This window comes from Pleurodeles waltl, chromosome 4_2, assembly GCF_031143425.1.
Source record: "Pleurodeles waltl isolate 20211129_DDA chromosome 4_2, aPleWal1.hap1.20221129, whole genome shotgun sequence".
In the NCBI taxonomy this organism is placed as follows: domain Eukaryota; kingdom Metazoa; phylum Chordata; class Amphibia; order Caudata; family Salamandridae; genus Pleurodeles; species Pleurodeles waltl.
The window spans coordinates 141,644,253-141,788,431 of NC_090443.1; the positions used below are offsets into that span (position 1 = coordinate 141,644,253).

Sequence of the window (144,179 nt, forward strand, 5' to 3'; positions counted from 1 at the left end):
ATAATTCCACATAGTTGTACTGCTGCTGTGATACTGCTGCGTTGCTGCTTAACTGCGTGACTATTTACGTTACTATTTACTGTTGTTTATTGTTGCTTTATTTTGTTTATTGTTATTTGTTGCTGGCCACTAATCATCACTCACAGAAAAGCGTTTCAATGTCTCATGGGGGTAGTAAGCACTATATAAATACAATTACAATTCTGTGGCATTAATGAGTGGGAGTGGCCGCGTGCGAAGTTTAAAGCAAAGAACTGCGAGCGACCATTGAAGCCAGCCAATGGTAAGCAATGGGCAGGCAGTCACCTGTATGTAAACAAATGGCTTGCATGGGACAGCACTGACTCGGGCGATCACTAAAGCTTAGCTTGTTCTATTGGAAAATAAACTAATGTAGAACGGTGTTATTTTTGCAGTCACTGCATAGCATAACATTCAAGTAAGTTTTGGGCCGGACTTGCTTTCTAGTTCTTCAGTACAAATTCATGCTGGTGCTTACCCAACTTTGAATTCTGACTCATACTAAAGCATGTTGCTCGTAAACAGTTTTAATGCTCTGCCGAGTCTTTGGCAGTTGACCCCTTGGGTGCCTTGGACGTAACAGTTACATCCTTGGCAGCACCGCTTGGGTGCCGAGGACATAACCATTACATCCTGCAAACGGCCCTCGGGGGATGCGCTAGAGCTCCCCACAAGGGCCTCCCACACCCTTCTCTAGGCAGAGATGAAAGGGGAATCACTTCATCTTCCACCCTGACCCCCCCCCAACTGACGTCTGATGACGTCAGAGCGTGATCATGTGCTGACCTCATCAGAGGCCGCCCCCACTGCGCTGGAATCTCAGCTGCCAGCGTGATCTGAAGAGAAATGCTTGCATTTCTCTTTCGATCGGGGGTGGGGCGGGCAGAGAGACATGAAAGGAAAGGCCTTTCCTTTCCTTTCATGTCTTTCTGAGCATTCGAGCAGCCCTATCGCAATAGTGATCGGGCTGCAGGAATGCCCACTAGACACCAGGGATATTGTTTACATAAAGTAAACACATGAGAGGAGCGGTCCCTTTGGCAAGGGCCGCTCCCCAAGGGGGGCATTTTTTAATTAGCCCGATCTGATCCCGGGGGGGGGGGGCAGAAGCCACTAGACACCAGGGATCATTTAAAAAAAATGTAGTTGTGGGGAGTGACCCCTTAGGCAAGGGCCGCTCCCTGGGGGGGGGGGATTGTTTTTAGGCCATTTATACCCCATTGGGGGCAGGTCGGCCTATTTTTACTAAGCCAATCTGCCCCCAAGTGGGGCAGAAACCACTAGACACCAGGGATTTTTTTTGTCACATCAATTTCACGCAAGGGGAGCGACCCCTTAGGCAAGTAATTAGATTAGTGGGGCAGCGGCTACTAACCAGCATGAGCATGGTTATGCTCCCACCCACACGAAAGGGGGTAACAGTTTTTCAGCTCTTCCCCCACACACTTAAAGATCTTATCCCAACAGCAAGCAAGAGGACAGTTGATTATTTTGGGTTTTGGTTTTACATTTGGGCCATAGGAGCTTGTCTAATTCTCAAAATCGTCCCACTTGGAATGGTGAGGACTCCACTTTTTGGAGTTTGGGACGCTGCAGTGTAGAAAAATCTACGAGACCTAGACAGATCTGAAAACTAAACATCTGGCTGAATCCAGGGTGGTGTGCTTCACATGCACCCCGCACCATGTTCTTACCCACTATGCCCTGCAAACCTCCAACTTTGCACGAAATCACTTATTTTTCCCACATTTTTGTGATGGAACTTTCCGGAATCTGCAGGAATGCACAAAATTCCTACCACTTAGCATTGTCGCATCTAGACCTATAAAAATTCTGCCCCACTTGTCAGCCTAAAAACTTTTTTTTCCAAACAGCCCTTTTGGACCCACCTTGGTTCCTCCTCAATTTCTACATGTTTTTGGCTCTTCCCTGTCACAGGCACTTGGCCCACCTAAAGTGAGGTATAATTTTTTCAGGAGACTGAGGGGAATGTTCAGTGGTAGGAAATTTGTGCAGGTGCAGTGATCCCACACAGAAATGTGGGGAAAATGTGATTTTTTCGATAAATTTGAAGTTTGCTGAGGATTCTGGGTAAAAAAAACACTGGGGGATCCACGCAAGTCACACCTCCCTGATTGCCTTGGTCTAGTTTTCAGAAATGTCTGGGCTTGGTAGGTTTTCCTAGATGGCTGCTGAGCCCAGGACCAAAAATGGAGACGCCCCCACGCAAAACAGGCAATTTTGTATTTGATACTTTTGATGTGTCCACGTAGTATGTGAAATTGTAAAAATGTATAGGTTTGCTAGGTTTCCCTAGGTGCCTGATGAGCTAGAGGCCAAAATCCACAGCTAGGTACTTTGCAAAAAGCAGGTCAGTCTTCTTTGGGAAAATGTGATGTGTCCATGTTGTGTTTTGCGGCATTTCCTTTTGCGGGCACTAGGCCTACCCACACAAGTGAGGTACTCTTTTTAGCAGGAGACTTGGGGGAATGCTAGAAGGAAGGAAATGTGTGGCTCCTCTCAGATTCCAGAACTTTCTAACACCGAAATATGAGGAAAAAGTGTTTTTGTGGTTTTTTTTGTCCAAATGTTGAGGTTTGCAAAGGATTCTGGGTAACAGAACTTGGTGAAAGCCCCACAAGTCACCCCATCGTGGATTCCCCTAGGTGTCTAGTCTTCAGAAATGCACAGGTTTGATAGGTTTCCTTAGGTGCCAGCTGAGCTAGAGGCCAGAATCCACAGCTAGACGCGTTCCAAAAAACGTCAGATTTCAATGTAAAAATGTGATGTGTCCATGTTGCGTTTCCTGTTGCGTGCATTAGGCCTACCCACACAAGTGAGGTACCATTTTTATCAGGAGACTTGGGGGAACACAGAATAAATGAACACGTGATATTGGCCTTAGTCTTTCTCTACATTTTTTCCTATGTAAGATAGTGTGTAAAAAAGACATCTATTTGAGAAATGCCCTGTAATTCACATGCTAGTATGGGAACCCTGGACTCAGAGATGTGCAAATAACCACTGCTTCTCAACACCTTATTTTGTGCCCATTTTGGAAATACAAAGGTTTCCTCGATACCTATTTTTCACTCTTCATATTTCACCAATTGAATTGCTGGATACCCGGTACACAATAAAAACCCATTGCAAGGTGCAGCTCCATTATTGGCTCTGCAACCAGAGGAGTCCAGCAGACTTAACAGTATATTGCCAGAAATGGCTCTTTTTTCACCTAAAGTTTAATATTTTTTTATTTTAGCTTTTACTTTCATTAGGAAAACCTTGAAGGATCTAAACAAGTTACTCCTTGCTAAATTCTGAATTTTGTCTACTTTTCAGAAATGTTTAGCTGTCCGGGATCCAGCACTGGTTTCACACCTATTTCTGTCAATAACTGGAAGGAGGCTGAAAGCACAAAAATAGTGAAAATGGGGAATGTCCCAGTAAAATGCCAAAATTGTGCTGAAAAATGTGGTTTTCTGATTCAAGTCTGCCTGTTACTGAAAGCTGGGAAAATGGTGATTTTTGGCACTGCAAACCCTTTGTTGATGCCATTTTCAGGGGAAAAACCACAACCTTTCGTCTGGAGCCCTTGAAGTAAGATCCGGACTCTTCTTATATTTAAGTTGTTTATTTCCAGTTGATTGTAAGAAATAGAGATACATGTACTTGCCCAACCGACACAACTCCGACCTCTGCCCAGCCTCACATTCCAAAGTTCTCTTTCCCCCCTCACAGCCTACCCATACACTCCACATCCCCTGATGTCATAACATTCTACCTAATACATCACTACACATCCATTTCTCTTTTTTTTAACAACAAAAAAAAACACAGGAGAAAAAAAAAAAATAAAGAATATATTACCACTAGTTAAAAGATATTAAAATGTATATATTTTTTAATCACACACAAAGTTTTCTAATGCTTTAGGTTTTCTGACAACCCTGCCGAAACAACTCTTCTTCACATCACCACCAACTACATTTTTATTCTGTTCACACTCATTCTGTTCACCCCCATTTACATCACATGCACAATTTCCCATATTTGTAAGAGTCTGAGTATTTTCCTGACAGCCAACCGCATCCAAATCCTCAACAACTCTAGGATCTTTCTTACCGTCATTATCACATTCTAACCACCAATATTTGCTATTTTCACCTTCCAGTAAATCATCCTGCACAACATTTTGTTTGCAAGACTTTGCAATAGTAATGTGACTCATGTGACACACACTGCCATCATCAAATAAAACAGTATTTCTCATCACTTTCCTAATTCTTATAGGCTCACTAAACTTGCTCTCGCCTTTCACTACTTCCCTTATGGATTTCACTCTTACCCAATCTCCCACATTCAAATGCATTTCCTTAGTGCCATATTTATTATCAAAATACCACTTATTCCTTTCTTGTGAACTCTTTATACACTTTCTTATATGTTCTTTGCTCCAAAATACTTGTCCGCTCCTTTGCATCCAACCAGGATTAATCTTTGAAAATGGAATTCTACCTCGTATTATATCAAACGTACTTTGACCTATTGTCTCATGAGGTGTTACTCTATAAGCCCATAACATTTTCTTCAACTCATAATCTACATTACCTTTATTTCCATGCTTTGCAATTTGAATGATACTCTTGAAAATTCCATTTACCCTTTCCACCACAGCATTACCCCTGTAAATCTTTGTTCTATACCAGTCATTTTAGCAAAAGTTCATTTCTTCAGATTTAAATTGAACGCCATTGTCCGTCAACAAAATCCTAGGAAATACTTTCCTCAAAAATATTTCTTCCAAAAATGTAATTACTGCCTTAGTATCAATTTTTTGTAAAACTGAAAACTCAATCCACCTGGACAACAAATCCACTAAAACCACAATAAACCTTGAAGTGCCATCATGCCAATTAATAGGACCCATAATGTCTATAGCAACCTCTTCCCATGATAAATTAGGACAACTTGAAGAGGAAATCAGTGGGTTCAGTGTCATTTGAGCTTTGTCATTATTTTCACACTCCACACAGTCGTGTACAAATCTTTAAATTTCAATATCAATTTTCGGCCAACAGTAAAGCACTTTAATTCCTTTTTTTGTGCAAGATATTCCTGAATGACCTTCAAGTCCTATAGCAATAAGTTTATTTCTAATACCACAGGGTGGAATAATCTTTCCACCTCTAAACACAAACTCGCCTTCCATACTCAATTCATCTCTCACCTCCCAAAATGCCCTTAAAATATCACTGCTTTTTGTCTTTATCCCATTCAAACATCACTTTGTTTTTCACCTCTTTCAACACTTCATCCTTCTCATACTCCCAGATCCATTCTTCTTCTTGCAATGAACTTAATGTATTCTCATCAAACACACCTGCTACACACCAATCATTCCATGGATCCTGATCCAGTTCTTTTAACGGTAAAGACATTCTACTTAGAAAGTCTGTAGTACTATTGTTTACCCAGGAACATACTGCACTTCATATAAGAAATCTTGTAATCTCATTGATAGTCTAGCTATTCTCGCAGATGCTCTACATAAACCCTCCGTAGTTAACAATTTTGTAAGAGGTTTATGGTCATTCCGTATGAGGCACTTTTGCCCACAAATACATTTCTGAAAGTGTTCTAATGCCCACACACATGCCAAAATTTCTCTCTCTATCACAGAGTATTTTTTCTCTGTGGGAGATAAAGAACGGGATGCAAATGCAACAACATATTCTTTACCCATATTGCCAACCTGTGTTAATACACTTCCCAGACCCTTGCCACTTGCATCTGTGGTGATAATAGAACAAGCTTTTGGATCGTACCCATGTAAAATTGGAGCATTTACAATTGCATTCTTAATTTCTTGAAAAGTCCTCTGACAGCTTAAAGACCATTCGAATTTCACTTTGTTTTTTAGTAACCTTCTCATTTGGTAAGTTTTACCTGAAAAGTTTTCTACAAATTTCGAATAAAATTCGGCTAATCCTAAAAAGGATCTCAAATCATCCTTAGACATCGGAGATGGAGCATTCTTAATAGCTTCTACCAATTTTGTCTTAGGTCTGATGCCATCTTGATCTATCTCATGTCCTAAATACGTTTGTGTAAATCTACATTTTGCTGCTCTCTGCAGTCAAAGCTGATTTTTGTAAGATGTGCAAAACATGTCTTAATTCCTTATCATTATGTTTCTTACTGCTTCCCATAACCAAAATATCATCCTGAAACAATGTGATATTAGCCAAATGTCCAAACAACTGTGCCATCAACCTCTGAAAAACGGCAGCCGCCGACACCAACCCAAAAGGCATACGCTTGAAACGGAAACAACCCCACGGTGTGCAGAACGTAGTAAGATGTCTACTATGATAATCCAATTTAACCTGGTGGTAAGCGGACGACAAGTCCAAAGTGGAAAACCATTTGGCATCTCTAGTGGCAGACAACATCTCATCAATGCGAGGCAAAGGAAACTGATCCACAATGATATTTTCATTTAAACCTCTGTGATGCTATTAATTGTGTTTGACCACTGCGCATATTAGTTGCTCAATGTTCACCAGTAGCACAATATATGTTTTGTTCAGTTTAGCTGCCTATTAGCTTTGACATGGCATTAGCCATTATATTCTGTATTCAGTTTAGCTGCCTATTGGCTTTGACATGTCATTAAACATTACATTTGATATTTAGGTTAGCTGCCTATTGGCTTTAACGTGGGGTTAGACATTGCAGTTGAGACATTGCAGATGAGCTGTGTTTTTTCCAAGCTGTGTTTTTTCACCTCGTAGACCAAGCAGTGTTGTTCACACCAGACCTTAGCTGATAAGAGCACGTAGATTTTGTGTTTACCTCGCAATCCAGTCTGAGAGCAAGTGGGCTCGGGAGAATTGGCCACTCTCCAAGGTTCTTCGGTTCTCACACTGAGTTTGCTTTTAAGGATGACTCTGGGCTACAGCAGGGGTAGATTGAATCTGCTTGACTTCAGACAGGAACGTAGACGTCAGTTGCCTGTCTCCCGTTTGGTTAGAAAATCTCTTTCTCGCAGTTGACCGAAGTCATCAACTTGCAGACCCCAGAAAGATGAAGCTGAGCTATAGGCCCCACGGTGATGAATTTGGACTTTTATGCTTTGCTTTGAAGTTATGCTATAATATAATCACATATATTTGCTGTGTTCATTGCAACTGAGAAGTACTTTGATATATTTTGCTTTCATTGCTGTGACTATTTTTGAACGTGTGCTTCCAATCTACTAATTTCGTCTCTCAGGAACCTTGTGGTTAACAATAAATGTCTTCTTTAAACTCAGAAGTGCATTCCAGAGAGGTTCTGTAAGCTTGGTTATGAGATAAGAGCAGGAAAGCAGAACATTATGGCGTAGTCGGCAGGATTGGGAGTCAAATTGGAAATTGGATGTGCATGATTTAAAAGTGTAATTGTTTTTTGTTGTTTAGAGAATTACAGAAGCACGGCAGACCATGCTTGAAAATGCATGTGAAGTTAAACTGCCTTATGGTGCTGTGAGAAACATGTTTTCTTGTTTATCAAGACTGTGTGAGTCTTCCGGGGAGTGCTGTGATAAAGCATATTTAGAAAATGTGCCTTTGGAAAGAAATGATGTTCCTTTTGTTCTTGACAGAAGGGTTTGGATACTTTTATCTGCTTACAGAAAAATGCAGGAGAGATGTAGGCAGTTAGTACATGAAAATAAGAATTTATGTGAGCAAATTAGCCAGAACACATTATTGCAAGATAATGCTGAAATCTATAAAACTGCTGTTTTAGAAGAATCTGGCTTTTCCCATTCCAGTAATGAGGGGGTTAAGACAGCTGTGAGCCAGTTTGAGTCTCCGTGTGAGCAGAGCATAGAGCAAAACACCCTGCATTCCTTAACTGATAACATTGAGAACAGAGCTCAGAATGTTATTTACAGACCGCTTCTGCAAAGAAAAATTAATTCGGACATGGCAGAAGTACCGTCGCAAAATGTGCAGTTACTGGCACAAGTAAAACAAAAGATTTTAGAGTTTCTTACTGTTTGCACTAAGCAAAAGACACCGAGTTTCATGAGCTTGTTTGATTTTTGGAAACAGTATACCCCTCATCTGAGTGAAATCTTAACACTTGGGTATAAAGTAACTAGAAAAAAACATGGGCAGCTGCACGCTTCAAATTAAATAATTCAGACTTTAGGTTTCTGCGCAGTGCAAGAGGGAAACACTGATTTACATGTAAATCAGGAACAGGGGAAGACAAGAGTGCCCCTGGAACTTTGGAGTATGGAAACTGAAATATCAAGCATGCAGTGGGTGATGAATCCACCTAGATCTCACACTTTAGGACAGGTACAGAAAGCTAGTATCATACACTGGATCTGGTACGTGCAAGACAGGGCTAGAGTCACTGCAGCCCTACATGAACAGGTGTCACAAGCCCCTTTTTAGGACGTGGAGAGGGTGCAGGGAGTACCACAGGTAAAAGAGTCACCAGTGAAATTGAGTGCACCATTTGAATTCATGTCCCCCGAAGAAAAAAAAACATGTTTGTTTGACTAATGATTCATTGACTGAAAAGTGGTTTTCTAGCACAGGAGAAGGAACAGCGTTGTAAAATGTGTGTCAGACTTTAAAGCAAGAGCTGCTTGAGATGTGTCATTTTTACACTGATTCTTGGTTCACTGCCAATGGTTTGGTTTTCCGCATGGCCTGTACATAACTGGTTCAATTCCCTTGCAGATGTTAAAGAGAAAAATTCTGAGTCTGAAGTGTCCACCCAGAATTCTGACTTAGTGGGGATGGCTAACTGGGTGCACCAGAAATGTGGACATCTGGGAGAAAAAGCCACCTACATATGGGCAGAGATTAGAGAGATGCACATTCCCCTAGATTTTATGAAAACTGAGATTCAGTATGCACAACAGCAATCTGTCCCACAAACAGTCAAAGATCAGTTGGAGAGAGGAAAGTTACCAGGACAGATATGGCAAATTGATCAGGTTTTAGGGGGAGGGATTGCTGCAGATTACCAAGGAGAAATTAATATTATGCTGATACCTAGAAAATAATCTGATTCATTCATACAAATTGGAGACAGATTGGCCCAACTTGTCAAAAGTGCAGTGAATGGAGGTTTGTTAAAGAAGGAGTCTGCCCTTCTAACAGTGCAAGGAAAGGGAAGCTGTGGTGCAGCAGATAAAAACCACAGTTCTGAGGTGTGGGTTGAAGCCCCAGATGACCCTCCAGAATCTGCAGAAATCATAACAAAGGGACCCAAAAACGTCCTGCTGATTATAAAACAGGGAAAGGAAGAGGAAGGGCACATTACAGATGACAAATGTTATTTGCAAGAAAAGTCATACTTTTTTCTTTTGCAGATCCAACCACGTTTCGCCACTGACCATGAGTGTGCTGTGTGGTCTCCCTTCGGGGGGGTGCGTTTGGGGTCGGGGAAGGGACCGAACCCCCAACCGGAACCTGATTGATTAAAGTACAGACCCCATGGATCCATTTTGCGCAAATGGCGCCTTCAGTTCAAGTTCAATTTGTTTGATTACATTCTTCCACTGGAACTAAGCAACCTTAACCAGCAAACCTTTCAGATGGACCGTGTACCTTTACATGAGTAGAACTCATGCTACATCAAATTGCTGTTTTAGAGACAATCAGAGTATATAAGTTTCAGTCTTTTCTGTGTAGATGTATCTGATGTGAAAGGTTATGAGATCAATAAGTTATTCCACTACCACTGCTTTACAGTGATTGCTTTGATCATTCAAATCTGATTTGCTTATAATGTTTTTTTGTTGATATTAGTTGTTTTATGTTTTTGTTTGAAACAAGAGATATGAAACAAAAATTCATTGGTCATAGGGTGGAATGTGATGCTATTAATTGTGTTTGACCAATGACTTTGTGTTTCACCACTGCGCATATTAGTTGCTCAATGTTCACCAGTAGGACTTATGGGGGTCATTACAACCCTGGCGGATGGTGTTAAAGCGGCGGTAAGACAGCAAACAGGCTGGCGGAGCAAAAAAGGGAATCATGACCCTGGCGGAAACCGCCAACAAAGACAGCCACTTTAACACACTGCCCGCCACGGCGGTACAGACAAGCAGCGCGGCGGTCACCGCCAACAGACAGGCGGAAGACAATGTACCGCCCATAGTATCACAACCCGCCAATCTGCCACCTTTTCCGGGGCGGATTCACCGTGGATAAAAACACGGCGGAAACAGTTACTGCAATGGGAAAACGCTCACCTGAACACATACCACGAGGAAGCAGGACTCCATGGAGCTGGAATTACAAATCCTACCGGCCCTTGTAGTCCTACTCATCAACGAAGAGCAACACCAGCGCTGGCAAAGACAACAGTGACTACTGCACCTACGACATAGGGAAGGGGGGAAGCAAAAGTTAGGGGGACACACACGAAACACCCCCACCCCCACCCTCGCATATTACAACACACACACCAATGCATTCACAAAAATCACAGTAACAACCCACAACCCCCCGGAAGAATGCAAAGACAAAACAAAATCAGTTCAAACATTATAATGTATCAATATACATGTTACAAAAATATACAGATATAATATAAAATCATTAAAAAGTATATACATTACGAGAAGTAGGAAGTAGTGCAGATATGCACATATCAATGTCCGTGCACCACTAGTCCAAAAATGCATGGGCGAGGCCCACAAAAGATACCTGTCCACAAACGGAGAGAACACTGCCGGGGCGTCAGATAGAGTATACAACAGGCACCTCAGGGGGAAGGGAAGGGGGGGCACCTCAGCCGGATGAGTGCAAAGCCAGATCCACGACGGGGCTCCATGCCCATTGATGTATCCTGGGGAGTGCAAAGCCACAGTCTCTCAAGTCTCTACAGTGGGTGGTTTGCCCACTGTACCACCCTTGGGAGTGCAAAGCCACAGTCTCTCAAGTCTCTACAGTGGGTGGTTTGCCCACTGTACCATCCTCGGGAGTGCAAAGCCACAGTCTCTCAAGTCTCTACAGTGGGTGGGTTGCCCACTGGACCATCCTGGGGATTGCAAAGCCACAGTTTCGCAAGTAGATAACAGGCTCCACTGGTTCTGGAGGGGGACTGGTGCCCAGACTGGATTAGTCTCCCCGTGACAGTTCCTGTCCCATCACTGTCCCAGCTGCACATGGGATAACAATGCTTGATGTGGCGGCCTTTTCATTCTTCCCTGGTGCATGCCCTGTTCAGCGGTGCTTTGCCATGACGGTCTCTGGACTGTTCAGCGGTGCTTTGCCATGGCGGTGTCTGGACTGTTCAGCGGTGCTTTGCCATGGCGGTTCTGGACTGGGCATTGGTGTGTGGCATGACGTTCACTGGACTGGGCATTGGTGTGTGGCATGACGTTCCCTCATTGCCCAGCGGGGCTGTGGCAGCCAGGGCCCTCTTGGGCACTGACTCCGGCGGTGGTCTCCTGACCAGTGACGATACGTGGGCCCTCCTGGGCAATGACTCTGGCGGTGGCAGTGGTCTCCGGACCAGTGACGATACTTGGGCCCTCCTGGGCACTGACTCTGGCGGTGGTCTCCTGACCAGTGACAATACTTGGGCCCTCCTGGGCAATGACTCGGCGGTGGCAGTGGTCTCCGGACCAGTGACAATACTTGGGCCCTCCTGGGCACTGACTCTGGCGAAGGTCTCCTGACCAGTGACGATACTTGGGCCCCCCTGGGCAATGACTCTGGCGGTGGTCTCCGGACCAGTGACGACGGTGCTGGTGGTGGCGTCCCAACCGCCGGGAAGGATGCCGCCCTTCTCTGCCGTGATGCTCACACCAGGCTGTGCAGACTTCCTCTGGCCCTTCACCACCTTTGGAGGAGTCACAGCTGACTCTGCAATCCCCCGGGACCCCTGTGAGTTGTTTTGCCTCCAGGAGTCTTCACGGGGTCCCGTCGGCCATTTTCCAATTTCAGAGCCTTTACAGGGGGTGGGCTGCCAGTGCCTTGGCTCCGGGTCACACTGCCTGCCCTGGTGGCCGGTGCACTCCACACACCTTGAACACGCACCACTGGTACTGGAGGCTTTTTGGCTGAGGCACTACAACGTGACTGATGAATTGGAGGGGGGGTGGTGGGGGCAAAAAGGTCAACTTTGCAGAGGGACAGTTTCTGACGAACACTGGGATGGGTAGTTGGAGGGGGTCTGGGAGTGGAGGAAGAGGAGGTGGTTGTAGGAGGTGTCACTTTAGGTGTTTTGGGTGCAGGTGCAGGTACTGGAGGCTGTCGTGAGGTGGATGGATGTTGGGTGTGTGGGTGCCTGCGTTTGTGTACTTTGGGATGGGGCGTCACAAACACACTGGGAGAGGACACAGGGGACGTGTAAATGGGAGTGGAGGTGGTGAGTGCAGGTGAGCGGGGTGTGGTGCATGGTGTTCTGGTGCGACTCCTGGTGCCTTTAGATGTAGTGCATGCAGGTGAGAGTGTAGACGAGACTGGGAGGGAGGAGGGAGACGACGACGAGGGAGACACAGGGGAGGCAGTGGATGTTGGTGTGTCTGCATGTGGGTGATGCTTGGGTGTGTGCCTGTGGGTTGCGTGGTGCCTATGTTTGCCAGAGCTTCCCTTGTGTGTTGACGTGTGTGCATGCTGGTCTGTAGGTGTGCTTGGGATTGGCTGGGGTACAGGGGATTTTGTCTGGGTGGAGGAGGTTGGAGGGGGGAGGCTAGACACAGAGACAATGGCTGCCATCAGTGCTGAGGCCAGAGATTGCAGGGTTCGCTGAAGGACAGCCTGACCAGAATGAATGCCCTCCAGGAATGCATTACCGTGTTGCAACTCCCTTTCTACACCCTGGATGGCATTCACAATGGTAGACTGCCCAACAGTGAGTGACCCGAGGAGGTCAATGGCCTCCTCACTGAGGGCAGCAGGGGTGACAGGGGCAGGGCCTGAGGTGCCTGGGGCGAAGGTGATGCCCACCCTCCTGGGTGAGCGGGCACGGGCGAACGCTGAGGGGCTGCTGGGAGGGCGGTGCTGGTAGGGGAGGTGGCGGCTGTACCTGTAGAAGTGGGGCGCACAGATGGTGCCGCCACCACAAGGGAGCTTCCATCGGCGGACGAGTCTGTGTCGCTGGTTGATGATCCGGTGGCCGACGTGAAGCTCCCCTCGCCCTCCGTCCCACTGGTGCATTCTGAGTCCGTGGTGTGGCCCTCCATGGCCATGTGGGATGCAGCTCCCTCGTGCTCCGGTGCCACTGTACCTCCGCCTGATGATGATGATGCACAAAAGAACAGGGAGAGCACAAAAAGGGGGGGGGAAGACAGAAGAAAGACAGGTTGAGTGCATGGCATACCGCTACCATTGGCGGACAATACAGACACAGCAGCCCCCTGCACTACGCCATGCTCCTGGCCTCTGCAGATGCAATTTCTGGGATCTGGCCTACATGGCCATGGTGGACATCTGCACACATGGATGCCACAGGGGCATCTATACCTGTACTTGGCACTCTACTGCGGTGGGGTAGAGTGCCACATGGCCTGCATTACGGAGGGGCCTAGTCTATGTATTTCTGCCTGGCCTAGGTACACCCACAGGCCTCCTCCCCCACCCAGACCCCTCCACTGTGCGCAAAGTCCGCAGAATGAGAGAGTACTCACCCCCTTGTGTCTGCTGTGATGCCCTCAAGCGCCCATCCAACTCAGGGTAGGCCACCGCCAGGATCCTGAACATCAGGGGGGTCATGGTGCGACTGGCACCCCTCCCACATTGGGAGGCCATCCCCAGCTGAGCCTACGCCGTCTTCTTCCTCCAGCGGCGAATGTCCTCCCATCTTTTCCGGCAGTGGGTGCCCGGTCTCTGGTGGACCCCCAGGGTCCGGACGTCCTTGGCGATGGCACGCCAAATGTCCTTCTTCTGGTGGGCGCTGACCTACATGACATGCACAAGGGAAGAAGCAAAGTCATTACCAACTGCACCGTCGATGTGAGTGGCCCCCCTCCCTACCCTAGCCATGTGGCACATTCATTCACATGCATTCATGTTCCCTGAACTCTGCCCCCTTCCCTCTTACAACCAGCCCTCTCTACCCAGGCCTAGCCCATACAACGTGCTACCTGTGTACTAACCTGTTGGTCTGGAGGACCGTAGAGTAGCGTGTACTGGGGGAGGACCCCGTCTACCAGTTTCTCCAACTCCTGAGCAGTGAAGGCAGGGGCCCATTCCCCAGACGCAGCAGCCATCGTCGCTTCCAGACCGAGGTCACACCAGCACTTGCAGTGTAGGTCCTCTCCTGTCGAAGATCAGGTATCTAGTGATTGAACAGATAGAAAATGGCGGTGACGTCCGCGGCGGTGACGTCCGCGGCGGTGTGTATCATCACCGCTGGCGCACTTGTTCATTGGCTCCTGGGACCCATAGGGTCCAATGTTAACCAATGTAGCATTGCGCTGCAGTCTACAACCGCCTACCGCGACGGTGTGCAACGGCAACGCAGTTACCCCACAATCCCATTGTCCCAGTTTAGAGGTCAGGCAGCCGCCATTTCAGGGGCCTACATGGCTTCATTTACTCCTGCGTCACACATAGCTAGGCCTACACTCAACACACATACAGGAAGGGTTTTGTGTTTGGTGTCGTCTTCTGTGTAACTGTGGGTACATACCTGGAAAAGAATTGACTCGGTCGTCGCTGTTGTCATTCCTAAGCGCCATCAGCTGGGACATTTAAGAAGATGGCGGAATCCTCCGGTGTACCGACCGCTGGTGGACCTGTTGACAATGGAGGAGCGACATTTAATTGTCACCTACAGGTTTGACCGTGCCACAATCCAGGAACTAGGTACCCAGTTGGAGCCAGACCTGATGTCATTCTTTCGGGAAATGCGGACGCGGGTAGGTCGTTCGCAGTTAGGAGCACCGTGTGACAAGTAGTCTTACTCCTGACGAATGGTCCGTGTTATCCTATGCAGCTCGTTCCTAAAATGGGGATGGGCGACAGATAGGACTAAATGTTCCTTCAAACACTAGTGTAAGTAACTGGATACACTTGTACTGACTATTTTTTGTGTGTTTATCCATGTGATTTTTTTGAATAGGAGATACATAAAGTTAACTGGTCCTGAAGAAGCGTCACTGGACCCTTTTGGGCCATTCCCGACGCGAAACATGTTGACCCTGCCGAGGGTAGGTTGAGTAATTTCCCACCCTCTGTTCTACTTCTCTTCCATGATAGAGTGATTGAGTATTGCCTCTGTTTCACTCTCTTGATTATACCCCCTTTTTTTAATCTTGGCCTCTGATTCCCGTACTGACTAATAAATGGATTGTTCTCTTCGGATTTAGAGAGTCAATCTTAACCTTTTTTGTTTGATCTCCTTTCCCCACACTCTTATGTAGGGCTGTGGCATCTTCATCAATTAAGATCTCCGGCAAAGAGCCCCCCCCATTTGGAGTGGTGCCCGTCAGATATTGCAGCGCCAGTCTGACGAGGAGCAATGCCGATGATGAAGCATGACACCCTCACGGGTGTGTGAGGCTTCTGCTCCTAAAGATTAGGATCCCCCTTGAGTATCCTCTCCTTTTTTCATTGGAACAGTGCATTTTCTTTATTCACGCCAGACCTGATGTCACCAATCCGCCATCCCACTGGAATCCCCCCTGACGTGCAGGTACTGTCAGTGCTCCATTTCCTTGCAAGTGGGTCTTTTCAGACAACAGTGTCCATGGCATCAGGGATGTCCCAGCCTTTGTTTTCCAACGTGCTGTCCAGAGTGTTGTCTGCCCTGCTGAAACACGTAAGGAGATACATCATTTTCCCTGAGGTGGAAGATTTGGCTACAGTGAAAGGTGACTTCTATGCCCTTGGACATATCCCCAACATCATAGGTGCTATTGATGGGACCCATGTAGCTCTGGTCCCCCCCCCACAGGAGTGAACAGGTGTACAGGAACAGGAAGAGTTATCATTCAATGAATGTACATATGGTATGTTTGGCAGACCAGTACATCTCCCAGGTTAATGCTATGTTCCCTGGCTCAGTGCATGACTCCTACATCCTGCGGAATAGCAGCATCCCTGATATGATGGGTCAACTCCAGAGGCACCGGTGTGGCTATTAGGAGACTCTGGTTACCACAACCTGTCCTGGCTATTGACCCCAGTGAGGAATCCCAGGACCAGGGCAGAGGAACGCTACAATGAGGCCCATGGGCGGACTAGGAGGGTGATCGAACGCACCTTTGGCCTCCTTAAGGCCAGGTTCAGGTGCCTCTATATGACAGGTGGTTCCCTATTCTACTCACCGAAGAAGGTGTGCCAGATCATCATCGCCTGCTCGAAGCTTCACAATCTTGCTTTGCTACGCCAGGTGGCTTTTCTGCAGGAGGATTGTCCAGATGACGGTGTTGTGGCAGCTGTGGAGCCTGTGGACAGTGATGAGGAGGAAGCTGAGGAAGAAGACAACGACAACAGGGAGTCAGTCATACAGCAATATTTCCATTGACACACAGGTGAGAACATTTTCATTTTTACCATTACATTCACTGTCACACGTCTTCCTCTATTCTGTGTGTAATTTAATGGGATTATTTGGTAATTGAGTTGTTCCTTTCCATTACGGTTTCACAGATGTGGTGACCAACATGTGTCATCTGCATGCATCCTTCAAGGACTTGTGATGTATGACACAGGTATGTTGGCTTTACAACTAGAAACGCATTTTGACACTGTCATTGATAATACATTTTACCAAATCATAGACTGACTCAACATTGTTTTGTGGTTCAAGGGTGTTTATTTAAGTGCTCAAAAATGGAGGGGGGTTGTAAAATGGTGAGGGGTGATGGTGGAGGAATGTCCATGGCAGAGTCCAGTCTATTAGTCTCACAGGTGCACTGCCCATATGGGCATAGGAAGTGGAGCTGGGGCAGTTTCAGTATGGACAGGGTAACAAAGTGGGACAGTGGGAGGACAATCAGGGTGGTCTCATTTCCTGGCGGGGGCTTGCCATCTTGCTCTGTCCTGTTCCTGGATCTCAGGGACCACGTGCAGGGTGGTTGTCCGTCTGCAGGGGATGGGGTGCTGGTGTGGTGGTCCTGTGGCGGGGCGTCCTGCCAACTAGCACCGGCGAAGGTGGTGGGCAGTTCATCGTCCATGCTAGTGTCAGGGGCCCCTTGGAGTGCCACGGTGTCCCTCATGGTCTGCTGTATGTCCTTCAGCACCCCTACGATGGTGCCCAAGGCGGAGCTGATGGTCCTGAGCTCCTCCCTGAACCCCAAATACTGTTCCTCCTGCAGGCGCTGGCTCTCCTAAAACTTGACCAGGACCGTCGCCATCGTCTCCTGGGAGTGGTGGTATGCTCCCATGATGGAGGAGAGGGCCTCGTGGAGAGTGGGTTCCCTTGGCCTGTCCGCCCCCGTCGCACAGTAGCCCTCCCAGTTCCCCTGTGTTCCTGTGCCTCCGTCCCCGGACCGTGTGCCCACTGCCACTGCCCCCAGGTCCGTGTTGTTGTTGGGGTGGTGGGTTATCCTGGGTTCCCTGTAGTGGTGCACACACAGCTGACTGACCTGTCCTGTGTACGGAGGTTTGGGCCCGCTGGGTGGGTGCTGTACTGGTGTTACCAGAGGGTGGAAGGTCAGTGTTGGGCTGTGCCTGTGCAAGGGGAACCGACTGTCCCGAGGCCCACAATGGTCCGTGCTGGTCATCAGGCTCCAGTAGGGCAGAGCTGCTATCGTCACTGTGGGACTCTTCTGTGGGTGGAGTGGAGATGTCTGAACCCTCCGGTGTGGTGAAGGTCCTTCGTGATCCTGCAGGGGCATAAGAGCATGATTATTGCATGTGTGTGTGTGATGGTGTGCAATGGGTGGGTCTGCGTGTACCCCAGTGCAAGCATTCCAGTGTGGGGGCTTGTGTGATGATGGTTAGGGGGTTGTCATGGGTATGTGCAGTGGGCATGCTTTCGTGATGGGTGTCCATGCTTAGTTGTGTCATGCAGGGCTTGGTGTTGGGATGGGTGGTTTGTGTTATTAGTACATTAGTGAGGAGTTGTAGTGATAGGGGAGGGGGTGAGGGTGGGGGTGTGTGATAGCATGCAGGTAGGGTGGGGGATCTGATAGTTAAGATTTGACTTACCAGTGTCCATTCCTCCACCGACTCCTCCGAGGCCCTCAGGATGCATGATGGTCAAGACTTGCTCCTCCCATGTTGTTAGTTGTGGGGGAGAAGGTGGGGGTCCGCCACCAGTCCACTGCACCGCGATGTTGTGCCTGGAGATCGCTGAACGCACCTTCCCCCGTAGATTGTTCCACCTCTTCCTGATGTCCTCACGATTTCTTGGGTGCTGTCCCACAGCGTTGACCCTGTCGACTATTCTGCGCCATAGCTCTATCTTTCTGGCTATGGATGTGTGCTGCACCTGTGAGCCAAATAGCTGTGGTTCTACCCGTTGGATTTCCTCCACCATGACCCTGAGCACCTCCTCGGAAAAGCGGGGGTGTCTTTGGCGTGACATGGGGTGGTGTGTGGGGTGGTGTATGTGGTGATGTGTAGTGGTGTGTGGTGTTTTGTGCGTGGATGTTGTGTGGGTGATGGTGTTGTGTGCCTCTGTGTGGTAGGATTGTCTAATCTGTGCTGTCTCTCGCTGTCTCTCTGGCCTTCGTGACTAATTTTTGGTCGTAGGGGTTTGTGGGTGATGTGGGTGTGTGTTTTATATTGTGTTGGGTGTGTGGGAGCGTTGTTTGTATGTGTATCAGGTGTGTGTATTTGGAATTGTCCAATGTGGTGGTGTTTTGGAGATGTGTGTGTATTTTGAGCGAGGCGGTGTGTACCGCCAACGGAATACCACGGTTGAAAGACCGCCGTGTGGATTCGTGGGTCGTAATAGCATGGGCGTGTTTCTGTTGGCGTGGAGGTGGAGGATTTGTTTTCGCTAGTTTAAACCTGACCTTTGGTGTGGCGGAGTTGTGTGGATGTCTGAATTTTGGCGGATTCCGAAATGAGTGTCATATTAGCTGTGGCGGAATTCCGCGGCCGCGGTGGTGTATTGGCGGTCTTCTGCACAGCGGTAAGCGGCTTTTACCGCCAATGTTGTAATGACCCCCTATTGTATGTTTTGTTCAGTTTAGCTGCCTATTGGCTTTGACATGGCATTAGCCATTACATTCTGTATTCAGTTTAGCTACCTATTGGTTTTGACATGGCATTAGACATTACATTCTGTATTCAGTTTAGCTGCCTATTGGCTTTGACATGACATTAGACATTACATTTGATATTTAGGTTAGCTGCCTATTGGCTTTAACCTGGGGTTAGACATTGCAGATGAGCTGTGTTTTTTCCAAGCTGTGTTTTTCCACACGGTAGACCAAGCAGTGTTGTTCACACCAGACCTTAGCTGATAAGAGCACGTAGATTTTGTGTTTACCTCGCAATCCAGTCTGAAAGCGAGTGAGCTCGGGAGAATAGACCACTCTCCAAGGTTCTTCGGTTCTCACACTGAGTTTGCTTTTAAGGATGACTCTGGGCTACAGCAGGGGTAGATTGAATCTGCTTGACTTCAGACAGGAACATGGACTTCAGTTGCCTGTGTCCCGTTTGGGTAGAAAATCTCTTTCTCGCAGTTGACCAGATTCATCAACTTGCAGACCCCAGAAAAATGAAGCTGAGCTATAGGTCCTATTGTGATGAATGTTTACTTTTATGCTTTGCTTTGAAGTCATGCTATAATATAATCACATATATTTGCTGTGTACATTGCAACTGAGAAGTACTTTGATATATTTTGCTTTCATTGCTGCGACTACTTTTGAACGTGTGCTTCCAATCTACTAATTTCATCTCTCAGGAACTTTGTGGTTAACAATAAATGTCTTCTTTAAACTCAGAAGAGCATTCCAGAGAGGTTCTGTAAGCTCGGTTATGAGATAAGAGCAGGAAAGCAGAACAACCTCTCAAGTCTACACACAAATGCACTTTGCCATTGGCTTTACGTGCTACGACCAAAGGTGAAACCCACTCAGAAGCTTCAACTGGTTCTTTAATCTGCAAAGATTGTAATCTGTCCAACTCTTTCTTTACCTCATCTCTGACAATGAACGGAATATTCCGTACTTTATGAATTTTGGGTTTGGCACCTTCTTTGAGTCTAATACGATGTGTAAAGCCTTTCAGTTGACCTACACACCCACTGAAAACTCCAGGAAACTCTTGTACAACCCATTTTCTAGTATCCTCTTCATCACACATTACTAAGACTTGCTCAACACTATTAGGATCGAGTACAATATGTAGTTTCTTTTGATCCTTCCAGCCTAAGACCGATGGACCATCCTTAGCCACATATAATTTGCATACTGCTTGCCTTTGCTTAAATTTGAAAAACAGAGATCTAAAACCAATTATATTTATACTATCTCCAGTGTAACTTTCCGGGGAAATATCTGGAGTTTCTAAATGCCCCCAATACTCTGTACAAAATGCCCTTGCCATATGCTTTCTGAAACAATAGAATATGAGGAACCAGAATCTGCTGCCACTTGCAACATAACTCCTCCAAATGATACCCAACACAAAGGTTTGTTTACTTTTTGTCCTGAAATGTTCCAAAGAACAGTTTTATGACTTCCGAACTTATAATTCACTTCTTCCTCACTATCACCAGAACAATCCTCCTCCACCTCCTTAATACAAGCCACTTTACTGTTCACTCTTTTATTTTGCTTCTTTCTGCAAACCCTAGCAAAACGGCCTACAATACCACATTCCAAACATTTAGCATTTTTAGCCGGACACACATCACATTTTGCAGAATGATAGGCATTTCTGCAGCGGAAACATTCATTTCTGGAACGATCAGGCATGTTAAACCTTTGACCCTTTGCAACAGTGTAATTCTTCTCTTTTGTAAAGTCATTATCCCACTTATCCATGGATACTTTCTTGTGCTTTCAATCATCAACTTTGGCAACTATCTCTTCAGACTTCTTATCCTGTGCCAAAGTAATTTTCGCACATCTTTCAGAAAATTCTGCTTTCTTCACTAAAGCAATAATATCCTTCAAACTAGATTTGCCCTCAATCCCACAACCTCTCTTGAATAGACTGTTTTTAGTGTACATTACAATTTGGTCCTGCACCAGTTCATCGTGTAAACCAGCAAATCTACATGAGCTGGCTAAATGTTTTAAAGCAGAAACGTAGGTCTCTATATCTTCATGTTTATCTTGCTTCCTCTGGAAAAATGCATGACAAGTAACCGCAATGCAGACAGCAGGAGAAAAATGATTGTTCAAATCCAAAATAGCACTGTGAAAAACATATTCATCGCCTCTGTCGTGTTTTTGAAGTTGATTGTAAATACGAAGTCCTTCTGGACCTAAACTGTGCATTAAAATCCTTTTTTTTCTTCCAGCAGAAAGTAAACCGTTGCAATCTTCTAAATTTGCAATGTAATTCAAAAAATATTCCTTCCACTCCTTCCACTGTAAGAGTGGTTCACCAGGAGACGCCAAAAATTCATTGGGAGTGTTCAACTGCAAAGACAGTGACGCCCCTGTACCAGAAGAATCTCAACTTGAAGACATAGGGGGTAATTACGACCTCGGTGGTCTTTTTCGAAGACCGCTGAGGGACCGCCGTATGGAAGACCGCCAGTGCTGGCTGTATTCCGCACGGGCCATTATGACCGTTGGCAGCGCTCCGTCCTTTTACGGACGGAGAGCCCCCAACAGCCATACTGGTGGCAGGCGGGGAAGTGGAGGTAGCTCCACCTCCACCGCCACGCCAACATAACACCGCCCAGCGAATCACATCCTGTGATTCGCTGTGGCGGTGTTCTGTTGGCGTGGCGGTGTCGGCGGAGCTGTCCCCATGGGTCCCGTTCCCTCCTGGAGGATCACCGGAACAGGTAAGGTGATCGTCCGTTAGGGAAGGGGGGTGGGGGTGTTGTGTGTTGTGTGCATGCATGGGGGTGTGCGTGTGTGTATGTTGAGGGGGCGTGTGAGTGCGTGCATGAATGCGGGGTGTTGTGTGTATGTGAATGAGTGCGTGCATGAATGCGGGGGTGTTGTGTGTATGTGAATGAGTGCGTGCATGAATGCGGGGGTGTTGTGTGTATGTGAATGAGTGCGTGCGTGTATGTGTGTAGAAATGTTGGGGATGGGGGTGGGGAGGGGGGGTCCTGCCACCTTTGGGGGGTAGGGGAGGGAGTCGGGGTGGGGGTGCCCCCTATCAGTGCCAGGGAAGGGATTCCCTGGCACTGATAGAGCTTACCGCCATGGATTTCATGGCGGTCCCAAACCGCATGAAATCCATGGCGGTAAGCCGGGTCAGGCGGGTTGTGATACCGCCGGCGGTATAGTGACGACCGCAGGGCTGGAGACCCAGGTCTCCAGCCCGGCGGGCGGAACGGTGAAGCGGCGGTTGGCCATGGCGGTAACCGCCATAGTCAAAATCTCATTTTTTAGACCGCCAGTCTGTTGGCGGTCTTACCGCCGCTTCACCGCCGTCCGCCAGGGTCGAAATGACCCCCATAGTGTACTGAAAATTATAGCTGTAACTAGCTGTAACTTTAAGTTAATAATTCACTTCTCAGCAAGTCATGTATCTCTGTGAAGCAAAAGTATTCTTAGTGTGCCGGTCAAAAATAGAATACGTTTTTCTTTTAATATTCTTTTCACAAAGTAGCCAGAACTTAAAATAATGCCGGTAATAATTTCACCCAAGAGGAGTGAAACGCGCTGTCCTAGACAAAAATTAATTCAAGCCTCAATAACAGGAGAAACCTGTGGCCCAACACGTGAAAGTTCCAATTAAAAATATCCAGCACAAGAAGCAGGGCATTCACAGTGTATAAACGTTGTCCTGGCAACCAATAACGAGCGTGAGATAGCGCGTGTGTGTTCCATAAAAAAAATCAACACGGGGGCGCGTTCACATGGCGTTGTCGTTGTCCAGGCAATCTGTGACGAGCGCGAGAACAAACGCATGAAAAAAAAACGAAGCGTTCGACAACACGCACACGTTCTCAAAGACAGTACACAAAAAACATCTGAAAAAAAAATAACTTACAGAAAATTGCCTTGAAAAAGCAGGATACAAAATATCAGCAATCCGATAACAATCCAATACAAACTCGAAGCTTGTAGCCTTACGAATGTCGCCTTAAAATGTCTTCCTCTTTCAAATCGTTAGTCCGGCAGATTCCGCTTAAAGTTCCCACTCGTCGCCATATGAAGTAAGATTTGGACTCCTCTTATATTTAAGTTGTTTATTTCCAGTTGATTGTAAGAAACAGAGATACATGTACTTGCCCAACCGACACAACTCCGAACTCTGCCCAGCCTCACATTCCAAAGTTCTCTTTCTCCCTCATAGCCTACCCATATATTCCACATCCCCTGATGTCATAACATTCTACCTAATACATCACTACAGCCCTTTTCCCCATTTTTTTAAAACAAAATTTTAGCTGTATTTTGGTTAATTTCTTGGTCTCCTCCAGGGGAACCCACAAACTCTGGGTACCTCTAGAATCACTAGGATGTTGTGAAAAAAAGACAAAAATTTGGCGTGGGTAGCTTATGTGGAAAAAAAGTTATGCGGGCCTAAGCGCGATCTCCCCAAATAGCCCCAAAAAATGGCTCGGCACAGGAGAGGGAAAAGCCCTGGCAGCGAAGGAGTTAAGAAACAAAAATATACGCTTGTTGAGCCTGACGCTAAGGTGGCCGCCACAGTGACATAACGTTTCAAAGACTTTTTTTTCTACCCGTCCTGATTGGCCAGTGAGTTTCGCTGAAGCCACTTTGAAAGCCGGGTAGGTGTATGATCTGAGGATTGTGGGTATTGTCGTTCTTTAGTGCCTATAGGGTAATGCCGAGAAGGGAATAAAGAACTACGCATCCCAGAGGTCCGGCATACAGAGGGCCTGTCACCGGCAGGACACGCTTGTAGAGGGTCCCAGCCATTGTTGCTGGTGATCCGAGGGCCGGGGATAGAGGGCTCCTCGGGGGACGGAGGGAATGATTGAGGAGAAGGCCTCTGAGACCAACGACTGTGCCGGGGAGCCCAGGTAAGCCGTGGGACTACCGTTCTCGACCATGTCCTTTTAGTGTAAATAGCGAGGTTTGCAGTTCCTGTATTTTTTTGGGTGTATAGATCCCTACATACGAAAAAAGATTAAGGCAATGCCACTAAACGCAGAGAATAGTTCATGGCAGTAGGACTACACGCATGGTGTATATGTGAGCAGCAGCTATACGTTACCCACAAAGATCATTGTTATTATGACATAAACGGTATGAGTTGTGAGCAATGCTACTCGTTACTCCTGTTAAGAGAAGGCAGAAGGCTAGGCATCATGGCTCGGTAGGACCACAATACCAAAGCCGCGCCCACCTTGCTCGTTTGGGGAATAGGGGCGATACCATTCCATACATAGTGGGATTCGATTCGGCCAGTAGTTTCCTTGGATACTCGGTTCCGGCAATTGCTTGCTCACACCGGAGGAGTGAGACACTTTTCCTCCTTGTATAGAGGGTTACTAGCAGTGCACATTCTCGCATAGAAAATTCAGAGCTTTATTCACTGACAGTTCTGTGATTTACTCTGGCCTCCCTGTGGAAAAAACTGTTAATTATAAATGAAAATCTGGCCTGTCATGTCTCGCACATTGTCATCCCATTCAGCCGCTCACAATTTAATGAGAGCAGTGACGGTCCGTAATATTTTGTGCATAGAGGACAGCCGGCAATTCAACTCCTTGTGCCGTGTGCTGAGACCACTGCACGACCATTACACCTACGTTGAGAACATTAGAATGGCATTCCATGGACATGAGCAACAGGTATACAACCCTACACTGAACAGCGAGAACATGGCAGGCCCTTCTTTCAGAGGCGAAATCAGGGCTGAACACGATTATTTCATGAGCTGATACTATGGTAATGCGCTTCACTCCACATGTGTTATCAAGACTGGGCAAGGTTATTCAATGGCTTGACATCGTGGTAAGGCCCTTTCATGCACAGGTGAAATCATGGGAAGGACACCAAGTTCCAACAGTGAACAATGCAGTGACATTCCATTCTGGAGTGAAACTTTGGAAAGACCTTTTCTATTACAAATCAGAATCTTGTAAGGCAGTTTTAGACACAAGTGAGATGGGGGCAGCGCTAGTCCATGTACAATTGAAAAGAGCAGAGCCATTCTGTCCACAGATAATATTGCAAGCCCATCACTTACAAACGGAGAACAGTGCTGGATATTTCATGCACACGTCAGATTTTGTCAATGTCATTTCGCGCCAGTGTGTCTCAAGGGTGACATTTAATGTGCCCGAAGGAGATCACCCAGACGGGCGCCGAGAAAGTCTTGCTTCCCCGCACCGTAACACCCTCGACTCCGACATGGGTTTCGTGCACTCCATGAGCTTCCTTACCTCAGGAGTTGCCGCGGTTGTGGTGGCCCCTTTTTAATACGACCAGTTGACGTACTCTGGAGGATTACTATGCCCATATCACTATTTTAAGTTGATTACCACTATAACCAATAAGAGGAGCGGATTAAGTTGTTTAATTAGGTCCCTTGCTTCCTAGTATGACCGGCTGGCACACTTCCAGGATTGTTCCTCCAGGCCTTGTTTGCTCTCCCCTTGCCACAGGATCTACACTTATCACATACTGCATATATGGAAATTGCATCAATCGTCTACTTTAGTGCATCCTGCTCCTGATGGTGACCTAAAATTACTAGGGTTGAATCGCCATCGATATTAACTCCACGGATTGTATGACCAATGGCTCATGACATGATGATTTGAGATTATTTATCTTCCTTTCATGTCTAATATCTTTTTTTAATTGTTTATTTTTCCGTTTCTCTGTGTATATTGTTCTTGTTTCACATGCACCGTTCTTTTTCCCCTTTGCACGAGCACAATGTTTTCAGCCTTTGCAATTTAGCACAATATACTAAGATTGTAATGCTGTCTTTTACTTATGTAAAGATTGATAATATAATCATCTATAGTTTTGGATCCTTTCGTCTTTATTTCAATTTTTTAAATCTTTTTTAATAAGTATAGTAATATCTATTTAGATATTGCTGCATGTTGTTATTTTCTACCCAGGTCTCAACTGGATCTAGGGGTTTTCTCCTGTTGTTTTTATATTTTGGAAAGGAGATCAGACCCAGAGGCCGACCCATTTTTACTGAACAATCGCTAGGTAAAAAATAGCTGTGTGTTTCATGACAAAAAGTAGATTACAAATGTGCCTTTGTAAGTAATAGAGAGGCCAAGCGATGCTCTTCCGTGCTCAGATGTGATGGCAGTTCTAGTTCATACAGGATGAAGCTTAACATCTCATTGAGGACATTTTGCAGGGGCATGGGCTGAGAGTTTGTCAGGCACGACCTCATTAACCTCAAGTTGCCGGGTTATTACGTTCACCTAAGCAGTGTCGGGGTAGATATGTTCCTTCTAAACATCGTAGAGGATATTGGGTTGTTAGAATTTTCTTAGGAGCAGAGAATATTGTCACTGTAGAAGGGGGAGCTGACGAATGTCGTTGAACTGCCGGCAGCATGGCAGGACAGCTACAATAAATGCAAATGACAACACAGGAGGCCAGAAAAAGGAAATGCCGAACAGGCTCCTTGGGAAGCCAAATGGCAGGGTTACTGGAGGGGAAAGAAAATAAGTTACTTACCTGTAACTGCAGTTCTCCAGCATTGGTATCTTTCATAGATTCAAGCATGTGAATCTATGAAAGATCCAATACTGGAGAAACAAAGGGCCAAGAGATGGTTAGCACAGGGCAGACATGACACATGCAGCCCAGGCACGGTCACAGGGCTGCGAACACCAGACATCTGTAGCAAGGTAAGCCTCTAAGCTGCAGTGCTAAGTACTAAGTGGGGCCTAGAAAAGTGTTGTCATAAGATGAGTTATAGGGATGGACAAAAGTGATTTATGACCAACCAAGGAATGACTTATGACTGTAAGATGTTTTATGGCCTGTTATGATGCTGATGATTTACACCTGTAAGTTATGATTATCGCATAACATGTTATGATGCTAATCGTTTAATGTACAAGATGTCTGCATGCTTGGTACATATTAATGAACAATGCTTTTGTGAAAGTCTCTGTCCGAGCACATAAAAGAATGTAATAAACTACTGCCGTTCTCACACCAAGGAAGGTCTGTGGTGTTCTTTGTTTGAAAAGTGAATTGGTTATGGAACAGCTAGAGGGCCCTGATGGAAACTCGCCCCACCACTTGGATGGGTTAAAATGCAACTACAAACCTTAGAAGCTCTTCAGTCAATCAGTTCAGTGCAGGGGTCAGTGTGTTTTACTAAATTCTGTTATTTTTTAGCAAGGTTTTTAGAACTGTGAATGGGTGCTCAGGCATTGAAGCTGGATGCATGTGAGCAGTTCTCTAAAGGTGTCTTAGCCTTTTTACTGTATATGATTTATTTTCTATAGTATGTGAACATGAGTCAGGTGACCTCTACACAGTATTAGTTTCATTTAAAGTATGGCTGTTTGCTTTATACTGATGCTTTCTGTGCTGGTTGCAGTATAGAGCAAATGCTGGCTGCCAATCCCGGAAAGACGCCTATCAGTCTTCTGCAGGAATATGGAACTCGCCTAGGGAAGACCCCTGTGTATGATCTTCTCAAGGCAGAAGGGCAAGCCCATCAGCCTAATTTCACCTTCCGAGTCACCGTCGGCGACATCAACTGCACAGGTCTGTATCAATGTACTTGCTCTTTTGAAGGAAATTGAACGGCTTGGTGTAACTGTGTTGCTACTAATGATAGCTAACTGCTGAGTGTATGCGTTTGACGAGAGCAGGCTACTTTTGTGTACAAATGTGCCTGTGTTTAAAGACCGCTGAATGCATAGTGTGCCTCTGCTGAAAGATTGCTCACTGTTGAATATCTTTACCTGAAGATGGTTAGCTAACATTTTATGTTTACTGCACCTCTGCTAAAAGATATCTAGCTGCCCTGAGTAGAGTGTGCCACTGCTTGAAGCTAGCTAATTATTAAGTGTATCCTGCCTCTCGTGAAAGCCCTTCTGCAAAGGTAGCAACTTGTCAGAGTTCTGCACCTACCGTTATATGTGCAGCGAGGGAACATGTGGCATGCTGTGCATTTACTTTCCATTTTAAATAGAGGTGGGTGAGCCAACAAAGGTCTGGCTTGGCTCTTAGAGGCCATGCACGAGCCAAACCCTGAAAATGTTTATGTACATTTTACAATAATCATCACATATATTAGTGATAAAGCCTCTTCAGTGTTCAAAAAAGTGTTTTTTTTAACATGTGGAAGTTTTGACATTAATATATTACATTATAGCGTTGCACTTAAGAATGATAATTTTTTTAACATGAACCATTTAATAATCAAGAAGGCAAGGCAATTGTCCTGTATACCTACCCTGTCCATGCCCAGATTATTATAGAGCAGCTTTATTGTGTAATAAATCAAATACAATATGTTTTTGTACAGCTGGTATTCTGAACTCATATATTTGAAAGTACTTTCCTACGGGATAATGAAGAAAAAGGAGTTTTGGTAAAATAAATTATTTGCCTAACATCGCTCAATTAAAGTGAAAAGGTGTGATTTATCCACGTTTTATGGTTTCCCTTTGTACAAAACAACCACTAAATTGGGTATATATTTGTCTTTCTTATTTATGTTAACACTGTGTTTTTACCTCTTTGTGCTCGACCAAAGGTATTGAAGCACTTTACATGAGCATGAGTTACATTAGACACTGTCACATTGATTTTTTTTTATAGGCACAGGGAGAAGAAGTGATTTGCCCAAAATCATAGAATGTTGAGCCGACGCGAAGACTCAAACCTGGTTCCCCAGTTCCAAAGTCAGCAGCTCTCCCCGCAACACTACAGCCTGTGTATTGGGAGGATGGCAAGCAAAAGCCACATGAAAGTTTGACTACAGGTTCAAACAGGACCTCAAACTGAACCATAGCTAGGTTTTAGGCCAAGCTTTCAGTGGCTCACCAACCCCTAATCTTAAAGCGTCTGACACCACTTTGAACCCCTCACTGTTACAGTTTAAACTACTCACTTTTACAGTTTTCGGCTCCAGGATCACAGTGAGAGACCTAGTCACATATTTGTGATTGCAAATTGACAAGGCAAAGATCCCATTTCAATGTACAGCAAACTTTGTTTGATGACAATATCTTTTAGACTTGTGCCAGCCCCAAAGAAACTTATTGAGGCCACTGGTGTGGAAGACCTTTAGTTAAGGGCAGAGGAACGTGACTTCACAGCGTTCCTTTCAGCCCATACTTTTTTTTTTTTTTTAACGAATGCTTTGTTATTCAAGGAAGAGCAGTAGAGTTTAGACAGAAACTACAAGTTGTGTTTGGTTGAAATGGTTTATGTGTTGATATTCATTGAAACAGTGACCAAAAGGACTATTTGCGAAAAACTGATTTGGCTCCATTTTGTGACCATTTTTAAGGCACAAACTACCAGTCTAAGGAGTCCCTTGGCGCCATTGAATCATTTGCCGCATCATATGGTAACAGAAAATAATTGATTTGTATTTGTATGAAGGCAATCCCAGTTTTAAGTTTCTTCCCAGTATTTAAAATGGGTTCCAGGTAGAAATTTGAAAGGATGCTAGTAAGAACTGAGGCCCTTTGGGCCTAGAAAACTGTTCTTCGTTATTTATTTTTATATATATATTTCTTTAATTGGGTAGCATAAACAGAGCTTGGGCTTTTGATCAGTGTGATACGTTAGCAGAAACACCTTCACATTTTCTCAGACTGAAGATTTTTCTCACTAGTCAATTCTGTGTATTTTGGAGCTGACAGATGCTTCTTCAAGAAAGTTCAATACAAGTTGAATTACATAAATCAATGCAAGATTGATTAAAAGCATAATCTACAGTCACTGTGTGTAGGAATACAAGCAAAACCAAAAGACCCAATGTAGAAGACTGTAATAATAAAAACAAGATTTCATCACCCTTGAGCTTTGATGATCTCTGGCAAGAATAGCATCAGTTATTTTACCCAAAAATGTACAGGGCGTATTCTAGATAATTAACTGTTAGCTCTAATGACAAATCCCGTTGTGGTGAATCTGCATTCTAATACTTAGGTGCAGGTTAAAATTGGCAAAGGCGTCAGGCTGACCAGGAAGATTGCAACGTCTATCGGCCTCAAGCAAGGCTGCGTCCCAGCACCATTTTTATTTAACATCTATGCAGCAGATCAAGCTTATTTTTTTTGTCTGACATTCCGTGCCGTCCACCTAAGTTAGGATGGGATTCAGTTAACGGCTTGGAATATGTGGATGGCATAGTACTTTTAAGTCGGAGCCTGATTGGTCTGCAGAGCTTAATAACGAAGTTTGTCGTGTACATTGGATCTTTTGACCTGGAAATGAATTATAAGAAAAAAAAGGTAACCCGTTTTAATTCAAGCCTGTGTACCCTTATCAATAAATTTAGGTGGGAAGTATTCAGAAATCAGCTGGAACAGGTGCAATCCTAAAAATATTTGGGAGTGACTCTAGATGCAAAACTATCCTTCAAGGCCCATCTCCTCCAAAGTAGAGCGATGGCCCAGAAACTTAGTTTTGCATTTGTTCTACTCCAGAAGAAGCTTAGAAGCACCTCCCAGGATTATTTGTTTCAGGTCATCGGGCCAAATTCCTTCTGTCCCTTACTTACGGACCAGAGTTACTGAAAGAGCAAGATGCATCCTCTCTAAATCAGCTCCAATCATCTTTGTTTAAATGTATTTTTTGTCTTCCTTCTCATACTTCACAAGCCCAGGTGAGACTGGAGTTTGGCTTTTTTGACCAAGCCCCCGTCAGGTTGGGAACCATATTAAAACTCTGCATGAAGCTTAGATCGGCATTTCCAGATGCACTGGCTGCTCAGTTTTGGTCAGAGATGGAGTCCATACCCAAACAAAAAAGTTCATGACCACAGGTTATTCAAGGAGCACTAGCCACCCTAAAGTTGACTAGTGCTTGTGGCTCTCAAATTGAGTTCACTTTTTTCAAAAAAATTACCAACAAGACCTCTAAAATGCACTCCTTGGTATCAGACAAAGCATTTCTGGCCGGAAGGACGCACTGCTGAACTGTTATCCAGGCTTATACATCCTGGAGCTTGCAATCGTATCTTGTTTTCCACATAGAGGCGCCTGTTCAATATTCTCTTCTCTTACTTTTTATGGGCGCCTTCCCCTCGAAGGACCAAGTCCCGAGCTGGAAACAGACCTGGGGGGACCGTAATTGTCATCTATGTTGTCTTCTGGAGTAAAGTGTACTTCAATTCCTGTATATCTGTCCTGAAGATTTCCCACATGCAACAGCAGCTGATACGTCCCGCCTTAAGGTCGCTCCAGATCAACACGTTGGACTGCAGTTCTGGCCCTTTTAAAAGGGCATAACATTCTGCTCCGCTGCAGAGCTACAACATTTTTAGAAATAGTGAAAAGGCTGCTTTTATTATGTTAACTGAGACTGCATGGCTATCATTTGAAGTGCAGGTCTCAGAACAGACTAATTGCACCCTGCACCTGGGCGAAGGCGGGCCACTGGAGGGTATTATAGGTCCAGCGTCAGCTTACTGCGACATTTAATGCTAATTTGCACACTTTTATTTTGCGATAGAGTTCAATCACTGTGGTATTTGTTTTTTTTATTGCTTTTGTCTAAATAGGTGTTCTATGCTAACAGTTTTCTCATTTTTAGATTTTATGTTTATATCATAGGTTTATTGACTAGCCAGGAAGTGGGCCTTAATATAAATTACAAATTATATAATAGGCCTTTTCACAGCACGATTTTTGTTCTTCCGTTTTTAGCTTCACATGTATTTTATTTTATAAAGTTCTTTTTAATTTATAAGTAACCATGGCCGCATCATAATGCACTTTAGCACCTTAGTGCATTGAATTAGTGGACAATGCAATTGATTGTTTTTTCTAGTTATGCATGTCGAAGTACTTCTTTGTCCCCATTGCCTTTTAAGTTGACTTATCATATGTTTGCATTATCAATGAGCTTCTGAAGCACCCATTGTTGTCTATTTGTGTTAATTTGAATTAATCCGCAATAAAGATAAAAAAGACAAATCCCTGACATTACTCTTCACAAAATCTCAGATTTTGAAAAATCACGTTTTAAGACAATTTTACTTTCAGAGCCAAATGAATTGTGATAATATTGGTAAGTCACGATCAGTTATGACGTCTTTCCGCAGATTGAATACTAGTTTGGTATTCTTTACATACATATATATCAATTCCTGGTAGACCTTGTGTAATATGGCTAGAAGCTTTAGTTAGACGTTCAGAAGTAGCAGGAATAGCTAAGATCCTTGTAGAAACCCCAATCAAAAGGCATGAGTTCTGAGACAAAAGAAATAGTCTGCACAAGCGGAGTTCTGTCCTGAAGAAAGGATGTCAACTAGCACACCCGCTTCATCTGTCACAAAGTTAGAGATGTTGGATCAGTAGTTGGTGGTCAATAAAAGCAGCTAAGAAAAGAGACCTTAAACACTGGCATCCAGTGTTATACAAAGATAATCAGTTACAGAGGTAACAGATGATTCAGTGCTGATACCTGGTCTGAACACAGCTTTTGCATCTTCGATCAAATTTTGTATCTTGATAAAGTTCTGCAATTGATACTGCACCACCTTCTCTAAACGTTTTGCCTGGCATGACAGCAAAGAGATGGATCAGAAGTTTGAAAGCTCTGGTGGAATGAGAAAAAGTTTCTTTAATAGACAAAATATGATAGCTGTTTCAAAGCTGTATGAAACGGTGTCCAAGGTCAGTCAATCTTTAGCAATACCAATGATTTAGGGAACTACTGCATGTTTAATACCTTTCATGTGTTGAACTGGAGATCCCGAAGTTTACTGGATGGCTTAAGCCTTTCACATTCTTCCAATGGTAGAGGGTTAAACTTTGACAACCTACTATTCACAGATACCCAAAGGAATCTGTAGGGGCTCTTTTCCTTCTTTCTCCGCAAGCTTTCCTCTTATCTACTGTACTTGTTTTAGTGAAGAAATACGCTAAATTGTATGTCAGTTTTTGGGACAGATCAATTTTACTGGCCATGGCTGATCAATTATTCAAAAATTCTGTAATTTTAAAGATCTCCCTTGGGATTATTTTCAGTCTCCTTTTCTGAGACTAGTATTTTTTTAAATAATTCTGATCACCTAGTTATACTGTTGTAGCTGTTATAATTTAATTTGATGTGATTTTTCTCTTTGAAACAAAGGCTTCAAAGGCGCTGGGAGTGGGTTGGGACTAGCATACCGACCTATTTTGTCCATATGAATTTGTTATTTAAATTCCACTGTCGCCAAAGTGATGTACTTCGCACATTTTTATGTACTACTCCCACATCAAAATTGGCCCTTGTTTTATTGACCTCGGAAGGAATAAAAGCTGAGTTCTACTTATTGGGATTATAACTTGCAATCTACAGTGAGCGCTTAACCATTGAGGTAACTTATTGGTACAAAATATTTTTGGAAACCAATGATTAAGCAATAATTATAAAGTATGTCTTGGCACAAATATTAACATGGCTTCTGTGCTACATACATATACTTTAACACCACCCTTTATTAACGGTTACTTTCTTAAAAAAAGATCTGTGTGTTCTACGGGCATACCCTTTCCGCAATATACGCCAAGCCAAAAATTGGTTTTGTCAGTGCTTTTTATTGCACCAATCTTTATTCTGCTTCAGACTGGAAAGTGGCTATCAGCAGGATGCAGAGAAAATAAGGGTCACAGGAATCACTTTTTTTTTTAACTGTGTAAAAAATTGAATCAGAAGGAATGGAATGTTACTGGACAAAAGAGGGACTGAAAATGTATGTATTACGTTTTTTAAATTTTAAAACATTTAAAGTTATACAGAAATGAGGCAGAAACAGGTTCAAGATGTGTGAAATGGAAGCAGGTACGGCATAATTGGTTGGAATACACATATATTCCTGTTTAAACCTCACAACATGGCTAAATAACTGTAAGCGTAGAGCTGATGAGAGGTGGGTATAATAGCATGACATATGTTTACAGCCCAAATCTTCTGGATTGTGCATTGTACATACCTTGAGTCAAGCACTATTTTGTCATAGCTGTGATATTACCAGAACTGTGGACACGGATATAAATGGGAAAGATGTAGCTAGGTTACGTATCTGTATTTAAGACAAATCTGATGCAGGGATCATATGACAGTGTAAAGTGTGACAATGTTGTGCAAGTATTTTATAGGAGAAAAAGCTGGAGCTAGGAAGTGGGCGAGAAAGAGGAGAGAAGGAACAGGTGTCGAGATAAAATAAGGGACCTATTAGTCCAATTAATTTTCTTTCACTACTAAGCATTCATGTTGCATGTGAAAGCATCAAGAAGGTTCCACATGTTATGGAAGTACTCAGGAATCTCTAGATAGTTCCTGAAGGCAGTGTGGGACTAACGTATGAAGTTCACCCATGCCAACCATGTGGGAGGATAAATTGTTAGCAGATTTCCATTCACTCAGGATGAGTTTGGTCACAGTAGCAAGTCAAATGTCCTTCATCTGTGTTAAGAAACATAGGTGATGATGCTGCAAATGGACCTAAAATAATGATTGTGAAATCCAATACTGCCTGGGGTTTGTAGATGCTATTAAGGCAGGTGTAATCTGTCCCAGAAATGTTTAACAAGACTACAACTAAAGAACAAATGTTCAATACAGCCCTTAGCCGTTTTACATTTCCAGCAGTGGTTTGCTTTACCTTGAGCTCCACTCGTTTTCTAGAGATCCTGAATAATTGTTTTTTCAAGAATAGTTGTGATTCAAGAAGGAAGAGGATAAGTTTGTATTTTGAGGCCTCTGCAAATTTTAGACCAAGTGACCTCTGGGAGAGAGGGTCTGCCTATATTAAGTCTGAGTACTATTTATTCTGTAGGATGGTTGGAGATTTGTATTTGTCAAGTGTGTCATTGTTATGCAGATTAACTTCTAATCCATAGTATATTATGCTTGCCTGTTCTGTAGAAAGGTTGGTACCATAATGTCTCTGCTGTCTCTTTTGTAGAAAGAAAGGGCAACTATTTACATTATATGCTTTTTTTTCAGGTCAGGGCCCCAGCAAGAAAGCTGCAAAACACAGGGCAGCAGAGGTTGCTTTGAAACAGCTGAGAGGGGCCAGCATGCTGGAGGCGTTAAAAGAGGAAAACAGGTGAGGGATTGGGAAGAACATGAAAAGCAAAACCAAGTAGATCCTGAGTGTCCTGGGAGGGAGCCAGGGAGCCGAGGGGTAGAAGGAATTAAAATAGCACCTGGTGTTCCACAAGATACCCCATAGGTCTCTGCTAGAGGCAGCAAGACCCGAGGGCGTTGCAGTGGACAGAGGAGACTAGTGATCCCTTTGACATTTAATAGTGGCACTGAAGTTCTTGCTGAGATTGTACCGGGCAAGGCTGAGAAAATCTATTATACTGTAATTATAGTAGCCAAATGTGGGAATCTCATTCAAGTCATAATTCCATCCATTTGCAGGATCTCAGAGCACTGCCTTTTAAATAAAGCTTTTGTTTATTTAATTTTTTTTTTTTTAATAAAGGTAACTGCTTGCTAGAGTGTCCTTGAAGTCATACACAAGGTCCTCTCGCGAGCAGGAGGATAGTAATCCATTGATACTCAAGTTTCTAAGATTCCATTTACAAGCACTACATCAACTGTATGCATTTTGTGCTCTTTCAAACTTTGGTGTTTGCAAGAAATTTAAGCTGTCTCATATTAGGAATTGGTTTAGCATATTTTGTTATTGCAGCTTAAAAAGGAGATAGGGCGTGAATTCTCCAGGCTGCATATTAATTGGAATAAATCAGAGATTTTTCCGCTGGCTGACATTACCTTTCCACCTGCGACAGAGTTCCCTTTGCGCTGGTGCTCTGACTCTGCAAAATACTTCGGTATTCATATTCATAGAGATAAGGAACAGGTGATACGTTTAAATTATGGGCTTGCGGTGGAGAGACTCACCACCCAGGTGGACAGATGTGTGAAACTGCCGCTTTCTATGGCAGGCTGGAAATCACTTACAAGAATTGTGGGAGAACCACCATTTTAATATCTCCTATTGAATATTCCCTTCCTGCTTACTAATTCCTTCTTTGCAACACTCTGTGGCTTGATCATTCGACTGGTGTGGGCAGATAGACATCCCCGCATTCGATGGGAGGTCCTCATTCTCTCCTATGAGCGGGTGGTTTTGGGGTCCCCCACTTCCTACTTTACTACCTGGTGGCAAAATGTCAGTAAACGTATCACTGGTATCATCCTGATGCTCGCTTTCCATACTCCATCCCAGGATGGGACCTGTCTGCTCCTGTTCTGCTGAGCGCCCTCCTGCCCTGGGGTGTTCCACTACTTTGCAGAGATATTCAAACTCTTTCTACAACTAATTGGGCTTAGCGTAAACTTGCATGCCTACTTCACTGCGACACACTGTATTCCCCAGCACTGACATTGATTAATAATCCTTCTATACCCATTACACAGGAGGCGCTGGTTTAGCGAACATTACATACTTTTCAACTTCATACCCTTGGGGACGTTTTCCCCGGGCGATCAAATATATCCACGCACTACAGATACCAGTTTCACAGACGCCACACAATTGCAGTACTTTGTACTCTGTTGTCTACAATGCACTTTGCGTGCACGCTACCCCACAAATCCGTTGGTTCCTGCTGAATTTGCACCACTTACCCTGGTCGCTACGGTGGACTCTGGGGCTCGATTGGTATCCAAACTCAAGTGTGTATTAAGGCTCTTCCTGTTCCAGATGCTCTGCTCAGGGAGTCCTGGGAAAGAGATCTGTGGCGCCCACTCTCCCAAAAGTCTTGGAGGCATGCTCTGCCCAGAGCCAGTTCGTCTCACTTAACCATCGCCACAAGCTAGTCCACTTTAATTTCCTAAGGAGGGCCTATATCACCCGCCCACCTGCTGCAAATGCTATGCACAGACTGCAGACTTTTCACACATGACTTGGACTTGTCCCAATAATAGTCGCTTTATGATTAATTATCGGTCATTGTGGATTGGCCTCTCTGTCCCAACCCACTTTTAGACCTTTTCGGCTACACTGGCGATTTTCCAAAGTCCATTAGGCGCCTTACTGCAATTTTGCTCTTGCTGGCTAAACGGGAAATAGCGCTTCTATGGGGCTCAAAAAAATGCGCCAAGCATTACTTCCTGGCTGACTAGCCTCACATATTGTGACACCAGTAGCGATCTTTACGCCTCACTACAGCCTGTGTCTTCAAGACCTATTGATATTTGACAGCCACTGTGGGACTTTTTGAATACACTTGGCAATTCTCCACCATCCTCTCAGACCACTAACGACGCAAGCTCATGCTGAATCCACTCTTTCATTGTCATTATTTCTGCCTCGTTTCTAATTGACATTTTACTGACCGATGCCGGACCATGCTTTGATTGTCAGCAGAAACACGATTTATGATTTATAATGATGGTCCTATGTTCACATTGGTACAATTTTTCTGCTTGAACGGCATTGCTTTGTGCTTGTTCTTTGTTATGTTTCAAAAATGATAAATACAATTAAAACAACAACAAAAAAGGAGACAGGTGGGGGGGGGGGGGGTATGTGCAGATTGGCGGTTGCAGGTGTGGTTATTCTGGATAGATTATTTAAAATTACCAAGTGCTATGGTCAGTTTGTGAGACCCAGATATTTTTTCTCATATTGTAGCAGATTTTAGAAGTATGGTCACCCGACTAATGAATATGTACAATATTCGCGTTTAATTAAAAGGTTCACCTGATTTTATATAAATATTGCCCCTCATGGTTTACATTTTTAGATAACCAAAATGCTGTCTGTATTGATTTAAGATGGATGTGATGACAGCTAACTTTTTTTGTTTGGGAAAGATCAATATAGAACCTAACACAGAACTACAGTAAATGGTAAATCCATAATAGTAGAATCTCTTTCGATCGAATTGTGATTGTTCGGAGGGCTGACAACCTGTAATGCTAGATGCCTTATTATACACTCTGGAAAACCACCTTTGTAATTCAAGGGCTAGAAGTGCAATTGATTATATTCTGGTGACTCTGGGGTCCCGGAAGTAGCTGAAATATTGGTCCTTTCACACCATATTGTAATCTTGATCTACTACTTGCACTGTAGACATTTTCTTAACCAGTAGTAGAAAAAGCCCCCTCTAAGATTAATTTTTTTAATGATTGAAACCTAGTCGCCACCCCTCCCACTGCTATGCTTGAGTCCTATAATGTAACATCATTTTAATGCTAGAGGAGAAATCTTTAACATCAAATCCCCGTAAAAAGGTGTTATCCTTCAAAAGATGTCACCAGTAGATCATGGGAGGACCTTAAAGAAGAAAAGTCTTGCCAATTGCATACTTTTGTGGTCTTTGATTGCAAGGGGGCATGACAAATTATTCTGTTTTGCTCACTTCACTAAGTTTTACATCTTTTTCATCTATGTTGCATCTAGTAGTAGTATTACTGAAAAAAAGGCTAACTCCTTGGTTCAACAGAATTCTAATATGGCCTTACTGAATCAGAGGTGATTTATGTAAATCAGACCCTAAACTGTGGGTCCCATTTCTAGTTGTTATTTTAAAGAGCCTTCTGAGTAAGGGAAACACCCACTCTACTTGGCAGATGCTATAATGTTGACAGTATGTATGAAGGACAACCAACAACATCAGAGCAACTACACCCCCATATTGATGATTGACTACAGAGCAAAAATATTCTTCAAAGTGGGCTTGTCATGAGGGCAGCTGTGGCTTGGTTCTAATTCTAATATTTGTCCTGCAGAAGCTGGCTTTAGTATGTAAGTGGATAAGGCTTATGGGTTGTCTTTTTTTTGTCAAAAATATTTACTGCTGAGAAGGGGCTCCTCTTTATGAAAGGTTAATTGACTGTATAATGATTTTCAGTTGACTTACATTTTCAGTGGTCCTCGCTACTAGAAATAAGCCTAGATAATCCACTGTTAGTGGAAGGATTCATTACATGCACACTGATAACTGTGCTCAATTTGTTGTGACCCAAAGGAAGAGCTTACAAATGCTTTGCCAATTAACATCTGGCCTGTCAGGAATGTGATCATGATGCAAAACAATTCATTTTTAAACAGCTTAGCCACTAAAACGGCTAGAATTGTAGCAGATGACCCACTGGTGAATTACCTGCCCACACCAGTGTGCCTGTGATACAATCATCCTTGTTTACACTGAGAATGGCCTGCATCATCTGCAGGCGGCCTCCTGTGATTATTGCCAACAAAATGGGTTGACAATCAGTGCAAGCAAGGTCATGATCACCTATAGATCTTATGCCCCAGGAAGGGAAGTTCCCTATTGGTGACTCTCAAGATTGTATAAAACTTCAAATACCTTTACCGTTTTATATTCAGATTATTCAAAGCTTTGACTAACTTGTATTAGCCTGGGCATGATGGGTACATCAGTCCTGTAGGTATCAACGTGATCAATGTTTACGTTTTTTAATAGGTTTGGGAATGTATCCTTTCTACTAGAGGCTTATAGTGCCAAAGCAGCCTTTGTAGTAAATTAGAGGGCAGAGATGAGGGGCATGTTGGATGAAGCCACTGCAAACACTACTATACCTGAAGTCCAGCTCTCTTTTGAATGCCCTGAAGATTGAGCTGGATCATTTATAAGAAAAACAATAATAATAAAGTTTTTCTTCTTTTGGATGCAGCTTTGGACCATTCCGATCTTGAGTATTCCAGGAGCATCATTTAGTAGGCTGTAGACATTAAATAGCTTTATGTGATCTGAATCTTAGATATGTTTAGGATAATTGTAGAAGCTAGTGCTCACAGGACCATGTCTCCTTGAATGATAGTCTTTCAGTGTTGTTGATTTCTTTACAGTTGACCAGCCTTTACTGTTCAACAGTAGAGGTTTATTAATGGCACTGGGAGCCCAAGAAAACATGTACTTCTAAGCACAAAAGACACTGTATTTTATTGTTTAGACTTGAAACCTTTCCATTAAATAAGAAAAGTATTACCTGGAAGAATGACTGACGTTTCCACTGTATAGGTGTAATGACAACCCATGAGACGTGAATCCATTTCTTCCTGTTTTGTCCTTAAGTTCAAACTGTGTGGAGTTTGTCTTAAAAATTGAAGCATTTGTATTTGGAAGAACATAATGAAACCGTATTTGACGCATAATCTGTATGGATGTATGCTTGAGCGTGACTGAAGGCGAAAAGGACTGCGTTAATATTGCAGCCGAAATGTGATTTTTATTGCGGCTTTAGTAATGCATACTTTAATTTGTTGCTGTATTGAGAAATTTTACTCAAGTTTTTTTCTTTTTAATTTTAAATATAATTTGTTGTGTGATGTCATTGAATAATGTTGTTTAATCAATAGCAAGGCCTACACTAAAGACTAATGATGAGCTAACTATCAAAGGGTTTGCTGGCTCCCGTCCATGTTCAAGGTGAAATTTTAACTCTAGCAAGCTGTTGCCTAAATGGCTCTATTTCCTTTCTGTTTTTAGTTTTTAACTTTGTCTTTAAAGGACTGCAATAAAAGGATGTCACTCACCTTGTTTTTCACTTAGTTTGTTTAAGTTGGAAATGCTATTTTAAACTATAATGTAAATTAAATTCCGTCATTATAGTCTGCAGGTAGGTCTAACATAGAATGATAGTATTTTAGCTAAGACAATTTTTTAAATACTTATTTAGTATAACAATGTGCTGAGATGTTGCATATTGACAGAGCTACTCAAATGAATGGTAGACTATCAGTGAAGACCTCAGAGATGTATAAGAACAGCTCCCATATTTTATGGCATTGGAAGCGATTTCATAATGCTGGCTATGGCAGCGATTACAAATAAAAAAGACTGTGCAAATCTTGCCAGGAAGGGTATAAGATGCTCTTGTTTTTCCATGCTTTAGCTCTTCTGTCAAAGAGGAACCTTTACCCCAGGTCACTTCTGCTCCAGAACCAGCCCCCAAGCCCTCTGGCGCACCACCCACCAGGTAAGATTTCAGAGTCGTGCCAAAGTTTCTATTCTTTCCCTGTCCCTTTCCCGAGGGTGGTCTATGGAGTCTATGTTCACTTATAAATCTGGGGATTCGAGTCTCGTCTTACTGTTAGCACTTTTCATTGCTACATTAGTGGACTTTTTTTCTCTGGCTGCTGCTTTTCTCCATCCATCCCTCCGTTCTTGGAAGGTGATAATCACACTTTAATGGAAGAGTCTGACCATGCATGACCTTAAATCTCTTCCCTTCTAAATCCTGATAACGAATTTGTGCCCTGTCAGTCTACTCTCCTATTGAACCTTTCACTAGAGGAGTGCACCTCTTCACCAGTCTGTTACATTGACTGCAGTTTTCCAGAAATTCCAGTTACGATGATGCTCAGCCTGCCTTCCAGAGTACTGGTGCTCACAAAAGGAGTGTCTGTCTTTGGTACTAGTCTCAGTCAAAGATTTCCCACCCTCACTTGTCTGCATAGGGCAGAGCAGCGCCTTCTTTTGCATTTGTCCCAATGAAAGTAGTATTACCTTTCCCTACCTTTTGAAGCCTCCTAGTTGGGGAATAAGCTTCCCCTCTCTGAGTTACACACTCTTGACTGTTCAAGATAATGTAGTGCTCCCACTTTAGTCCTGCTCAGTTCCCTGTTTGCCTCTGCTCAGTTACATTGATCCCAGTTAGAGCAGTGCCCACAGCGATTGCTTTTGTAGCATCAGCACTTGTGTGTTTTTTCTTTTTGTGTCTTTCCAGAAATCCTTCTGCGGAAATGAAACCTCTACCCACTGCACAGCACTCCGAGTGTAACCCCGTTGGTGCCTTACAGGTGTGTGAGAGCAGGTGTTCAAAAGGTGGTTAGAAGTGCATGTTAGAGAAATTACCACTGAACCTTTACCCCACAGCTCGAGCTTAACCACTAAATTACTCTTTGGAAACCATATTTTAACTCTGAATTCATAACCCAAGAGAGGTCCCATTGATAACCTTGCAGCCTTGTCAAGACTAGCTTGTAAGTCTCTGCTTCCAGCAGAATTAGAGACTATTTGAGGGGGCTGCAGTTAAAGGTGGGAGTCTGAGCATAGTTAACTCAAGGAACTGCTTGCAGGTGAACACTTTCCCTATGTCTACCTCTTCTCCTCTCCAGGAACTGGTGGTGCAGAAGGGATGGCGACTTCCAGAATACACAGTTACACAGGAGTCTGGCCCTGCACACCGGAAAGAATTCACAATGACCTGCAGGGTGGAGCGCTTTGTCGAGATTGGTATGTCATTTTTGGTTTGAGGTTGAGTGGTTCTACGCAAGTACCTTTTATTCATTCACCAACAATAATTTATTCTAAGTGTGCTGCTTTTTTACTTTCAACTCTTTCTCCCCTATCAAACCTCTACAAGGATTGTCACATATCAAGGAAGCATGTTTGGACTTCTAGGTTCTCTCTTTTTGACCCTGACCGAGTGTGTAACAACCTATGGGGAAGACATCCAATATAGACTGTGAATTCCAACTGCCCTACATTTTTTTTCCCCTTAGCTTGGCTATCAAGCCACCCATGCCCATTGCTAACCCTTGTTTTCTGTCCGTGCAGGAAGTGGCACGTCCAAGAAACTAGCAAAGCGGAATGCAGCAGCCAAAATGCTAGTACGGATCCATAATGTGCCCACTGGGCAGCGGGATGGTGGAGAGCCAGAGACAGAGGAGGACCAGTTTTCTATGGTACGTAATGAAGAAACCATTACAACTGGTTACAGTCCAAACTGCAGAATTTCTTAGGCTGCATAGAATGATTAGGTCTATTGCCAAAATCACTAGGTGACCTTGTAAGTATGGAAAGTAATAAAAGGACAAATTTGATGCGCTGAAAGGGAGTTAACTATATCTGCATATACACTCTTCTCCGCATGGGTACAGAATAGTCTGGGTAGATGGTGCGAGAGTGAGGAGCGAGCGGGAAAGCAAACATCGTGCATAGTTGCTCTTCTGGTTATGGATCCCTCTTGCCTCCATAGGAAGCTCAGCTTGGGCAGCAGAAGTACAGTAGGTCCCTATACATATGAGCCTGATTTAAAGTTTGGCAGATGAGTTATTCTGTCACAAACGTTAAGGGTATCCCATCCTCTGTATTATGATTTCCAAAGGAAATAATGGAATCATAATACGTCGAACATGATATCCGTCATGCTTGTGACAGAGTAATCCCATCCACCAAGCTCTAAATCAGGCCCATATTATGGTTCTCTGTATGTGAACAATGTATATTTAAAGAATGCCGAAGTGAGAGCAGTGCTGGAACACTTGAATCACTTTGGGGCGGTATATGGGCTGCAAGGGCTACAAGGGAACACCAATAAGTCATGTCTGTCTCCACTGAAATCTCCACCAAGGCCCTTACATTTCAGATGCCTCGACAGACAGATTTACCACACAGACAAGTATAATAGGAAATATAGTAGAGATACACTCAAAATCCGAGACATTTGCATCCTTTTGGAAGAAGCTGCCCCTCCTCATGATAGTCTGAATTGCTGTAATAAAAATGGTAGTGCTGCCCTGTTTTCTTTACTTCTTCAGTACCATCCCAGTGTATTTGACCCGATGATGGTTTAATAAAATACACTACTCTGACAAATGTTGTATTAGCCCACGGAAGGCACAGATTGTGTCTTCAGCTGTGCAGAGAGAGGACTAACCATGCCTAATAATGAGCTCTACTACCTTGTCAAAACAGTTGGTGGTCAGGTCATTGGAAGACACAGGTTACCTGGAGCGATGATACATGTTAGACACCAGCAAAGCTGTGGTGCTGCCGACACTTCCGTGTGAGGCGGCAGAGATACCAAGGCTTGCACAGGATCCTTCGGGGGAAGGCCGCAGAGGTGGCAAATATACCAGACATTGTAGAAGAAGTTAGTTATTAGACATGACTGCTTGGAAAGAGGGAGGGTTGTTACTGTGGAGGATCTATATGAAGGGGACACCTCTTGCCCATTTCAAACTCTGCAAGAGCCTCCTCCTGTATTAGCGGGTCAGTTAGTAAATATTTTGCTGTAACCAGTACTGTTTAACTTATCTGGGTCTGCATTACAGAAGGACATAAGACACCTTCTGTATTACAAGCCATGCATGACCTGGATAGGGGCAGGAAAGCAGTGACCCTGATTTATTTAGCTCTAGCGACCATTAATGGAGCTTCTCCTCAAACACTGTAAGACATAGGGTCTGAAAATATGGACAAGAGTCTGACATGCAGAATGGAGGTGGGTTCAGTGTTACCTGAATGCGGTGAACAGAAGTGCCCAATCTAAGTTGATTCACTGTACCATACTTTAGGACACCTTGTAGGCTCCAGAGGATCCTTCCTTAGTCCCTTGTTAAATGCGCCAGATGTTACTCTGACAAGCAGACTTCCTGACTTTCCTCTGGAACTGTACGGCTCAGTTCTGGGCTGAGGTCACAGAGATGAACTGGACACCTAATGGACAGAATAATTAATCCAGAGAATGTGCCTGCTAGAGCTTTTTCATTAGACAAAGAATAAAACTGAATGTAGATTTGCAGACCTGGTACTGGTATTGGCCAAAAGACTCAGTCATTCAGTGGAAATCTAATATTGTCCCACGTGTAGCACAGTGGAAGAGCGAGCTTCTCGGATGCTGAGATTGTGGCACTCACAATGTGCAAGGCAAGGAAGGTAGGTCAGCTGGTCAGACCACTGTTTAGGAAACAATGCTTCAAAGGCTTACAGTTGGAAATCATGGTGCACCACCTTAAAGAGCTAGACAAATCATATCCAACTGTTAAGCTGCATGTTCAGAACCGATGGCATGCACCACTTGCATTGGTTTACCTCAGACAGTCGAGAAAAGATGTTCTTAATATGGAGACATTTTGCAGTATACAAGAGTGGGACACTTTAAAGGGAGGGCATACCACATGAAACTGTGCACCCATGTCGTCCTAATCAACTTCCTGACACTTTGTGCAGCTAGGGCTGAGTGGCACTGGCACAGCAAGTTTTGCAAGAGCAGGGCTTACTCAACTCTCAAACTTTATAGAAAATAATAACAATGTCAGACCAACAGTCTGGCTTCAGACCAGGCAGAAACACAGGGTGTGCTATCCTACTTATATGATATGATCTAAAGCTCACATTGGACAAAAAACAGAGTAGCTGCCTTGTTGCTTCTGGGTTTATCAGCTCTATTTGACACTGTCTGTCAACACATGCTACTACAATGACTCCATTATCCGAGTCAGTGAAAAGTCTCCAAAATGGATTGCTTCTTATCTCACAGACAGATATAACGTAGTTTACCTACCATCTTCCACCTCCATCCCTCATATACAACACAATAGCTGTAGCATCCACCAGGGATCCATTATATTCCCTCCACTTTTCAGCATCTACCTAACCCCTTCCAAAACTGATTAAAATCATTCAACCTCACCTATGACAACTATGCAGATGACACTCCAATCATTTAGCCCGCAAGACCTCTACAGTTTAAAACTTGATGACTGTTTGTACCATAAACACGTGGCTAATGAATAACTGTCTAAAGCTTAATACCACAAATAAATAGATTATGACCTGCAGACATTGCTTAAAATACCAGCCTACCGCTTTATGACCAAAGGAACCTGGGCTCCTCCAACAACATCAAGATAAGTTACACTTGGGAGGGTGGAGAAGGGGGGGAGAAGGGGTGTAACCATGGATTCAGACCTATTTTTGATTCCACATGTTAACAGTGTCACAAAAAGTGCCTTCTACACAAAGAAAATACTACCTCCCATCTTCCTTTACTTTGCATACCAACACAAACCTCAAGCCATCCCCACAGTCTTAATCTCCAAGCTTGAAAATGCCTACAGCATTTACCTTGGAGTATTCACATTCATCCTATGTAAAATACAACTCATCCAAAAGGCTTCCGCAAGGCTGCTTCTCAGCCTTTACCCTAAGAAAACGCAGACACTCCATTGGCTACCTTTATCCAGAATGGTAATGTTTAGTGCACTCTGCATTGTTCACAGAGCCCCCCCCAAGGACAAGGACTGCTATACCTACAAGGTAAATTCTAGCAATACAAACAAAGCAGAACATTGTTCTCTAGATATGCACCACTTAACACCGTACCTCCTTAGCATAAGAAATTTGTAGGAGGCACTACTTTCTCAGTACAATCCGAACAAGGCTCTGGAACTCGCTACCAACCAGCATTAGAAGCATCCAGGAGCATATATGTTTCAGAAGACAGTTGAAAACATTGTTATTTCCTTGATAAGTACACCACCACTCATCCCAGCGACAGAGCCCAGGCAAGCTAAGAATGGATGACCTATCATTTGATAGGGTATTATTTAGCTATGTAATTTCATACATAACATTCATGGCTCAAAAAAAGACTAAGACCGTAACACTCAGCAGTCGACAGCTAATTGTAACTTATACCTTTTCACATAGGACCACCTAGGTCAGCTACAAGGGTTATCCACCACCAGTACTGTACAGCCAAAAAACAGACATAACCAAATGAATAGGCTTGGAATAACTGAAGAGATCTGTCACTCTTTACAGGAAATTCAGGATTTTTTTGTTGTTGTAATTTTTTTAAAACTTTGTATATTGAATTTCATTGGATATAAATCAAGAACAACAATAGCTGTGACATGAATTCATATGGTGTACAGTGTGAGGAACCAGGATAGATTTGACCCCCACCCGGGGTCTCCTTCCCAGCGGTGGAGGGACTCCCTTTATGTCCTCAGGGTCAATTTAGCAGAGAGTTCACAAATCAGACGGAGTCACCAACTGGAGGAATAAAGAGAAGTTTATTACATGGATTATAGCTCGAGCTAATACAGAGTCCCAGGACAGTCAAGTGACTATCCTACGGAGGCTGCCCCTTCACTCTGGGGCACCCAACCTTATATACACACAAAACTGCTTAGTCAGAGGACAACTCCACCCCTAGCGTATTCAATGTCCTCTACGGCCTTCAGAATATTTCAGGGATACATGTGTGGTGGGAGAAGGTACAGATACAGCTGGCAGGAGGTGGCAACGAGCTGTACAAACTTGTTCTGGCAGTTACTGATTAAACACGACAATTCTCGGAACTGTAATTGGAAAAAGTAAATGGCAGCGATAAGCAGATTGCAGCCCAAGGCTGCAAGCACAAGGTCAATCATCAAAGTTCAAGAGGTTTGTCGAGCACATGGCAACATAATAAAGATAAACCGATGCCTAGCAGCTATGGTGTATGATTAACTTTATGTACATTTTCTCAATCCCTCCTTTTGCCATTGTGAGGCAAGTTTGAACGTCATTCAGTGTCTATGTTAATGGACATAAGGTCTTTTATCTCCTGCTCAAGGGTCAGCATAGCCGTGTGTTGAGGAGGGTGAACAGGCCAGGGGGCAAGGGATGCCATACAGCAACCGCACAAAGCAGGTAGACACTGTACACAAAAACAACAGGTGAGGAATACAGCAGCAAGCACAAAAAGGAATATTAGTATCTTCCATTGAGGTAGCCCAAATGGCTGATAGTTCATACCAGGCGCTGCAGGAGCCATCAAAAGAAAAAGGGAAGGAAATATATGGCAACCTTCTTTGCACGGAACTCGGTAGCAAGCCACATATCCAACAATTTGTTCTACTTACAGCCAGCTGATGTTGATGTAACATAGATTTGAAGGTATTGTTTTCATATTCCTTACGTCGTCCTTCCTCATGGGGTGGTAAGGAAACATGGCTGTGATCTGGAGGCAGTGGCGTAGTTGGTGAGACATCTGAGTCAATCATGTATTACCCACCCAATGCAAGACAGAAGTACCAAAAATAGTATTGTTATGGTGAGACAAGCGATACGTGGGCCTAATAGTCTTTTTAAATTACTTATTTTCTTCTTTTTCCTCTTGTCGTCTTGTATAACATCCATTTCTCTTTATTGCTTGTCCCACTAGCAGTTCAGTCCAACCTAGGTGCTGCCCGTGACCGGTGGTTGCTTCACTGTGGGGTGATTCCAGCAGTCCTATTGACACACTCTGGTCCGCCCCGACAGTCAAAATCACGGCCCTGCAGCTATCGTCAGACTTAATACAGGGGACAAGCAATCAGTTCATTGTTCATTTTCTTATTTTCGTGGGCGGAAATCGTATCTTGTGGACTGTGGTATGGTATGGTCAGGAAACAATTGTTCAGTGTGACCTAAATCTGAGGGAACCTCCTGCAGCACACTGTCATTCTGTTTTTTATCACTCCGTGTAGTGTTGCTGAAATGGTCCTCAGTCGTCGGGTGGTCACCACTTTTTATTTCATCAGAGGGTACGAGTAGGGGTACTTTCTTACAGTGGGATGCATGTATCCAATTCTTAGCTCCCTCGACTTTAACTGCTGTTCGAGTAGCAAGAAGGACCTGTCGCGGACCTTTCCATCGAGGTTCGAGACTTTTTTTCCGCTGGAAATTCTTTGTGAGGACACAGTCTCCAGGTAGTATCTTGTGGCCTGGATCAGTGGATACAGATGGAAGTGCGTCACACACCTGTTGGTGAATAGAACGCAAAGAATTAGTGAGTTCATTTAAATAGTCCATCAAAACAGGATGTTCTAGTTCTGAGTACTTGTGAGGTCGAGGGACCCCCCAGACATTTGCTGGCCTACCCATCACTATCTCATGGGGTGACAACCCCGATCTAGAGTGAGGCGTCATCCTGACAGACATTAAAGCCAGGGGCAATGCGTCCGGCCACTGTATACCGCGTTCTGCGCATATTTTTGACATCTTCAATTTAAGTGTGCCATTATATTTTTCAACTAGTCCTGCTGACTGGGGGTGGTTAGCTGCATGAAACTTCTGGCGGAGGCCCAACCCTTCACACACCCTTTTCATCACCTGCCCTACAAAATGACTCCCATTATCTGACCAGACACACCTTCGGACCCCAAACCGTGGGAAGAACTCCTTCAGAAGTACCTTTGCGGTGGTAAGGGCAGTATTATCTTTAGTAGGGTGAGCTTCTACCCACTTACTAAACATACAGACCACAACTAGGACATATTTCAAGTTATTACACCTTTCCATCGCAATATAATCCATTTGTAGTACTTCAAAGGGATACGTTGGTGGGGAAAAATGCCCAGCGGGGACTGAGGCACCCTTCCCTATGTTATGTTGTAAACAAATCATGCAGGATTGAACCAGTTGGTCAGCTACTCTTCTGATATTTGTATTAGACCAAACCGGATCAAGCAAATCACAGATGCTTTTCGCACTAACGTGTGCAGGACCATGGGCCATAGTCACTACTGGCAGAACGAATGCATCGGGTAACATCCATCTTTCCCTCTCTGACAGATCTGTCCAGCACAGCGTATTTTTAACTAGCTTGGCCTTCCCTTCTTCCCATTCCTTTCTCTCCTGTTCAGTTGCCTCATCCTGTATCTTCCTGACATTCTCTACCGTGTTCCCAAATATTTCATGGGGACGAACCTTCATACATGTGTCCTGTCTTTGCATGCGCTGTATCTTTTGCTGTTTGATCGGCTAGGGCGTTGCCCTGTCCAGTTTCATCTGTCACCTTTTTGTGTGCACTACACTTCATGATAGCCATTGTTTTGGCAATGCCAAGGCAGAAAGTAAGTTAGTTATAAGGGTCCCATGTTGAATATGTGTCCCATGTGAAGTGAGGAATCCTCGTTCTGCCCACAAGCGACCAAAATTGTGTGCTACGCCAAATGCATACGGACTGTCCGTGTAAACATTTACATTAAGTGCCAGATGTAGCAAGGGTTTAGCGAGTCCGCCATTTGCGAGTCGCTAAAGCCTCATTGCTATGTAGAAATACATTTTGCGAGTCGGATCCGACTCGCAAAATGCATTTCCGACTCGCAAATAGGAAGGGGTGTTCCCTTCCTATTTGCGATTCGCAATGCTTTGCATTTCGCGGTCGCAAATGAAAGCGCAGTTACCATCCACTTAAAGTGGATGGTAACCCAGGCGCAAACGGGAAACTTCCCCTTTGTGTCTGGGGAAAAAAAAAAACATTTTCAGGGCAGGCAGTGGTCCAATGGACCACTACCTGCCCTGAAAAATACCGAAACTAAAGGTTTCGGTTTTTTTTCAAAGTGCAGCTCGTTTTCCTTTAAGGAAAACGGGTTGCACTTTGAAAAAAAAAAAAACTGCTTTATTTAAAAGCAGTCATGGACATGGTGGTCTGCTGTCTCCAGCAGGCCACCATCCCCGTGAGTGCCCTGAATCGCTATGGGGTCGCAAATTGCGACCCACCTCATTAATATTAATGAGGTCGGTCTTTGCGACCCCATAGCGACTCGCAGAAGGTGTCTGAGACACCTTTCTGCCTTCCAAATGGCGAGTTGCAATTTGGAATTTTGCTACATCTGGCCCCAAGTCCTTTACTTAACTCACAGGCTCGTGTTAGAGCTATTAATTCTGCGGCCTGAGCAGAGTTATGTGGTATTTTAGCTGTTTCAACTACAGTGGTAGCTGTTGTAACTGCATAGGCTGCAGAGATAATGCCATCGGGTAGCTTGATGCATGAGCCATCTACATATAATATGCCATCAGGGTCTCTCAGTGGAGTGTCCTGTAAGTCCACTCTCCCTTTTGTTTCATCCTCCGTCCGGAGTATGCAGTCATGTATGCCATCATAAGAATCTTCTGTTTTTTCAGTAATTGGCAATAAAGTGGCAGGATTGAGCGTGTTGCACCTTTTTAATGTTATATGACTAGCTAAAAGTGTCAGTTCATAAGTAGTTAATCGTGCATTAGTAAGATGCTGTGTTTTTGTTTTGTTTAATAGTGCGTCAGCAGTGTGTGGGACCAACAGGGTGAGGGATGAATCCATGACTATCCCGGCCGACTGGCGCACTGCGACCGCTGCAGCGGCTATTGCCCGTAGACAGCTCGGGAGTGCACGGGCCACTGGATCCAGTAGGGCCGAAAAATAAGCACAGGGGTGTTGTTTGCCGCCATGCTCTTGGGTTAACACTGATAGTGAACATCCATTTCTCTCGCTCACATATAACTGAAAATCTTCACGATAATCAGGCGTACCCAGTACAGGTGCTGTGCAGAGTGTATTTTTCAATTAATCAAAACCAGACTGAAAATCATCATTCCATTCAATTTTTTCAGGACAATCTTTGTGGGTGAGATGCAAAAACGGTTTTATCAAAACAGAATAATTAGGAATCCATTGACGACAGAAGGAGGTAATACCTATAAAGGCCCTAACCTCTCTCTGTGTCCTTGGAACCGGTATGTCTCGTATAGCTTGTATTCTCTCAGCCGTTAACGTACGTCCCTCCTTAGACAGGAGGTGTCCTAGGTATATAACCTCCTGTCTACAATAGTGCAATTTGGAGAGGGAGACCTTATGGTGATGGTGTGCAAGATGTTTCACTAAGGCTACAGTATCTGTTTTCCAATTTTGTTCTGAAGTGGATGCTATTAAAAGGTCATCCACGTATTGAACCAGCGTCGAGGAGCACGGAAAAACAAGGGCATCTAATTGACCCTTGAGGGCCTGGCTAAAAATGCTAGGCGATTCAGTATAACCTTGTGGAGCGCGACAGAACCGGAAACTGCGACCACCCAGTGAAAACCCAAAGATGTGTCTACTATCTGGTTGAATGGGAATGCTAAAGAATGCATTCTTAAGATCGATAACGGAGAACCAAGTAGCAGAGGCAGGCATCATTGTTAATAATGTCGTAATGTCAGGAACAACAGGGAACTGGGGTATTACAATCTTATTGACCGCCCGTAAATCAATAACAAATCGGAGTCCTGGAGACGCGGTGCCATCAGATAATTTTTTATGAACAGGAAGGACAGGACTGTTACAATCATTACCACGCGTTTCTTCAATGACACCCAAATCAATCAACTGGGTCACAATATTTTTGAGTTGTTGTTCAATGTGTTGGGATAATTTGTATTGGGGAAGACGAGGCTATTTGGCATTGGCTTTCAAGCGTATGACATACAGTGGTATGTCCAAACATCCAACAACGTCCTTATGTGTGGCACATAAAATGTCTGGCAAATCTCGAAGTTCGGGTGGAAGTGGTTTTGACAAAAATTGTGACGGGGAAATATTTGGACCTAGAGTGACATGAACTCCATCCGGAGAGCAATAAATGGTGGCGTACAATTTCTTTAATAGGTCCAAACCCAATAAATTCTCACTACAGGCCGAAGTAAGAATGAGAGGGGAGCTAATGGTGTAAGGACCTATAGCAACATGCAGCGGCTGGGAGACGGGGTTAGCCACCGGAACACCAGAAAAACCCATAGAGACGTTAATATTGCCAGACAGAGGGACCCCTTGGACCTCTTCCTGTTTAACAGAACTTTTGGTGGCCCCAGTATCTACCAAAAAAATCATGTGGAGTACCGTCTAATTGTACCTCTACGTGAGGGCCAATCTGCCTAACAGGAATAGAAACTGGTCCCACCCCCCTCTGTCGAAGGCTGTCCTAGTCAAAGGAGGACCCCTGACCTTCATACGCATCATAGTTGTCATTAAAATATTGACGCTGGGATGAAGCATCAAAATAATTCGGGCGGGGGGTACTGTGGGACCATGGAGGGGCCTGCTGGCGGGGTCTGTCTGCAGGACCAGACCTACCGTGTGGTCTGTAGTCCTGTTGCGGTGGGGGCATGGGGCAGCCTGTGGAGTTGTCCTTATTGGGGCAGTCATTCTTCCAGTGGCCCTCCTGCTTGCAATAGGCGCACTGATTGTAGGAGAGGGAAGAACGGGGAGGGCGTTGGGACTGCCTTCTGTCTTTGGGAGGTCCTTGTGATTTTGATCTAAACTGTTGTTGATGGGGCTGAGGGTAGGCCTGCTGAAATAACACCTTTGTTTTCAACTCCTTTGTTTTTTTTCTCGTTCTTTTCTTGTTCTTCTATCTCCCTGTTCTCATAATATCGGGCCATTATCAGTATTCCAGTGGCAGTAGAGACTGGCCACGTACTTTCACACAATTTCAATTTTCCCTTTGTCTGGTAATAAATTGTCCACGAATTTGTCAACAAAGAGTCTTATCCCCCCTTCAGTAGTCATGTCTTGGCCGCTGTAATCAGAAAAGACACCCTCAAACCTTGTATAAAAGCCTGAAACACACTCGTCCTTTTTCTGTTTACAGGCGGCCAATTTATCCTGTGTGGTGCAAGTATGGTCTTCATTAAATCTAAAATACGCAGTGGGAGAGCCAATATAAGTGGGTCTGGTTTCGCTCCCCCAACCCTGTCTCTTTCTGCTGCTTGCAATTGGTCCCACGTGCCCCCTAGTTCAGCATGGTCGTGCCTCCGTACTTTTGACCATACTTCCTGCGGGACTACTGCTGCCATTAACATGTCGATATCGGACAACGTCATAGTACATGATTCAAGAATTTGTTGCAATTCTTTATAATATCCTGCAGGGTTCTTACGGGGGTCAGGTAAGGCGGCTTTCAGGGTATATGTTTCAGATCTTTTCCATGGGGTGTGTACCCACATTTGTTGAAAATGCCCTGCGGTAATAACTTGGCCAGCGTCATCCGTCACCGGTTCTCGCCAAACCGGCGGAACCTCTCTCATGGGAAACAAGGATGCCCTTATAGAAGGGCTACATGTCCACAGGCGGTCCCTATATACAAGAAGAGTAACAACATAATCATGTAGACCAGAACCAAACGGCAGCCCAGTAGAGTTGCGTTTTCGGAGGTCCACCAGTCCCGCGGGAGCCGAGGAACCATCATCCTCATATTCTTGTATTATAATGTTGCACATAAGGGTGGCTGCATGTAACTGAACTAAACTATCCCATTGTTTCATAGTGTGGACAATGTCCATGACCTCATAGTCATTCCAATTAGTCATCCACCTCCGTGTCATTTCTTCAATGACATCTTCCTCTTGTGAATTAGAGAACGAGTGTCCGCGCAGGGTGCGCTTTCGCGGGGGTCACGGGACGGGGGTATGTGCGGTGTCTAAACAGGAGTCAGGGGTGGGACAAACGGGGGCCAGTCGAGGGGTGGGTACAGTCGGGCGGGGTGTATCCTCTATAGGTCTGGTGACAGGAGGGGTGGTGGTGGTGGGTGGCGGAGCACTCGCCTGAGATCCAACCAGGGGTGGCACAATAGGGTCACCTGGTGCAGGTTGAGGATGTAGTGTAGGATATATTCGTGAAGTATATAACGGGGGTTTATCTAACATATCGTTTAAAAGGGGGTCTTCCTCTTGTGGCTTATCCACTACTGTCCTGGAAGGGTAACACTTATCAGTTTGTAAGTGAAGCCTTCGGTCATGTTCTAAAATTTTCTGTTGATGTTCAGCTACGTCAGAGTCATATACCTTTTCAGTCACCGTCCTGGACTTGTGTCTCTGTAATTCTTTCTCTGTCTTCCTACGTCTTTGGTCTGCTTCTTTCTGCCAAGTCCGTAGTGAATCAAACATCCCTGGTCTACTTTTTGTCACAAACAAACGTTCCTGTAAATAGTCTAATTTATCTTTATCAAATGTCCCGTGAATATGCCATTGCAAATCAGAACTACCTTTGGTTCTTTTTCTCCATATATCAGACCAGATAATCGGACCTATGCCATATTTAACATATATATCATGATTCGGAGTCCCGGCCGGAGGAGCGGGCATGTTTCCTCCAGGCGGGAGTCCCTACTGCAAAGACAACAACACAGTTTCCTGCAACAACTGAACGCTGGCATTCTTTCAGTATTTTATTTAAAAAAATTCTTACACCAGTGGTTTGAATACACCAAATGAGTGGCAAATATGCCTTTTGCTTCCTATATACTTAAATCACAACTGAGGTCAGTCTTACCACTGACGTCGATCTTTGCAATGAGCGATAGAAACCGTACAATACTCACAGACCTATTTTTAGACAGGAATCTTTCAATTCCCGTCCTTACCAGACACTTCTGTTATAGTCCAACAGTTGGGGACTCCAGTAGTTCACGGAAAACAGAGACCCGAATTCAGACAGCGCCAGGAGAAGTCGAGCTGGCTGGAAGACACGCAGTGGAGATTCGCAGGTCCACGACAGAGAACGAAGCTCAGAATCTGGTGTGGGGCGCCTCCCTTGGAAATCCAATCGTGAGTCCTCCGTCACCCGGTCGGTCCCCTGGATGCCTGACTCGGGTCCCTGTTCGGGCGCCAACTGAGGAACCAGGAAAGATTTGACCCCCACCCGGGGTCTCCTTCCCAGAGGTGGAGGGACACCCTTTATGTCCTCGGGGTCAATTTAGCAGAGAGTTCACAAATCAGACGGAGTCACCAACTGGAGGAATAAAGAGAAGTTTATTACATGGATTATAGCTCGAGCTAATACAGAGTCCCAGGACAGTCAAGTGACTATCCTACGGAGGCTGCCCCTTCACTCTGGGGCACCCAACCTTATACACACACAAAACTGCTTAGTCAGAGGACAACTCCACCCCTAGCGTATTCAAGGTCCTCTACGGCCTTCAGAATATTTCAGGGATACACGTGTGGTGGGAGAAGGTACAGATACAGCTGGTAGGAGGTGGCAACGACCTGTACAAACTTGTTCTGGCAGTTACTGATTAAGCACGACAATTCTCGGAACTGTAATTGGAAAAAGTAAATGGCAGCGATAAGCAGATTGCAGCCCAAGGCTGCGAGCACAAGGTCAATCATCAAAGTTCAAGAGGTTTGTCGAGCACATGGCAACATAATAAAGATAAACAGATGCCTAGCAGCTATGGTGTATGATTAACTTTATGTACATTTTCTCAAGTGCATCCAATTGCCCAGTTCCCCCTCCAGCCTACACACATCAGCAGATATCAAACCCAACCCACATAATAACAACTGCGGATACAGTAGCAGAGCACAAGCATAAGCATAAGGGGTCAGAGAATGACCAGTGTTAAAGCCACTGCACTGCATGAGCAATGAATGAAATAGCAAAGTGCCCTGTATTAACCATGTACCACTTAAGAGTGTCACCATGGGAGGAGTCAGGGGAGTCTGCAGCCAGACCAGAGGAAGATGCATGGGCCAGCAGGTAAGCGCATAGAGGGAACCAAATGTCTCTGTGTCGGTAAGTGGGTAGCAACAGTTCAGCGTACATTGTCAGTTGTTCAATACAATATGTTAGGTTTGTAATCCAATCCTTGAATTTAGGTGCCCGTCCCCTCCCCCACCGACAGGCGACTAGCCTCTTAGCAAGCAGTAGGGCTTTCTCCACATAACTCCTAAACAAGACATCCAAGTCTTTGAAATGCCCAAGAAGAGACATGAGGGGAGTCAGAAAAAGATCTTCCTCTGTCATAATGGAGAGAGCCGCACACACCTCCTGCCAATATGATTGTACTGGCTCACAGAACCATGCCAGATGAAGGAAGCCAGCACCGGCCGTCCTGCATCTGGTATACTTAACATCTGCCCAAAGTCCGAACCTATGCAGTCTGTTACGGGTGTGCAGTGTGAAGGAATTTGTAATGGATACTTTGGAGTCTACTACTGGACGCTATCTGTCCTGTCTGTACACAGCTATATCACAACTATTCATTTGTGAGAATCCCCTCTGTTCTAATTCCCACTGGGAATGTGCCGGTCTTATACGGACTGCGTATGAGTGGGCCCAAGACGGCTTCATGACCCCTGCAATATGATACAGTAAGGAAACCAGTTACTGTGTACTAGTGGCTTGAAGCAAGTTTTGAAGGGTTTTGAATAGGGGAGATTCATCTGGAAAGTCAGGTACCACCGCCTTGGTGTTTATTTGAGACAAACTGAAACCTTGCCTTTTGAGCTGAAGCCTACATAGGGACTCATGGATAACCGGTAATAAAGGATGATAGGTGAGCGAGAGCAGTGGGGAATATAGGACTCTCTTACCCACTTTATGACACCGCCACTACCAGGCATTTAAGGTGCACGCCATTGTGGATGGATCAAGCAGTAAGGCTCCATATCCGGAGCCTCAAACTCACCCTCTTAAAAAGGGTAATGTGAATGGGGTCCTATAGGATGCAGGGTTGTCTTCCCACCCATGCTAAACAAATCAATTGCATTATTAATTCCTGAAAAAATGGGCGATACAGCGTGACATTGATGTTAAAAAAAAAAAAAAGTATAATAGCTTAGGCAGGAGCACTATTTACATTAAAGCAATATGGTCTGCAAGGGACAACAGGGTAATTCGATCAGTGAGCGCATCCAAAATTAGAGTGTATTACCTACTCTTGGTCACAGGAGACCACAATCCCAAGACACGCAAGTTCTGCCAGGCACCACTATACTGGAAAGTCTGGAGTGAATGGTACGGTGGCCTGCGTGAGGGGAAAGAGCTGCAATTTTTTTCCCAGTTGATCTGAATGCCAGACAATCTGCCAAACCAAACAAACTCCCTCAGGATACAATTCAGGCTTCGATGCAGACCACAAAGGAAAAGGATTATGTTGTCATCGTAGGGAGAAATTAAAAGGTGCCTACTAGGGTATCGCAGAGCATAGTCATGATAGTGCTGCTTCAGCGTGGCAGCCAGCGGCTCAACCGCCAAAGCAAAAGGTAAAGGCGAAAACTGGGAGCCCTGTCTTGTGCCCTGTGTAATCACTAAGATGGGAGGAAGGTGGGGCTAATATGCTTCCTAGCAGTAAGTTGGAAATAGAGGATGGCAATCAAGAACAAAAAGGTACATGGGCATCCCATCCAACATAGGAGAACCTGGTGGTAGTCTCACTCAAAAGAGCCGAAGGCCTTAGTGGTGTCTAAAAAGGCCACCACAGCCAAGTCAGGGTTAATATCCTGAAGTACTGCAAAAAGTGTCCACAGATTATAGGAGGTGGATTGCCCAGTGATGAATCCCTGCAGGTCGGGACAGACCAGAAATGTCAAGAGAAGGGTCAGCTTGTTAGCAAATAACTTAGCTCAGATTTTAACATCACAATTGAGCAAGGAGAGTGGCCTATAGGACTAAACAGTGATCAAAGGGCACACCTGGTTTAAGCAACGTGATAATAAAGGCTTTGTGCGTGGATTTTTTAGGTGGCCAGTCAACCGCAAAGAGTTACGCATTGCTGTATAAAATTCAACAAATACCTTATCAGACACAGGCACCTTCCTGGCCTGTAGCTGCTGTGTTGCCTCACTGACCTCATGTTCTAGAAAATCTAAAAAGTCCAGAGGATACTAGGGGTGTCATATTGCAACTGATCCTGCGTCCCTCTGATGCCCAAAGATATCATTAGCGGACCAGGGGCGCCTAATAATAGCTGCTAGAGTTTTGCCCGGGCTTTCACCCACTCCGTGGGCGCACACAGTGGCATATTTACTGTCAATAAGGCATCCACTAGTGGCCACCTCATGGTACTCAACAACACTGACAAATTGTTGGGCTAGCTGGAGGTTCACTTTTGTGGCCGGCTGAGTCTCTAAATGCTTAAGACCCTTCTGTACGCGGGATAAATGGTCTCTTGGGGAGCGGAGCACCCCCCCACTCTTCACAAGGGACGACTCTCGGATAGTAACCTTGAAAGACTTCCATACTGTTCCCACCAGTGGAACTGTACCTTCATTACATTTAAAGAATTGGGATATATCCTGCCCTAGCTCCTCTTTATATTGATGGTCTAAAAGCGTGAGTAGAGATGGATGGCAATTAACTTCTTGTGGTACCGGTGAAGGAATGGACAGTACAAGCAATACAGGGGAATGATCCGAAAAGGTTCCAGATGTGTAATCTCCCGCACCCAGGGAACTACCCATCTAGAAACTAACCAGTAGGCCAACCTGGAACAACTCCCATGCACCCCAGAAAAGAAGGTGCCGCCCTTGGCATGTGGGTGATGCCGTCTCCAGACGTTTAGTAGCTCATGGTGCCTCATGTTATCTTGAAAATGATTGGCGCCCTGGTCTGCTGCTCTTGTTGGACAGTCCTGCAACAAGCAGGCAGACCGGTCCTTAACAAAACTCGCCCAGAAAAGGGGGAGCCAGCATTAGGAGGCAGAATTTTAGAGATGTGGCAGGATGATGGTAGGTGCAGTCCTGGACTGCAGGAGCCTCGCACAATACAGCCATCTTGTGTGCAGGTTCTGTGCTGCCCCCCCTTCCCCATTCTCAGGACTATCTAGTCCACTACTGCAGGTCCAAAATAGTGATACGCTCTGACAACTTCTCTACATAATGACACTCAGTTATGGCATGATAGTAAAAGTGCCCATGCCAGCAAACCTCTCCAGTCATGCCAGCTCAGGACCACAACTATACACAAAATCTCAGGTTCGACAACACGGTGCAGTAACCAGCTAAAGAGATTATAATCATAAGAAATACAATAAAAGGACCTAAGGAGCTATTCAAAGCTGCCAGCACACTGGAAACTATGAAAAGCTGAGCGTCGCTCACTCACACCTCATCTCATCCCCACTGCTACATGATGTGTCCCATAATACAATCACAACATAGAAATTCTTTCCACATAAGATCACAAAACAAAGACAACACTTTCCAGCCACACACTACAGGGTGTAGCCTCTACACATGTAGATAAGCACTTCAGTGCGCCACATAGGGGTAGTAAGCTCTATATAAATATCGCAATCCAATCCAATCCAATACAGCTACTCCCCATGATCAAAACAACTGTGTACCAATGTTGTAGCTCTTATAAACAACCTATTTGGCTGGCTAAACTAAAATATTTCACACTATGGATCTTCAAGGTTGTACTACGACGAGACAACTCTTTAAGGTTATTAACTATCTTGCAGCCCCACAAGAAAAGAAAAATATTAATTGACAACATTGTAATTGTAGTTGTGAATTGTATGTATAACACGCGTATTACTCCTGACTAGGCGTTGAAGTATTTTTTGGTAAGTAGCATGCTTCTCTGGAATCCAAGGTAGATTAACGGTGTAGTGGTAGAGGGAAAATATAAATGGTTATTGTGGTGGACATGTGCTCATGTTAGTTGGATATATAGAATAAAGGCGCAAATAGTTTAGAAAGGGTTGTTTGGGAGTCCATAGTAGTATGAGAGCTTTGGGATGACTCAAAGTGAGGTAGAAGATAGTTTGAAAGAGATTTAGGTTGAGTCAGAGAGTAGTGGGTCTGGGGAAAGTTGGAAAGGTTTTTTTTGGCTCCTGCTCCACAGTAGGTAGAAAATATATAAATGTATAAGTCATCTACCACACATAAGTTATACATATTGACAGATGTTAACATACTATGCATATACAAAATAATCTAGAAGTATTAAATTGTACTATATAAAGACTCATGTACATACATGGATAATTATTTCCAAATATTTTTTGCCTATAAATTACATTGCCCCCCCCAATATTTCAGTATTGAAGCACTTATAGATACATTTAGTTTCATCACATTTACACAGTGTGATAGATGTCGTTAAAATAGAAAAATAAACCTATAAGCAAACACTCATCACATTATGTTATTGATATACTTATATATGGGGGGAAAAAGGTATAGTTATAAATATATATTTTATTTTTATTTTGTTATTTATTTATTTTTACCTTCTAGTAAGTGTGTCTGTGTGTGTATATATGTATGTGTGTGTGTGTATATATATATATATATATATATATATATATATATATATATATATATATATATTCGATGGCATGTGTAGCAGCATACACACTTGCTATGCATAGCTCTTCTGACATCTAGTATTAAAAGTTGTTTTTCTTCGAAGAAGTCTTTTCGGAGTCACAGGATCGAGTGACTCCTCCTCTCAGTTGCAGTGGCAATGGGCATCAACTGCATCGTTAGATTGTTTTCTTTCCGCTGTCGGGTTCGGACAGGTTTCCTTTCGCTCCAAGATTTCAAATTGGAAAACCTTTGAAAACCTATTTAATTGTTTTTGTTTAATTTTATTGGTTCGATCACGTTTACCATTTAGCATCGAACCGGGAGTACCGTTGGAATCTTCATTTTGCCCTTCGGGGCGCGTGCGCCCGACATGGGCCTGTTCGGGACTACCGCATGGAAAGCCTGATGGACCGGACTCCATTTCGATTTTGCCCTAAGTGCCATGCTAAGTACCCATATACAGACCAATATCTGGTTTGTAATTTGTGCCTTTCATCGGACCAACGAGAGGAAGATTGCGAGGCCTGTCAATCGTTTCAATCGAAGAAGACCTTGAGAGATCGCAGGGCCTGAACTACTACAAATGACGTCGAAAAGCACAGAACTTCTCGACGTCAAGGAGGAAGAGCAGACGCAGACAGCAGTCTCCGTCCGAGACACCGACTCTGAGCAAAAATCGGAAGATGATAGACTTATCACGGCTGGCCAGCACATGAGTACATCTGCCCCAATGCCCACATATAAAAAAAAAAACAACTGAAGGCCTTGGGTACAACACTGCCGGAAGGCCATGTTTTGCCCGAAAAAAGACTTTCGGCGACCGACCTTCCGGTTGGCGCCGAAAAAGGCCACTCCTCTGTCCACTTTGCTCAACCACCAGCAAAAGTGCAGAAACAAAAGGAGAAACCAACACCTCTCCCTACTTTTCCTCCTCACTCTCCACAGCTTTCTTTTTCACCTCACAATAGTCCACCACCATTGCCTTCTCCAACACATTATACTCGTATGGAGATACAGTAAACCCATGGGATCTCTATGACCCTGATCCCATTCCAAATAACAATCCTGATCTATACCCCTCTAAACTTTCTCCACCAGAAGACACTACGGCCTAAACTCAGGTAGTTTCTAGGGCAACTGCTTATCATTGGGTGCTTATGCACTCTGAATCCCTGGAAGAGGATTTTTTATTCAACACTCTGTCTTCCACTCACTCCAGATACCAGTGTCTCCCAGTGTTGCCTGGAATGGTTAAACATGCTGAACACATTTTTAGTGAGCCTGTCAAAGCTAGAGTCATTACCCCTAGAGTCAACAAGAAATCTAAACCTTCCCCTATGGACCCAGACTACATCACACATCATGTTCCTCAGGACTCTGTGGTAGTCAGCGCGGCTAGAAAAAGAGCTAACAGCCATTCATCAGGAGACACGCCTCCTCCTGATAAGGAAAGTAGAAAATGTGATGATGCTGCTGGCAAAAGAGTAGCCATGCAAGCGTCTAACCAATGGAGAATTGCAAATTCTCAAACACTTCTGACCAGATACGATAGAGCCCATTGGGATAAGATGCAAGAATTTATACAGCACCTCCCAAAAGTGCATAAAAAAAAGGACACAACAGGTGGTAGAAGGGGGACAGGCTATAAGTAATAACCAGATAAGGCCTGCCCTTGATGCTGCTGATACAGCTGCAAGGAGCGTCAACACTGCTGTTACAATTAAAAGGCATGCATGGCCACGCTCCTCTGGTTTGTAAACCAGAAATTCATTAGGCAGTACTTAATATGCCTTTTGATAAGAAACATTTATTTGGCCCTGAAGTAGACTCCCCTATAGAAAACCAGAGAAAAGACTCGGATACTACAAAGGCAATGGGGGCATTATATACCACGCCATATAGAGCCTCCTTTCGCAGACCATAGTTTAGAGGAGGATTTAAGCCACAATCCTCTGACGCTTCTACCTCCCAGTCAAAGCAGGGACAGCAAGCTCAATATCAAAGAGGGGGATATAGAGGTCCTACAGAGGACAATATTTCAGGAACAGAGGCAAGTTCCAAGCCAGAAAACAAGCCACTACACCATCTAAGCAGTGACTTCCTTTTTACCCCCCCCACTCCACACATCTCCTGTGGGGGGAGGGGGGGGGAGAGTCTACAACAATTCCACTCTCATTGGCAAAATATCACCACAGACAATTGGGTATTATCAATTATCTGCAATGGCTATTGCCTAGAATTAATCTCCACCCCTCCAAACATTCCACCACGCTACCACAAATTGTCCCCAGAACACAGAATTCTGCTGCAACAAGAGCTACAATCTCTACTACTAAAACAAGCAATAGAATTGGTTCCATGTTCTCAACAGGAATATACTCACTATACTTCCTCATTCCCAAAATCTCAGGTTCGTCATGTCTAGCAGTAGTAGCCGCCTACTTAAGAAGACAACACATTCACGTCTTTCCATATCTAGACGATTGGCTAATAAAATCAAGCAATTTTACACAATGCCAACAACACACTCAATATGTGATAGAAACCCTGCATACACATAGGGTTCACTCTCATTACCGAAAATCAAACCTTCAACCAGCACAAATACAACCTTACCTAGGTGCTATTCTAAATACTCAAAAAGCCCTACCGAATTCAAACACACAAGGATACAAGCTTTCCAAAATCTCATCCCACAGATTCAGCCAAATCAACAATATACTGTAAGATGTATCATGAAAATTCTAGGGATGATGGCATCTTGCATACCATAGTTCCACATGCAAAACTAAGCATGAGGCCAACAGTGCGTCTCACAACAATGGTCTCAAGCACATGGTCAACTTCAAGATCTAGTGTTGATGGACCTGCAAACACATGTCCCTTCAATGGTGGAATCTCAGTAATCTATTGAAGGGACAGTCATTTCAAGACCCTGTGCCTCAGACCATAATGACTACAGACGCATCGATGATAGGTTGGGGAGCTCATCTCAACAATCATACCATTCAAGGAGAACAGAAACAGCTTCACATAAATCACCTAGAATTATTAGCTGTATTTCTTGCCCTAAAAGAGTTTCAACCTCTTCTCAAATAGAACACTGTTCTAATAAAAACAGACAACATGACAACCATGTATTACCTTCGCAAACAAGGCAGGACACATTCATCTCAACTATCCCTAGTAACCAAAACAATATGGAAATGGGCAATTCACAATCACATTTATCTATTAGCACAATACAGTCTAGGGAGAGACAGTCAGCTGGCAGATCTCCTACGCATGAATCACCAACAAACTCACAAATGGGAGATTCATTCCCAAGTACTTCAAAAGAACTTTCACAAGTGGAGGACACCAGAAATAGACCTATTCGCAACAAGCGAAAACGCAAAATGCCAAAACTTCGCATACAGACACCCTCATCCCCTATTCAAGGACAATGGATCTCTATGGATCAATTGGTCAGGGATATTTGCTTACGCTCCCCCCCCCTCTCCCACTCCTTTCCCTTCTGGTCTGCAAACTATGTCAAACATCACTCACCATGATACTCATGGCCTCAACGTGGGCATGTCAGCATTGGTACACAACACTCCTAGAGCTGTCTGTAGTACCTCATTCCAAACTCCCAAACAGACCAGATTTGTTAACCCAGAACAAAGGTCAAATCAGGCACCCAAACCCCAGTGCTCTCAATCTAGCGATTTGGCTCCTGAAGTCATAGAATTTGGTTACCTAAAGCTTCCATCAGAATGTATGGAAGTTATTAAACAAGCATGTAAACCTACTACTAGACAATGTTACTCAAACAAGTGGAAAAGATTTGTCTACTACTGTCAGTCTAAAAACACTGATCTACTTACAGCATCCGTACAAAATATTGTATGCTATTTACTTTATTTGCAGAAATAAAATTTAGCTTTCTCATCCATCAAAATCCACCTTACTGCAATATCTGCATACTTACAAACTATTTAACACACTTCTCTATTCAGAGTTCCTGTTATTAAATCCGCCATGGATGGATTAAAACGCATTATTCCACCCAAAACACCACCTGTTCCTTCTTGGAATTTAAATATCGTACTTATCAGACTTATGGGCCCACCTTTTGAACCTATTCACTTTTGTCAAATTCAATTTTTAACATGGAAGGTTGCCTTTGCTTGTATATATTACTTCATTACGAAGAATTAGTGAAATACAAGCGTTCACTCTTGAGGAACCTTTTTTCCAAGTACACAAACATAAAGGTGTACTTAGAACAAATCCAAAAGTAGTATCTCCTTTTCACGTCAACCAAACAGTGGAATTGCCGGTCTTCTTTCCACAGCCAAAAACTGTGGCGGAAAGAGCTCTTCATACTCTAGATCTCAAAAGAGCTCTTATGTTCTATGTAGACAGAACTAAAGATTTTAGGAAAACAGAAAAACTTGTTGTTGCTTTTCAACAACCACATAAGGGCAATCCTATATCAAAACAACGATTAGCAAAATGGATTGTTAGATGCATACAAACGTGCTATATATAAGCAAAAATACATCTTTTAATCACTCCTAAAGCACATTCTACAAAAAAGAAAGGTGTGTCAATGGCATTCTTTGGAAACATACCAATGGCTGATATATGTAAAGCAGCCACATGGTCAACTCCTCATACATTTACAAAACACTATTGTGTTGATTTTCTTTCACAGAAACAAGCAACTGTAGGTCAAGCTATCATTATTTCAAACAACTTCAATTCCTACAGGCTAGCTACTGCTATTTTTGGGAGGCCTAACTGCTTTGTAGTCTGTGCATAGCATGTGTATCTGCAGCTACACATGCCATCGAACGGAAAATGTCACTTAACCAGTGTACATCTGTTCGTGGCATGTAGTGCTGCAGATTCACATGCACCCACCCTCCTCCCCGGAAGCCTGTAGTCATTCAAGTTTAACATTTGTACATATGTAGATACATTTACATTTGAATGGACATCTCTTTAAATTCTTAAACTCTTTCACTCCTTCCTTCACCCTTTGCGGGAAAACAATCTAACAGTGGAGTGCCCATGCGCACTGTATCAGAGAGGAGGAGTCACTCGATCCAGTGACACTGAAAATAATTATTCGAAGAAAAACATATTGTAACACTCCGAGCCCAACACTAGATGTCGGAAGAGCTATGCATAGCATGTGAATCTGCAGCAGTACATGCCACAAACAGATATACACTGGGTAAGTGACATTTTCCATATAAATACAAACCCACATTATGTAGGCAAATTATATACATAGACACCTTAACACCAACATTATACTTATGTATTTTTGTACTGTTGAAGATAGTTGTACATTATAAAGACCTATATGCATGTAGTGAATTGCCAATGTCATTAGACACATGGGTGGATTGCTATTAGCGTAGTAAATAGGTACATGGGCATCAAGTGGGTTTAGGGTGGAGCACTCACCCTGAGAACTAATGGTCCTTGCCAGAATCAAAAAATCTAGTCTGAGGGAGATCCCCCTAAAACATTTTGAGTGCCTCAGACTTAAGTCTCTAGATAGCCCCATACTAATGACTTCCCCAGCAGGGGTCACACGCTCCTTCTATTACTCCAACGAGGGACGAAATTGATTATTACAGGATACAGTTGGTCCTGGAGGAGAAGCAGTTGGCAAAACTTGTACCGGCTGCTCGATCCCCAGGCACTGGTTGATAGGATAATGAGCTGGTGACATTTTCCAGGTGGCTGTTTTTACAAAAAAAAAGTAATTAGAATTGGTTGTTGTTGGCCTTTTTAAATTACCCGATGAGTCACCTTTTGGGGCTGTAAACAGTACTTATAGTGTTTTCCACCTGGTTTATTAAACTGATGTTTAAGACTCAATTACCTGGATGTAAGATAGCCTTGCTATGTTAACACCCTGCGTGGGCTCTGATGCTCTGCACTTCACCATAAGTAATGTAAAAGCTAAGTGAGACCAAATGTTCTCTAAACCTAATTACCATAAGCCAGAATAAACAGCGTTTTAGATTACAGTCAAAATCGGCCAACAAAATACCACACAATGCAAACGAAAGATAAATAAGAGCTATGTCCACAATAAATGCAATACCCAAAGGATAGAAAGGCAAACCCTAGCCTTGCTTGTAATTCTGCAGCTTCTAACTAGGCTTAAGCATATAAAACAGAGTCCCAAAAGCCCTCAATTTATATATAAAAAATTGCAATAAGACACAGGGGGTGATTCTGACCCCGGCGGCCAGGGTCGGCGGGAGCACCGCCAACAGGCTGGCGGTGCCCCGCAGGGCATTTTGACCGCGGCGGTTTGGCCGCGGTCAGAACAGGAAAACCGGCGGTCTCCCGCCGGTTTTCCGCTGCCCTATGGAATCCTCCATGGCGGCGCAGCTTGCTGCGCCGCCATGGGGATTCTGACACCCCATACCGCCATCCTGTTCCTGGCGGTTTGCCCGCCAGGAACAGGATGGCGGTATGGGGTGTCGTGGGGCCCCTGGGGGCCCCTGCAGTGCCCATGCCAATGGCATGGGCACTGCAGGGGCGCCCGTAAGAGGGCCCCACAAAGAATTTCAGTGTCTGCCTAGCAGACACTGAAATTCGCGACGGGTGCAACTTCACCCGTCGCACCTTCCCACTCTGCCGGCTCCATTCGGAGCCGGCTTCCTCGTGGGAAGGGGTTTCCCGCTGGGCTGGCGGGCAGCCTTCTGGCGGTCGCCCGCCAGCCCAGCGGGAAACACAGAATCACTGCAGCGGTCTTTAGACCGCGGAGCGGTGTTCTGTCGGGGGAACTCTGGCGGGCGGCCTCCGCCGCCCACCAGAGTTAGAATGACCCCCACAGTACCTTTTCAGGACAAACCAAAGAGGGTGGCCCGGCCCAGCCTCTGCCAGGCACTGACGGGCGCAGGATGGGCCTGCCCTTGACCCAAGGTTTGACCCTGGTGTGGGCTTGGGCGTATTTAGCCGAGCAGGACTTAATTGTGCTTAAATAGCACAGGAGTGGTGTCTCGGGTCAGCTGGTTTGCAGAAGGAGATGGGACTCGTAGTCCCCAGTGGCTGTAGACCGCTGCTACCCCCCCCCCTCCCCAGCAATATGGCTCCTGATGGTGCGGGTTGTGGCTCCCTCTGCAGCGGACCTGCATCGCGCTTAAATAGCCCAGGAATGGTGTCCCAAGTCAGCTGGTCAGCAGGGAGGAAAAGGGACTAATAGCCCCAAGTGGCCGTAGACAGAGGCTACCCCCAGCAGCATGGCTCCTGAAAGTGTGGGTTGTGGCGGCCCTGCAGTGGGACTGCGTTGTGCTTAAATAGCACAGGAGTGGTGTCCCAGGTCAGCTGGCCGGCAGGCGGAGATGGGACTTGTAATCCCCATAGGGCGTAGACCGTGTCTAAACGCTCCCCCAACAGTATGGCTCTAGAAGGAGCGGGTTGTGGCTCTTTCCCCCTTCCCCCGCAGCAGGACTGTGTTGCGCTTAAATAGAGCAGGAGTGGTGTTGCTGGTCGGCAGGGAGAGACAGGACTCGTAGTCCCCAGCAGCCAGAGACCGCGGCTTCCCCCTGGAAGTATGGCTCCTGAAGGTGCCAGTTGTGCTCTGTAGGAAGCTGGCTCTTTATATAGAGGACAAAAAAAGAGTACACTGTCTAAAGAGTCCAGGCAAACCCCAAAGGAATTACAGAGGCACAAGTGACACTCTAGATGCTCACTTTTATGGTAGTGTGGGTTAGCATTTTGACATATCAGAGGGTAGTTCTAAGCATCTATTGTACACAAGAGGTAAGTGAGACACACACTCAATAAAGAAATCTGACACCAATTTATAAAAAGCACACTTATCTTTACATAATTTTAGGTGCCAAGATCATCACGATGAGGTAACTACGTTTTGAGTCATGAATGTTTACAGGTTTGAGAAATCAATTTCTACAGCCGTAATGTTATCCTATGGAGCAAAGGCATATACCGCATACAGATACTTTACAGTGACTTACAGGACCAATCTTTCAGACTTCAGGGGAGTATGGAGCAGGGTCCAAGGCAACACCAACAGGTCACCTCATGCAGCACTAGGACGGCCAGGTGCAGAGGTGCAATTCAGCATCTAGGGCCCCATTGATGTCAGTGGGGATCTGTCCGGTCAAAAAGAGGCTGGGACTGGGACACCAATCCGGCTAAACCAATAAGTGGGCTCAGGCCTCACAGTGCTCGGGGACACATGGCACACCTTTGGTTCTCTTCTCCTTGGGGCGGGTGCAGAATTGTGCTGAGGAGTTGGGTTTATGTCACCGGAGGCACTTGTGGAAGAGGGAACCTGCACAAAGAGGCTGTAGGCGGCATCAGGAAGTCCACAGTTGGCAAACCCCAGGTGGGCTTCGGATCTGGTGGGTCTGGGGACTAGACTGGCACCATGGCCCACTTCAGCTCGCGGGAGGGGGCACGGGTGCAGTGGTGCTTTCTGGTGTCGGGTTTTTGGTGGTCTGGAGTGATTGTAGCTGTTCTGGTGCCTGTAGGATGAGGGGGAGCAGCTCTGCTATACTACAGGAGTCCCATGGTCTTTAGTGAAGGCTGGCAGTCCTCCGAGCCTTTTGGAGGCACAGGCAACTGCAGGACGAGCTGCCTTTGGTGCAGTTGTCGAGGACAAGAGGCAGGCCAGCAGGGTTTGGTGTCAAGTCAGTTGCTGGTCTTCTGTTCTTGCTTTTGCAACTCTTCAGTGTTCGTCGTCTTCTTTTAGGTCGGCAGGATCTGATTTCCTGGTACCAGGAGCTCCCCTAAAACTAGATTTAGGAGTATTAGGGAAGTGTATGGTAGTAGCCAATAGGTTATTTACCACTGGGGTCACTTAGCCACCTATATGGCCATTTCATGTGGGAAGTGGGCATAACCTTTTCCCAGAGCTTGTGGGTAGACACGCCTCTTTGACTACTAATATTCCCTCCTGCCCCAGTGCAAATGGGCCCAGGTCAGAGGAGTGGGCACCCCCTGACCTCTGAGGGAAGCCAGATTCACATACTAAAGACAGTGGGCTTTTTGAAACACCCTACCTTGGAATGCTAATTTACAGGTAATCTTGTTGGAAGGGGTGTACAACACCCTCTGGCGAGCAAGGTTTGTTCCTGACTGCCCAAGACCTTGGGCTCTCACCCCTGGGGGGTCAAAAACTCGTCTGTGGTGGCAGGCTGGTCAGAACCAGTCAGCCGGCACACTAGTTGTTGGTAGATTTTCAGGGGGCATCTCTAAGGTACCCTCTGGTTACATGTATTAATAAATCCAACACTGGAATCAACGTGGGTTTATTAACATGAGGTATTTGATTCCAAACACGTAGGTTTCAGTGAAGCCATTATGTAGCTGGGAAACCAGTTTTGACCTGTGCCCAGAACATCCCTTATGATGGCTTCCCTGTTCACTTGTACTGTCAGTAATTGAACTGGCTAAACAAGGGCATATCTGCTCATGCAGGTATGTTTCACATGTAATATAATGCACCCTGCCTTAGGGCTGTAAGGGCTGCTGTAGGGGTTACTTGCAGATATTACATGCAGTGTTAAGGGGACATAAGGGTAGTGAATTTTTTAACATTTACACATACTTTCTGTGTAATCATGTGTTCGATGGCATGTGTAGCTGCAGATACACATGCTGTGCACAGTCCGCCATCTGGTGTTGGGCTCGGAGTGTTACGAGTTGTTTTTCTTCGAAGAAGTCTTTTCGAGTCACGAGACCGAGCGACTCCTCCCATTTCGACTCCATTGCGCATGGGCGTCAACTCCATCTTAGATTGTTTTTTTTCCGCCATCGGGTTCGGACGTGTTCCTTTTCGCTCCGTGTTTCGGGTCGGAAAGTTAGTTAGAATTTCGGAAAAAATCGTCGGTATTGTTTGCGTTCGGTATCGGGTTAGTTAGAACAAATCGACAACAAATTTTGAAGAGCTCCGGTGGCCCTTCGGGGTTTTTCCGATCCCCCGTCGGGGCCTGGTCGGCCCGGCCACGTGCGACTTCAAGGCTGATGGAACGGACCCCATTCCGCTTCTGCCCAAAATGCCATAACAAGTATCCGTATACAGATCAGCATCTGGTCTGTAACTTGTGCTTGTCCCCCGAGCACAAGGAGGATACTTGTGAAGCCTGTCGAGCGTTTCGGTCGAGGAAGACGCTGAGAGACCGAAGAGCCAGGAGACTACAAATGGCGTCCACGCCGACAGGTCAAGAACGTTTCGAGGAGGAAGAAGAAGCTTTCTCCGTCCACGAGTCGGATTCTGAAGAACTCGACGCCGAAGAAACACCCCAAACCGTGAGTAAGACGTCGAAAATCAAGACTCACGAGAAGTCCACAAAAGCCCAGGGGACGCCACCGCCAACAGGCCATGGCTTAACCCGAAAACTAGGTGACCGATCCAAGGCACCGAAAAAGGGCATGCTGGTGTCGAAGTCATCCGACTCGGGTCGAGATACCGCCACACAGCAACCTCGGAGCCGAGACAGCGGCTCCGAGAAACTTCGGCACAGAGACAGCGGCACCGAAGAATTTCGGCACCGAGACACCACGCCGAAAACAAAGAAGGTTTCTTCGGAGCCTAAAAAGACTTCCGAAAAGGTTTCAGTTCCGAAACATCCAGCCTCGGAGCCGAAAACTAGTTCCAATACAGAGGAACAAGGATTAACCTCCCAATTACATAGATTTGGAGAGGAGCTTCAAGCTGTAGAGCCTGACTACACGCAAAGAAGGCTTCATATTCATGAGGGCACAGGGAAGATAACCACTCTTCCCCCAATCAAAATAAAAAGGAAACTTGCCTTTCAACAAAAGGACAAGCAACCACAGGCAAAAGTGGCAAGGAAAACAACCCCACCACCGTCTCCACAACCATCAATACATGCATCACCAGCAACAACTCCACCACTGATGCACTCACCAGCTCATACTACAATGAGTCAGGATGATCCCGATGCATGGGACCTTTACGATGCTCCAGTGTCTGACAACAGCCCAGACTCCTATCCTACAAAACCGTCACCACCTGAGGACAGTACGTCCTACACACAGGTGGTCGCAAGGGCAGCCGAATTTCACGTCACCTTACATTCTGAACCAATTGAGGATGACTTTCTGTTTAACACCCTATCCTCCACCCATAGCCAGTACCAAAGCCTTCCCATGCTCCCAGGAATGCTAAGACATTCAAAACAAATATTTCAGGATCCAGTTAAAGGCAGAGCCATAACTGCAAGGGTGGAGAAAAAGTACAAGCCACCGCCAACAGATCCAATCTATATTACAACACAACTAACACCAGACTCAGTAGTTGTCGGGGCAGCTCGTAAGAGAGCCAACTCTCATACCTCAGGAGACGCACCACCTCCAGACAAAGAAAGCCGCAAATTTGATGCTGCGGGAAAAAGGGTTGCAGCACAAGCAGCAAATAAATGGCGTATTGCCAATTCACAAGCACTTTTGGCAAGATACTACAGAGCGCATTGGGATGAAATGCAACATTTCATCGAACACTTACCCAAGGAGTTCCAAAAAAGAGCGCAACAGGTGGTAGAAAAGGGACAAAGTATCTCAAATAATCAGATACGGTCTTCCATGGATGCAGCAGATACAGCTGCAAGGACAATAAACACTGCAATCACGATACGAAGGCACGCATGGCTGCGCACTTCAGGGTTCAAGCCGGAAATCCAACAAGCTGTGCTCAATATGCCATTTAATGAACAGCAATTGTTTGGGCCGGAGGTAGACACTGCCATTGAGAAACTCAAAAAAGACACCGATACAGCCAAAGCCATGGGCGCACTCTACTCTCCGCAGAGCAGAGGCACATTTCGAAAAACACCTTTTAGGGGAGGGTTTCGAGGTCAACCCACAGAAACCACAACCTCACAAACAAGGCCTACTTACCAGGGTCAATATCAAAGGGGAGGTTTTCGGGGGCAATATAGAGGGGGCCAATTCCCAAGAAATCGAGGAAAATTCCAAGGCCCCAAAACTCCTCAAAATAAACAGTGACTCACAAGTCACACAACCCCATCACATAACACCTGTGGGGGGAAGACTAAGCCAATTTTACAAACTTTGGGAGGAAATAATTAGCCAATTCCCTCCAAATGTCCCACCGAAAACACACAATATGTCAAAACAACATATAGATCTTCTAGGACTAGAAGTTCAAGCATTGCTACAAAAGGACGCAATAAAATTAGTACCAAATCTACAAAAAAACACAGGAGTATACTCACTGTACTTTCTAATACCCAAAAAGGACAAAACTCTGAGACCAATACTAGATCTCAGAACACTAAATACCTACATCAAATCAGACCACTTTCACATGGTCACGTTACAAGACGTAATCCCACTGCTCAAACAGCAAGATTACATGACAACATTAGACCTAAAAGATGCGTATTTCCATATACCAATACATTCTTCACACAGGAAATACCGGAGGTTCGTATTCCAAGGAATACATTACCAATTCAAAGTGTTGCCATTCGGAATAACAACTGCGCCAAGAGTTTTTACAAAATGCCTGGCAGTAGTAGCTGCACATATCAGAAGGCAGCAAATACATGTGTTCCCGTACTTAGACGACTGGTTAATGAAAACCAACACGCTAAGACAGTGTTCACAGCACACAAAATATGTCATACAGACCCTTCACAGGCTAGGTTTCTCCATCAACTACGCGAAGTCACACCTTTTGCGGTGTCAGACACAGCAATACTTAGGAGCGACAATCAACACAGCAAAAGGGATTGCCACTCCAAGTCCACAAAGGATTCAAACATTTCACAAGGTAATACAGGCCATGTATCCAACACAAAAGATACAAGTCAAAATGGTAATGAAACTCCTAGGCATGATGTCTTCATGCATAGCCATTGTCCCAAACGCAAGATTGCACATGCGGCCCTTACAACAGTGCCTAGCATCACAATGGTCACAAGCACAGGGTCAACTTCTAGATCTGGTGTTGATAGACCGCCAAACATACATCTCGCTTCTATGGTGGAACAGTACAAATTTAAACCAAGGGCGGCCTTTCCAAGACCCAGTGCCACAATACGTCATAACGATGGATGCTTCCATGACCGGGTGGGGAGCACACCTCAATCAACACAGCATCCAAGGACAATGGGACATACATCAGAGGCAGTTTCACATAAATCACTTAGAACTGTTAGCAGTATTTCTAGCACAATTTATTCCAGGGATTCAGAACCAGTTGGCAGACAATCTCTCTCGAGATCACCAACAAACCCATGAATGGGAAATTCACCCCCAAATACTAAACAATTACTTTCAGATTTGGGGAACACCTCAAATAGATCTATTTGCAACAAAGGAAAACTCAAAATGCCAAAACTTCGCATCCAGGTACACACAAGATCAATCCCAAGGCAATGCTCTATGGATGAACTGGTCAGGGATATTTGCGTACGCTTTTCCCCTTCTCCCTCTCCTTCCATATCTAGTAAACAGGTTGAGTCAAAACAAACTCAAACTTATACTAATAGCACCAGCATGGGCAAGGCAACCTTGGTACACAACACTACTAGACCTTTCAATAGTACCTCATGTCAAACTACCCAACAGACCAGATCTGTTAACACAACACAAACAACAGATCAGACATCCAAATCCAGCATCGTTGAATCTAGCAATTTGGCTCCTGAAATCCTTCGGGCACTTAGACCTCACACAGGAATGTATGGAGGTCATAAAACAAGCTAGAAAACCTACCACTAGACACTGCTATGCAAATAAGTGGAAAAGATTTGTTTATTACTGCCATAATAATCAAATTCAACCTTTACACGCATCTGCAAAATAAATAGTAGGATACTTTACTACATTTGCAAAAATCTAACCTAGCTTTCTCTTCCATTAAAATACATCTTACGGCAATTTCTGCTTACCTACAAATTACGCACTCAATTTCATTGTTTAGGATACCAGTCATAAAGGCGTTTATGGAAGGCCTAAAGAGAATTATACCACCAAGAACACCACCAGTTCCTTCATGGAACCTCAACATTGTCCTAACACGACTCATGGGTCCACCTTTTGAGCCCATGCACTCTTGTGAAATGCAATATTTAACGTGGAAAGTTGCATTTTAAATTGCCATCACATCTCTAAGAAGAGTGAGTGAAATTCAAGCATTTACCATTCAAGAACCATTTATTCAAATACACAAAAATAAAGTTGTTCTACGGACCAATCCTAAATTTTTACCAAAAGTAATCTCACCGTTCCACTTAAATCAAACGGTAGAATTACCAGTGTTCTTCCCACAGCCAGATTCTGTAGCCGAAAGAGCACTACATACATTAGACCTCAAAAGAGCACTAATGTACTACATTGACAGAACAAAACTAATTCGAAAGACAAAACAACTATCGCCTTTCAAAAACCTCATACAGGAAATCCAATTTCAAAACAAGGCATTGCTAGATGGATAGTTAAGTGCATTCAAACCTGCTATCTTAAAGCGAAGAGAACTGCCTATTACACCAAAGGCACACTCAACCAGAAAGAAAGGTGCTACCATGGCCTTTCTAGGAAATATTCCAATGAACGAAATATGTAAGGCAGCAACATGGTCTACGCCTCATACATTTACCAAGCACTACTGTGTAGATGTGCTAACTGCACAACAAGCAACAGTAGATCAAGCTGTATTAAGAACATTATTTCAAACTACTTCAACTCCTACAGGCTGAACCACCGCTTTTGGGGAGATAACTGCTTACTAGTCTATGCACAGCATGTGTATCTGCAGCTACACATGCCATCGAACGGAAAATGTCACTTACCCAGTGTACATCTGTTCGTGGCATTAGTCGCTGCAGATTCACATGCGCCCACCCACCTCCCCGGGAGCCTGTAGCCGTTTAGAAGTAGATCTTAAACATTTGTACATTTGTAAATATATTACTTAAAACTTTATTATGTACATACGCATTCACTCCATTGCATGGGCACTATTACTAGCATACACAACTCCTACCTCACCATCTGCGGGCAAAACAATCTAAGATGAAGTCGACGCCCATGCGCAATGGAGTCGAAATGGGAGGAGTCCCTCGGTCTCGTGACTCGAAAAGACTTCTTCGAAGAAAAACAACTTGTAACACTCCGAGCCCAACACCAGATGGCGGACTGTGCACAGGATGTGAATCTGCAGCGACTAATACCACGAACAGATGTACACTGGGTAAGTGACATTTTCCATATATGTTGCGGTATGTATTATAATAAAATAGAAACTTCTAAGCATATAGTCAAATATTTTTGTATGCAATGACATATATACATGTTAAGTATATATAATTATTACCCATAAGTAATATATACATTTTACAGCAGAATTCCCATATATAAATATATACATATAATTATATATGTTTACAAACACACATAATACACTACTGGGGTCTTGTGCATATTATTGCTGTACTTTTGTGTTTTGAGTATGGTGGGAAGAGTCGGCTCTCGTGTAATTTTCTGAAGTTAAGATGGTTGTCTCTGTCTGTGGATCTTATGTTTGAGAGTAATGAACTCCATAGTTTGGCTGCTTGAACAGAGTAAGATGTCCCAACCACGTTTTTTGTCTTGTATGCTGGGATTTTGTGACAGGGAGCCATTCCGGACTGAAGTTTCCTTAAGTGGTCCTTTTTTATGTATTGCTTGGTTGGTCATACAAATCCGCTTCAAGGTGGACCACTGATATCAGGTACATGATGGGAAAGATCTCCTCCCCTAAGTTGAAACCAATACAGTGATGCAGGAGAGCATCTGAATTTGAAGTCTAGAAAGTCAATACTCCGGCTCGTCCTGGTCCATTTCCTGCTTACATTATAATACAATTGGATCCCTGTTTCATCATAGAAATCATGTTATTGTTCAATATTGTGCAATCTTTCGCTCAAACATAGCAGAGTGTGGGTGATTGGAAAACAGCCATTATAAAATCCTCCACTAAAAAAGCCCATGCTTTCTCCTTCAGATCCTAACAACTGGAATTTTAACCAATTTCAAGCACTCATTGAATCTAATATCCTTCTCTGCCTGTTGCAAGCCAGCTTCAGGGCAGGACATAGTATAAATCTAGTGTGTTTTGGATGTTCTTAAAGGTAGTGTGGACAGTGGTAACACTAATGCTCTGGTTTTACTCGACCTGTCAGCAGTATTTGATACAACAGATTGACCCCTTGATCTCCAAAACCTGAGTGGTGACGATTGGTCAGTATGATGGTTTGAGCCTTTTCTTACTTCTTGTATTTAAAATATTTTCCCACTATTAAAAATCTGATTGTAAGTCAGTTTCTTGTGGACTATCTAAGCTTTCCAGATTGACTGCCTTTTAATTAGTGTCTGTTTGGTCCACTAGCACAACTTTTACCTACCATGAGTGCATATTTCTACATGTATGCAGACGAATCACAATTAATCTTCAAACTTAAGAAGTCAGACAGATTCTAAATGGTCTCAGCACTGACCATTTCCATTTGTCCACAATTTTTACTACAGCCACATGGCCACATATTTTCTGAAACATAATCCTTTAAAACTGAACTACTGATTACCAGAAATGATGTGCATAAATTGCATCTTTCCATGTGGCCCAAAACATTAGTCCCTGCCCAGAGCCTGTTAAGGTGAACTTTGGCCTTTATGTTGATCCAGGGTGGCCTCCACTTGCTTCTCACACCTATAATTATTGAGAAAAATCTATATTGACAACCACCATCACAGCCCTGAAACACTTGCTACTTGGGGCTCCCAGGGAAACAATTGAAGCACCTGCAGCTCGTCTAAAACACAGCCGCCCATCTTGTTACCTGTATTCTCCATCGGGATCACAACACCCCCATTCTTAAACAGCTGGTCTGAAGACCCATGGAAGAAAAAAAATTATTTTTATGGCAGTGGCTACTATACATCCTATATTCCACAGCTCTGATTCACAGTACTTATTTTCCAAATTTAGCATCAATATTCCAGAAATACCTCGGGTCCTATTGCCCTTTTCTACTAATTATCCATAAAACACTGACAAAATCTCTTGCAACCAGGTAGTGGAACACACTCCTCATTCCCCCCTACCAGGTTTCCATAACCTATTAAAAACCCACCTTTTTTAACCTATCGGTTTCAATGTTCCACCTATGTTCTTTTATCCATTCTCTTGCAAATCCCTCAGCGCCAAGTAGCTTCTCTGAATACTGGTTCAATAAATGCAAATCGAAAAAGTTAAAATGTGAAATCACACATTAATTTAATCATATCTTCCCTATGATATGTGCAGAACTAGTAAACACAGAATGATACGCTTATTAGACAAGTGATAAGCTGTGTAATTAATTATCTCTTGCAATGCATGATGTTTTATTTCTTAAGGAATCTGGGGGAAAAAGTGAGATTGGAATCCAAACACCGTACACATTGCAATTGATGGACTACTCCAAAGGTGTCTAATCATTATAAAAAAACAAGAACAGTTTTTAAATTTTTTTTTTAATAAATGACCAGTGCCTGTTACTATCATCCAAAATCAGGGATGCCTGTTTGGCTGATTTCTGAGTTAAAACCTCCTAGTCAAAGGTTTGGTTAAGCATGCCTGTGGGACTTTCCAAAAGAAAACTCAGAAGTGAAGCATTACAAGTAGCATTGCTTTGGAAAAGTTAGGCGTCCATCTGGACTGTCTGGGGGTCTATGTCTTTATAACTCAAGCCTTTGTCCAACCCAACCCCCCTCCCCCCAAACACAGCCATATTATGAGAACAGCCTGTGTGATGCTAGCAGAGGAGGGTTGGGATTGCTAGCCGCTACCTGAAGCAATGTACTAGTAGTCCTGTGCACATATATACTGGGGCCTAACCTGAATTATTGTGCCGGTTCTGGTGGCCTAACTATAAAACCCTGCCATATGGACCATTAAAGGTCCCTCTCAAAAATGCCTTTCGGTGGCTTCTTATCCACACAGTATTGAATTACCTGATTAGTTTTAACTTTCAAGTATAACCCCTGAAACATGTTTCCCAACATGCCCCTGTTCCTTACAAGTATTGGAAAGTGGCTCCCTGCATTCTCCCTGAATCACCAGAGCACGGAGATGACCGCTCTAGGGGCTGGACAGAGTATATGCATTCCACATAAGTGATATTGTTGTGCTCTGTACGTTCAAAGACCAGTGCTGGATTCCAAACAGAATAATTCTTAGGATATGTCATGACTGTAAGGTCAATGTTGCAGAATGGTAGGGCAATGTTCCCTTTTACCTTTGACCTTAGGCATCCACATTGACCCTGTTTCTCCACGTTCGAAGTCAGTAATGGCAAGTGTTTTCATGTTTACTACTGTGCTGTGCATTTAGAGACTTGTCAAGTTGTGTGCATTGAAACTTGGTGCAAACAGTGCAGCAGGGTTCTCTGTACAGTTGAGCATAAATATCTACTTGTACCTTTTGTTTATGTATTTTATTGTATTTTAGAAGAAATGTGAGTACAGAGGTTACAGTAGGTAACAGCAATGATGAGCATAACATCCGTCGAGGAATAGCTACCACAGATATTGTTGTGTTACATTTAGGTGTTAGACATAGAAAAAAGGAAAAATATATCACATCCATGGACTGAGTATCATCTCACTATATCGAGTATTAAAGAATGAAAGAAACATGCACATCAATAACAAAAGAAATTAGAAACCTATTCCCACGCCCACCCCAACCAATCCATCTGTTCTGCCATGCCACGTACTATTGTCATCAAGTTACCATGAGTAAGATGTGAACGGTCCTGCGCTTGTCTGCTGGTAGGAGGTCATGGAACATGTCCACGTCGGGTAAAAGGAGGAACATCAGGATGGGGGACATATCTACTCATACCTACTCAGTTTCTTCTGCCTTTAGACTATGATAATTTCACCTGGCACTTGAATAGGCACCTTTAACACACAGGCACAGTTAGAAAGAGTTTGCCATTGGCATTCCCATGCAAAAGAATGACAGCAGCCTAGACAGACAGGAGGGAGCTTAAAGGAAGCGGATCTAGTTACTCATGTTGTAACTTTTTTTGAAACACCTTCCATCTCACTGTACAGGTGGTCAATAACAAGCATGACAATGTGAAAGGGAAGAGCCTATGCTGCACGTGGGACTCGCTGCGGAACTCAGTGGGCGAGAAGATCTTGCATCTGAAGAACCAGCCCCTGGGGCTCCTGAACTCTGGGTTCTGCAACCTGCTGAAGGAGCTGTCTGAGGAGCAGAGCTTTAACATCAGCTATCTGGACATAGGTGAGCATAGGAGGATATGTTTGTATGTTGTAGGGATGTGTGCTTGCATAGATTTTCCATATTTGTCCAAGACGCAAGTGTCATTAAGATAGTGGAAGAAGAGTACTGATGGCCCTGTGTTCAAAGTGTCTCTAGAACTTAAGTCTCAACTACCACGATGCAAATGAGGGGAGAGCTGCAATGGAGAAGGAAATGATTGGCAGAGAGAAACTTACCCGTAGAGCTTGTGCTTCAGTTCCCTGGGCATATGTAAACAAGTGGATTAGGTCAAGGAGCATGCTGGTACAGTTGTGTACTGTAGACTTCTAACGTAAGCTATCTAAATAAACATGAGAGATGGTGGAAAGGACACACTGAGCTAAGTACCTGTAGTTCTTCTATATTAGTAATCTGGCTTCCTGTTAGAGAAGGGGGCATGGTTGGAGAGTGATATTACAGGCGTGTGCTTGAGACACGTTTGCCTCAGCCACCTGGAAGCATTTGAACAGAGGTTAGACATTGGGAGCAAAGAACCTGTACAGCTTGTACATCGGCCACCCTGGGATTTGTAAGAGCACACAAGAGGGGTATCAATAGAATTCAACAGTTGTAGGTACGCAATTGATAGATGATTTGTGGAACTGTTACATTTTCACAACTTTAATGTATAGGCAAGCAATTGCGTGGAAGAAAATGGCGAGCACAGTACATGCAGAGCTTTAATTACCGTATTGTATAGTTCAAAGCATAGATGCAGGAGCGGACTGGGATGCAATTCGCAAAGTACTCACTCAAATGTTATATTATTACTTAAGTAGAAGTTTACAAGCCCATAAAATAAAATACATGGGAAGGGTGTTGAGAGATAGAATGATGGTGTCAATATGGGCACGTAGAGCTTTTACAGCCGATACCCGAATGTAGGTGAGGCGCATAGTGAGGAAGGATATAAAGGAAAGTACCTGTAGAGCTTTACCATTAGAGACATGGTGGAAGTGAGTCAGTGGTGTTGTAGACATAAACCTTTGTGATTCTTGATCAGCTTTCTACCTATGGATCATTTACAAGAGACAAAAAAACTCTACTTTGGTGACCTAGGATGTAGGAGAGGGAGGGGTCTGGGGTTCAAAGGTGGTATGGAGACACTAGTAAAAGTGCCACCAGAGCTTCTATATCTGCTACTTGTGTAGAGAAAAGAGAACAAGAGCAACAGAGATTGAGAAGGAGGTGATGGTGACTGTGTGTATATATATGTTCAATGGCATGTGTAGCTGCAAATACACATGTTTTGCATAACTCTGCCATCTAGTTTTGGGCTCTGAGTGTTACAAGTTGTTTTTATTCGAAGAAGCTTTTTCGAGTCACAAGATCTAGTGACTCCTCCTCTCGGTGATAGTGCTCAGGGGCATTGAGTCCTTTGTTAGATTGTTTTCTTTCCGCCGTCTTGTTCAGACGTGTTCCCTCTCACTCCGGTAAATCTTGGTTCAGTACTATCTGAACTTCTCTATCTTTCCTTTAAACGTCGGTATCATTTTCGAACGCGTTTTCCATACTACACTCAATCTGATTGTAGTGTTGAGATCGATTAAACAAACTTTCGGGCGCCCACGCCCTTCTCTGCCATTCTTGAGCCTACTGTATCACAGGCTCATGGATCAGACTTTGTTTCAATTCTGCTCTCGGTGCCACGCCAAGTTCCCCTACACCGACCAACACTCGGTATGTAATCGCTGCCTCTCTCTGGACCACAAGGAAGAAACCTGCGAGGCATGCCCATCCTTCCGCTCCAAGAAGACTCTGTGGGATCGAAGAGCACGTCGGTTAGAGATGGCATCGAAGTCGACCGAACAAACGGCCAACATTTTCAGTGAGGAACAGGCGCAGACTGCGGTTTTCATTACTGTCTCCGATTCCGACTGTGACTCGGATGGGGACAGCCAAGTTATTCCTGCTGCGCAGTACGTGAGTATGCCTGCCCCTTCCCATCACCAAAAACATTTTAAAAAGTCAGCACAAATGGTCTTGGGTCCACCACTACTTGCTGGCCATGGTCCGACCCGAAAATTACATCTCGACAACTGGCCCTTGGGTTCAGCGTCGAAGAAGACCAAAATGCACTAGACTGAACAGACTACCAACCTTGTTTCGGGATCGAGTCACAAAGTGGAGGCTTCCACGTCAGAACCGAAACGTTTACAGACCACCTCGGAGCCGAAGCATCCAAGCTCCTCTTCAGAGCCGAAAAAACTCCCATCTGTTTCAGAGTCCACATTTTCGGTCCGATTAAAGCAGTCAGTCTCCAAGCTTTTGGAGCACACAACTGTGGGAAGTAAACATGACCATCTGCAGAGGAGTCAACAGACATTAGGCCCATTCTTGAAGTGATGGGCCATAAACAATGGAAAATCCAAATCCAAAGGGATACTGGGAAAATTATTGCCTCTCCACCTTCTATAGCCAAGAGGAAACTGTTATTCCAGGAAAGTTTGGAACCTGGGCCCTCACCTGCAAAAATATTTAAACACCGGTAAAACCCAAAGGCAGTACATCAGCCTTTTCCACTGCATTCTCCTTTGTTTCCCACTTCTCCACCACCTGATACTCCACAACCACCACCTTCACCTACACAGTTTTCTATGCAATCTCCTGCCTCTTCACATGGGGATTATATGGGTGACAATACCTATACTGTAGACCCATAGGATGTGTATGATCCAGACCCTATCCCAACTAATGACCCTGATCTTATCCCACTAGGCCATTTCCACCTGAAGACACCACGCCCTATAATCAGGTTCTTGCTAGGGCAGCCACATACCACAATGTGCAGCTGCACTCTGAATACTTAGAGGATGACTTTCTATTCAACACACTATCCTCATAAACAGTACCAATGTTTGCCAATGCTACCAGGCATGCTAAAACATGCTGATGATATTTTTAAAGAACCAGCAAAGGCTAGGGTACTCGCACCGAGGGTGGACAAAAAAGATGAAGCTGCACCATCAGAGCCACTCTTCATAACACAACTGCCACCTGATTCTGTTGTTGTCAGTGCAGCAAGAAATAAGGCAAATTGTCAGTCCCCCGGGGAGGCCCCCCCCGATAAAGAAAGCTGCACATTTGATGCAGCAGGCAAAAGTGTGGCCGCTCAAGCTGCAGATCAGTGGAGAATTGCCAACTCCCAAGCTGTTTTAGCCAGGTACGACTTGGCCCATTGGGACGAGATGCAAGAGTTCCGCCAATATCTCCCACCAGAACACCAAAAAAGGGCACAGCAGGTAGTGGCAGACAGACAGGCTATTGCCAACAATCAAATTAGATCTGCCCTTGATGCAGCAGACACTGCAGCTAGCGTCATGAACAGGAGGCATGCTTTGTTGCGGTCCTCAGGATTCAAATCTGAGATACGGCAAGAGGTCCTTAATATGCATTTTAACAAACAGCAGCTATTTAGACCAAAGGTGGATACCACCATCGAAAAATTAAATAAGGACTCCAACACAGCAAAGGCCATGGGTGCCCTTTACACAACACCTGTTCGGGGTTCTTTTTGTAGGGCCCAATTCAGAGGTGGTTGTAAACCAAAACATCAGAGGCCTATCCATCCCAACAAAAGCAGGGACAACAGTATTAATCTAGAGGGTCTTTTAGAGGATCCTATAGAGGACACAACTTTAGAAATAAGGAGAGATCCACTGCCACAGGAGGTGCCTCCACCTCAACAAAGCAGTGACTTTCTCTGCATCCCCACACAGCACACATCTCCTGTGGGAGGAAGACTGCAACATTTCTTCCATCAATGGCACACCATTACATCAGATCAATGGGTACTGTCAATTATCCACAATGGTTATTGCCTAGAACTCAACTCCACTCCACCAAATGTTCCCCCTCGCTCACACAGGCTTTCTCCAGAACACCTTGTTCTGCTAAAACAAGAGGTACAATCACCTACTCAAAGGTGCAATAGAGGTCGTCCCTATATCTCAACAGGGATATATTCTCTATACTTCTTCATACCAAAGAAGAATGGCACTCTCAGACCAATCCTCGATCTCAGACCCCTCAATCAATACATTTGCTCAGACCCTTTCCTCATGGTCACTCTTCAGGATGCCATTCCCTTGCTACAAAAACAAGACTACATGACAGCATTAGATCTAAAAGATGCTTACTTCCATATTCCCATACATCCAGCTCACCGCAAATACTTAAGGTTTGTGATAGCAGGCAAGCACTTCCAATTCAAAGTGCTATCCTGTTGAGTAATAACAGCACCAAGGGTATTTACCAAATGCCTAGCAACAGTTGCAGCATACATCAGAAGACAGCATATACATGTCTTTCCCTGTCTGGAGGACTGGCTCATAAAAGCCAGCACCATTCAAATCTGTCAACCGCACACACAGTTGATACCCTACACAGTCCAGGATTCACAATCAATTCCCAGAAATCTGAGCTTCAGCTGGAGAAAATACAACCATATTTGGGAGCAATTCTGAACACTCAGTCAGCATTAGCTGTCGCAAACCCACAAAGAATTCAAGCGTTTCACAGTTTCGTATCGTAGCTACAACACAATCAAACTTACACAGTACGTTTTATTGCGAAACTATTGGGAATTATGGCATCGTGCATATCAATAGTGCACAATGCAATGTCTAAACATTAGACCCCTTCAACAGTGTCTTTCACAACAATGGTCCCGGGCACAGGGTCAGCTTCACGATCTAGTGTTGTTGGACCGCCAAACTTACAACCCTGCAATGGTGGAATCACACGAACTTAGCAAAAAGGTGGCCATTTCAGGACCCTGTGCCACAAACCATAATCACCGCAGATGCATCAATGACAGGTTGGGGAGCCCATCTCAACAATCTCACTATACAGGGAGAATGGGACTCAATCCAGCAGATTTATCACATAAACCACTTGGAACCACAAGCAGTGTTCGTAGCACTAAAAGCATTTCAGACACAGATCACACACAAAGCAGTGTTGATCAGGACAGACAACATGACAACAATGTATTATCTGAAAAACAAGGTGTGACATAGTCATCCCAATTGTCCCATCTAGCACAGAAAATTTGGAAGTGGGCAATTCACAATCACATTCACCTAAAAGCAGAGTATATCCCAGGGATGCACAACCAACTAGCGGACCTCTGAAGCAGGACGCAGCAACAAATACACAATTGGGAAATTCACCCACCAGTAATTCAACAGTACTTTCACATGTGGGGAACACCAAATATAGACCTTTTTGCAACAAGCAAAAATGCTAAATGCCCAAACTTCCCAACCAGGTACCCACATCCTCGATCCAAGGTCAATGCTCTATGGACCTATTGGTCAGGGATATTTGCTTACACTTTTCCCCCTCTCCCACTAACTCCATTTCTGGTCAACAAGATCCATCACACTTCTCAAAGCTCCCATGTGGGCACATCAACACTACTACACAACACTGCTGGATCTGTCTGTAGTACCACATCACAAGCTTCCAAACAGACCAAACCTATTGACTCAAAACAAAGGTCAGATCGGGTATCTCAATCCCAGTATGCTCAACCTGGCGATTTGGCTCCCGAGGTCATAGAATTTGGATAGCTACAGCTTCCATCAGAATGTATGGACATTCTAAAGGAAGCACGGAAACCTACAACCAGACAGTGCTATGCAGCTAAATGGAAACGTTTTGTATATCACTGTCAATCCAAAAACATTGATACACGTAAAGCATCAGTACAGGATATTGTATATTTGCTTTTCTTACAAAAAGCTAATCTTGCATATTCATCTATTAAAATTCATTTAACAGCAATATCCACCTACCTCCAAAACAGTCAGAATAGCTCTCTGCTTAGAATACCTGTCATAAAAGCTTTTATGGAAGGCCTTAAAAGAGTTACTCCACCTACAGTTCCACCAGCTCCTGCCTGGAATCTTAACATTGTTGCTCACAAGGCTTATGGATCCACCATTGGAACCCATGCATTCTTGTGCTCTTCAAATTCTGTCCTGGAAAGTTGCTTTCCTGATAGCAATTACTTCCTTAAGGAGAGTTTGTGAAATTCAAGCATTCACTTTAGAAGAACCTTTCTTCCAAATTCACAAACACAAAATAGTACTGAGGACAAATCCAAAATTCCTATGCAAAGTGGTTTCATAATTTCACAACAATCGGTCAGTGGAATTGCCAGTCTTCTTTCCACAGCCAGATTCAATTGCTGAAAGAGCTCTGCACACTCTTGATCTCAAAAGAGCTCTCATGTATTATATAGACAGAACAAAAGATTTCAGAAAATCTAAACAACCTTTTGTGGCTTTTCAACAACCTCATAAGGGTAATCCAGTTTCAAAACAAGGATTGGCCCGATGGATAGTAAAGTGTATTCAAACGTGGCTTAAAGGCAACTATTAGTAACTCCTAAAACACATTCTACTAGGGAGAAAGGAGCGTTACTGGCATTCTTAGGAAATATGCCAATGACAGACATATGCAAAGCAGCCACATAGTCCACACTAAACACATTTACTAAGCACAACTGCTGGATATGCTATCTCGCCAACGAGGAAATGTTGGTCAAGCATGGTTTAAAACACTATTTCAAACTACTCCAACTCCTACAGGCTAGCCACCGCTTATTTTAGGAGGGGACTGCTTTTGAGTCTATGCAAAGCATGTGTATCTGCAGCCACACATGCTAGCGAACAGAAAATGTAGCTTACCCAGTGTACATCTGTTCGTGGCATGTAGTGCTGCAGCTTCACATGCGTCCTCCCTGGAAGACTGTAGCCGTTTTACTACTTTCTTTATGTAAATATGTATATACATTGCATGGACATCTTCTTCTCTTACTACATATATGTACATATACATTTCTTCACTCCTTACTTGCGGGAAAACAATCGAACAAAGGACTTAATGCCCATGCGCACTATCACAGAGAAGAGGAGTCACTCTATCTTGTGACTCAAAAAAGCTTCTTCGCAGAAAAACAACTTGTAACACTCCAAGCCCAACACTAGATGGCAGCCTTATGCAAAGCATGTGAATCTGCAGCACTACATGCCACAATGGGTAGGTGATATATATATATATATATATATATATATATATATATATATATATATATAATATGTTCAATGGCATGTGTAGCTGCAGATTTCGAATAAGTATTTTCGGAGTCACGGGATCGAGTGACTCCTCCTCTCGGTTACAGTGCATATGGGCATCGACTCCATTGTTAGATTGTTTTCTTTCCGCGGTTGGGTTCGGACGTGTTTCCTCTCGCTCTGAGATTTCGATTCGGAAAACTTTAGAAAAGCTACTTATTCGTTGGTATTGTTTCTATTGCGTTTCCCATCTACCATCGAACCGGTAGCACCGTCGAAACCTTCATCTCGCCCTTTGGTACGCACGAGCGCCCAACTCGGGCCTACCGCGTGGAAAGCCTTATGGATCGGACTCCATTCCGATTCTGCCCTCGGTCCCACGCGAAATACCCCCATACAGACCAACACCTAGTTTGTAATTTGTGCCTTTCTCCAGACCATCGGGAGAAAGATTGCGATGCCTGCTGAAAAGTAGACCCTGAGAGATCGCAGAGCCCGAAGGCTCGAAATGGCATCGAAAAACACCAAACATCTCGACGTCATGGAGGAAGAGCAGGCGCAGACAGCAGTCTCCATCCGAGACACAAACTCTGAACCAGGAATCGGAAGATGACAGAAACATCACAGCTGGCCAGCATGTGAGTACGTCTGCCCCTACACCCCTGCAGAAAAAGCATTTGACGGCCTTGGGTACACCACTGCCGGAAGGCCATGGTTCGGCCAGGCGAAAGACTGCGCTGAAAAAGGCCATGTCTCCGTCCACCTCTGAGTCGAGTAAATCAATTAAGACCTCCACTTCAGACTCTGGTAAAAGATCCCATTCCTCAGAGTCGAAAATTCGGCAGTCACTTTCGGAGCCGAGACATCCAACTACTTTTTCGGGACCGAAAAAGATACACACTTCGGAGACAAAAAAATCCTCATATTCAGAGGAACAGGGACTTTTGAGAAAATGAAAACAAATCTCAAAGCTCATGATGGGATCTCATGACTTCTGAGGAAGAGACTGAAATTCAACCGATACTAGAGGTTATGGATGAGAGACAATCAAGAATTCATATACATAAGGAGACAGGACAAATTGTACAGCCACCAGCAAAAGTGCAGAAACAAAAGGAGAAACCAGCACCTCTCCATACTTCTTCTCCTTACTCTCTACAGCTTTCTTTTTCACTCCCTATACTCACATGGAGGTACAGTAGATCTCTATGGCCTTGATCCCATCCCATCCCAGACAATGATCCAGACCTTTATCCACTTAAACCTTCTCCTCCAGAAGACACCACTGCCTTCACCCAAGTAATATCTAGGGCAGCAGCTTATCATGGAGTGGTTATGCATTCTGAACCCCTGGAAGAAGACTTTTTATTTAACACTCTGTCTTATCATTCCACATATCTTTGTCTCCAATGTTACCGGGAATGGTTAAACATGCAGATCAAATTTTTAATGAGCCTGTCAAAGCTAGGATCATCACCCCCAGAATTGATAAAGTATAAGCCTGCTCCTGCTGACCCAGACTATATCACTCATCAGTTCCCTCCAGACTCGGTAGTAGTCAGTGCGGCAAGGAAAAGGGCAAACAGCCAGTCATCAGGAGACGCACCCCCTCCTGATAACGAAAGTAGAAAATTTGATGCAGCTGGGAAAAGAGTTGCCACACAAGCAGCAAACCAATGGAGAATTGCCAATTCTCAGGCACTACTAGTCAGATATGACGGGGCCCATTGGGACGAAATGCAAGATCTTATACAGCATCTCCCGAAGGAGCATCATAAAGGAGCAGAACAGGTAATGGAAGAGGGACAAGCTATCAGCAATAACCAGATAAGATCTGCCCTGGATGCTGCTGATACAGCTGCAAGGAATGTCAACACAGCCATCACAATTAGAAGACATGCATGGCTATGCTCCTCAAGTTTTAAACCAGAAATTCAACAGGCAGTACTTAATATTCCTTTTGACAAGAAACATCTATTTGGTCCAGAAGTAGACACTACTATTGAAAAACTGAGGAAGGACTCGCATACTGCGAAAGCAATAGGGGCTTTCTACACCACACCAATAGAGGCTCCGTTCGCAGGCCACAGTTTAGAGGATTGTTTAAACCACAATCCTCTGAGGCTTCCACCTCCCAAACAAAACAGGGGCAACAAACCCAATACCAGAGAGGGGAGTTTAGAGGGTCCTATAGAGGACAATATTTCAGGAGCAGAGGTAAATTTCAAACCTCAAACCAAACCACTACACATCCTAAACATTGACTTCATTCCCATCCTTCCACTCCACACGTCTCCTGTGGGGGGGAAGACTAAAGCAATTCTACTCTCATTGGCAAAATATCACCACAGACATTTGGGTGCTATCAATTATTCACATTGGCTATTGCCTAGAATTAATCTCCACCCCTCCAAACATTCCACCAAGATACCACAGGTTGTCCTCAGAACACATTGTTCTCTTGCAACAAGAGGTACAATCTCTACTATTATAACAAGCAATAGAATTGGTTCCACATTCTCAACAAGGAACAGGAGTATACTCACTATACTTCCTCATTCCCAAAAAAGACGGCACTCTCAGGCCCATCTTGGATCTCAGGCCCCTCAATCTATATATCCTGTAAGAACAATTTCACATGGTAACTGCAAGATGTCATTCCACTACTATAAAAACAAGATTACATGACTGCTTTAGACCCTCAAGATGCGTATTTCCACATACCCATCCATCCAGCTCACAGAAAATACCTCAGGTTTGTCATAGCAGGAAAACATTACCAGTTCAAAGTGTTGCCATTTCGGCATAACAACAGCTCCAAGAGTGTTCACAAAATGTCTAGCAGTAGTAGCAGCCTACTTAAGAAGACAGCACATCCAAGTCTTTCTATATCTAGATGACTGGCTAATAAAATCAAGCAATTTTACACAGTGCCAACAACACACTTGTTATGTGATAGAAACCTTGCATACCCTAGGTTTCACTCTCAATTATCAAAACTCTTCAACCAGTACAAGTACAACCTTATCTAGGTGCTATCCTAAATACTCAAAAAGCCCCAGCTTATCCAAATACTCAAAGGATACAAGCTTTCCAACATCTCATACCACACATACAGCAAAATCAATAATATACTGTAAAGCTTATCATGAGGATCCTAGATGATGGTGGCATCTTGCATAGCCATAGTTCCACATGCAGGACTAAACATGGGGCCCTTACAACAGTGCTTCTCACAACAATGGTCTCAGGCACCAGGTCAACTTCAGGATCTAGTGTTGTTAGACAGTCAAACATATATGTTCCTTCAATGGGAGAATCGCAATAATCTAATGAAGGGGCGGTAATTCCAAGACCCTGTGCCTCAGACCATAATCACAACAGACGCATCAATGATTGGTTGGGGAGCTCACGTCAACAATCAGACCATTCGATGGCAATGGGATGCACAACAGAAACAGCTTCATATAAACCACCTAGAACTATTAGCTGTATTTCTTGCTCTAAAAGCGTTTCAACCTCTTCTCAAACAGAAAACTATTCTCATAAAAACAGACAACATGATGACCATGTATCATCTCAACAAGCAGGGCGGGATACACTCATCTCAGCTGTCCCTGCTAACCCAAACAATAAGGAAATGGGCAATTCACATTCATGTATTAGCACAATACATTCCAGGAATAGACAATCAGCTGGCAGATCTCCTAAGCAGAAAGAAATCACTAAAAAACACACAAATGGGAGATTCACTCCCAAGTACTTCAAAAGTATTTTCAAAAGTTGGGTACACCAAAGATAGACCTATTCGCAACAAGCGAAAACGCAAAATGCCTAACCTTCGCATCCAGACACCCACATTGTAGGAAGTTGGCTCTGTATGCACTATTTCAAAGTAAGGAATAGTATGCACAGAGTCCAAGGGTTCCCCTTAGAGGTAAGATAGTGGCAAAAAGAGATAATTCTAATGCTCTATTTTGTGGTAGTGTGGTCGAGCAGTAGGCTTATCAAAGGAGTAGTGTTAAGCATTTGTTGTACACACACAGGCAATAAATGAGGAACACACACTCAGAGACAATTCCAGGCCAATAGGTTTTTGTATAGAAAAATATATTTTGAATAATCACAATAGCATATAAACTTTTCAAATAAATCACATATAGCTATTTTAAAACTAGACAGTGCAATTTTCACAGTTCCTAGGGGGAGTAAGAGTTTGTTAGTTCTTGCAGGTAAGTAAACCCCCTACGGGGTTCAAGTTTGGGTCCAAGGTAGCCCACCGTTTGGGGTTCAGAGCAACCCCAAAGTTACCACACCAGCAGCTCAGGGCCAGTCAGGTGCAGAGTTCAAAGTGGTGCCCAAAACGTATAGGCTTCAATGGAGAAGGGGGTGCCCCGGTTCCAGTCTGCCAGCAGGTAAGTACCCGCGTCTTCGGAGGGCAGACCAGGGGGGTTTTGTAGGGCACCGGGGGACACAAGTTAGCACAGGAAGTACACCCTCAGCAGCACGGGGGCGGCCGGGTGCAGTGTGCAAACACACGTCGGGTTTCCAATGTAAATCAATGGGAGACCAAGGGGTCTCTTCAGCGATGCAGGCAAAGGGGGTGCTCCTCGGGGTAGCCACCACCTGGGCAAGGGAGAGGGCCTCCTGGGGGTCACTACTGCACTGGAGTTCTGATCTTTCAGGTCCTGGGGGCTGCGGGTGCAGAGTCTTTTCCAGGCGTCGGGATCTGGGAGTCAGGCAGTCGTGGTCAGGGGGAGCCTCGGGATTCCCTCTGCAGGCGTCGCTGTGGAGGCTCGGGGGGGGGGGCAACTCTGGCTACTCACAGTCTCGTAGTCGCCGGGGAGTCCTTCCTGAAGTGTTGTTTCTCCACAAGTCGAGCCGGGGGCGTCGGGTGCAGAGTAGCAAGTCTCACGCTTCCGGCGGGAAACGCAGTTGTCTTGAAGTTGCTTCTTTGGAAACAAAGTTGCAGTCTTGGATGAACAGAGCCGCTGTCCTCAGGAGTTTCTTGGTCCTTCTAGAGCAGGGCAGTCCTCTGAGGATTCAGAGGTCGCTGGTCCTGGGGAAAGCGTCGCTGGAGCTGTGTCTTTAGAAGTGGGGAGACAGGCCGGTAGAGCTGGGGCCAAAGCAATTGGTGTCTCCGTCTTCTCTGCAGGGTTTTTCAGCTCAGCAGTCCTCTTCTTCTTAGGTTGCAGGAATCTGAGTTCCTAGGTTCTGGGGAGCCCTTAAATACTAAATTTAAGGGCGTGTTTAGGTCTGGGGGGTTAGTAGCCAATGGCTACTAGCCCTGAGGGTGGGTACACCCTCTTTGTGCCCCCTCCCTGAGGGGATGGGGGCACATCCCTAGTCCTATTGGGGGAATCCTCCATCTGCAAGATGGAGGATTTCTAAAAGTCAGTCACCTCAGCTCAGGTTGCCTTAGGGGCTGTCCTGACTGGCCAGTAACTCCTCCTTGTTTTTATCATTATCTCTCCTGGACTTGCCACCAAAAGTGGGGGCTGTGTCCAGGGGGCGGGCATCTCCACTAGCTTGAGTGCCCTGGGGCATTGTAACACGAAGCCTGAGCCTTTGAGGCTCACTGCTAGGTGTTACAGTTCCTGCAGGGGGGAGGTGTGAAGCACCTCCACCCAGAGCAGGCTTTGTTTCTGTCCTCAGAGAGCACAAAGGCTCTCACCGCATGGGGTCAGAAACTCGTCTCTCAGAAGCAGGCTGGCAGAGATCAGTCAGTCCTGCACTGAACAATTGGGTAAAATACAGGGGGCATCTCTAAGAGGCCCTCTGTGTGCATTTTTTAATAAATCCAACACTGGCATCAGTGTGGGTTTATTATTCTGAGAAGTTTGGTACCAAACTTCCCTGTATTCAGTGTAGCCATTATGGAGCTGTGGAGGTCGTTTTTGACAGACTCCCAGACCAAATACTCTTACGGCTACCCTGCACTTACAATGTCTAAGGTTTTGCTTAGACACTGTAGGGGCATAGTGCTCATGCACCTATGCCCTCACCTGTGGTATAGTGCACCCTGCCTTAGGGCTGTAAGGCCTGCTAGAGGGGTGACCTACCTATGCCATAGGCAGTGTGAGGTTGGCATGGCACCCTGAGGGGAGTGCCATGTCGACTTAGTCATTTTCTCCCCACCAGCACACACAAGCTGGTAAGCAGTGTGTCTGTGCTGAGTGAGGGGTCCCTAGGGTGGCATAAGACATGCTGCAGCCCTTAGAGCCCTTCCCTAGCATCAGGGCCCTTGGTACCAGGGGTACCAGTTACAAGGGACTTACCTGGGTGCCAGGGTTGTACCAATTGTGGAGACAATGGTACATTTTAGGTGAAAGAACACTGGTGCTAGGGCCTGGTTAGCAGGGTCCCAGCACACTTCAGTCAAGTCAGCATCAGTATCAGGCAAAAGTGGGGGGTAACTGCAACAGGGAGCCATTTCTTTACACACATCCTCTATCCAAGGGCAATGCTCTATGGATCCATTGGTCAGGGATATTTGCTTAAGCTTTTCCCCCTCTCCCACTCCTTCCCTTTCTGGTCAGCAAACTGCATCAAACATCACTCACCATGATTATAAAAACACCAACATGGGCACGCCAGCATTGGTACACAACACTCCTAGATTTGTCTGTAGTACCCCATTCCAAACTCCCAAACAGACCAGGTTTGTAAACACAGAGCAAAGGTCAAATCAGGCATCCAAATCCCAATGCTCTCAATCTAGCGATTTGGCTTCTTAAGTCCTATAATTTGGTTACCTAAAACTTCCACCAGAATGTATGGAAGTAATTAAACAAGCATGTAAACCTAATGCTAGACAATGCTACGCAAATAAGTGGAAAAGATTTGTATACTACTGTCAACCTAAAAACACTGACCCACTTATAGCATCCATACAAGATATTGTGAGTTACTTACTTCATTTGCAAAAGTCAAATTTGTCTTTCTCAACCATCAAAATACATCTCACTGCAATATCTGCATACATGCAGAATATTCAACATACTTCTCGATTCAGAATTCCTGTTATTAAAGCCTTCATGGAAGGATTAAAATGCATTATTCCCTCCAGAACAGCACCTGTTCCATCGTGGAATTTACATATCGTACTTACCAGACTCATGGGACCACCTTTTGAACCCATGCAGTCTTGTCAAATTCAATACTTAACATTCCTTTCCTTGTAGCTATTACTTCTTTAAGAAGAGTTAGTGAAATACAAGCATTCCCTCTAGAAGAACCTTTTTTTTCCAAGTGCACAAACATAAAGTTGTACTTAGAACAAATCCTACATTTCTACCAAAAGTAGTGTCTCCTTTTCACATTAACCAAACAGTGGTATTGCCAGTCTTCTTTACACAGCCAGACTCTGTGGCAGAAAGAGCTCTTCATACTCTAGATCTTAAAAGAGCTCTTGTGTACTATATAGACAGAACCTAAGATTTTAGAAAAACAAAACAACTTTTTGTTGCTTTCCAACAACCACATAAAGGCAATCCTATATCAAAACAAGGTTTAGCAAGATGGATTGTTAGATGCATACAAACATGCTACATCAAAGCAAAAAGACAACTTTTGATCACTCCTAGAGCACATTCTACAGGAAAGAAAGGTGTGTCAATGGTATTCTTAAGGAAAATACCAGTGGTTGATAAATGTAAAGCAGCCACATGGTCAACTCCTCCTACATTTTCAAAACACTACTGTGTTGATGTTTTTTCACAGCAACAAGCCACTGTAGGCCAAGGTGTCTTAAGGACACTATTTCAAACAATTCAACTCCTACAGGCTACCCACCACTTTTTTGGGAGGACTAACTTCTTTGTAGTTTATGCGTAACATGTGTATCTGCAGCTACGCATGCCATCAAACAGAAAATGTCACTTACCCAGTGTACATCGGTTCGTGGCATGTAGTGATGCAGATTCACATGCACCCTCCATCCTCCCCGGAAGCCTGTAGTCGTTTAAGTTTAACATTTGTACACCTGTAGATACATTTAAATTTGCATGAACATCTCTTTGTATTCTTACACCTTCACCCTTTGCGGGAAAACAATCTAGCTGTGGAGTTGATGCCCATGCGCACTGTAACCGAGAGGAGTAGTGACTCGATCCCCTGACTCCGAAAAGACTTCTTTGAAGAAAAACAACTTGTAACACTTTGAGCCCAACACTAGATGTCGGAAGAGCTATGCATAGCATGTGAATCTTCAGCATTACATGCCACGAACAGATGTAGACTGGGTAAATGACATTTTCCATATATATATATATATATATATATATATATCAATAAGAAAACATGGTTAAAGTGAAGCTGTGGTTGGGATTGGTTTAAACACCTTAGCATATGTTTTTTGAAGACAAAAACCCTTTTAAAATTCACTTAAAAATCACACTTAACATTATGTTTTACAGCAAGCATTGCTGTTCCTGGCCAAAGGCCATCCTGCTTGCAGCAGGCAGGGTGGAGTGGCTGGCTGTGGTTAGGGTATAGTTTCATAGATGATTGATGTACTTTATGATAAACAAAAACAGAAATTCATTGAAAACTACAAGTTATAGTTTGCAGAGCTGCCTGAGTTCTAGATTACAGTGATATCCCTATTTGTGAATGTAATTGTTTTTTAGTTTTTTTTTTTTTAATGTAAATGTAGATTTTCCTAGTAATTTATGACGGAAAGTCTTAATTTTATTAAAGACACGGAGGCGAATATTATGCGTTCTTTTCATGCTTTATTTAAATAGCAGCAGTCAAGAAAACTACAACTCCCAGCAGGGTTAGCGACCTCGTAACCAATGGGAGTACAACTGCAAAGACAACCAGCCAATCACTACATTACATGAACTATAGAGAGTACGCTTGACTGCGCACAGCCCTCTTTTCTTGAGCGAGCAAATTTAGCTAGAAACATAAAACAACGGGTAGATGAGTCCAATAATAGCAAACGCCAAAGAAATCGAACAGAAGTCCTGCAGCACAGCGATGATGCGAACTGTATGAGGATGAATTTGTAGCTCCCGCGAAGGTTGCGATGATACGTCCTGCGACATCCCAATCCATGGTGAGAGGACAGAACCGGTGGAGTCATCCGGAAGCTGGCAGAAGAGCCGGAGTCGCTGGGAGGGAAGAAAAAAGTACATATTAAAAGAAGTACTTGTGGTGGGATAATATTCGCCTCCGTGTCTTTAATAAAATTAAGACTTTCCGTCATAAATTACTAGGAAAATCTACATTTTATGACAAGACCGGAGGCTCTTATTATGCGCGTTTAAAGCTTATCAACAACAATAGAAGCGGCAGATGTAACAGGTTTACAGTAAAAGGTTTTAAACACGTTATCATTGGACCAATCTGCGGACCTGAGAATGTGCTCCAAACTGGAACCCAAGGCAAAAGCCTTGGAGGCCATGGCACCCCTGGCTGAATGAGCCCCAAACACTGAAATATCAATCCCGGCCAGGGACATGATCCATTTGACCCACCGAGCTAAAGTTGCCGAAGACACAGGTTTATGGGGCTTACGAAATGATATTAACAATTGATTAGATGAAGACGTTCTCAGGACCGCAGTTCTTTTTTCATATTCTTTTAAACAAAGACCCACACAGAGATTTGGTTTATCTGGAAAGAAAGGGTAAAATACTGAATGTAGATTAGTCTTAGTACGTTTGGAGATATGGAACAGAACTCCCGATGGTAAAAATTGACGGGCGGAAACATCCAAAGACTTAACGTCCGAAGTTCTCTTCATGGATATTAAACACAGAAGCATAGTAAGTTTAGCAGACAGCATTTTGAGTGTTAGGTTAGAATTGTCCGGCCAATCGACAAGAAAATTCAATACCAGGGAAACATCCCAGAGATGAGAGTACTTGGCAGAAGGGGGTCTGGAAAGCTTAACGCCTTTTAGAAGGCGACAGATCAAAGGGTGGGAACCGATAGGAATACCATCTACTAGAGAATGATTAATAGATATTGCCGATCTGTAGAGATTTATTGTCCGATAAGATTTGCCTAGACCCGCCTGGGCGGCTAGGAAGTTAATGATCAAATTGACATCCGCTGAAAAGGGATTGGCACATTGTCCCACACACCAGCTTGACCAAAGAGACCAAGCTGACTCGTATGCTCGTCTTGTACCTGGCGCCCATGCATTGTTGATAAATTCCGTAGCTTCTGACGAAATCGGGAAGGATTGTTGGGAAACGTACCATGCTGACAGAGTTAGAGAACTGTCTAGGATTAGATTGTGGGGACACCCGAGTGGGTCCAGGAGAAGGGATGGAAAGTTCGGAAGAAGAATTGGAAAGTCTACCGCAAGTTCGAGAAGAGGGGGAAACCAGATCTGTGATTGCCAAAATGGAGCCAGGAGAACCAAGGACGCCTGTTGCCGTCGGACTTGATTTAGAACTCTGTTGATAAGGATAAAAGGTGGAAAAACATAGTTGAGAGACTGAGACCAGTCTTGAAGAAACGCGTCCGTGGCTAATGCTAGAGGATCTGGACGCCAACTGAAGAAACGGGGAAGCCGAGCGTTGAGTCTGGATGCAAATAGATCTATCTGAAAGGGGCCCCACTTCCTCTCGAGATACCGGAAGACTGAGCGGTGTAACATCCAGTCGCTGGAATCGAATAAATGACGAGAATGCCAGTCTGCAGTGGAGTTCAAGGAGCCTGGAAGGTACTCGGCTATGAGGGAAAACTTGTGAGCCAGACAAAATTCCCAAAGACTCTTGGCCAGTAGCGCCAAAGGTCTGGATCTGGTGCCCCCGAGGTGATTGATATAACGTACTGCCGCAATGTTGTCCATGCGAAGCAGGATAGAACATTGAGCTCTGTTTTTTGTAAAGCTTTTGATCGCAAAGGAGCCTGCAAGAAGCTCTAAACAATTTATGTGCAATCTGGACTCCCCTGCGGACCATGTACCGCCAGTCGATATCGCCCCACACCGGGCGCCCCAGCCTGTGAGACTTGCATCTGATTCTAACACAAGATCTGGCACAGAGGGGAAGATGGACCTGCCGTTCCAGGCCTCTAAATGGGATATCCACCATTGGATTTCTATTCGTGATTCTTGGTCGAGAGCACGAGGTCGGAAAAAGCCAATCCTCGACGAAGATGAAGAATTTTGAGGCGTTGTAGAGCGCGGTAATGAAGGGGTCCCGGGAAGATGGCCTGAATCGAAGAAGCGAGGAGACCTACCACCCTTGCGAGGGCTCTGAGAGAAATAGAGTCTTTTTGTAGAGTTAAAACGAGCTCCTTTCTGATTGCTGAGATTTTTGCCTGAGGAAGGAGCAAGGAAGCTGACACAGAGTCTATCTGGAAACCCAGAAACTCTATCTGTTGTGAAGGTATGATTGCTGATTTCTCGAGATTTATCAGGAAGCCCAGATCTGAAAGAAGGGTAGAAGTTAGTTGAAGATGATTCAGAAGGGAAGACTTGTTCTGGTGCATAATCAAAATGTCGTCCAGATAAATGATGAGTCTGATGCCCAACGACCTGAGATAAGCTACCACTGGTTTTAATAGCTTTGTAAAGCACCAGGGAGCGGAAGACAGGCCAAACGGAAGGGAGGAAAAATGAAATGTTTCTGAATTCCACTGGAATTGAAAGAATTTCCTGTGGGAAGGATGTATGGGTATGGTTAGGTATGCGTCTTGTAAGTCCAGTCTGACTAGCCAGTCGAATTGGAGCAAAATATCCCTGAGATGGACGATAGTCTCCATCTTGAAATGACGATAAACCACGAATTGGTTGAAGGCTTTCAGATTGATCACTGGACGAAGTTTCTTGTTCTTTTTGTGAACAAGGAAGATAGAACTGAGGAAACCTGACGGATCCAGACTGCAGTGTTGGATAGCCTTTTTTGTGAAAAGAGATTGAATCTCTGCGGAAATTAGAGAAGACATTTCGAGAGAAAACTTTGGAAGAGGAGGGAGAGAGGATTGAAAGGGGGGTGAAAGAAGTTCTATGCGATATCCCTGCACTGTGGAAAGAATCCATGGGTCGGAAGAAATCGATTCCCACTTTTTTTGAAAGAAACTAAGCCGACCTCCCACGGGAAGGCCAGAAAGTTGGTTTACCTTGGTTGTTGGTCGATCTGGAGAAACGTTGGCCGCGACCGCGGAATCCCCTTGAACGCTGGGGGTAAAATTGAGGTTTGAACTCGTGTTGATAGGTGCCATAAGGGTTTGAATATGCTCTGGAGCCTTGGTTCCTATATGGACGGCTGGTAAAGCGACTCCTACCTCTACCGGCCCGGGCGAAAACCCGCTGATTGAAAACCATTTCATCGATTGCTGTGCCTTGTCAATAGACGAGAAAGTTGAAACAAACCGGTTAAGATCCTTGATAAAGGAAGTGCCGAACAGATTACCCTCGGCGTGGACACCGGGGTCCCGAGTGGCCAGATTGGCCAATTTAGGATCCATCTTTAGGAGAAGACCTTTGCGTCTCCCATGAATTATTGCCGAATTAGCATTTCCTAAGAGGCAAAAGGCCCGTTGGATCCATAGCGAGAGATCAGCAGGGTCAATTGACACGTTTTCCATTCTCGCTGTTTCGGCCAGGTCGAAAATCCTTGCTAGAGGTCCTACTACATCCAAGAGTTTATCCTGGCACGTGGTCCAGGCTTTATCCACTCCCTTACGGGGGTCCTTGCCATATTTTGTAAAGAATGTGATGAGACTCTCATCGATAATTGGAGTGGCCGTAATGTTAGAGTCCAACGCTGGCCTGGGGCATTCCGATTTTAATTTGGCCCGAGTCTGTTTATCCAGAGGCAACCGTAAGCGAGAGGAAATATATGCGCCTACGTGATCCAACAGGAGCCATTCCATTGAATTTGGGTGGTGGATAAGGGATGGGTCGAACATAGGTACGCCCTCGGCGTCCACCACACTGGAAGAGGGTTCGTTTGATGAAATTGTTGTCCTTTTTCGAGGAGGGGAAGAAAGGGAAAATGCCTCATCAGGGTTATCAGACTGGTCTGACATGTCCATATCATCATCATCTGTGTCCAAAATGTTTTCAATCACTAATTTATTTGGCGCTGAAATATGCTTAGCTTTGTTCTTGCATTTTTTGTGAGATGCCGCAATGGGCACCGAAATCCCCTCCTTGGAAGGAGGCCTAGGAGGAATCAAGTCCTCATCCTGGTGTGAGCCAAGCTCACTTCCCTTAAATGCGCCCTTACGTGATTTGTTTGATAATATTTTCCTTTTTCTGCTTTCCCCCGCAGAATGGGCCTTGGCTTTGGACACCATGGACAACACTGAATTTTCGATGTTCTTAGACATCTTATCCATCGTTGCTTTAAAAGCACTTTTCATGGAGGAATGGATAAAATCGCTTATATCTTGTTTGAGCAAATCCTCCTCCTCCCCTGATTCTGACAACGAAGGGGAATTTGAATTCATTATTATCTGTGAACAATTGAGCAAAATGAAAGGAAATGGTATAAACGTCAGCAAAAGCTGGGTATTGAAGAGTTAACCAAGGAGCAACACGCTCCCAACCGAAAGGATACACCCCCAGGGGCTGGAAAACACTAATGGGCGGAGACAAGGCGAGTTCGACTGCGGAGCGGGAGACACGCGTATTTTTGAAGGAAGCCGACCGTCGGAGCGACCTGAGGAAGAGGAGCGGGATGCTCAGGTAACGTCCCGTCAGCCGCGCAATGAAGAGCCGAGCGCGCTCCGCTGACAGGACCGAAATAGCTGTTCGAACGCGACGGTTGAGTCGCGTTCGACAGCGGACCAAAATAACTTGTCGGGGAGTGGGGGGGGTGGAAATATAGGCGCGCTGAATGCGCGCGAAGCTAACCAATCTTGAAATAAGGCAATTATTAAGCACTAAACATAAATATACCAAGCACACAATAAATAAACGTTAGAATAATTCCTGAGTAAAAGAGAGTACTTATCTCGACTGCGCAGCAGCAAGAAAAGAGGGCTGTGCGAAGTCGAGCGTACTCTCTATAGTTCATGTAATGTAGTGATTGGCTGGTTGTCTTTGCAGTTTTACTCCCATTGGTTACGAGGTCGCTAACCCTGCTGGGAGTTGTAGTTTTCTTGACTGCTGCTATTTAAATAAAGCATGAAAAGAACGCATAATAAGAGCCTCCGGTCTTGTAATAAAATTCACTTTAACAATGGTTTTTAAAATAATATATCATACGTGTGAATGGCAGAGAAGGAATGGCAAAGATACGAGTGTGACAGAAGTGAACCAAGTTTGAAGTTTCAACATCCAGAGGCTATGGGTGACAGAACAGTAGAGGGGAGGAGGTCAGCAGGACCAACGGCGGGGTTACATTCACTGCAAGGAGCATCTGCTTCCTGAATGCAGTGGAGAAGGTGGAGCCGAGTGCTTGTAAGCTGAGTCACTCTGCCTGGATACAGAGAGGCTAGGAAGGAATGGAATACTGGACATGGGGTTGAGATTAAGATAGACTCAGAAAAGAAAGGGACCCTGAAATAAAAGGAAACATTGAAATGGCTTAAATAATGGAACTGCCCAAGATATTGGGGTGTGATACCACATGCCTCGATGAAGATGTGAGGTTTCGTGGTTCAGAAATGGATGATTTGGACCTCAGTGATAGGCAGACAAGGAGACTTGCAGGTGTATATTATCCTTATGCATAAAAAGCACACTCCGTACCTGAAGCCAGATCAAAACCTATGTAACTGCCAACTAACAAGCCCCTCTGGCAGGCAGTACCATTCAGCACTTATAAAAAATATAGTTGGGACCTGTTTGTATGCACACACTAATCCCTGTTCATATGGTTTGCATCCCCCTGCAGATGAACGCAGCTTGAGTGGCCTCTACCAGTGCCTCGTGGAGCTCTCGACCCAGCCGACAACTGTGTGTCATGGCTCTGCAGCATCACGCGATGCAGCTCGTGCCAATGCAGCCCACAACGCCCTGCAATACCTAAAAATAATGGCAGTAGGGAAGTGAAGAATTGGGGGGGGGGAGGAGACTAGAATGTTCCTTTCCCCCACTTGTCTTAAAATTCCTGATTGATACAGTGTTCCTCTTAGCCACTTCCAGCCAAAAAGAGCCTGGATGGAGAGCCAAAACCTGCAGGAAGGTGTCTGGCAGCATCTGCCTTTTCAACATAGCAATGAACTAGCCCACCACTTATCTTCGAAGGAGCTGGAGCAGGAACATAACTCTCAGAGGTTTGCTGAGTATGTGTATATTGTGTAGATAGGTACCTACCATTGTGTCTTTGTTTTGTATCATAAGAAGGTAGTTTCCTTGGTGATAAAAACTGATCTGGGACATCTCGCCACGTCTTCACTGCTTCGTTCTGTCCAGGATCAACTCTCCCAGCCATTATTAATTTTGGAAGATTAACTTTAGAGAGGGATGTGATTCCGAATTCAGATTTTGATCACAGCTACCACAGTGAAGGAATCGATGGCACAAAGGCTCACCTACCTCTTCAGCTGCTTGGAAGAAGACACGGATCTCATAAAACAAACCCCTGCCAGAGTAGGTGTTTCCCACCCCATTCAATGTGATAAAGGGCTTCTGGAGGCCACTATGATCTTTAGCGTTCCAAAGAACTTTACCAAATAGGAAGACATTTCCAGATTTTACACGATATTGGGAAATGAGCCTCTATTTAGGAAATGAGAAACCCTGAAAAAGATATGCACAAGTCTTCCCAGGATTCGGGGTGTGTGCCCACATTTTGTTATGCAGAAGTGGTAGCATGTACCATGCCTTAGAACGAATAGAGCAACTTTGTCACTTGTGTTAAACATATTGATGGGTAAGCTTTTCATTTGTCATTTTCTACATGTTGCTGGCCATTTTAGGTTATGCAATTTAATAGTGTGCTCCTGGGGGGAAATGAACTTTTTCTGTGAAAAAATGCCACCTTGGACATTGCTGCTTTTCTGGTTATAAAAGTAAAATAAAAATAAACAGATCATGTTTTTATGTAGCCACCGTGTGTTTCGATGGTAATGGATTGGCACTTCCAATACGGGAGAGTCTGGTAGCTCAGGGTGGCACACTCTGGTGGATATTTACATTAGTTTGGGATCACAAAGGTATCTGATTCTCAGCAGTGAGTAAGAGGGTCATTTGTACTCATCTAAATGTTTCTCCATACCATCGATGTAATGAGTTGCTCTAGAAAGAAACTGAATGTATGTGTGGTTAATCTCCAAGTTTTGCATAATTCCCTAGCCACATATCTTTACTTCTTGGGTGTCCTCTGATGTGACTTATGTTTTTTTTGATCCAGCATCTTGTTCTGTTCGGTATTTGCATTTTTGCCTCCTGCCCAGCTTCATCACTCACTAAAACCCAATGTTGGAATCCCCCCCGAGTGTCCCTCACAAACCCCTTTTTTGTACCCACAACTCCCTGCTATGTGTGTAAGTGTGACACACACTTATGCTCATGTGTCACAGCTGTGGGAGCTGGAAGGGACTAATGGGCCCTATTTGTGTGAATAGGGGTATTTTACCTTTAATTTCCAGGGCCTGGCCTACTAATGGATCCAAAACTGATCACAAGGTGTATACTTTTAGCGCATGGTCCTCAGATTAGAGAAGCGGAATAATTCAAGCTTCACACCAGAGGTGGTTTGGGTGTAGGCATTCAAAACTGAGCGCAACAATAACATGCAATAAATCAACGTCCATCCAGTACTTTATCTTCAAAAGCGCACTTTACTTTCAGTGCAACAGAAATCTACCATATCGATAACCAGACTAAGGTACCCCATCAGCGATCCGAGGGCAAAGTCTGCAGCTAACAGTCGCGGTTATTGCCCACTAGCATTCTGGAATCCCCTGCCTCTGAAAGTTTCCAGTGATTTCTGGGAATCGTACTCCGTGGACTTTCCTGAAGCTTTCAACTGGCTCACCAGTGCGGAGTCCATGCATGTACTCCGCTTGGGGTTTGGGATGGCAGCCTGCACTAGTAGTAGGAAGCGACTGCTGCCCTTGGCAGCTTTGTACAAATACCTGTTGTGGTGCTCCCACTCCTTACATTCCTGATGGAGGAATCTTTTCTGTGTGCCCTCCAGAGAGGTTGTGGAGGCCCAATAGGCCTCCCTTAGGAGAGGCCATAGGAGATGAGTTTTTAGTAGTTGCTCACACAACTCGGGAATGAAGGGGGGGGGGGGGGGGGAGTATTTGACAGCCAGCGGTCAAGATGGGAACTCAGGCGAGGTAACTGTGGTTTCCCCCTTGATGTAGAAGCTGGGACAACACTGTTGAAACTCGTCCTTCACCGGCATCTCTCTCCAAGGCGTCCCTATTCATGGTGACGTCCCCCAAGCTAGGTCTAGTAAGCACGGGTCAGTCTTTCAGCACACTAGGTCGGAACAGGAGTTTGCTCCAGGCATTACCAGTCTGTCCCCGACGTCGATCTCAGTGCTCAAATACTGTTGTTCAGTTCTTCCTGTACAGCTTCAGTTCTTCAGGCAACTGGCCTGCAGGTCGCTTTTCTAGGCAGCTTTTACTTCTAATACCCTCTATCTCAAGTGGTGGCTCCTTCGCCAACAACAAAAAAAACCAAAGACATTTGTATCTCCCTCCTTCCTTTCAGAGGAGCTTAGTCCACTTCAGAGGCCTTAGGAAATATTCCACTGCCTCCCTACAATTTGTATCCCTCGCTGGCAGACTCTCCACCCTTTCTTGTGTAAATCACTCCTCCACAAGAGATACAGAATGGATTGCTGTGTCCCTCTATTCACTCACAATACACTCACTCTATCCTCACTCTGTCATACAGCAAACGTACATGTGCCAGTCATCCTTTAAATGTATGGAGTGAAAGAGAACGGCAGAACCATAACCGGATAAGCCAGTAGGCCTCTCTCTCCAGGTAACAGGAAAAGAAAGATATATCTTAATTTGCTGGCAGTATTTCTCAACCCAACGAAAGGACAGCAGTCTCCCTTAACAAAGCTGGGGTGCACTTACTGTGCTTCTCAAGACCACAGAGCCCATCTCTGGTTTTCAAGCCATGCCACAGGACACTTAGCCTACATGCTTGACTCTTGTATGCTTTGAGGTTAAAAATCAGCAAAAAGGTACAGAAGCTTGCTATAGAGAACTCGGGGGAGGCGGACATACTTCATTAAATGATTAAGGACTTTTTCTCCTCAGTTAGAGAACTATAGTAATCAAATTTGACAAATATTTATGAACATCCATCTGTGTTCCTGTGCTGCACCCCTGACTTATACTCAGCAGTGAAATGTAATCCTTACAAAGCTGGGCCACCTGGAGCACCTTTCATTACAGCTACTTTAGGGGTTTGTAAACTATCAGGATCACAGACCTGTACCAAACCTGTAAGACCAGAATGTCCAAAGGGTTAAAACTTAGGCAAAGTACAATTTTCCGTTGGCAGCCCAGTTATGTTCTCAATGAAGCAGTCTATGACTACTAAAGATGGCTGGGTGTTCTCTTCCCTTCTCGACTAGCTGGGTGATGTCACGTTGTTTCCTAGTAAACATGCTCTTCTCCCTGCATGGTAACCGAGGCAATTGCTAGTGATCATGCAACCACCACTTAGAGTTTTTGGTTTCATGTGATGATTGGATGAACCCAGGGGCAAGGGGATCAGGAACAAACCGCAAACTAAATAAAAACTAAAAAAATAAATAATAAAGAACAAGTTGCGCATTATCCTGTGGAAAACGGTGTTGGTGTAACTAGGGCAATTCTGTACTTACTAGAAAATCTGTTCACTTCCTCCAGAAATACTCTAGTTATCTTCCAACCTGTAGGCTGACAAGTGTGCTTGAAGGTTCTTTTATTGCGTAGTGTACCATGATTTCTAAGTTTAAGATAGTTAGCTATGAATAATTACCACCCTTTGTATTGTTTACATTTCACGACTTCCACCGGAGGATTCCTGTGCGTGAATTCATTCCCACGCAGGAATTCAGTGTTATTTTCAAACTGAAAGTCTTCTTAGCTCTCCCAAATATGTTTTTAGAGTTTTTCTTATTTTAATCAGGTTTTGCTAATAGTCACATACCGAGGCATCAAAATCACACACCAAGTTATTGCTGAATTCCACAAGAATTTTCATACATATTCCAGAATTAACTTTATGAACTGGAGTTAGTACAAACTGAACAAGTGTTAACTTTGCTATACCACTACCAACAACTATGGGATAATACATTGTTTTATTCATCATTTGTATTCTTCAAAATATCGCTCTCGTCCGAACTATTCTCTTCATTTGTCTTTGCCTCCGATCCTGAACTAATCAAGTGTCTCAGGTCATACAACACTCGATAATATGTAAAAGCAGACGTACTTATCCCCAGATGTCCGTCGATGATCTGGTGCAGAGGTTGGGCCTCAGTGAAACCACAGCACTGCTTTGCCACTCTCATCAGACTTTCCATGTGAGTCACAGGAAATCTGAAGTACACATTAAATACCAGCAGCTCTCAATATGGCAGCAGGGATTTCCAGTCTAGTGAGATCTTACCTCTCAGTACAGGTGTACAGCACCAATTTAAGTGCTTACCAAGGTCCTCCAGATGTTTATCTTTTCTACTCCATGTCAAAGGCATATACTTTAAGAAAAAAAAACGACGGAAGAAGAGTGACCACTGACAAACCTGTAAACCCTACATTAACAGTTGCTTAGATTATCTCTTCATGCGCCAGTACAGTGGCTATTCCTGACCGACGAGCAGAGCCCTAACTTCCTTTTCAGAAGCACCTGTCTGCACAATGATGAGTTGACTGTAGTCCAGGCTTTGAAAACAAGTGGCCTTCAGATCGTCAAATATCTTCTGACACTCCACCGTCCAAATAACCATCATTGGCTGCGTTGTGAGAGATATACCTGTTAAAGGGGTCAGCTATAGTTCCATAATTTGCCACAGAGCTCTGGTAGTACTCCGAGAGGAGCTCTTACTTGAGTCGGGGTGGTAGGAACGTCCCAATACAACCTACCCTGTACCCTGCCATCCAGCAGGCAGATCTTTCTGTTTATCACCTGAAGTTCAAGGGTGGACTACAATGGAGTGTCAAACCTGACACTTTCTTGACTTTATTGTCAGTTTCACCATCCATAACCACCCCATAACTGCCCCAGGTGGTCCTGCCTTGCATAATTGAATACAGGAATGTCCTCCATGTAAGTCAGCTATGACAACATGCAATTGACCAGGTCCATAAACTTGGCTGAAGTATTCTTTAACTAGAAGGACATAACCGTAAACTAATAGAGGCCCTCTGAAGTGAAGAGTGTGACGTTCTCTTTAACAATATTCACCAAAGCAATGTGACAATGTCCACTGGTTATGTTACAGGTATGCAGGTACTTTACAGCACCCAATCTGTCTACTAGTTTATGAAGGTGGTGGGCTTGGGGGGGGTTACATTGTGCCCAATAATCCATACAAAAGAAATGGTCTGTTGCCCCTTGCTTAGGGACTAGTACCACTGGACCGACCCATGGATGAATGGAGAGCTCAATCACTCCAAGTCCAACATCCTGGCCACCTTTACAATGATATAGTCCAGGACCTGGTCTAGCATATGGTACATCTAGCACTTCATTGACAGACTAACTCTCAGCTTCATGGACAAAGAGTGGCATCAACCAGGGGTGAGGGAGAAGCGATGGGTAAATCATACTACCACTAACACATACTAAATCATACTACCACTAATCTACTAGCACATTAACTGCTAAACAGGACTCAAGTCAGGGGCAAGACTTACCCATGCCTTTAACCCATTTTTCTCATCATTCTGAACATGTCTGTGAGGGTTTCACTCTCCCCAGTTTCTTCTACCATACTAAGTTATTCATTGTGTATTCTCTAGGAAGATAGTGGTTATGCTGGTTCACATGGTACACCTGCCTAGGGTTCTTGAGTGGCACTGGTGTCAACTCATTTTTTGATTTCAGAAATCATGATTACAACCTTTTAAATGGCTGCTCTACATATATTCTAAAGTGCCAGAACCAAGAACCAACACTTAGTGAATCATCTGGTACCCTGTCGGTGTAGCTTTCTGATTATACCCGCCAATTTTTGGCTAGTCTGAAGGTTTTTCTTCACCATTGTCCTGAACTGTGCCCTCAACGTAGAGGCTCAAAACCTAGGGATGACATAGGGGTACCTTTCCAGTCCTTCCCTGACCAAAGTAGGTGCTCCACATACAGGATGACCAAACCGAAGCGCAAAGCTGCTAAACCCCTCTTCCCTCTGTGGATCATCCCTGCAGGCAAACAAGACATGGCAAGAGGAGATATTTTATCTTCCTGAGTACCTCTGGCAAAGCTCCAATAATCCCCTTAAGAGTTTTGTTGAGGTATTCCCCCAACTGTCTGGTTTGTGCATAGTACGCTGTGGATACACAGGAAGTCACTCAAGCTTTCTCCAGCATATCTCTCATAAAATAGGATATGGAATTATCCCATTGGTCAGGCCAGTCTTGGGAATAAAACCCTATACAAAATCCAAAGGGATTCTTTAGCCACTACCTCACCAATTATACTCTGCAAAGCTACCACAAACGTGCTGAAGCTTTCCAAAATCAAAAGTGTGTGGGGAATGATGGGACATATAAATTCTATCTCCACCCTTTAAAATGGCACACCAACCACGGGGCTTAGGCACCAATGGTGCCTATGTCTGACCTGTCCAGCCTTACTACTCACTTGGCAAGCTAGACAGGTTCTACAGAACCTCTCCACATCACGGCCCATCCCTTGTTTGTAGAAAAAAGTGCTTTAACGTCCTTTATCTCCATAATACACAGGTGTTGTGCTAAAGGTTCTTTGTGGGTTAGTGACAACAGGATTGTTCTGGCACTGGTTATTGGGTCCACATACTCGTTGTACAGCATCAAATTCTTTCCAACCCGCACAGTGGTTGACATCCACCCCTTCACAAGCTGTTCATGAGCCTTGATGCATTTTTTAGACCTTTTTCTGGATATGTCCTCCAGCTGCTAGGACGTCCTGTAGCTCTACAAGTGGCCCAGTGACCCTCCAGGGCCTTATTCTCCTCTCGTCTGCAATTCATTACTTCTCTGGCCCTGTCACTAACCTAGCTGAAATGAAGTCATTCTTAACAGGCATCTCTATTTCGGCTTCTCTTGTACCTGTGTATAACCCAAGGCCATCTTGCTATTGACCTTACCTTTACAGGTACTGCATGTCAACTCTATTCGCTACTCGGCCACTACCTCGTACCAGCAAGAATCTAGGTAGGTTATGTCCTTTCAAACTTGATCTGGTAGGAGTTAATAACCATCATTGCAGTAACCAACCCAGTGGTAATTGATGAATGCTTCAGACCGCCTGGGTCACATTCCAAGATGGTAATTATAACTAGGTTGAGAGCTATGGTGACTGCGGTAGTACCTATCGCACTGTTCGCATGCTGCCTACCAGGAGAGCAGCTGGTAAAGGACAGTTCAAAGGGTAATGGGTCAAGTGGTGGAGTTGTACATGCGGAGTTCTAGATTTTCGTTGCACAAAGAAAGGACCTTTTATTTCCATCCACCTCTTTGTTTTTTTAATTGCGCAAGAGAACACAAGTAGTAGAGGTAAATTCAAATGAATAGAAATTAAGTTAATCTTAAAATAACCTCTGGAATCCACAAAGATGAATCAGAAGGCAAACAGGAGTCCTGCTTGAAGAAGTCATGGCTGAAGGCAGGAAATAACTACGAGGCAGCACAGGAGTTTCTAGAGTGAAGCTGCGACAGTGAGATTTTGAAATACAGCCTGTTTCCTAGGTTGATAGAACTTGATGTGGAAGAGAGTAGGAGTAAAAATGGCAGCAGGAAGTAATGAAACACCCTAATGCTTCAGGGCTTCCCAGGTAAATTAAATTCCCTGTAATCATTTAGCCCACATGAATTTTAGTCCTGATGTTTGGAAATCATCTATATGTGGCCTTCAGGATGGTCATGCAGCCTCAGCAATCACTACCCAAAGTATATCGCAGAGCCTACCCCAACAAGTACAGGTAAAGTGTGAGGTTCCTGGATTTTGATGGAGGATGACAGTTATTATGAGGCACCAGAACAAGATGCCTTGCACTGTGTTGGGGAATGCACTCTTAGGTAAAAGAGATAATCAGAATGTATCAAGGGTCTGGAGGCTCTGTCATAGTTACTACAGTACTATGCCATAGAAGCAGGGACAATGCAGTTTGGGGCAGTTTTGGGGCTTGGAAGGCATCGGTCACCGGCCTTTAGTAAAAGGGTGCCCCCCCCCTTTCAAGACCACGTCCCTAAGATGGATACCTGACCTTCGTGAAATGTGTCTAACAGCACAGAAGCTGGACAAGACAGCAGTCAGTTAATCACAGCTCCATCCAGGCCATTTAGTCCCAGATGTCACTTTTCAGTGTTCTGCTGGTGTTGTTTATTCCTTCCTGATCAGCTCCTCCTCTACATCAGGCAGTTCCTTGTTGTATGAATGCCTCTAATATCCCTCTCCTCAGTAACAGGTCCTTCCCCTCAATCCTCCTCTCAATCAAGTCTAGAAGGAGTGTGCATGATACGCTTATCCTGCCCTGAGAAGGAGGCTAGACGCCAGCCCTGAAACTCGGAGATCTTCTCCAATTTATTAATGTAGATTTTGGTGGATCTCATTGTCTACCTACATAGCTCAGAAAGGTACCAGAGTGGTCACAGCTAATCCTGAACCATGTTGAATGGAGGAATTATGCCTCCTGGACAGTCTGAGTTAGCATCAGTCTCACTTTTCTGCCTGGTTCAGGGATTCTACAGACGCAGTTGAAAAAGCAATTACGGTATAACACAGTGGCAGAAACCCAGAGTCATATTGTCATAAGAAGAGCGTTTATTAAGTTTATACTGTTAAAAGTTTATTTGGTTCTCTGAGAAACCCTTTCCTTGGCTTCAGTGTCGCATTACAAAACAAGATTGACGCCATCAAATAAGAAACCACATAACAATTAAACACACCAAATGTAAATGAATAAATGAAACTCACAGCACTGGTACAAATGCAATTATTTTGTGATGCAATAATGCTACAAACACTGTCAAAATAACACTATAAACCCTTCTCTCATTCACAAAATCAAAAGAAAAAAACATACTGTCAAAACCAATTTCAAGTATAAGACAACGCCAGGTGACTAGAATGATGATACAAGATGCCAGATAATAAACAGAACTGCCACACCAACCCATCACCAAAAAAAATGAAGACATCTTACACAAAGTAAATACAAACCAAAAAGGTCTTTGTGTGCGGAAAAAACACCCTGGATGCATGACATAGTAATGCTTATGGAACCGACTGAACATTGTCTAAAGTAGTGGTTCTTAATCTGTGGTCCAGGGAGCTGCAACACCTACTCAGGGGGTCCATGGCCATTTAGAAAATAAAATATCAGATTAATAAGTATATGTACATAAAAGCAACCTTCAAAATTGAACATTTTAAAATGCTTTGTAGATGTGAAATGAAATTGGAGGCTACAAATTAAGTTGGTGTCATTATCTTGATTCATAGGAGAAGCACATGTACAGTAAATGGAATATAGTATGGACAATTGGTGGTCTCAGTTGAAGTACTTGGATGTGCTTAAGAAGCATGCGTTATGAATAACAAAAAAAATACACCAAGTGATATGCTAGAATGTAGCATTTTGCTTCATCTTTTTTAAAAAAATTGAAAGCTCAAATCTTCCCATTGATAAACTTTCCAACTTAACATATTTTTTTGAACATTTATATAAAATAATTCAAATCTGGTGTATTTGTTTTTGGTATATGTGCTTCTGTATTGGTATGTATTATTTTGAGGTTCAAATTTCAGAAATTAGTTAGGTGGGGGTATACACCTTCCAGTAGTGATTAAGTGGGGGTCCATAGAAGTCAAAACTTTAAGAACCGCTTGTCAAAAAAATTAAAATCACCAAAAGCTAAATGCCTAACACAAGGTCCATCCAATACATACTCTTATTTCCTAATGTCTTTAGCAAGGTTTATGTGTAGCCTAAATTTGCCAAAAGAAAAATGTAAGTACCTTTGGTAACAATATGTTTGGAACTTGTGTTGCTGTAGATGCACATGCTTTGCGTACTCCTCCTATCTAGTGTTGGGCCTGGATGTTTGCAGGTGTTTTTTCCTTCAAGAAGTGATATAAGTCACTAGGTATAGTGTGACACTGTGCTTTGTTAGCAATGTGCATGGGTACAGTTACACTATGTTTTTCCACCATCTGGTTCAGGCATGTACTGCCAGGGCTCCAAGTTCGATGCATTCCTGAACCTCTTGTTCAGGCCCATATGGTGAATTTAACTCTATACCCATGGGAAAAAAAGCCTTAGTCATCCATGTTGGTCGATGACACCCCTAAAACCGATACACAATGGACTTTTAACTGCCAGGGGCTTGGGCCCTCTTTGTGGCCGCATGCCCCTTGCCTTATACAACTTCTCTGTGGAGGAGAATGCACACAGGGTGTTGGGACACATACCCTTCCAAAACTTTTCCTAGTGCCAGCCTAATACCTTCAAAGAACCTGTCAAGGTAAGAGTAGTATCACCCACTTGAGAAACAAAATATAGGCCTTCCCCCAATGACCCCCTCTACATCAGGTATTATAGCCCTCCCGACCCCCAGTAGATCATACTGCATGCTAGAAGACTTCTACTCATGCCACAGGTAACATTCCCCCACACAACAAAGAGAGCAAGAAGCTTGATCCTGCTAGGAAGAGGATAGTTGAAGGAGCCACCACTCACTGGAGGACTGCCAACTTGATTGTCCTCTCCCGGTATGACACGGCTCAGTGGAACTACATGCACAAACTGGTTAAGCCTCTCCACAAGGAGTTCAAGAAAGACAAGGGAGGAATTAGTGGCAGAAAGAAAGGCCATCTCCAATTCTGCTGTGCACTTTGCTCTGGGCACCACCAACACGGCATCTTCAGGGATCAACACGAGTGTCCTTTTTAGACTCCATGCATGGCTCTGTATCTCAGGCTGTAAAGCCGAAGTACAACAACATCTGGTCCACCGGCCCTTAAATGGTGAACATCTCTTCGGACACTAACGCCACTAAAGTCATGCTCACCCTCCAGACTTCCTTCCCTAGTGGCTCCTTTCAGAAACACCACGATGGTGCTGGTTTTAAAGCCACATACCCAGAACCTTCCCCTTTCTACCAGAGGCAGCAACAATTGTACCAACAGCAGACAGCGCGAGGGTACACCAGGTGTGTTAACATGGGCAACAACAATGTGGGCAGAGGCAAAAGAGGTTCCACCTCATATCACTGATTACCCCCGCCTGCCACCCAATCACATATTACCTTTCAGGACAGATCACAGAATTTCCTCCCTCAATGGCAAGAAATCATATCAGACAAGTGGTTATTAATAGTAGTTCGCCATGGGTACGGCCTAGGACTTCTTACACCTCTTCCCAACACCCCACCCTACAACCACAGTCTCAGCAGAGAACATCTCAGAATTTTAGAGGAAGAGATAAGTGCTGCTTCAAAAAGTGCCCATACAACCAGTGCCCCCCACAAGTAGAGTAACGAGGTTTACTCTGTCTAATTCCTCTTCCCCAAGAAGGGTGGTTCACTCAAGCCCATTCTGGACCTCACACCTCTCAACCAGTACATCCTCTCTTCAGTATGATAACACTGGAGGTTGTCATCCCTATTCTTCATCAAAGCAATTACATGATATTGTTAGAACTTAGTCACCTACTTTCACATTCCTATTCACTCATCCTATCAAAGCTAAATGGTAATCACTATCACTTCTGAGTACTTCCATTCAGCATCACCGTTGCTCCAAGGGTCTTCACCAAGTGCCTAGCAGAGGTGCCACCCATGTCGTCCCTACCGTGACGACTGGCTAATTAAGAGTGCAGACGAGCAGTGCCGAGTGCGTAGCCAGGCTACCATCTCACTCCACCACTACCTCAGATTCACTACATTGCCACCAAGTCTCACCTATGACCTCTCCAAATTTAGCTCAGCAGGAAGCATCAACAACTCCACAAGTGGGAATCCAATCACAAGTGCTCCATTAGTACTTTCAATGCTGGGACACTCCCCAAAAGACCTATTTTCCACCCCCAAAAATGCAAAACGCCCAAGCTTTGCCTCTAGGTATGCTCACACACAGTCTGTGAGCAATGCACTATGGATGTACTGATAAGGGGTCTTTGCTTATGCTTTTCCACCTTTCCCACTCCTTCCATTCATAATACGGAGTATGCAGCAGACATCTCAGGCTCCCATCTTCATAGGCCCTGTCTGGCCCAGATAGCCCTTGTATTCAGCATTCCTCGAGTTGCCAGTCAGTGCCCCCACAAGAAGCTTCCCAAAATACCGTACCTTCTCAGTAGAAACCAGGGTCACTCTGACTGCAGATAGCTCAATCTACCTATTTGGCACCTGAGGTCCTACAGTTTGGCTACCCCCTCTTCCACAGGAATGCATGGAAAGCCTAGGAGGCCCGCACACCTAACACATAAGCCAGCTCTGCAGCAAAATTAGAAAGATGTGTTCACTATTGTATCCCTGAACACTTGGATCCTCCTAAAACCTGTAGTCCGGAATATCACCTGCTACCTACTCCATCTCCGAAATTCAGGCCATGCCCACTCTGCCATACGGCTCTATTTAGCAGCCATTATGGCTTATATGCAAAACCGAGAACATTCCTGCCTCTTCTACATACCTGTCATTAATGCCTTCACGGAAGGACTCCCAAAGTTCCCCCTGCTTTGCTTGGAATGTTCTAGTTCTTACAGGACTCCTGGGTCCCCTCATTGAACTGTTACACTCTTCCCATCTCCACTGCCTGGAGAGTTGCCTTCTTTGTGGTCATAACATCTTTCAGATGTATTGGCAAGTTGCAAGCCCTCACCCTACAAGAACCCTTTGTTCAGGCTTATAGAAAAAGGGTGGTCTCCGAACTAACCCTAAGTTCCTCTCTAAAGTGGTCTCCCTTTTTTGACTCATCCAGACCATAGAGCCCCCAGTGTTTTTCCCACAACCAGACTCAGTAGTAGAGAGACCCATCCACACCTTAGATGCCAAACATGCTGGGATTCCATTTATTAAAGCCTTCATGGAAGGCCTTAACACGGATATACCACCCAGACTTTCAACTGCCTGCCCATCTGCGGAATCTCAATATAGTACTCACAAGCCTAATGTGGCCTGCATTTGAGCCGCTGCATTCCTGTCCTTTGCAGTTCTTCTTGTGGAAAGTAGCTTTCTTTATAGCTATTACCTCATGAAGATTTAGAAGTAAGCTACAGGCCCTCACTTTACAAGAAGCTTTCATCCAGATATGGTTGTCCTTAGAACGGACTGTAAATTTCTCCCAGAAGTGGTCTCTTCTTTCCACCTCAACCAAACACTTGAACTACCAGTCTTCTTTCCTCACCTACGCTCAGTTGTATAAAGGGACCTACTCACTGTAGATGTTAAAAGAACCCTAATGTGCTCATTGATAGAATTAAACCTTTTCATAAACCTCATCAGCTTTTTATCACTTTTGCTAAATCTCATAAAGCCACACAATATCCAAAGATGGCATAGCTAGATGGATTGTTAAATGCATCCAGACATGCTACCTTAAACCCAAAAGTGGTCTCCCCAGCCACCCCTTGGAAAATCTGTACTAGGAAGAAGGAGGCAACGATGGCTTTTTAGGGAATATTCTTACAGCTGACAAAGCTATAAAGTAGCTCCATGCTCATTTCCACACACCTTTACTAAGCATTACTGTATGGACAATTCAAACCCATCAGCAGGCTAGATTTGGCCAAACAATATTAAGACATTTACCAGACATCTGCATCATCCACTGACTGGCCGCTACTTTGGACAGTACTGCTTTACAATCTGTGCAGAGCATGTGTACTTACAGCCACACTTCCTACAGACAGAAAATGTTACTTTCCCTTTCAGCATCCGTTTGTAGCTTCCTGTGCTGTAGATACACATGCACTCACTATCCTCCATGGGTCAGTGTCTTCTTGCACATATCTTTAATATTACCATCTATTACTCTTATACACTGTTCGCGTGATCACCGTATTCTCGCTACTCACAACTCCATACTTTGCTCACCTGCTGTTCAAAAATATTCTAACAATGGAGTTTGTGGTCATGCGCACTGCCACTAAGGGAGAAGGTACAGGCTACCTCATGACTAGAAAAGGCGTCTTCAAACAAAAATAACTTGCAAAGTCCAAGCATCAGCACTAGATGGCATTTGTAAGAAGAACATGTAAACCTACACCACTACAAACAGATTCTTACAGGTTAAGTAGCATTTTCCATCGAAGACAGTTTGACTCACTTGTGTTTCTTGGCATGCCTGAATGCACGCACAGTAACGTTAAGTAAATATGTGAATAGTTGTTCAAGTAGCAGATTTGCAAATGTCTGGTAATGGAATGTTTCCTAGGTGCCCTTGGTACAGATGGTAATGTATGTTTGGTCTTAGCATAACAGGTTTGAAGGCATTTTATAAGCCACCTGGCTAGCCCAGACTCAGAGAATGGGTTGCCAAAGTCTGGCTGTGCAAAAGCAAGAAACAACTGTTTGCTTTTCTAATTGACTTGTTACAGTGTACATAGTTTATTAGAGAACTCCTAACACACAAATCCCTTTCTGCTGCCAACCAAACTTGTTTTTCTGTGTTCTAATAAGTTAATAGCCTATAAGGTAAAACTGTATGTTGGGTAACCCACAGACATTTTTTATTCCTAAGTAATACTAATGAGCTTGAGTTTTCATGCTGCTTATGTACTCAGCCCTGTTTCCATGCCTGGCACTATGAAGTGAGGATTCTCAATTAAGCTAGCTTATCATCTGAGATCTTTGTGTTGTATCTGTTTTCAAGAGCTTATTTGCGTTCTGATGAGAAACCCAGGCACTTGTTAGCAACGTTAGATAACGTTTTTGTGCATTTGTCATATTTATGCTGCTTCATCTACCCATAAGAAGAAAATGTATAACGATTGCGGAAATTTGGGGAGGAGCTAGCAACATATGCTCAGTTGCTTGGTGAGGTGAGGCTGTGTCTCACTGAATAGCAGTATCCCTTTATTTCTGATTAATAAACATTTTTTAGGCTTCGTACTTTTACAGGCCGTGGTGCCTTTGATGGGGAATTGCCTACTCTCGGGCTGAGGTGGGAATTGAGGGGATTGCACACTTTGACCGCAGGCACGAAAGGTAAGGAAGAGTACAACCAAGCACTTGACCTGCTGATCCGTTTGGAAATTTTTGATCTGGATAGGAGACATGAGGTCCAGACCAGGTAGGTGTGGGAGGAGTCCAGTGAGTTGCAGCTAGTTTCTGTGATTTCCACTGTAAATAGCGAGAGGGCTCTAGAGAACAGAGTAGGAAGGAGAAGGCAGGCATCAGTGCTAGGACCCAAACAAATACCCATAAGGATGAAAGTGTGTGCAAAAGAGGCTTGCCTATCTGGCTGCCAAGGTCCTTTGCTAGGCTTATTGTGTTAACCTAAGTTTGGCCAAAAGCATGGGAGTTTCTTTGTGCATGAATAAAATACTTTCCCTCCTCCCTCCAGGACACCAGATAGAAGAAAAAAATTGAGGTTCCCTCTTTTTCAGTCTGTTTCCCTTCAACCCTCCATGTGATGAGCTGCAGTACAAGGCTCACAAACACCTTTATGTTTTTCTGTGTGTGAGAATAAAACATAAAGAGGGGGTAGGGAATCTAAACAAGAAAATCCTGAAAGGGACTCCTTCCCAAGCTGTGCACCACAGGCATGGAAAAAGCACGTGCAGATCTTTGAAACAGTGGGTGGGACTTAACAATGATGGAAAAAGTTAATTTCCGAAGAAACGTAGCTTTGATCTAGAATGCTCAAGCAACTTGAGAAAATAATAGATGGACTGGGTCAGTATTATTCAGTTGTGATGAAGAAGCTAATAACCACATGCTAAAAACTCGGCTCTGCAGAATGAAGGAAACCCAAAAGAAACTCCAATACCAAATAAGTCACTTGACAGATATGGTTAAGGTTAGTGCTCCCACTGCTGCTCCTCCTCGCTACTGGTTCTCTCAAATCACTGAACCACCTCACAAAGATGATTAAAACATGAAACAGAAGGTGTTGGAAGTACTGTGTTACTCTGCTTAGGCTGAGACAAATAGAGGTGTCCTGTGGCTGAACCTGGAAACGAGGCAGCCACAGCGGCACAACCAGTGACAGGGACACAATTAAATAATGCAGAAGCTGGTTCAGCAAAACAAGCATCATATTGTGAAGTGCTACAGGACGGTGCACTGAACGTAAGGCATGAGGCTGACTCCATTACCAGGCGTTAGACCCCTCATGTGTTCCATTACAGATAGTCACAAGGCAGACCAAGCCTAAAGCCCATCTATTACCTGAGACTGCTTAAGGCTCACTTATAGGCCAAGAATTAGAGGAGCAATCAAATGGTCAGCACTCCCCGTCTTCCAGTAATGATGACAATGAGGAAGGATGACCTTCTTGTGAGACTACCCTCACCACAGCAACAGAGTAACAGTATATGTCCCCTGGTCCCCGACTGACCCGCTTAATTTAACCCCTTCGCTGCCAGGCCTTTTCCCCCTCCTGTGCCGAGCCTTTTTTTGGCTATTTGGGGCAGTTCGCGCTTAGGCCCTCATACCTTTTTGTTCACATAAGCTACCCATGCCAAATTTGCGCCCTTTTTTTCCAACATCCTAGGGATTCTAGAAGTACCCAGACTTTGTGGGTTCCCTAGAAGGAGGCCAAGAGATTAGCCAAAATACAGTGAAAATTTCGTTTAAAAAAAAAAAAAATGGGAAAAATGGGCTGCAGAAGAAGGCTTGTGGTTTTTCCCCTGAAAATGGCATCAACAAAGGGTTTGCGGTGCTGAAATCACCAGCTTCCCAGCTTTCAGGAACAGGCAGACTTGAATCGGAAAACCCAATTTTTCAACACAATTTTGGCATTTTACTGGGACATACCCCATTTTTACGATTTTTTTGTGCTTTTAGCCTCCTTCCAGTCAGTGACAGAAATGGGCGTGAAACCAATGCTGGATCCCAGAAACCTAAACATTTCAGAAAAGTAGACAAAATTCTGAATTCAGCAAGGGGCAATTTGTGTAGATCCTACAAGGGTTTCCTACATAAAATAACTGAAAAAAAAGAAATATTGAAATTGAGGTGAAAAAATCTGCAATTTTTCTCTACGTTTTACTCTGTAACTTTTTCCTGCAATGTCAGATTTTTGAAAGCAATATACCGTTACGTCTGCTGGACTCTTCTGGTTGCGGGGATATAAAGGGATTGTAGGTTCATCAAGAACTCTAGGTACCCAGAGCCAATAAATGACCTGCACCCTGCAGTGGGTATTCATTCTATACCGGGTATACAGCAATTCATTTGCTGAAATGTAAAGAGTAAAAAATAGCTATCAAGAAAACCTTTGTATTTTCAAAATGGGCACAAGATAAGGTGTTGAGGAGCAGTGGTTATTTGCACATCTCTGAATTCCGGGGTGCCCATACTAGCATGTGAATTAGAGGGCATTTCTTAAATAGACGTCTTTTTACACGCTCTCTTATATTTGGAAGGAAAAAATGTAGAGAAAGACAAGGGGCAATAACACTTGTTTTGCTATTCTATATTCCCCTAAGTCTCCCGATAAAAATGATACCTCACTTGTGTGGGTAGGCCTAGCGCCCGCGACAGGAAATGCCCCACAACACAATGTGGACACATCCCATTTTTTGACAGAAAACAGAGGTGTTTTTTGCAAAGTGCCTACCTGTAGATTTTGGCCTCTAGCTCAGCTGGCACGTAGGCAAACCTACCAAACCTGTGCATTTTTTAAAACTAGAGACCTAGGGGAATCCAAGACAGGGTGACTTGTGGGGCTCTGACCAGGTTCTGTTACCAAGAATCCTTTGCAAACCTCAAAACTTGGCTAAAAAAAAACACATTTTCCTCACATTTCGGTGACAGAAAGTTCTGGAATCTGAGAGGAGCCACAAATGTCCTTCCACCCAGCGTTCCCCCAAGTCTCCAGATTGTGTGGGTGGGCCTAGCGCCCACGAAAGGAAATGCCCCAAAACACAACGTGGACACATCCCATTTTTTGACAGAAAACAGAGGTGTTTTTTGCAAAGTGCCTACCTGTGGATTTTGGCCTCTAGCTCAGCCGGCCCGGGCGGGCGGGGGGCAGAAATGGTCTAAATACAATTTGCCCCTCCAGGGGAGTGACCCTTGCCTAAGGGGGTCGCTCCCCATCTCTAAAAAAACATACAAACAAAACCAAAAAAACACACAAAAGAAATTAGCCCTGGCGCCTAGAGGTTTCTGCTCCCCCGGGGGCAGATCGCCTAATAACAATAGGCCGATCTGCCTCCAGGGGGGGCAGAAATGGCCTAAAATAAATGTGCCCCCCACCTCCCCCCGGGGAGCGACCCTTGCCTACGGGGTCGCTCCCCTTGCGTGACGGCGTAAAAAAAAAATCCCTGGTGCCTAGTGGTTTCTGCCCCCCTTGGGGGCAGATTGACCTAAAATCGGCCGATCTGCCCCCAAAGCGGGCAGAAATGGCCTAAATACAATTTGCCCCTCCAGGGGAGCGACCCTTGCCTAAGGGGATGCTCCCCATCTGTAAAAAAACAACAACAAAAAAAATCCCCTTACGTGAAATTCACAAACAAAAAAAAGAAAACTCCCTGGTGTCTAGTGGTTTCAGTCCCCCTTGGGGGCAGATAGGCCTCATAAAAATAGGCCAATCTGCCCCCAAGGGGGGCAGAAATGGCCTAAATATAATTTGCCCCTATGGGAGCGACCCTTGCCTAAGGGGTCGCTCCCCATCTCTAAAACAAAAAACTAAACAAAAAACAAAAAATTATCCCTGGTGCCTAGAGGTTTCTTCCCCCAGGGGGGGCAGAAAAGGCCTAAAAAAAAAATGCCACCCCTGGGAGCGACCCTCCCATGCCCAAGGGGTCGCTCCCTTATGTCAATTTCATTTTTCCCTGGTGTCTAGTGGGCGTTTTGACAGCCGGATTGCTTTCAATCCCGCTGCCAAAACGCAGAGAGAGACTTCAAAGGGAAGGAAATAACTTTCCCTTTGAAGCCTCTCTCGGCCTCCCCCACCAAGCTGAGCTTCCAGCGCGATGGGAGGAAGCTCTGTGACAATCAGGCGTTACAGGGGCGGAGGGGGGGTGGGAGGGTAATGGCTACCCCTTCCATCCCTGCCTTGCGATGGGTGGGGGGGAACCCCACAGAGGGAGCGCTAGCGCTCCCTCTGGGCTGTGTGCCCAGGACGTATGGTTACGTCCTGGGCACAGCAGCACTGTGCCGCAGGATGTAACCATTACGTCCGCGGCACAGAAGGGGATAAAGAAACAATTTCTCAGTGCATGTGACACTCCCTCAAAGTTCTGCAAAGAAGTGCAGATGATTTTAGAAGCATTAAATCTGAAATGGGTAGTTGTGAATCAGTTGTTGAGACAAGTCTATCAGGATGGCACAGCTTTAATAAAGAAAAGTGGAGGTTGTTGACTGTTGTAATGGAGGTGTGGCCCGTCAAGGCACACTAGGTAGAAAATTGTAATTGTAAACAAGAAAAAAGTCAGCAGCAGATTATTTAGACAGGCTGAAAAATGTTTTTGAATGCTACTCGGTCATAGCCCATCCTATAGAGCAAACTCAAGAAGCTGTGGGTGCTGCTTTTGAGGAGGGAGTGGAACCTAATTTGCAGAATCAGCTGCACTTCCTTTGGTTGCAAACTAAACATTTTGTGGAGTTGATCTCATTGATCAATCACTGCATGGCCATACAGGAAAGGAAAAAGGAGTCGAATACATGTAAAGTCTTTGCAAATGAACTTATTTCAACAGAGGAAAAGGGAGGCATGCCTCAATCTCCAGAGGGGAACTGGGTGGTCAGGGACGAATCAGGCAGGGTAATAATGGAAGGGTGGAGGCAAACAAGGCCACTCAGAATAGTTATACTTTAATATTGGTAAATTAGGAAACTGGAAAAGAGACTGCCCCAATTTGACTTCAGGTGTTCCCAACCCTCAGTTTGCTCAGGTCACACAAAATTGTAATCCAGAATAATAGGATTGCCTAAGAAGTGTTAACTATGCTATGAGTACCCTAATCCCAATTTAACAACAGGGCCCCTTTGGAAATTGTATGATCAGTGGTAAGCCTAGTACATGCCTAATGGAAACTGGTACCAGTTGTTTAGCTCATAAAACATCTGTGTTCACCTCATACACTCTCTCAGGCTTGTATATTGATCCAGGCTGCAGCTCAAAACAACAAGCATCATATTATATCACTGATCCAGTTTCTTATACTTTGGGTCCCATTACTGACAAACATCCTTTTTTGCTAAGCGATACTTCACCCGCAAACCTGTTGTGGAGAGATTTACTGTGTAAATGAAACCATACTGTGTTCTGTAGAGTGACAAGGTGTTCCTAAACATCCTGCAAATAAATGAAGATGAGGTGGCACTTGTGCTGTGAGGCAGATGATCAGAGGGTTAAAAGTAAAATATTTTTCTTGCACAGGTTCTCTCCCTCTTTCTGGTTTGCCCAAAATGGTGTTGGATTAATCTCCATAGATCTTAAGACTGGGGAAAACCCCATTAAGAAAAGACCCCGCATTCCAAAGTTTCTTCTATGATGTGAAGCTGGAATTAAACCTTACATCGCTGTTCTAATGAAACAAAATACTCTAGTGCCCACCATAAGCTGGTTTGTACCACTCCTATTGTTTCTATGACAAAGGCTGGCAAGACCAATATATATTACTTTGTCCAAGACCTCAATGACATTAACAGTGTAGCGATTGCCAGTTTCCCTGTAATGCCCAACCCTGCCACCACCTTTCCCTGTATACTCAGAACTGACTGATCGTTCACCATGGTAAAGCTGTGTTCCACCTTCTTCCATATCCTCATTCGCAAAAGACAGTGAGTTGATCTTCGCATTCTCATTAGGCAGATCTCAGTTAACATTGCAAATGCATCCTCAGGGCTTTACAGAGTCTCTTTCCATATTTTCCCAAGCTTTAATATGTGATTTGGACACTTTGACCTTCTGCCAAAATTCCGTATTGGTACAATATATTCATGACTTGTTACTCATATCTGCCCCCTTAGAACAATGCATGGAATGCATGGTGGGCCCATGTAATTGCTCACCAAAGTGGCTAAAAAGGGGGATAAGGCTTCAAAGGAAAAAAGGCATTTTTTTGTCTCTCCTTTGCATGCTGTTTAAGTCCTGAAACTTCAGCTGGACAATCTCTTCTTTTGACTGACCACATTGAAGCCATCTGTAAGTTGCCTGAACCTGTGATTGTGTCTCAGAAACTCACTTTTTGGATGAATATAGACCAGAACCTTTACACATTGGACTGAGGAGATAGACACACCTTTAAGTGAATGAAGTAGGCACCTATCTCTGCACTCATGCTGAGGCTCCACATCACAATAAACCTTTTATGTTGTATTGTGATGACTGCAACAGGTATGCTTCTGGAGTGTTGGTGCATGAGCATGGGCACCAGAAAGGATCAATTGCTTATTCTTCTTCTCTGCCCTCAACCCATTGGCTGCAGGGCTTCCACCCTGTCCGTGTCCTGTTTCCACCTTGTTTGCTTCCTGCTGCCATAGCAGTCCACCTTGTTGAGGCATCCGGGAATACTGTGCTAGTCTCCAAATTGGTTGTTGCAGCTCCCCACTCTGTGGCTGCCCTTTTGCTTGCACAAAAACTCAACATTTTTGCATTGCCTAGTAGTCCTGATACAAAAATGTTGTTTGCTCCCTGCATCACTTTGATCTTTTGCCCTGCTTTGAATACTGCCTCATTTAGGCCTCCTCCCAAGGGTGTGAGCCCCATGATTGTTTTTTGGTCACCGAATACATGAACAAACCACATGTTGATTTGAAGATACACCAACACCGGCTTTGTATATTTTGTTGATGGTACATGTCTCAGAAAAGAACTTATTGCTGGATATGATGTGTACCCTACATGAAGTAGTTGAACGTTGTCAACTGCCCCAGGTACACTTGGCCCAATTTGCTGAGTTTGTTGCCCTGACACATGCCTATATCAGAGCCACAAAAAAAGACTGTTAACATGTTTAATGACTTCAGATTTGTTTTGGGGTAATTTATGATTTCAGGTCATTGTGGATACAACAGCGATTCCTAACTTCTGCAAAAGCTCCAACCAAAAATTGAATTTATTTGAAAAATGTGTTAAATTTGCTCTTGCTACCATTTAAAGTTGCTTATCAGGCAGCCACAATAACTGCATTAATTCTGAAGTAACTATGTATATCTTCCAAGCTGATGTATTTCATATGCCTACCTGAAAGAGCTTTTTGTGCTAAAGGATGAGACATACGATTATGAGCAACAGGACAGGCATAGATCAAATATGACTGTAACATATTCTAGGATCAAATTCTAAGATTACCACTGCCAAGCTACAACCATTAGTGATTTGGAATTCAGATGCAGCAGCTGCCATTTGTATTGTGTGAGCTTCTCATATGGGTGATTTGTTACATAAAAAGGCAGAGAGGAAGACATCTGTTTTGCCCATATTGGTGCTATGGGAATGAGCACCATGTGTTTACCTCCTTTTGCTGATTGCTTATTAGACCAGTGGTCGCAGGGGAAAAGCTCAGGTATATATCCCTGACCAGCTGATCCATTGAGCTTCGCCAAGGGACAGCAGGATGGGATACCTGGATGCAAAGTTTTGGCATTCTCATAAGTTGTGAACAGGGTGACTGCTGCTTTGCCCCAATGCTGCAAGTATTGATCTAGCACCTTTTGATTCCTCTTCCACTCATCGGGTTGCTAATGAGTCCTGCTGATGAGATCTGCAAAGTAATTGTCCACTTCTGAAAGATATCCTGCCAGCAAGTGTACGTGACAGCATGCACGCCAATGCCAAACCATTTGTGCAATTTTGAACATTTGCAGTGAGCTTGTGCCCCTGTTTCAATGTGCAATACTTTGCTCTCATGTCTGTTCTAATAAGGATTACATTGTGGCAAATGTACAATAAAAAAATGTTCTAATAAGAATGATCTTGCAGCAAATGTAGAGCAGGAGGCTAGAAGGGGTTGCTGAATGGCCTTCAGTTCTAACACACTGTTGTGAAGGACAGGTTCATGCAGAGAACACTGACCTAAAATGGTGAGGTTTAGTAGTTGAGCACTCCAAGCATCAGGAAAGCATTTGTATTGATAGTCACTTGCAGCTGTATGTCAAGTTTGCACTATCCTGGCAATTACATTCCACCAGGAGCAATGCTAATCTCACTTTCCTGAACCCACTGAAAACCATGCAAAGGCTATTATGCCAGTCAGCAGTAGACCTGGGGAAAGGAAAATGTGAAGAGACACTGGATACCTTCACTCGGCCTGTTCTTCCACTGGTCTCAATCTGCACTGCAGAAGTGTTGATATTTAAAAAAAAGAACAAACTATTTTTGCATGTCTGAAACACAAATTAAACCTTTACAGTAGATGCAAGGAAATACCGGAGCTGCACTTCTTTTTTCTATATTGGTAACTAGCTACAGTGACTCTTAATTAATCCTGTGCTCTGAATGATTTTTAACAGAATTAGTTAATCAGCTGTAACATAATGACTACTCCTTAGTATTGTACTGTGCCTTTTGACAACCAGCAATCACCATCCCATCACTGTCAATACCTTACTACCATACTGAAGCAACAGAAAATACAAAGTCTACATATGCTGAGTTTTAGGATGGATAACTCGGGTAATATTGTGGACTGTCAAAAGTCTAAATCCTTGATCTCAAATACTATCAAGAATACCTTTCTGTATTAAGAAAGTCTTTAATAACACCGGGACCGATGCTTGGAGTTCCAGCACTGGCAAAAAGGTTTCGGCTGCAGCAACTAAATATCTTGATTGCCTAGAAAAGAACTATCTGAAAAATGAGGGACTTATGTTCTTGATCCCAATATGGCCACCACCACTGCAAGTTTCACGAGAGTCCAATGGCACCAGGGACTTGCAGTGTTCCTCAACTCCATCTGTGTGTTTTGTGTAGTGTGTGTGATGCCGACACTAAGCCTCACACCAAGTGGTGATTAGACTCTAAATGTACAGCTGACCTCAAACTGTAAAAAACGTATGCACCAAGGAACCTCCGATGAGTGCATCGCCAGTTCGTTATACATCGGTAAGCGTGGCCTGCCTATCATGACTGTGGGTAGAGAATGTACCTCCCTCTTAAGTTCTTTGGATTTGTTCACTATAGTTTGTGCTGAATGCTGGGCTGTAACAAGACTAGATCTTCCCAATCCAGAGTCGCTCGTGACCAGTTTTAATCAACAATTCTGAAGCAGGTGTAAATCTGTGGTGGATACAAATGCAATAAAAGACTCTATCATTCCTAACATCTTCGTGATCATTCTTATTGTCAGAGGTTGTGATGTCTGGTGAAGGGGAATCAGCTTTAGGAATGCCATTACTCTCTATTTGACACACTCTGCCTATTGCTGCATTGAGTGCTGATCCCAGGAAAGATTATGTTTGCTGGGGACAAATGTTATTTTGTTTCTGATTTACTGTGATTCCTATTTGATGGAGAGTGTTTCTCTGCTGACAGTAAGCTGGGCGTGAATTAGTGATACACTATACTCACCACAGATCTTACGCACTGTCAGTGAGACACATGAATTGGGATGTGGAAGTAGCGATACTTGAGATCCAGGCTGCCATGTAGTCCCCTTGTTGAAGAAGGTGGAGGTATCATCAACGGTGGTAATTTTTCAAATGATTGGACTTAATGAAACAATTCAACACTGAGCTTGAGGAAGGGCTATTACGTCTTATCTTTCTTTGAATTAGAAAGTGAAGCACATGCACACTTTTGCCTTGCTGTCATGGAGTGATTCTTGGACCTCTTCCAGCAGAAGCCTGTGATGTTCCAGAGCCATACTGTATGAATACGATGGTGCATTGAGATCAGCAATGTAGAATTCTAGAAAACAGTCAATGCTGAAAAGCACTCCCTGAATTCAGTTTTTTTTCTCTGCCACTCTGGCAAGTCGAGCCCCAGTCCTCCCCTGACATTTGTTTGCCCTTTTCTTGGGTGCCTCAAGCCTTTCCTCATCAGTTTACATGGACGCCTCCTCAATAGTTTTGCCCCTGCTTCCATTACAGACCTCCTTGAAATGACTGCTTTTTAGGGTCGAGCCTGCGTTGCATGCGCTCGCGCATGCGTATTGCAGCAAGAAAAGGTTATTAGAAAAGGGCTCGGAGCCCTGCCGACATCACGTCAGTGTTTTTTATTGGTTCGTGGGCTTGCTTATTAAAATCCGCTTGCTTTCGTTAGTCGAAGGCATGCACACGTCATGCCTTTTCTGGTGGCTAACCCTCCTCGAGCGCATCCACAAGTACAGAAAACATGCGAGGCTTGCTGTTTTCTGTCCGGCTCGTGGACTACTTTTTCTCTATTTTACTAGCGCGATTTCGCTTGGCAGAAGTCGAGCGCTTTACACAGTTAATTGCACTTTTTCGGTTACCTACATAAATACACTTTTCCCGATAGGTGAAAAGTCGGGTTAGGCGTTTACAACGCTATCAGCTCAATACGACACAACTACATGAGCAAATGCGAGACCTGTTGCATTGCAAATGCTTGTTCTAATCTGTTATGCTTGTGATGCATTCTGTGCTCCATTGTTCTTTGCTCTGCTCAGCCAGTGTGCGATATCATTGAATGTTGGTGAGTGACTGGAGAAGTGTGACAGAGAGAATGGGCTGAACAGAAAGGATGCTGCTTCTGGTTGGGTTTCCTTATTACGTAACTTGTAAATTATCCTGTAACCTTTTGAATAAATCTACAACCTCTATCCTACATGAAATGGCTACCTGAGTCCTACTTACAAAGGAAGGGTCTTTGATTACAACACTGATGTTGTAGTTGGTTTACGTTATGGGAGAACCTGCTTTGGAGTCCTCCTTTATTTTGTGTCTATGAAAACCAGTTTTCACATTCGAAAGTGAAATTCCCCTCCTGAACAATCTCTGTTGCAGCCCTTTTAGAAGTGTCAGGATGTTTAAGCGGCTTCTCCATTTTGGCCTACTGGTCCCTACTGCATGTGGCCAGTAATGCCATGGTGTTTGTGATACATCATTGTATGGCAACAAACATGACCCTTTCCCCTGCAGCATTGGTTTTCTTAATCTCCTTGTCTTGAGGAGATGTATCTCCTGCGACCTGCATAACGGTTCTTTTGCACGCAGTGTGCACTGCCAGGGAGCCTGGAGGATATAACAGTGAATGAAGAGATGATCATGCAATGCAGGTGTCATTTTTTCTTCCAACTGAGGAGTAACCACCCTAGCCAAGACGGTATCCTATCAACTTTCCGCTGAACATTTTAGCATAGTTTTTTTTAGCATGGGCAGGAAATTAGTAGATCAACTCAATTTTGAGCAGGGTTTCAATGAAAAAGCTCTCTTCCTCCTTCTCTTGCACAAACATCAAAACGTTGTAATGTGCAGCTCTCTTGCAACAATAGAATGATATGCTCAACACGTGGGAAGCCTTAACAGGATAAGATTCTAGAGATGGCTTATCTGCAGGATTTGTTCTGCATTTGTGCTAAGAGTCATCCTGAGCATCGGGGGGCCCTGGCTGCTGATAAAGGGCAGTGGGTCAAAAGGGTGTTTTTGATAAATCTGGAGTCTTCTGGTGGCTCCTAAATTTGGGAAAGAGGCTGGACTGGTTCAGCTTTCTTTTTCTTGAGAATAGGGTAAGCCCTTGATTCTCCAGAAATTGCCTTCTCAAGTGCCAGTTCCCATTGCTTGTGTGAAATGTAAGTTGAGAAAGGTATGAAAACTATATGACCACTGTTTGTGTTGAAGTATATATAGTGCACTGCCTAGCTGTCTTGGAGCGGGTGTGCTCGGCATTAAGAGTATCCCGATTTGGTGGCAGTACCGGCATCAAAGGGACCAAGACCACCTTCCCGGCTCAAGCTTCAGTGTCTCACCCACAAGGGATTTCCAGCATCAATAATGCCTTTGGGTCCTGAACTTTCTCAATATTAAAGGGTGGTGCCAACTGCCGACTCTTCGTTGAGGCCAGTTCTACAGTCAAGAAATGGTAGTTTGGGGCCGTTCCTTTGTGTGGGACTCAGACCTGCATGAAGGTTCGAAGCCTGGAGGGAGGATTCTTGGTGTGCAAATGTGCGGCTTGTGCCCGAGGTTATGGGGAATGGACCCAGCTCCGAAGTATGGGCCAAGCTCTTCTTAGTTCTGCCGAAGCCTACAAAAAGCTGATCATCCCCTTCTGTCAGATATAGTTGATGTAGTAGGATACTCCATGTCTGAGGTCTAAACTGTGCAACCAATCCTCTTCCTTGGTTAGATAAGGAAGTGGCTGGTAAAAAGAAAGATAAACTGGCCCAAATGAAAGACAAGCCCCACTTTTGGTAGGAGGAGGAACAGGTACGGGGACCAATGAAAGATCTTCAAAGCCTCGAAGTTCTCAGTCTATGGGCTGAAGTTATTGCCGCCAATAAGAGCACTCTTCAGAGTGAGAAGTCAAACTACAACTGTGCATCAACTTCAAAGGGGATAGTATTAGAAAGTCAACACAAGATTGAAATCCCAGTGATGAACTATGCATGGAGTAGGATGAACCAGGTTAAGCAAGTGTTTTTGAAAAACAACCAGTAGTAGAAGTCTAAAAATGGAAGACACATGAATGTGGATGCGGCAACTAATTGGCCTTTAACAGCAACCATTGCGAGATCCTGTTGTGCAAGGGACAGTGTGAATCACATATTGTTGGAAGGACAAGACTGAAAGAATTCAGTCCTTCAGAGTCACACCACTGAACATGCTTGTACAAGGGATCAGCATAAATTAATTTCTTAGGGATGATAAAAAGACTCTAGCTCAGAGGTTCTTAGCTTTTTAAATTTGGTAGAAGCTGTGGACTCTTTCCTAAGGACGTTATACAATTTGAACTCCAAAACAATACACAAAAATACAGAAAACAAAACTCACCAAGTACACACATTCTCAACTATATTATTTAATTCACAAATGAAAAAAATGTGAAGAATCAAAATTGTAATTTTAATTGGAAAATTGGAGACTTTTAAAATGTTTTATTTTAGAAAGACATAATGAAATGCTAGGCTCTAGCATGTCACTGTCTTGTTTGCTCCTAATGCAAGCCCTTTTTTTTATCAGTGCTTAACAGTGATGCTTCAACTGGGGTCTCCAATCATACATACTAGATTCTGCTTGCTGTACTTGCATTGCTTTCACAAATTAAGTTAAGGATAAAAGCATACTTTTTAGCTTTTCATTTCAAATTCCTTCACATTTACAGAGTGCTTTAAAACTTTCAGCTTTGCCTTTTGATGTATATGTACTTTAATCTGCTATTATTATTTTATTTTTTAAATTCCCTAAGTACATGTTGTGAAGCCATAGGGGTCCACGAATTACAGGTTAGGAATGCTGCTCTAGTTGGACTTGATTAATGTCTATGCCTGCAGGGACAGCATTTGAGAATTGGGGTGAAAGGTAGATAATCTTTCTGAAAGAGAAGGTTTACCCTAGGCAGGAAAGAAGAGGTGGTTGAATGACAAGTGTCAACAGATCAGCGTAATAGATAGTGTAGGAAGTTGGCTCTGTATATACTATTTCAAAGTAAGAAATAGTGTGCAAGGGTTCCCCTTAGAGGTAAGATAGTGGCAAAAAGAGATAATTATAATGCTCTATTTTGTGGTAGTGTGGTCGAGCAGTAGGCTTATCAGAGGGTAGTGTTAAGCATTTGTTGTACACACACAGGCAATAAATGAGGAACACACACTCAAAGACAATTCCGGGCCAAGTTTATTTTTAAGAACCACAGGTTCAAGATTTACAAACAATACTTTTAATGAAAGGTATTTCACTCAGGTAGTCTAGGAACTTTGAATTATCACAATAGCATGTACAGTTGTGGCACAAATGGCAATAAGCTATTTTAAAAGTGGACACAGTGCAAAAATCAACAGTTCCTGGGGGAGGTAAGTAAATGTTAAGTTCACAGGTAAGTAAAACACTTACAGGGTTCAAACTTGGGTCCAAGGTAGTCCACCGTTGGGGGTTCAAGGCAACCCCAAAGTTACCACACCAGCATCTCAGGGCCAGTCAAGTGCAGAGGTCAATGTGGTGCCCAAAACACATAGGCTTCAATGGAAATAGGGGTGGCCCGGTTCCAGTCTGCCAGCAGGTAAGTACCCGCGTCTTCGGAGGGCAGACCAGGGGGGTTTTGTAGGGCACCGGGGGGGGGGACACAAGCAGGCACAGAAAGTACGTCCTGAGCGGCACAGGGGCGGCCGGGTGCAGAGTGCAAACAGGTGTCGGGTTTTCAATAGGAATCAATGGGGAGACCCGGGGGACTCTTCAACGATGCAGGCAGGCACGGGGGGCTCCTCGGGGTAGCCACCACCTGGGCTAGGCAGAGGGTCGCCTGGGGTCGCTCCTGCACTGGAGTTCGGTTCCTTCAGGTCCTGGGGGCTGTGGGTGCAGTGTGGTTTCCAGGTGTCAGGTTCCTTGAAGCAGGCAGTCGCGGTCAGGGGGAGCCTCTGGATTTCATCTGCAGGCGTCGCTGTGGGGGTGCAGGGGGGGTCAACTCTGGCTACTCACGGGCTCGCAGTCGCCGGGGAGTCCTCCCTGTAGTGTTAGTTTTCTGCAGGTCGAGCTGGGGGCGTCGAGTGCAGAGTGGAAAATCTCACACTTACGGTGGGAAACGTGTGGTCTTTAAAAGTTGCTTCTTTGTTTCCAAAAGTTGCAGTTTCTTGAACAGGGCACTGTTCTCGGGAGCTTCTTGGTCCTTTAGATGCAGGGTAGTCCTCTGAGGCTTCAGAGGTCGCTGGACCCTGTTGGATGCGTCGCTGTTGCAGTTTTCTTTGAAGTAGGGAGACAGGCTGGTGGGGCTGGGACCAAATCAGTTGTCGTCTCCGTCTTCACTGCAGGGCTTCAGGTCAGCAGTCCTTCTTCTTCTTTAGGTTGCAGGAATCTATCTTCCTCGGTTCTGGGAGCCCCTAAATACTCAATTTAGGGGTGTGTTTAGGTCTGGGAGGGCAGTAGCCAATGGCTACTGGCCCTGAGGGTGGCTACACCCTCTTTGTGCCTCCTCCCTGTGGGGAGGGGGGCACATCCCTAATCCTATTGGGGGAATCCTCCATCTGCAAGATGGAGGATTTCTAAAAGTAAGAGTCACCTCAGCTCAGGACACCTTAGGGGCTGTCCTGACTGGGGAGTGACTCCTCCTTGTTTTTCTCATTATCTCCTCCAGCCTTGCCGCCAAAAGTAGGGGCAGTGGCCAGAGGGGCGGGCATCTCCACTAGCTGGGATGCCCTGTGGCGCTGTAACAAAGGGGGTGAGCCTTTGAGGCTCACCGCCAGGTGTTACAGTTCCCGCGGGGGGAGGTGAGAAGCACCTCCACCCAGTACAGGCTTTGTTTATGGCCACAGAGTGACAAAGGCACTCTCCCCATGTGGCCAGCAACATGTCTGGTGTGTGGCAGGCTGGCAAAAACTAGTCAGCCCACACTGGAGTAGGGTATGTTTTCAGGGGGCATCTCTAAGATGCCCTCTGGGTGTATTTTTACAATAAAGTGCACACTCGCATCAGTGGGCATTTATTGTGCTGAGAAGTTTGATACCAAACTTCACCGTTTTCAGTGTAGCCATTATGGTGCTGTGGAGTTCGTGTTCGACAGACTCCCAGACCATATACTCTTATGGCTACCCTGCACTTACAATGTCTAAGGTTTTGCTTAGACACTGTAGGTGCACAGTGCTCATGCACCTATGCCCTCACCTGTGGTGTAGTGCACCCTGCCTTAGGGCTGTAAGGCCTGCTAGAGGGGTGACTTATCTATACCATAGGCAGTGTGAGGTTGGCATGGCACTCTGAGGGGAGTGCCATGTCGACTTTGTCATTTTCTCCCCACCAGCACACACAAGCTGGCAAGCAGTGTGTATGTGCTGAGTGAGGGGTCCCCAGGGTGGCATAAGACATGCTGCAGCCCGTAGAGACCTTCCCTGGCATCAGGGCCCTTGGTACCAGGGGTAAAGTTACAAGGGACTTACCTGGATGCCAGGGTTGTGCCAATTGTGGAGACAAAGGTACAGTTTAGGGAAAGAACACTGGTGCTGGGGCCTGGTTAGCAGGGTCCTAGCACACTTTCAAATCATAACTTGGCATCAGCAAAGGCAGAAAGTCAGGGGGTAACCATGCCAATAGGCATTTCCTTACAGATAGTGCAAGCGCAATCTTGGTCGATCCGCACTTTCTGCGGTACCTTCGACAGAAGGGGAATCTGTGAAGACGTGTCTAGCAGACAGTGAGTCCAAATGAATCTGAAGGCATGCCCCAGGGTTCCATATGAGAAGTAATTGTATGGCACAAAACTAAGGGTGTTTCCGGTTCTAGGACGTGGATTGGAGATCGTTATATGGACTCCCCAATATGAAGAAGATCATGCATTTCACTTCAGGCTGTAGTTCTCACTTGTAGTCCTCTGGAGGTGGCTTAGAGCAGCCATTCTTACAATTTAGGGAACCTGAAAGGTGAGTTGCTACTGGTGCATTTCCACTTTACTGTGCACACTGGCACAGGCAAATCAAACGCAACACAGGGTCCAAGCTCTCTCTGTTAATATAATGGATGGTGTTGGTTTTGTCTTACAGAATCTGATTGGTGCTCCCTAGGATGAATGAGAGGAATGCCTTCAGACAAATCAGACCACCCAGAGCTCCAGCATATTTATGTGCAAATGCTGCTGTGACACAGACCAAAGTCCTTGAGCCATCATGTCCCCCAGATGGACATCTCAGCTCAGTGAGGAGGTGTGAGTGACCACGGTGGCCTGCATATATGAATGGCTGAAGGGGCAATTCAACAAACGTTTGGAGCAGTCCATGCTACTGACTCAAAGATCTGGACTCAAGCTGAGAAAATCACTTGATGCTGGGGCCACTGTTTTCTCAGGTATCACTTAAGTGCCTCCATCCACCATCTGGCAAGTGACTCCAAAACGATGCAAGAGGTCACAGAGTCCAGGAGTTATGAATGACGAGCAGAACCAGATCTGTGTCTGAGTGCGAAACATAAAGAATCCTTTTCAAGAAGCCATGATCCTCTGAGGAAGAGGAAAGACCTTCATGCTGGTCAAGTACAGCCCTGCTCCTATAAAGGTTAACCTTTGCGTGGGACTGGGATGAGATTTCTGAGCACTGCTGTGCCAAGCTGTGGAAGAGAGTCATTGAATGCTGAAGGTCTTTTCGGACCAGTGGAGGGGACTCTGCGGTCACCCAGTTGTCCGAGTATGGAAATACATGGCCAATCATAGTGACAGTATTAGTGAAGTAGCCACAACTGCCAGCACTTTTGTAAAGATGTAGGATGATGGTTGTCGATCCTGATGGTAGGACTGTACTGAGACTCCAATGTGAAACTCAGGAAATGCCTGAAAGGAATAAAATCCTGTGTCGCGTTCCTCCTATTTTGCCCTTTGTTCAGTAGAATAAGGAAGTTTGAGCTTTAAAATAAGTACATTCTTGTGGAGAATGGGTGTTTGGAGGGGGGGAAAGAAAATTTAGGACTTTACCCTTGTGGATGAACTGGATGACCCAGTGATCCGTCGTGATCGTCTCCCACATCTGATCCAGCGGGCAGATATGTGATTGTGGAAGGAGTGCTAGATGGTGTGCCCCGGGCTTTGGTAGAGATCTGTGTTCCGAACTCTAACCATTCTGCTTTCATAGGCTCCTTGTCCACTTCATTACTTCATGACTGCTCGCACTAGATGGGGTGTGATTTCAACTGTGTGCCTGACTTGGAGGCTGATAGATCCACTCCCCCACTCCAGGGAATCTACAGTGGACAAGTCATGGCCCAATTCCAGGATTGGATGAGGGATTGGGATCTCTGGGGTGCACGTGGGATTGTACACCCAATAAAGATGGAATAATCTTTCTATTCTGCTGTACATAAACTTCACCCTAGGTTGTAATTATTTTTGCGTAGCCCCCATGTGTGGGAAGGCTGTCCAATCACAATCCACCCAAAATGATGATAGCTTGGGACAGGCCTATAACACAGATCCCGACCCAGTGTTCCTGGATGCCCACTTTAGGGAAGTGGTGGGCAGTGCTTTCACTGAGGGGACAGCTAGTGACGGATTAGTGGTGTGGCATGCATTTGAAGTGGTGATAAGGAGTATTTTCATAAAGACTGTCTATGGATTAAATAGAATCATTTTACATACAGAGGGAATGACCCGTAAAGGCTGAAGTGGAACTCCAGCAGGGAGACACTCAAGCCCTCAAGGTTTTGAGGATGAAGCACAGGAACCTCGTGGAGAGTCTGGGATGAGTTGACTTTCGGGAACATCTGGTCCGAAAGCACCCCAAGGGGGAAAAGCCGGCGAGGCTAACAGTTTGGTTACCTTGTGGGGTTGATTAGGAGTGTATAGGATAGGGTAGTCAATTCGCAGACTGATATCAACCAAGCCTTTGCCGAATACTGCAGTAAATCATACGAGTCCCCTGGGTCAATATGTCTGGACGGCCCAGAGGATTACTTAGCGGGTATTGAGGTGCCAGGATTAGACCCACTGCAGTGCCATACATTAGAGGAGCCACTAACTATAGAGGAAATCGTAGATGCTTTAGATCAGATGGTATGTAACAAAACAGCAGAGACATATGGACTCCTAGATGAATTCTACAGCATGTACAAGGCACTGCTGGCTCTGAAACTGCCTACATTATACGAAGAGGCTAACTACTGGTCAGGTTCTATGAGAGAGGTTCTCATAGTGATTCTCCCAATGCATAACAGGGACCATCTGGATGGTCACTCCTACTGGCGATTGGCCTTGCTCGACCTAGACTTTAAAATTCTAGGAAAGGTACTTGTAAAAGATTGATAGAGATGGTACATTCTTTGGTGCACCCGGATCAGAACGTGTTTTTTAGTGGTATAAACACCTTTCTAAATCTGTGCCGGTTGTTCTTTGTGGTATACAATGCTTGGGAAGGGGAAATACAACAAGTGATGATATTAAGAGAAATAGAGAAAGCATTTGACATTCCGGACTGGCCATGCCGTAAGCACCGGCACTTATTTTGAGGGCCGGGGCTTATTCTTCTGCCTTAAACATTTGCTGCGAGCAAAAGACACATATGGGAAAGATGGATGAAGAGAAAAACGAAAAGGCGTCACAAAGGGAGAAAGCAGAAAGCTGCAAGAGTGAGCAGAAGGGGCAGGGAGTGGCTTTATATGGATTGAAAAGGCCGAGATGGCTTTAGGATTACACCGCCTCAGTATTCCACGTTCACACATTTAATTGCAGCAGCTGCATGTTTAAGAGGAGGGCTTTGAGCACCGGCACCTTTTTATTTACAAATTAAGCAATGAAGCAAGTACTACAAGTAATGGGTGTGGAGCCATACTGTCAGAGCTGGATTAAAAATGTATATATTGAATCTGTTGCTCAAGTGCGTGTGGGTCAGATGATATTGGGACAGTTCCCCATTATCAGGGTCAGCAGGCAGGGGTGTCACCTATCGCCCCTCATCTTTGCCAACACCAAGGAACCTTTGACATGCCAGCTAAGGAGCATGGAGGCAACTTGGGGTACTTTGCTAGTAAATAGATGGCTAACAATATGCAGATTACACTCTTATCTATCGGCAGAAAGGCATTTGGGCACTGATTGAGGTTATGAACATACTGGAAGAGTCTGGGGACTACTCAGGATTGAGGGTAAACTGAGGACAGTCCTATCTGTCCCCCTGCACCTGATTTCGGATGTGGAGGGGAATGCAACTCCGAAGATGAGACCCGAGTGGTGGTTTGACTCCTTTAGGTATCTGAGCGTGTCTGTATACCACACAAACAAGGCATTGATAGAGGGCACCTAGTGAAGGTGCTCGCGAAGACCGGACACACCAACAAGTTCTTAATAACGTTACTGTTATCCCTAATGGGCAGGATAATCATAGTGAAAATGCTTGCCTTGCAGCGGCTACTGTACTTTCTTCTGGCACTACTGGAGCATTTACCTCGTTGCTTCTCTAGAGACTCTGACCTGAATTGTGGTGCAGGCAGGAAAAGGGTAGATGTTGAACAATGCCCATGAGCATGGAGAGCTGGGCGCCCGCAACTATGATCTCTACAATGCAGCAGTCCATCAATAATGGGTGGTGAGGTGGTTCACTGACCACCAGAATCCTGAGAAGGAGGTGGTATTTGGAAAATTGAGGATGTCGGAAATACTTCATTGGATGATGCTCAAAGGGCAAACCCTGAAAAAAACAGCTGGTGATAATAGCCAAATTGTGTTGACGACGTTATGTACACCAGAGTGGAGATATGTACCTTCTTATTCCTCAGACATTCCAGTATGGGCTGTACCCACGATTAGGATTGTTAGTACATTACACAATGATAAACTGTGGATAGAGGCTTGTATACTGATACTGGACAATTATACATTCATGGCACACTGCTTACCTGACAAGGCATCAGTAACACATACGAGTTAGGTCCTAGACATTTACTCATATAATAATGCACCAACACACACACAATTGGGGCAGCTGTGGTTTCCTGACAAACTGAACTGCATGTCTAAGCACAGCAAGACTGCTACCTACTCGTGGTATGGAGAGAAAGGTGGACACTGCGTTATATGCTGCACAAACTCAATATAACAGGAGAAAAATTGGAAGGTTGCACTGGCAGGTCAATTATTGAGTAACACTGTTCGGCAGCCTTAAAGGCTGTGCAAAGGGTGTCTCAGATTAAAATACATTCAATTCAACTGTCTCCCTCAGACGCACCTGACCACTAGGCGCACTTAACACATGTTTGAAGGTGTTAGCCCTAGGAACCCGTGATCCCGCAGGAAAGAAGCAATCTTTTACCACTTGGTGTGGCAGTGCCCTATAATTGAACGTTTTCGGAAGGCGGCATTAGATGTCCTGATAGAGATCACAAAAAAAGTCACTGGAGCCAGATCCCATGGTATGCCTTCTGGACATACTACTATGGTCCAGGAAGTTCAAATACTTGGGGACGTTCATATATCTGGCATTGATGCTACTGAAACCACGAAAAGCCAGGTCATGGAAATCACCCTGCCCCCATATCTACAAGTATAATTGGGGAAATCTGAGAAGGTGGGTGACTTCCAATACAGACACCCTTACAGAATTACAGAAGAGGAAACATCGCAAGACAATGAGTGCAATATGGAACACATACTTTTTAGCATTGGTGGCAAAATCTGACATGAAGCCACTTTGAGGAATGTAGTGAGGGTACCATCACAGAGAGCAAGATAAACAACTCAGTCAAAAGTTTAGTGGGACCTTAAGACCAAAGGGAGCATACGGAGGTGAAAATTAGACAAGAAGGGAACAAGACTAGATTTGTATTTCCTGTTATTTGGTGTATCTAAACCAAGAAGTGGTCGGAAGGATACCACAATTTCCGCAAGGCGTGGAGGGGGACAGCATTGTTCTGTTATGTTTGTTAAGGTTTGTAAACGATTTCTGCTTTGTGATGAAGCCAGATCAACGACTGTTGGATGAAGCATGTACATCAAACATACAGTGGTGGGTGGTGGATTCATAGAATGCCTTAATAGGTAGGATGGTACATTGGGACATGGATTTTATTGTTCATGTTACAAGAACTGGTGGACTATGTATGTTTTGTGTTGGACAAAAGACAAGATCACACAATGCACATAAAGAGTAATTTAAAAAAAATAAAAAATGTTTTCCATGTTAGGAAGATGGTAAAACCTCCACCTGCCTGAAGATAGTGGTATAATGTGTGATGATAGTCAGAGAGGTATTGAAGCGAAAGAGCCAGTAAAGGATGACAGGGACTGGATATGCCGCTGTGGTTGGTGATGACATCCCCTGAACCACCCCAGTGCTGAAAGGAGTAGAATATGTGTTGGGGAGTCTGAAGCAGCTGCAAAGGTTGATGCTGCAGTGAAAGTTATGACCTACAGTAACCTCAAAAAAATCTTCTTGTGTTGATGGAATTGCCTTTCTCTGGAGGCTAGGCCCAGTGATCGGGTATTAGCATTGCTGCTTTTGATGCGTTCCAAAGAGTGAAGCCTTCTCTCTGAATAAACACGTGTTGTCAAAGGACCTGTCCAAGAGGGTACCTGGACATCTCTTGAGAAGCAGTAGAATACATTGAAACATGACAGCATAGCATGTGTCTCTGACTGGACCAAGCCATGGTATCCTTGGAATCCAGGCCACATTTTAGGATCTGTTTGGAGGTGTCCAAATCGTTGTTAACCATGTCAGAAAATTACTTTTTTATGTGGTCTGGTAGGTTACTGACTACAAGTTTTGAGAGTTTCCACAGGGCATGGGCATAGTGGACCAGAAGACATGTGGCATTTGCATTGCAGAGGTCAAGGTTAGTAGAGGTAAAGGCTTTTCAGTACGCAGAGTGAGCTTTCTATTCCATCTTGAGGTGCCATGGGATAGGCTCTTGGGTTCAATGTCAAAGAATAATATTGGAGTACTAGGTTTTCTCGTGATGGGCACAATGACAAAAAAATTGTGTCACATGGAGCAGGTGTATGTCATCTCGCCATTTGTCTGTGTTCTGCTGGGCCCAAAAAGGTATCTTCCAAGTAGCCTGAATGGGTTCAAGAATATCTTCATTGAACAGGAGAAATGGCTCCACAACTGCGGTCGATGGCTGCAAGATTTGTGTCAAAATGGAAGGCAGATGGCAGGGATAATGCCAAAACTACTATTTGTAGCACCACAGCTAGAAAGAGGTAGTCGGTTTCTGAGTCAGCATCTACTCAATTGTTATCAGGCATGTCAAGTGCCTCGAAGTTAGACCCAAACAGTGCTTCATCTCAAAAAATGTCTGGGACTTGGGAATGTGCTTTGCCAAAAGTATGATCTCAAAATATGCTTTAATTTTATTCCTTTGCTACTCATATGATTTCAGCTCACTTCAAAGGCGGTGCATAAACTCATTTTAAGATGGAATCTGTTTTTGGCATCAAAAGTGGTTCCAATTGACTATATAACAGCATCTTAGAAGGGTTTGATTTCTTCTTAAGTGTTGAAGCATAGATCCTGGAGGCACAGAGTTCGGAGGCTCACAAAGAACTACAGTAGCCAAACCCTAGGATCAGCCTCACCTTTGGGTGGTGACCCAGAGGGTAGTCGAGCTGTTCTCAAATCCAGTATAGCCAGCTGGACCTCTATCTGCATGGCAGTGTTGTAACAAAACATAGGCCGCCCCCCCCTGAAAAGTACATGGAGGGGGTCCCTCCTACCTAGCCCACTACCTGCCAGTTTTGCTGAGGGGGCCCCTTGGAGCTCAGGCCCCCCGCACTGTGGGTGCTTTTACTACGCCACTGCTGCATGAGGTCAGCTGATGGAGCAGGAAACATCTTTAATTTTCTTCAACAGCGAGGAAATGAAGGCTCTGAAAATCCAAACTGTATTGTGGACAGAGAACATTTCCACGAGGAAAACACAATTTTTCCTATGGTGCTTTTTGTGGGGGGGTTTTTGTGGGAAGACCCTTTAGGGAGGCTTTTGTCCTCTCAAGAGATGTACCTGAATGAGAAGTGGAAAGCTTCAGCATATCCCTGCAGGCCTTGCCCAAAAACAGCTTGGCTAATTGTTCCCTAATGGCCTTAGGTCACATCAGTGAACAGGCAGACCCAGGCAGAGAAACTATGGTCTAAGCCCAGGCACAACATAGAGATCTCATGTGGATTTGATAAGGTCATTTTCTTGCAGTGTCAGCGACAGACCTAAAACTCTGAAATTTGGTGGGGGATTCATTTGACCTAGACGTTGACGTAATAGAGGAATTTTGTTGGTGAAGCAATGAGCAATGTGGACCGGTGTCTATGAGGTGTGGAAAAATAGGAAGTGACTTTAGCTCGCTGGTCGATACCTAATATTCTCCAATATTTTCACATTTGACAGGCGAAGTCACTATGATGCCACATAGTGGCCACCTAGCGATGCTGTAGAGATATTGCTGTGGAGAAGTTATTCAGACCAGTCTGACACCTGGATGAATATTTTTTAGGCGCGGTACCTGCGGAAAGATGTGTTCATCAGAAGCAAGGTACTTCTATATACACTCCTTCATCTGCCCAAGGCAAGGTACTTTTATACACCTATTGCATGTCATAACACATACAGTCACAAACTTGGTAAGTGTCAAAAGCAAGCTAACAAAAATCTAAGTATGCCTCTAACCTAGGCTCGAAATATAAGTGTGTCTCTACCAGGAGTGGCGGGGGGGGACGAGGGGGTGAGGAGGTGGGGGATGGGGGATTATTTTTTTGTTAAAAAAAGGTACCTGTATCGTCCCGTCGCCGTCACCACCGCGCTGCTTTTCTCCTGCAGACAGGCTACAGGCACAGGCTCCCAGCCTGTCCTGTGGCCAATCCCATCACTGCTCAGAACAGCGTTAGGATTTGCTTGGAGTGCTCAGACAGGGCACTCCCAGGCAGACTGGGAGCTTGTGGCTGCCCTCTCCAGCCCAGCAACACAGTGCCAGGCTAGAGAGAGCCTACTGTGCATGTGTGTTTGGCCGGCCCGAGACGGCCAGCCAAACATACATGAGCAGTGAGGGGGAATGCTGTGCACTTCCCCTCATTGCACATCACAGCCTGTGGAATGCAACATTTACCCAAAAATTATAATAAACACAGTTAATTACCATTTTTTGGTAAAAGCTACTGCTGCTGGTGGGGCAGTGACGCTCCTCCGCTTTAGCAGAGGAGCCGCACCTGGTCTGCCAAATGGTGTGTGGATACACAGGCCTGTAGCCAACAATTATTACCCAGCTTCCATAACTCTTATGTATCCGTTAGTCACCCATAATAAAGGGAGTACAATAGTGGCGCAACAAATGCCCCCACACTCCAGGCCCCACCCATCACAGTACACTGTTCAGGGGCGGTAGGCCTTTGACTGGGTCCGGGGGGTGGGGGAGCACTCTCTTACAGGTACTTTGCAGGGGGCCACCTCAAGTTTTGTTATGCCACTGGAGTATAATTGTGTGTGTGTACCTTATTACTAAGCAGAGTCTAGCGCTCAGTTGGTACGGAACAGACAAAATTATGTACTGCACCGGAGATAAAACGTGTGACACAAGTCTCTGATGCAGGAAAACATGCACAGTTGTTTAGAAAGAAAAATGAGAAGCAGGATTTACCGTAGCCACTGCACTAGGGACCTTTAACCTTACACTGTTGGGCAAAGTCATTGCTATATTCTATAAGTAATTGGACCCTGGCCCCAGCTGCTGAAATATCTTTTAAGATTTAAACAACAGTTTGGGCCTGTGGCTCTTGGCCAACCCTACTCAAATCTGCAATAATAATCTAGAGTGTCTACTGGCCAGCTACAGACAAGAAGTTTTTCACTGGATTAAACTACCACTGTTCCTTGTAAGAGGGTGGCTCTCCTCAAAATGATGAAACTTCTCTGATTCCTATATATTTTACAGGATACACACAATCCTATCTCGGAGATTTTTGGAAAACGTTGGAAAGCACTGAGAAAGCCCCTAGACCTGTGCTTCCCAAATGCTTTAGAACCACAACCCACTTTTTAGCATGACAGACCTTTGCAACCCACCTAGCTCTAATGGACATGAAACAGGCAATTTGTAATGTAACTAAAGCATTGTGTGGTTCCATTATGATTTATAGAGAGCACATTTTCCATTGAAATGGCCACTTAATGTTCACAATCATACAGTCTGCTGAAAAACATACATACAATTATATTACACACAAATGGTAATGTGTGGAAATCAGGTTTGAATTAATAGTTATCATCATCATCATCATCATCATATACTTTATTCGACCATAGGTCATAAAAGTTACATATTAAATTGTACAAAAAAGGTACGTTTTCTTCATTATACTTTTACACTGGCTGAAAATAGTAAGGTTTAGAATAGGAAAAGCTTCTATAGGCGATGGCCTACTATAATCCACCATTGGTCCCGATACATAACTTAACATTTAGATACCAGGATTTCTGAGACAATTACTTCATAACGTTAAAATAGTACAAATATTTAAAACTCTTAAAACAATATGGGGTGATTTCAAAATACATATTTCCCAGATGGTATCATCATCAAGATAAATACAAACTATCCGACCCAAGATGTAAAAATTTAAAGTGCTGATTTGATGTTACATAATAATATAATTCCTTAATAATTTAGATGGCATACTTTAACAAAGAGAGCTTACTACCGGCACAATCATTTGGCAAATTTAAGCACTGTCAAGTCGTTAAGACACAAGCACAGTGTGATAAAAAGCTTATATATTAACTTAAAATGGTTATCGGATTCATGTTAAAATGGCACAAGTGCCAGACAGATGCATAAAAAATAGCTCTTTATGGCTAAAACTAGTGTTAAAATGGCAGAAACACATAATGATTGCCTACATAATGTCTGAAAAATCTATTCCAAGTCCTATCCAACCCACTTCATCCAGATCATCTTCATCATCAACTTAGTTCATCAATGACCATAAAAGCACATAAAACAGAATATAATAATTCTTAAGTAAATAAATAATTACATGTCTGTAAATAGGTGTAAAATATTAAAACAATAACTTGATTTGCACATATGGCTCTAAATCTTACCTATATAGAGATAAGACCTTAAATAACTTTTTGAAGACGGCAACGTATGCGCCAAGCTGTTGCTAAATACTTACTTACTGAAAGAATTACATCAGCTGAATTATGGCTTTTTAGAACCCGTAGAGCCAAGGAGCAATTCTTGAATCCCATGTCCCTGCAAATCTTGCGGATCCATTTTGTTCGCGG

The 144,179-nt window shown here is 44.4% G+C and overlaps 1 protein-coding gene across 1 annotated transcript; it reads left to right on the plus strand.

Moving 5' to 3' along the window:
* Positions 1 to 23,929: 23,929 nt before the first annotated feature.
* TARBP2 (TARBP2 subunit of RISC loading complex) lies at positions 23,930 to 103,146 on the plus strand. Its single transcript, XM_069230977.1, has 9 exons — positions 23,930 to 24,084; positions 27,600 to 27,769; positions 35,186 to 35,288; positions 41,066 to 41,149; positions 41,900 to 41,972; positions 42,291 to 42,408; positions 42,733 to 42,860; positions 79,891 to 80,083; positions 102,000 to 103,146. Exons 1-9 carry the CDS (start codon positions 24,035 to 24,037, stop codon positions 102,155 to 102,157), a joined length of 1,077 nt encoding a protein of 358 aa, XP_069087078.1. The 5' UTR covers positions 23,930 to 24,034; the 3' UTR covers positions 102,158 to 103,146.
* The last annotated feature ends 41,033 nt before the right edge of the window (positions 103,147 to 144,179 follow it).

Bases quoted from the DNA above. Each gene is read 5' to 3' on its own strand.
- TARBP2 (XM_069230977.1), top strand. From the start codon at position 24,035: ATGATTGAGGAGAAGGCCTCTGAGACCAACGACTGTGCCGGGGAGCCC. The intron at 27,770-35,185 runs GTCTGTATCAAT...CTTTTTTTTCAG, and splicing joins CGGCGACATCAACTGCACAG to GTCAGGGCCCCAGCAAGAAA. The intron at 42,861-79,890 runs GTACGTAATGAA...CTCACTGTACAG, and splicing joins AGGAGGACCAGTTTTCTATG to GTGGTCAATAACAAGCATGA.